The 134,891-nt window shown below is 56.9% G+C and overlaps 9 protein-coding genes and 1 non-coding gene across 19 annotated transcripts in view; 4 read left to right on the forward strand and 6 right to left on the reverse strand.

Moving 5' to 3' along the window:
* Positions 1-13,755, forward strand: part of RABEP1 (rabaptin, RAB GTPase binding effector protein 1) — a 180,801-nt gene extending 167,046 nt beyond the window's left edge. The window contains exons 15-21 of the mRNA XM_059378597.1: positions 3,269-3,367; positions 6,918-7,058; positions 9,483-9,672; positions 10,133-10,188; positions 11,637-11,735; positions 12,229-12,345; positions 12,871-13,755. Of these exons, the coding sequence (XP_059234580.1) occupies positions 3,269-3,367; positions 6,918-7,058; positions 9,483-9,672; positions 10,133-10,188; positions 11,637-11,735; positions 12,229-12,345; positions 12,871-12,972 (804 nt within the window). The 3' untranslated portion in view covers positions 12,973-13,755. The remainder of the gene's footprint in view (positions 1-3,268; positions 3,368-6,917; positions 7,059-9,482; positions 9,673-10,132; positions 10,189-11,636; positions 11,736-12,228; positions 12,346-12,870) is intronic.
* Positions 13,756-15,135: 1,380 nt separating this feature from the next.
* NUP88 (nucleoporin 88) lies at positions 15,136-35,463 on the reverse strand. Its single transcript, XM_059379522.1, has 17 exons — positions 35,125-35,463; positions 32,722-32,891; positions 31,858-31,983; positions 28,478-28,564; positions 27,254-27,430; positions 23,862-24,048; positions 23,400-23,547; positions 20,138-20,236; positions 17,854-17,944; positions 17,128-17,229; positions 16,605-16,763; positions 16,252-16,377; positions 16,101-16,166; positions 15,930-16,010; positions 15,711-15,837; positions 15,509-15,627; positions 15,136-15,349 (listed from the first exon to the last, which is right to left on the reverse strand). Exons 1-17 carry the CDS (start codon positions 35,410-35,412, stop codon positions 15,286-15,288), a joined length of 2,217 nt encoding a protein of 738 aa, XP_059235505.1. The 5' UTR covers positions 35,413-35,463; the 3' UTR covers positions 15,136-15,285.
* Positions 35,464-35,591: 128 nt separating this feature from the next.
* Positions 35,592-42,531, forward strand: RPAIN (RPA interacting protein). Of its 3 annotated transcripts, none has more exons than XM_059379524.1 (7): positions 35,592-36,033; positions 37,127-37,297; positions 38,283-38,343; positions 39,106-39,217; positions 39,348-39,411; positions 40,455-40,595; positions 42,016-42,271. In XM_059379524.1, the coding sequence occupies exons 1-7, from the start codon at positions 35,953-35,955 to the stop codon at positions 42,052-42,054; spliced, it is 669 nt and encodes a 222-aa protein (XP_059235507.1). In that variant the 5' UTR covers positions 35,592-35,952; the 3' UTR covers positions 42,055-42,271. The 3 variants fall into 3 exon arrangements, with proteins under 3 accessions (XP_059235507.1, XP_059235508.1, XP_059235510.1); XM_059379525.1 differs by lacking the exon at positions 42,016-42,271 and adding an exon at positions 42,278-42,531 and having other exon boundaries at positions 35,600-36,033; XM_059379527.1 differs by lacking the exons at positions 39,348-39,411; positions 42,016-42,271 and having other exon boundaries at positions 35,600-36,033; positions 40,455-40,565.
* On the reverse strand, positions 42,470-47,225 carry C1QBP (complement C1q binding protein). Its single transcript, XM_059379523.1, has 6 exons — positions 46,918-47,225; positions 46,246-46,396; positions 44,376-44,469; positions 43,183-43,278; positions 42,895-43,017; positions 42,470-42,803 (listed from the first exon to the last, which is right to left on the reverse strand). The coding sequence occupies exons 1-6, from the start codon at positions 47,126-47,128 to the stop codon at positions 42,654-42,656; spliced, it is 825 nt and encodes a 274-aa protein (XP_059235506.1). The 5' UTR covers positions 47,129-47,225; the 3' UTR covers positions 42,470-42,653.
* Positions 47,226-49,310: 2,085 nt separating this feature from the next.
* On the reverse strand, positions 49,311-62,666 carry DHX33 (DEAH-box helicase 33). The gene is made up of 12 exons (XM_059380952.1): positions 62,361-62,666; positions 60,231-60,391; positions 59,234-59,461; positions 58,898-59,068; positions 56,883-57,068; positions 56,194-56,305; positions 55,024-55,183; positions 54,841-54,929; positions 54,129-54,256; positions 53,572-53,775; positions 51,999-52,085; positions 49,311-51,176 (listed from the first exon to the last, which is right to left on the reverse strand). The coding sequence occupies exons 1-12, from the start codon at positions 62,611-62,613 to the stop codon at positions 50,868-50,870; spliced, it is 2,088 nt and encodes a 695-aa protein (XP_059236935.1). The 5' UTR covers positions 62,614-62,666; the 3' UTR covers positions 49,311-50,867.
* Positions 62,667-67,843: 5,177 nt separating this feature from the next.
* DERL2 (derlin 2) lies at positions 67,844-78,274 on the reverse strand. 5 transcript variants are annotated; one of them, XM_059380681.1, is made up of 7 exons: positions 77,990-78,274; positions 76,944-77,006; positions 74,964-75,037; positions 73,745-73,838; positions 72,698-72,893; positions 72,360-72,450; positions 67,844-68,032 (listed from the first exon to the last, which is right to left on the reverse strand). In XM_059380681.1, the coding sequence occupies exons 1-7, from the start codon at positions 78,173-78,175 to the stop codon at positions 67,927-67,929; spliced, it is 810 nt and encodes a 269-aa protein (XP_059236664.1). In that variant the 5' UTR covers positions 78,176-78,274; the 3' UTR covers positions 67,844-67,926. The 5 variants fall into 5 exon arrangements, with proteins under 5 accessions (XP_059236664.1, XP_059236663.1, XP_059236667.1 ...); XM_059380680.1 differs by having other exon boundaries at positions 76,944-77,009; XM_059380684.1 differs by lacking the exon at positions 77,990-78,274 and adding an exon at positions 77,705-77,861.
* Positions 78,190-80,495, forward strand: MIS12 (MIS12 kinetochore complex component). Of its 2 annotated transcripts, none has more exons than XM_059380686.1 (2): positions 78,190-78,280; positions 78,804-80,495. In XM_059380686.1, exon 2 carries the CDS (start codon positions 78,823-78,825, stop codon positions 79,456-79,458), a length of 636 nt encoding a protein of 211 aa, XP_059236669.1. In that variant the 5' UTR covers positions 78,190-78,280; positions 78,804-78,822; the 3' UTR covers positions 79,459-80,495. The 2 variants fall into 2 exon arrangements, with proteins under 2 accessions (XP_059236669.1, XP_059236668.1); XM_059380685.1 differs by lacking the exon at positions 78,190-78,280 and adding an exon at positions 78,436-78,606.
* A 1,451-nt stretch (positions 80,496-81,946) lies between these two features.
* Positions 81,947-82,051, forward strand: LOC132004638 (small nucleolar RNA U13). The gene has a single exon (XR_009400591.1). It is a non-coding gene; the product is annotated as a small nucleolar RNA U13 (small nucleolar RNA).
* A 4,769-nt stretch (positions 82,052-86,820) lies between these two features.
* On the reverse strand, positions 86,821-88,343 carry LOC132003315 (uncharacterized). Of its 2 annotated transcripts, none has more exons than XM_059378673.1 (2): positions 87,384-88,343; positions 86,821-87,301 (listed from the first exon to the last, which is right to left on the reverse strand). In XM_059378673.1, the coding sequence occupies exon 1, from the start codon at positions 88,266-88,268 to the stop codon at positions 87,903-87,905; it is 366 nt and encodes a 121-aa protein (XP_059234656.1). In that variant the 5' UTR covers positions 88,269-88,343; the 3' UTR covers positions 86,821-87,301; positions 87,384-87,902. The 2 variants fall into 2 exon arrangements, with proteins under 2 accessions (XP_059234656.1, XP_059234655.1); XM_059378672.1 differs by having other exon boundaries at positions 87,384-87,894.
* A 6,548-nt stretch (positions 88,344-94,891) lies between these two features.
* NLRP1 (NLR family pyrin domain containing 1) lies at positions 94,892-126,617 on the reverse strand. 2 transcript variants are annotated; one of them, XM_059381125.1, is made up of 17 exons: positions 126,476-126,617; positions 125,861-126,186; positions 125,165-125,317; positions 122,366-122,569; positions 111,504-113,127; positions 110,319-110,489; positions 107,675-107,845; positions 107,131-107,301; positions 105,906-105,995; positions 104,247-104,389; positions 103,495-103,660; positions 102,053-102,276; positions 98,581-98,843; positions 98,046-98,171; positions 96,921-97,059; positions 95,967-96,011; positions 94,892-95,537 (listed from the first exon to the last, which is right to left on the reverse strand). In XM_059381125.1, the coding sequence occupies exons 2-17, from the start codon at positions 126,141-126,143 to the stop codon at positions 95,200-95,202; spliced, it is 4,311 nt and encodes a 1,436-aa protein (XP_059237108.1). In that variant the 5' UTR covers positions 126,144-126,186; positions 126,476-126,617; the 3' UTR covers positions 94,892-95,199. The 2 variants fall into 2 exon arrangements, with proteins under 2 accessions (XP_059237108.1, XP_059237109.1); XM_059381126.1 differs by lacking the exons at positions 94,892-95,537; positions 95,967-96,011; positions 96,921-97,059 and adding an exon at positions 97,638-97,715.
* Between the last annotated feature and the right edge of the window lie 8,274 nt (positions 126,618-134,891).

Below are 134,891 nucleotides of genomic sequence, written 5' to 3' on the forward strand. Positions count from 1 at the left end.
CACCCAGGTGTCCCAATTAGGGATATTGTATCGTGAGACTTAGCGTTCTATTAACGTGATCAGGTTCCGTTAGCAAGTTCTGTCTCACCTTGGGTGACCGGTCCATTTCTCGAAGCCTCTGCGGAGCCGTTGGATGTGTTCACTTGCGGATTGCTCAGAGGTGGGTGTGGGGCTCGCGCCGGTGGATGCCCTTTCTCTAGCGCCCATCCCCAGAACAGCCCTGCACCCCCGCAGCTGGGCAGCCCTCCTGTGGGGCAGTTGGAAGTGGGGGAGCCCCGTGGGGACCATGGGTTCACCCCCCGAGGGGTTGCTTTTTCCTCTGCGGACTTCCTTCCCTTGACTGCTTTTGCTTATTTTTTAGTCTTTGGGTAGCTTTCGTATTTATCCAGAGTTTTTCATTGTGATCAGCGTGGAGAAAGGCCGCCGTGGGCCTCATGCATCTTGGAAGTCTGTACTCGTCCATATTCTCATCTGTCAGATCGACCGTCTTACTCCTACCTTCATCCAAGAAGGGTGCTTGTCCGGCTGCGGGCCTGAGCACGGGGCTGCTTGTCTCTGGCGCTCATCGCTGTGGCATCCGAGTTTCTTGTAAGAAGTCTGTGGGCGTCTCAGTGTTGCTCCTTTAGGTGAAATGTTGTTTTTTCCCCTGGCTGTGTTAAGGATGCTCTTTGTGGCTTTCGTTTTCAGCAGTTTCACTGTTCTGTACCTCGGTGTATCTTTTTCCTTTCCGCTGTTTAGGGTTCTCAGGGTTTCTTGGATTTCTGAATTGATGTCTTATACCGCAGTTGGAATATTCTCAGCCATCATGTGTCCTTTACAAACTTGCTTTTACTGAGACATTACCTACAGCAAGCAGAAATCTCATGTGTAAACTTGGATGGATTTTAACATGTGAAAGATGTGCCAGGGCGGTCCTCACCTGGATGGGGACAGGGAACTCATGTTGCGGCATGCCCTGTCGCGCGGCCGCACCGAGAGGCAGGTGGGCTTCTGGTGTCCTGCACCGTGGGCTGTGCAGCATGGCCTCAACTGCGTATAGATGGAAGCTGGAAGCCTGTCGTCTGGTGGCTCTTTCAGGTCCTCTGTCTGGGAGGCTCCTGCGCACCACGGGGTGCGTCCGTGGGGAGATGTTCTGCGCGTCCTTCTGTGCCGGGGAGATGGCCCCGTGCGTGCGATCCGCGGTGGAGGGCGCAGCGTCGTTTCTGGCTTCTGCGAGCACTCGCTCTCCTGCACCCCCGCGTGTCTGCGGTGGACGCGTGGCCCCGCTTCTCGGGAGCGGCCTCCAGCAGGTGCAGGGTCGCTGCGAGGGCCTCGCATTCACGCTGCTGGCTCTCTGCCTCCACGGCCGTGCCTCTGCAGATGCACATGTTAGACCCGCATGTGGTCTCTCCGTGGCTTTTTAAGGCTTTTCTGTATTTTCTAACGTTTTTGTCTTTGTTCATTTTCTTCTTCAGCTCTGTTTTACATCTCACTCATTTTCTCTTCTAATGTGTCTGATCTATTAAAACGCATCCACTGAAATTTTTAACTAAGACAGTTGATTTTTTTTTTCTGTTTATCATATTCTTTTGGTTACTTTCTGTTTTTCCTAGTTCTCCAGTAGGTTTAAATTTTGCCTTTTAAATCTCTGGACAGGTCAGATACAGTCTTTCTCTAATAATTCCCAAATCTGGATTCATTTTAGATGTGTTTGTATTACCTGTGTTATTATTTATTTTTGTTTTTATCCTATCTTTTCTTTGTGCATTTTTACTTGAGTGCTAGACATTATATGTGAAAATATTGAAAAAACATAAAACCTGGGTGGCTTACTGAGTTAAACATCTGCCTTCGGCTTAGGTCATGATCTCAGGGTCCTGGGATCGAGCCCTGAGTCAGGCTCTCTGCTCAGCGGGAAGCCTGCTTCCCCCTCTTCCTCTTCTCCTGGTTTTGTTTCTTCTCTGTCAAATAGACGAATAAAATCTTTAAAAAAATAAAAATAAAAAAAGAGGGGCTCCTGGGTGGCTCAGTGGGTTAAGCCTCTGCCTTTGTCTCAGGTCATGATCTCAGAGTCCTGGGATCGAGTCCCCCATCGGGCTCCCTGCTCAGCGGGGAGCCTGCTTCCCCCTCTGCCTGTGCTGTTCCCCACCACTCCTTCTTTCCCTCTCAAATAAATAAAACTCTTAAAAAAAAAAAAAAAAAAAACCATTTTCCTGATGAGAGGCAACTAGTGGTCCTCACAATCCCGGACCACTGTCATCCAGTCACAGGAATGGAGAGTACATAAAGGTGTGAAGGTTGGGTTAAAGTCTTCCCTTTTCCTTGGTGTCACCCTCTGGGGACCCAGTCCTTGGCTCCTTTTGCATCGTGGGTTCTGGACTCTCATCTCTGCCCCCCTACCCTGGGGCACTGAGCTTTGTGGTGTCATGTGTGTTTCTTTCGGAACCAGCACGTGCTTCTAGGGAAGAGCTGTTGCAAATACCGCTTGACTCTCCATGTGTCCTCTATCTGGTCCAGAGTTCTGTGTCTTTTTTGCCGTCTCCTCCAGGGCCTTCAAGTAGTTATTGTTCATATTTTTATCTGGTTTTCTTAATTCCAAATAGGAAGGTTGGGTCCCCCGGTCTGATCTGCTGTTACTGGGAGCAGATAGTCATGTTCTCAGTGTCTAAACACATGTGTGTTGTTGTATTTTATCATTGTTATGTACATATTGTATTGTATGTTGTATTTTATCATTGATACGTACCTATCAACGTTACATCCCAACTATCCCCGAGTCTCACAGGACCCGTCTCAGGAACATTAAGTCAAAGGGAGTTGAGAGTTCAGTGATGTTAATCATGTGTTTATTGCTTTGAAGTAAGTCATCTTGAAGCCTGAAGCCAGTTCAGAGAAAATCTATTTGTCCTTTACACTGTGAGTGGTTTTTTTTGTTTTGTTTTATTTGTTTTTTTAGTTGACAGAGTTTCAGAATTTTTTATCTTTTTCCTAAAAGCTCCTTACAGGGTACTGTGAGTAGGCCACGTGGGTTGTCATCCAAGTCCGGAGAGCCCGGTAGTGCTGTCCGTGCACAGTGGTGTGCAAGCCCGGGCACTGCCCCTGCTGCCCGGTGTGGCGGCAGGGCTGAGGCCCCGCAGAGGCACGCACATCTGCGTCGTGAGTGGTGATGAGTAGTGGCAAATGAAGCCAGCATCAGCTCTGAGTGTGAGATAAGCCGGGGCTGCAAGGGTTCCTGTCAGAATCGCCAGCTCCCTGACGATATTGTCCGTGTGCGCTTTTGTCTTTTAAGATCTCCGCACTTGTCCTGAGAGCCCAGGCGTCCGAGAGCTTACTTGAAGAGTTACAGCAGGGCTTTTCCCAGGCAAAAAGGGATGTTCAGGAGCAGATGGTAAGTTGACATTTAAGTTAGCATGAACCATGTTAACTAACTTTCTTGTTCTGTTGTGAGACCCTCTTTGCTGGGACTGTCTCCTTTGCCCAGTGGCCCTGCTGTTTGGCTCTCCGGGGCTGAAGCAGTGTTGGTGATGGACGAGGTTACATGAAGACCCCACTCCTTTTCTAAACCTGCCTCCCAACCAAAACCACTCGGACCTTTAACTTACTGTCCTTTTCTGACTTGGGCAGCCTCAGTAGGGTGAGCTCTGGGCTGCCGGTGGGCTCAGATACGAGGTGGACATTGAAATCCCCCACAGCCCCGGCAGCTGGAGCCATCCCATACCTGCCCCGGGCAGCTCCCTGACCGAAATCAGGCTCCCAGGGCTCCCGGGGCTCCCAGGCCACTGACATGGGCACCATCGCTGCGGTGCTGCACGGGGCCGTCTGTCTGTCTTGAGGGCTGGGGCGGACAGCTCCTGGAGGAAGAGCTGCTGGGAACCCTGCAGGGTAGCTCCTGGGACCAGGCCTCCTTCCCCACTGGGCTGGCTCCATCCGCCTCTGCTTCAGTTTCCTTGAAGCTGGAACCCGACGCCGATGGCCCTTGTAAGATGATGGCCGAGCTGACAGAGCCTGCCAGAGCCACCTCGCATCGTGCTCGGCCAGTGGTGATGGGGGAAGGCCTTCGGTTGTCTGGGCACAGCAATGCTTTGTTCTTGGCTGGCGTTGGGTCAGCGTCTGAGCGCCTCTGGAGCTGGTCCCGAAATACTAGCCCTAGGCTCTGGAGCATCTCATTCTGACCCTTGACCAGGGACTTTCATACCTTCTCGTCGATCGGAGGGTACGACACGGTAACTGTCAGCGCAAAAGCCACTGCTAATGCTGACAGCATTCCAGCGTTTAGCTCCTCTCTCCTCTGTCCTCCCTCGTCTCTGCCTGCTTGTCTTCCACACACATCGGCCCGCGCCCCCCGAGTGGACGCCACTTAGAATGAGCGCATGGCAGGTGACCAGAGACGTGTTCGAAGGCAGGCTGGGGGCCCGCGCTCCATCTGCTGCCTGACCTCTTTCTTGACGTGACCTGCACAGGTTCTTGGAGGGAGGGAGAGAGACCCTGTGTCTTTGCCCCTTCACACAAGAGCTGCTGTGGCCATGCCTGGGATCTTCGCGTTACCCCAGCAGCGTCTGGGAGCATGTCCGTCTCCAGCGGCTTATGGAATGGACACTCCTCGTGTCTTCAGTTAGCATTCCCAGTTGTCAGTGTTGGGCCGCACCTGCTTATGCACTGCTGAGGCTTCTCCGTCTCTACCATCTCTGTGTGTGTGTGTGTGTGTGTGTGTGTGTGTGTGTGTGTGTGTTCTGAGCCACCTGGAAATCCTTCGCCGACACTGTGCTGCTCCGGAATATTTGAGCACGCGTCACCCGAGAGCGGAGGAGGGGTGCTTCTCCTCCACCATGGCACTGTTCTCGTACCCTTAAAATGGGACCAGGGTCCCCAAAGCGCGTGGTTCTTCGTAGGGGCGGTTTTGGTTTTTTATTCTGATTTTTTGGTGGAAGAACCAGTCAGGGGTAACATACTGTCTTTTGCCGTCTTGTCACTTTACTCTCTTTTAGTCTCTGATAATCTAGAACAGTCATCTACCATTTTGGTGGTGGGTTTTTTTGTTTTTGGTTTTTTTGGTCGTCTGTGACATTAGCAATTTTGCAGAGCCCAGACCAGCTGCCCCCTAGAATACGTGTTGGATTATTCCACGCGATTCGATTCAGATTAGACATCTGGGCACGAGCAGCACAGAGGCGCAGTGAGTCTGTGGGGCGCTCTGTGGGGCAGGGGGCTTGCCGTGCGGCGGCCATCACCTGGTTAGGGCGGGGGCACCACGGTTTCTGAGTGACCGAGTAGTGCCACCAACAGCAAGAGCATTGAGTGAGTTTCTGTGATTCTTTGTAGCACTTCTTGCTCTTAGAATGTATCTCAGCTGAGGATTCGCAGTGCACCTGCTATGTTTCCAAAGCTCCTGGAGTTAGCTACTTCCTCTGTGGTTATGTTACCACTTCCATGCAGGGTGAGCTCCCTTTGTGTCTGTCCGTGTGACATTTTTGGGTTTCCCTTTTTTTCTTTTTTGATTTACTTTTTTGGGGAGGCATGCAACATGGTTTATAAAATTATAAAAATGGATCGGGACGCCTAGGTGGCTCAGTTGGTTAAGCAGCTGCCTTCGGCTCCTGGGATCGACTCCCACATTGGGCTCCTTGCTTGGCAGGGAGCCTGCTTCTCCCTCTGCCTCTGCCTGCCTCTTTGTCTGCCTGTGCTCGCTCTCTCTCCCTCTGTCTCTGGCAAATAAATAAATAAAGTCTTTTAAAAAAAATTATAAAAATGGATAAATGTTCATACTTCTTCCATTCCCTATTCCTTTCAGTCCATCCTGCCCCCTCCTTTGTAGGATCATTTAAATATATTTTTGGTGTATCCTCATGCTTTTCTCTTTACAAAAGTAGTAGCTATACCCATGTTATTTTTTCCCCCTTTTCATGTCCCAGAGAGAGTGGGATGCTCCTATTTTGTGAAAGGGCTGAAGGGGAACGTAAGCCCAGTGGTTTCAGACCTGCAGATAAGAGCCGCAGAATGAACTGAGATTGATGCGTGACTGTGCAGGCCTGCCAGCAGCCTTCGACCTTCCGGATGCTGCAGTCCCCTTCTATGGGAAATGACCTTGAGCTTCTCCCCTTGGAACTGCTCTGTCCTGTCATCCCTGCTGCCCCTGTCCCCATCCTAGTGCTTGTACTTCCCTGGGGTTGTCACTTTGCCGAGCTCTCCTCCCCTGCACTGTGAGCTTGTCCAGGCTGGGCTCCAGCTTTCATCTCTGTCCCCCTGCATAGTGCATGCCTCTTGTAGAGCCGCCGCCGCTAATGGAGTTTGGGAGCGCACAGTTTGTGTTTATACACGTGCTCCGGTGAAATGACCGGGTGAAGTTAGCAGAAGTCAGATACTTGTGTAGAATTTCATCATATGCTCAAAGTAGCTGGGATAATTTTTATAATGATTCAAATCCTCATCAAATACCTACAATTGTATGGTGCATCAGCATGCAAACACACGTGGGCGCTGGTTCCATTTTAGGAACGAGCTGCTCAGGTGTCCCATAGTTCCAAGCAGGGGTCCTCTTGCCGACGGCAGCACGCGTGGCCGTTGGGCCATGTGTGCGGAACCTGAGCTGACTGTGTAGACGTGGACTCTGTGCAAGGGAGCCGGTGCTGCTCGGCTGTCCCAGCTGGTGGGGAGACGGGGTCGTGCGGTGTTTGCTCCCACATGTGCTCTGTTTGAGTGAAGCCCCAGCTGCAGGGCCTGGGGCTGCCGGGGAGTGGGGGAGGGGTCATGACGTCTCTGCAGCCCATGGAGACCGCGGAGCACGGGCTCAGACGCTTCTTCCTGTCTGCGTCCTCGAGAGGGAGGAGCCCCTGTGGGTGACATGGCGGTCGTTCCGAGTGTCCTCGTGTGCCCAGCCCCCACTGCTTTGGCCCACTGTCTCCCGGCTGCAGCGGCGGTGGTGACTCTGGCGTGTGTTGCAGGCAGTGCTGCTGCGGTCGCGGGAGCAGGTGGCGGACGAGCTGGCCAGGCTGCAGAAGGACAATGACAGTCTGCAGGGGAAGCACAGCCTGCACGCGTCGCTGCAGCAGGCGGAAGACTCCGTGCTCCCGGACACTCTGGAGGTACCATGTTTCCCCGGGCTCAGGAGCAGGGATGCACGGCTTCTGAAATGGCTGCTGGCTGGTTCTCACGCGCGACAGGCCGCGCAGGTGGAGCGCGGTGAAGCGTCGAGCACGGTGGGGCCGGCGGCTCTCGGATACAGCCCCATAATTTCAGAATGTGCACATCACCTCCGGAAGACGCCTGGGCCCTTCTCCCCCCACCGCCCCGCCCGGAGCACCTGCCGAGTTCCTGTCTTCCCAGCATTGCCGTGCCATGCTGTGCGCAGCTGGGACCCTGCGGTGTGGGCGGTGTGTGGTCCTTCACTGCCGCAGACCGTTGTCCACGGTCCCTGCGCCGCACAGCCGCATCCGAGTGCCCGCCCTTGTCTTGGCCGCGTGGATGTTCTGTTTACCCGCTGGCCTCTGGGTGGGCCTCCGGGGGGGTCTCCTCGTGCACATAGCTGAGGATGATGTTGCTGTGGACGTCCGCTGCTCGTGTGGGTTTCTCTGGGGGACATACCTTGAGGTTCAGTCACAGGGCCTGTGAGAGCTACACAGTAATTGCATGAGGCTCTCTCGTGTCCCTGCTGGTGCCCGTCCCCACTGGTCCCTGTCCCCACTGGTCCTGTCCCCGCTGTCCTGGCTGCTGCCCATCCCCTCTGGTGCCAGTCTCACTGTTTCACTCCAGCCGGCGCGGCGGGTGTGGAGCAGCGTCTTTTGGTTCTCATGTGTTCCGTGCCCGCGCAGTGGTAGTGAGTGTCTTCCCGTAGTTTATTGGCCATTCGTCTGTGTTCCTCGGAGAAAAGTCTGTTCAGATCTTGGGCTCATTTCTGAGTTGGGTTATGTCTTTTTTACTGTAGAGTTACGCATGCTTGGTCTAGACCTAAGCCCCTCACCGGAGCAGCAATTTGCAGAGCCCCCAGGGAGCACTGTGAAAATGGAGGGCGAGGAGGTCTTGCCGGGCTTGGTTTTCTGTACCAGCCTGGGGAGGGTGAACAACACCTGCCACCCTCCTGCCCTCACTTAACTTCACCAACACGTGGGGTCGCTTCTGTTCCTCTGTCATTGGGCGGATGTGGGCTGTGAAGCTGCCCGCTTCCCAGAAACACTCATGACTGTCTCCCATCTGGGTCCCAGGCGGGCCGGGAGCGCTCGCAGCCCCGCACCGTCCCCACCCTTGTGCTCCCCACCGGCAGGTCCTTCAGCTGCCTGTGAGGCCAAGTCCAGGAGATGCAGACAGTATAGGCAAGGAGCAGTTGTTACTTGTGAGATCTTTTGTTTCCATTTTTAAAAAAAAAGAACTTACAATAGTTAACTATCTAAGTATCAACACTACAGAAATTTATAATTTTGCAAGTTTTCCCTGATCCTACCCTGCAGATCCAACCTCTATAACTTGGGCCGCCTCCTTTTTTTTACACCCCCCTCCCCCCGTGTACATATGAACACGACCACTGGGTTTTATTTATTCATGGGGCCACCTCGCTGACCTGCCACCAGCGCCCTGTGTCTGGCCCCTGCCTTCCCGACCTCATGTCTCCGTGCGGGCCACTGGTGCTGCGCTTTGGGAACTGGTGGGTGATCTCAGCAGAGAGAGTTTGGGGACCAGTCTGCTAGCGCTCTCCCCACCATTCCCTGATGAGCGGTTTTGTGCCTGGGCGGGCTCCTCTTTTCCAGGCTCTCTAGACTTGAACTTCGGGACTGAGCACACTTCCTGGAATGCTGGAAGGGTGTGTGACCGGTGCAGGCAGGGGGACTGAGGCTTAGACCTGCTCCAGGAGGAGATCTCGGGGCTTTCCTCCCACGGTCTCTGGGTGCTCTTTGCTCTGCCCGAGCTGACTTCAGGTGCTGCAGGCGGGGACCTGAGGAGTCCGTGTTTACCTCATAGTTGCCTTAGGGTGTAATTGGACTTTTTAAAAAAGAAGACAACTACGATTCAGGGAAATTAGTTTTAAACTGAGTTTATTATAGAAAAACAGGCACTCCCCTTGGAAAGCGGCTCTTCGCCCTGCGGCGTCTGTCCCAGCGTACCTCATGGCCTGTGGCCCATGGCCGGCGCTTGGCAGAGCGTGTCAGTGCGCGTGTGAGGTCACTCTGTGCGGAAGTCACGCTTCCTTGGGGGCGTGGCCTGCTGGGACCTCAACCCGGCTCCCTCAGGTTTGACCAGGAGGCAGCGGGGCCGCGGAGGCCTGCACAGCCCGTCCACACTGCATGTCCCATGCGTTCTTGCTTTTCTGCTGAGGAGGTCTCCGGGAGACACGCAGCCCGCCCTGCTGTTTCTGGCCCTAGTGTCGGGTTCTGCCCCCTGGAGCGCCTGTGGTGCGCCATGGCGGGGAGTCCTGAGGGCGAGCTTCTGCTCTCTCTGGAACGGAGGATGCGGGGGCGGGAGCCGTCCGGGGCTTCTACGGTGTCGCACAGCCGGCGAGCCCGGTTTCTCGGCTGCAGGCGCTGCGGGAGCTGGTCCTCAAATACCGGGAGAGCATTGTGCACGTGCGGACGGCGGCGGAGCACACGGAGGAGAAGCTGAAGGCCGAGATCCTGTTCCTCAAAGAGCAGATCCAGGCCGAGCAGTGTTTGAAGGAGAACCTTGAGGAGACCCTGCAGCTGGAGATCGAAAACTGCAAGGAGGAGCTGGGTGGGGCCCGGGCCATGGGTGGGGCCTGGGAGAAGTGGGTGGGGAAATGGGGCACCCGCGGGCTGCTGACTTTCACATTATATACACCTGAAAGGCAGCAAACGGGCAGAGGAGGTGTAGGAAAGAATGAAGGGGTTTTCAGATGTTCTGATATATCCGGAGTAAATTCAGATTTAACTGGGACTTGAAAATCCTCTGTTCAGGGAGTGGAGCGGCTGCTCCTGGCAGAGCCCTGCTGGGCTGCACGGGCCCGAGTTCGACCTGGCGCAGGACGCACTTTCCATGTGGCCTCTGCCTGCACTAGAGCTCTGTGCTGCTGGGGGGGCTGGGGCACTTGAGAGAGGGGGGCCCTGGTCTGCTCTTGGCTTCCGACTGCTTTCCTTGAGATCAAGCTTATGGGAGAAGGGAGTGTGAATGAGGAAGACCTCAGCAAGGCTGACGTTTCCCCCTTCCCTTCCAGCTTCCGTGTCTAGCCTAAAAGCTGAACTAGAAAGAATAAAAGTGGAAAAGGCACAGGTGAGTCTCCTGAGGACCATGGGGACTGCACCGCAGCTGGGAGTCGTGTGTGGGAGACGGGCTGCGTCCCGCCCGCAGGGAGCGGCTGCCTGGTGTCTGCTGGGGCTCCGGGACAGGCGGGTGGGGTCAGGGCGCATCGGTGTGGAACAGGGTCTCCTACAAGCAGGAGGGGGTGTTTCTAGCTGGCTCGCAATCCTGACATCAACACCGCTGCTTGCCTGCCCCATGCCCTGCGCCCCCACCAGGCACGCCCTTCATCCCTCAAGCCCGACCAGCTGAGCCCTCGTCCACTCCTCTCCTGTCTCGCTGGCCGCGGCTTCCCCGTGGCTCTGCCGTCTCTCTTTCCTGGCTGCTTGCCTCTTCACGCTGTCTCTGGCAACACCCAGGGGCCTGGCCCCTGCCCTTCTCTGGCCTGGGCTGCCACCGGCCCTGGCTGAGCAGCCCCATGTGTCCTGTGCCCATCTGCTGTCCCCTCCCAGCCCCCTCAGGCCCCTCGCCCCCAGCTGTGACGGTCCCGCCGGCCATCCGCGTGACCTCGATGCTGGTGGTGCTCCCGGCCCGTTCACGTTCCTTTAGGGAAGGGACGGCTTCTGCCGGGTCTCGGCACCACCCATCCTACTGTCTGGGCCCTGCATCCTTGGTATTTCCCTCCCTGGAAACCGTCACCTCCTGACAGTGGAAAACTTTCCACCACACGCTGTGGACCCCGGTAGGAGTCGCGCCTTCTGGTCTGTCCCCGGCGCCACAATTCCGGCTCCTGTGCTGTGGGGGGCAGACGGGCAGACCACACCCGCTTTGGCGCACCTCAGTCTTGTCCGCACGCATCACCTGTTTGGGCTCGGACTTAAGTGCTCGGCCCCCATGCTCTACCGGCCTGATGCCTCTGTCTGCCTCCAACACGGACGCCTCCCCGGTCCTCTTCGTAGTGTAGCCCCAGGGGTCTTTCAGAACTATCAGGACACACACACAACTGTATCGCTGTCAAACCCCCTGTAGCCCCTGCTGTCGCCAGGATGGAGCCCGTGTCCCCTGCCCAGCTCAGGGCCTCTCCCGCGCCCACCCGCAGGGCCGCTGCAGCAGGGACTCACCCCGGTTCTGAGTGCTCTTACACGCGTTCCCGCCTTCACCCCTTCCCACTCTCCTCCTTCCCTGGAAAACGTTTCCATTATGGGTCAGTGTCACGTGAGCTTTACTGGCAGGGTGACGCTCTGCTTCTCTGTGGTCACATACCATCAGTCACACGCACGTCTGTCTCCTGACCTCTGTCCCCGGGCCTCAGGACCTAGTAGGGACCTGATGGATGTTTGATGAGGCAGGAGGTCTTGGGGGGCAGCGGTGAGCAGGTGGGGATGGCGCAGGCAGCCGGTGGCCAGGGCCGGGGGTGCCTGAGGGTGGGGCTGCTGCTCTGAGCCCCAGGCCCTTTCCAGCTCGGCTTTCTCCTTTGCCAGCTGGAGGCTGCCCTGAGGGACAAGTCACAGCAGCTCGAGGGCCTCCAGGAGCTGAAGGTGACTTTGGAAGAGCAGTTAAAGAAGGAGACGGCGGCTAAGGTGATGTGGCGCCGGGAACACAGGGTTGCATGGTGCCTGTGTGGGAGGATGTGGCAGCTTGGGGCCGGATCCCCCGAGGCCATCCGCAGGCGAACGGGAAAGGACCCTGTCAGGTCGCCATGGCAAGTGCTGCTCTGGGCCGTCCATGGGGCCCGTCCCCCATGTACGCGCAGCCTGAGGCCAGCCGGGTGAGGACAACCTCCACAAGGCCGACTGCAGCCGCAGTACTGGAGGGTCCCATGTCCCGAGAAAGGCTCCCCTGCCGTCTCGCGGGAGGGCTCCCTGGCCGGGCGGACGGGCTCATGGGAGCCGCTATGGCAGGTGCTGGGCCATCCCTGCTGCCGCGGTAGCTCCTCTCGGCCACTGCTTTCTGCTGAACAGTGGCGGTGCTGGGGTGGTGGCTCTGTCCTTACGCCGCAAGGGCAGCTGTGTGGGGCCGGTGCGCGGCTGCGTGACCATGGCTTCCGGGCCTCACGGTGGACTGCGCTCACAGACGGCGGCGGAGCAGCTCGTGTTCGAGGAGAAGAACAAGGCGCAGCGACTGCAGACTGAGCTGGACGTCAGCGAGCAGGTGCAGAGGGACTTCGTGAAGCTCTCGCAGACCCTGCAGGTGAGGCCCGTGGGGACCCGGGGCCCCGCTCCCTGGCAGCTCTGCGAGGGAAGTGGTTGTGGGCACAGACGCGAGACCCTTCCCCGCCGGGCCACTGCCTGCACTTGGTTCCTCTCCTGACCCCCAGCACCGCCTTCCCGCCGTGGGCGCCCCATGCCCGTCCCCACACCCCTTCCTTTGAGGCCCAGCTCGGCATGGTCCTCCCCGTGGCGTCCTGTCCACCGCCACAGCCGGCTGTGGGGTGCCTGCGGCCTTGGGCCCAGCGGATGCCTGCATGGATGTTTGGGAGATTGGAAACAACCCTCGAAGCTCGCGGTTCATTCGTGTGTCCTGAACTCAGCCTGTGGCGTCTACGAGGCCAGGGGTCGGGGGTCATCCCTGTTGCAGTCCCAGCAGTCAGCCTGGGTCTGTCGCACAGCAGCCCCCGGGAAGCAAATTGCTCTGAGGGGCCCGGTCGCCTCAAAACTGAGTCCCCTTGGGAGAGTCCGGCCCGAGGCGCAGGCACGTGTCCCTGTCGCTTCCCAGGTGCAGCTGGAGCGGATCCGGCAGGCGGGCTCCCTGGAGCGGATCCGGGCCATCCTCAATGACACCAAGCTCACTGACATCAACCAGCTCCCCGAGACATGACGTGCACGGCAGACGCTGGCCCGCACCCTGGGATTTTACCTCCTCTTTAGAGCAACGTTAATTTTATTTAACTCTTAACTGAAGAAGTCACGAGGAAGGAGCCTGTAGCCACGCTTGCTTCTGGTGGGAGACGATGCTGCGGTGCAGGAGCAGCGACTGGCCGGGGGATGTGCGCGGAAGGACTTCCTGTGGGGACAGATGGACACCCTGGACTCCGGGGGGCTGGGGTCCGCTCGGTGGCGGAGGAAGTGCTGCTTTCTCCAACGTTCTCCTGCCTTGAAAGTAACATCCCGATCGTGTTTGGAATTACATTTTCTGTCCTAGACCCAGGAGGAGCGCGCCGGTCACCGTGTTCAGCTCCGGAGGGGTGTCGTGTGCCGGACGAGTATTTTATATTAAAATATGCAGCTGGAGAGCAGGCTGGCGGCTGGGGACTGCACTGCTCAGCTCAGTGTGTTTCTTTTTACCGTCCTGTCTCGTGTCGGAGGACCTTCAGCACGACTGAGACCTGCCTGAGAGCCACGGGACGGTGGGGATACCACCGACACGGGCGCTGACTTGACTGTGAGACCCGAGGGTGGTGGGGATGCCTGCACCGGAATCCGAGGTTTACGGAGAAGCACAAGAGGCCGTGGAAGCACTTCCTACCCCTGGACGCGCTCTGCGGGCCCACAGGTACCAGGGTTAAGCTGAACGGGCACGTCTGCTCTTCCGAAAACTGTTTTAGTTTAGTTATTGGATCAGTGGAAAAATAATATTAATAAAACAAGCTCTGACATCTAGTATGAACTTCTGCATCTGCTTATTTCCACCTCGAGTCCGCGAGCCTGTGTACCTTGTTTCCGAGCGTCCCAGACAGATGCCTGGTTTATGTCCCTCTTCGGACATCGCTGGGGTGTGGGCATTGCCCGAGGGAGCCCAGCTGGTCGCGTCTGTGCCTTGGACCCCGCCCCGCCACAGGGAGCTTGGAGAGCAGGTGCCGGGCTCTTGCTGGCCCACGGGGGGATGCTGGGGCCTGGCGCACACATGCATCCTCAGGGGCCCTCGTGCTTGCGTGGCACAGCGAGGCGCATGAAGGAGTTTGGTGGGCGGGAGTGGCTGCGACAGGCTCCGGCTTGGCCAGCGTGGACTCAGGTCCAAGCAGGTGGTCTCGCAGGCTGGGCCGCCCTGAACCCCTGTGCCCCCCAGGACGAGAGGAGGACGGCAGCACTCACTCCGAGGGTCCCGCTGCCATTCTTAGCCGTGAATCCAACGGTAACTGCTGACTGTGGAAATCGTGCTCTAAGCCCGTCACGCACAAAACATTAAAATCCGTTCTTAAAAATCTCTGTCAAGTCTCCGTAGAGGGTGCTACTCGGTCATGACCACCCGCGGGTGGACTTCGAGGCGCAGCTGGGCCACCACCTTCCCCAGAGCGTCCACCTGCTCCCGGCGATGCCGGCCCCGCACAGACCGATTCCTCCCTTGGGCACCGCCGGTGAACTGGGGGAGCCCCGCTGAGAACTTCCTAGCCCAGCCCCACAGAGCCCCCGGGTTCTGCTGTTTTCTGTGAGACCGCAGCGATGCTACCCAGGGAGGAAGCCCTTCCCGCAAGCAGGGTGACGGGATCCGGCCAAGGAGTTCAGTCCCCGCAGACAAAGGACAGGTCAGCTGGGCTCCCCAGGCGTCCCTGTGCTCGCGCTCTGACTGGACACTCGTGTCCGCACACGGCTGACTTATCCTTCCCTCCTGAATTTCTGTGGTGTTTGCTCAGCCCTGCCTACCTTCCAGAACTCCCGCGGGCAAGAGCTAGAGACGGACAGACCCGTGTCCGGCGAGGCTCCTCTCCTGCTGAGGTCCGACCCACCTGCTGCCCGTTGGGGACAGCGCACAGCCCAGTGCCACGGATCGGTGGCCCCTGAGCTGGCTCTGAGTGGGCCTCCGGGGCGACCGTCTGACCTTGCTCGACGTGTCCTCGATGAAGTGTTGGCACGAAACAGCAGCCACCTCCGTTCCATCCCAGGTTTCTGTCCGCCGCTCCTGGACACTGCAGCCACTGGCTGGCTGGAGCACGGAGACCTGGCGCGGGGAAGTGGGCAGTGCACGGCCACGGTCCCGGAAATCCCTAGGTCCATGCTGCACACAACCCTAAACCTCAGCTTAAACGCAAAGTCCATTCCAACACCTACGTAAAAGCATTTATTCAGTAATTATACACACGAGCGGGAGAGATACACCAGCAGGGCCGAGCGCGCCGACAAGGTCTCCTCCTGGGTCCAGCGTGAGCCCCTGTGGGAGCCGTGGTCGCGTCCGCCCGTGGGGACCTGCCGTGGCTCAGAAGTTCACGTGGCTGCGGATGGCGTTGATCTGCTTCACCATCTCCCGGATGTGTTCACCCCTGTGGGACCACACAGTCACTCGGGTCCGCGAGCGCAAGCAGTGAGTGTGCCGGTGACACCCGCATGCAAGGGCTTCAGCGGAGACGCTCGGGCAGGTGGAGGATCTTGCGCGCTGCCCCAGACCACTGGGCTCCTACCGCCCCCCGCCCGCGACTCACTCCTCCTTCAGCACTGACTGGATACAGCTGCGCTGGTAGGCGCTGAGGGCCATGGCAGGCTTCTGCGGGCTCAGCGCGCGCGCCATCTTGCGCTGCTGGTAGTCCTTCTTCATGGTCACCTGCAGGGCAGGACAGCCCAGGCTCTGTGTGCTGCACCACCGCTGCCCACAGACCTGCCTGCAGACCCACCCACCCCGCGCACCTGCTTGATGGCGCGGCCCAGGTGGCGCAGCTGCTCGGGGATGCGCTGTAGCTCCCGCCGCATGTCACGCTCGCGGTCGGACAGCACCGGCAGCTGCGCGTGGACGCGGTGCAGCACCATCTTCATCCTGTGGCGAGGCAGGTGGGCGACTCAAGCTGCGGCGGCCCCAGGCAGCTTCGGCCTGTTGTCTGCGCCCTGGCGCGCCCCGCAGCCACTGACCTGTTCATGAGGTCTTCCTGCTTCTCCTTGGCCTCCTCGTACTTGTCGGCCAGGCGCTCCGCCATCTCCCGCAGATTCTTCCTGGCGGCACAGACCGAGGGGCTGCGGGCTGCACCCGGCAGCAGAGACGCGGAGACACAGACATGGTGGCCCGCCTGCCCTGGCACTTACCTCTCCTCGCGGCAGTGGTTGAGGTCCTCCAGCTGCTTCTGTTTCTGGTCGCACAGCAGCCGGACCCTGTGGGGATGCACAATCGTCAAGGTGGCCATGCACACAGCAGGGGGGCCACGCGGGCGGCAGGGGGCGCCCCATGGGCCGGTACCTGCGCTGGATCTCCTCCTTGGCCAGGTCCTGCTTCAGCACATACTGCTCCCGGAACACCTGTGTGGCACGGCTCAGCAGCTGCAGGCACTCCTCCGGGGGCGGCGCTGCGGCCTTGTCCGACCACCTGCCAGCAGCTGCCGTCACCTCCCCCGCCCGCGTGGGGCGGGGCCCTCATGCCAAGTGTCCTCTCCCTGCATCTGCCCCTCCCACCCCGTGTCTCGCTGACGGACCACACCCGGTTCCCCTCACACCGGCTGGCAGCACGCGGGGGACACATGGGACAGAGGACCGATGCGCAGGAGGAAAACGGGGCGGGAACCTGGTGGAGCCCCAACGCCCCGAACCGCATACTTCAAAAAGGCAGGATTCGCAACGCTCCGTTGCAAAATGCTTCTGATGTGCTTCTCAAAGGAATCTGGGCTCTCGGCTAGGATGCGGAGGGGAGACTCGGCTGCGGCCTGGTCTTCTCGGGTGCAGAGCAGGGGTGGAGACGCCGGGTGGACCGTGCTTCTGCAAGACACACGGGACTCAGCGCCGTCTTCCGTGGGGGCATCGGTGCAAGTCCCACTGGGGTGTCTACGCGGAGCTGGGAAAACTCAACCAGCCAGAAAACGAGTCTCCAGGGACAGGACGAAAATGCAGCGCTCTGCCCTGCTGGCCACCCTGGGGGAGCCGTCCCCCCTGCCCCACTATCCCCACACGGCCACGGCACGCATGCAGGGCAGGTGTCTGAACGGACTGGGGCGGGCACCACACAACCATCTGTCACACAAACAGACCGTGCGTCTCCAGCGGGGATCCCAGATCCGCCCCAGCCTGGCTGAGGGCTCCCCCAGCAGGACGGCGGAGTATGTGGGGACGTGAGGGGACTTACAGCAAGGGCCGGATGAGGCACTCGTAGCTGCTGGTGATGCAGACCATGGTGGGCCCCAGGATGTCGGGCACGATCCAGAACCCTCGGATGGGTGCTGGTTGCCTGGAAAGACATGGCCACAGGGCTGTCACATGCCTGGGATGCACCGCCCTGCAAGAGCACTGAGCTGGGGACCAGAAGGCCATCCTGCTGAGTCCCGGTCACCTCCCATCCCCATCTTGTGCCCTCTCCCGTGCTCCTTCCCCTACGGGCCCAGCTCCTGCACCCACAAACCCCGTCCACGCGCCTTCTGCAACCCACCCTCCCTCCCGGGGCCCACGAGCATGACGGCAGGACAGTGACGCAGTGACCCTGGGACTGAGCTGGGGTCATTCTCTATCCCCTTGCTCCCTGAACGTCCACGGACCAAGTGTCCCTCAGCCAGAAACCGAGCACAGCGCAGCATGCGACAGACAGATGCGGTCTGTGCCCTCACGGACTCACCTTCAGTAGCGCACCCCGGAGCGCACGAAGAGGGCCTCCGGCAGACATGCCCACGGGAGCCCGCGCTGAAGCCCTGACATGAGCTCGGGGTCATGAGCAAGGACAGGGGCACACGGCGGGTGGCCATCAGGCAGGGGGCTTGACCCACAGCCCCTCAGGTCAGTGGTCGTGTCCATGGGTGGTCTGCGTGCACCTGACAACGTGAATTCAGCGGCCCATGGGGAGGGGAACACGCGGCCTTACCTGCAGGGCAGCGGCTTGGTGCAGAGGATATGCTCCACGAAGCACTTCTGCTCGGCGGCCAGCTCCTGCAAGCTGTCCTTGTCCTCCTCGTCTGCAGGGGAGGGGCCCAGGGACCTGGTCAGCGACCTGCGCACACAGCACAGGCGCCCCCCAGACATGGCCAAGTGCCCGTGCCAGAGCCCGGCCTCGTGTGGGCCGTGCCGGCAAAGCGACTGTGTCCAGGCAGTAGCCTAGACACAGGCTGACTCCGCATCAGCTCCCGGAAATGCGGCCCCAGCAGTGCGCGAGCCACCGCGGCACGTCATGCTCTGGGGTCGGGGGAGCGAGAGCTGTACACCCACCAGGAGATTTAAGTCTCTTCGCGAGGAGCGCCTGGGGGCTGAGTCGGTGCAGCGGCTGCTTCGGCTCAGGTCATGATCCTCGGGGCCCTGGGATCACGCCCCACGTGGGGCTCCCTGCCCAGCAGGCGTCTGCTTCGCCTCCCCGTCTGCTGCCCCCCTGCTTGTGCGCTCTCGTGCTCTTGCGAATAAGACATCTTAAGTCTGTTCAGTTCCCGAAAGGAAGCCCCACGCATGTGAGCAACCACGCGAGTCTGGCTGATTCGTCCCCCTCCCCATCCCCCCGCGGTGGACCGTCTGTGTCACGTGCCAGCCTGCTCTGTGTGGTCCCCATGCGCAGAGCCACACAACAGGGAGCCGCAGCTGAGTTGGACCTCACCCCTCCCCTGTGCTGGTGGACATCCCGCTGGATGGCTGGACCGCTGCCCGCTTGGCGGCGACGGATGCCTGGCTGTTGGGCGATCGCGCCAATGCCGCTGCCAAGAGCTGCTTACTGGTGTGAGTGTGCACACATGTGTGTGCGCCGAGGAGCAAATCGCCGGGTCACACCATGCCAGGTAACACTGTGGGTCACCCGGGGAGGGGCCAGACTGTTGCCCTGCGTGGCACCACGTCCCGGTCCGCAAGGCCTGTGCTGACAGTGCTTGCCACGGCCGATTGGGACTAGCCGCTCTGACAGCCCTGATGTCCAGGGCTCATGTAGCATCTCCCTTCTGGGACCAACGCTGCCAAATGCGTCTCCCCACGCTTATTGGCCGTGCGCACCTCATCGGCCGAGCCATGTCACTCAAACCCCTTGTCCGTCCCTGAACTGGGCTCTTGTCGTCTGTCTGCGGGGCTCCACAAGCCCCTTGCATACTCCAGCTACCAAGTCTGTGAGCAGATCTGGGCCGGGCACTTCCTTCCATTCCGTGGATGGTCCTTTCGCTTTGTCACAGGGTTTTCTTCCACGAGTTCTACAGTTTCACTTCTGTCATCCCGTCTAAGTCACTCTTGTGTCACGGTGTGAGGAAGGGGTCCAATTCTGTCTTGTCGCGGCTGCATGCACACGTGTCCCAGTACCGCGGGTCAGGAAGACCACTCGCCCCGGCCAACCTGTGCTGGGCCCTGCGGAAACCAACAGGGCTGTCCCTCCATTCCACCGACCTACGCAGGTCTCCTATGTCCGCATTGTGCTGGGATCGCCGCACCTTCTGGGAGAGGCTCTGAAGTTGGCAAGTATGGGTCCTTCAACTGGATTCTTGTTTTTCAAGACCGTTTTGGCTATTGTAGGGCCCCATTTCAAATGAGTTTTTGGATCAGCTTCTCAATTTCTGCCAATTCAGACCCGGATGGCATGGAGTCTGCATACCGTTAAATGTTGCCATTTTAAAAAGTACTAATTTTCTGGTCCATGAACATGGGATTTTTTTTTTTAAGCTTATTTCAGTAACATTTTGTCGTTTTACGCTTATACTTTCACTTTTGTTAAACTCATTCTCAAGGATTCTCTTCTGAAGCCAGTACAAATGGGACTGTGTGACTCTCCTTTGGATCATTCACTACTAGTGCATGGAAACACACAGGTGTCTGCAGCCTCAAGCCCTCGGAAACCATCAGCACAAACGCCCTGTAATGGGTCCCCTAGATTAACTGCACAGAAGGCTGCGGTGTCAGAAGGGAGAATTGTGGCTCTGCCTTCCTAACCTTGAAGCCTATATTTCCTCGGCTCCTTTCCTTGCCTGCCTGCTCGACGATGCCGCTGAACATAGGGGCCAGAGCTGCAGCTCTTACGGGAAAGCGTGGGAGGCAGAACCTGTCACCCACCAGCCCGGATGTCCAGCGGAGGACTCCTGAGCCGGAACCAAGTGCCGGACGCTCAGCACACTGAGCCGCCCAGGCACCACGACTCCAAACTACTTTCAAACAGAATCCAGGAAACACACTGCAAAGTACAGAAAACTCACCTGACCCAAGAAATTTGTGAAGTTTATGAATCCAAGTGAGCCCAACACTGTGCACGCCGGCCTCGTGAGTGCAGTGGTATCTTGAGGGACACTTGGGATCTGCAAATGGAAGCACAAATGATACGATGGCAGCCGTCAGAGTACTGACAGTCACCCCAGCAGCCGACAAGCACAGCAGGGGACAGAAGTGACAGTCTGCAGGACCGTCACACTACTGTGTCAGCGGTTTTGAAATTTGAAGATCTGAATTCCATTTTCAAATACATTTTAAGTATTTTAAAAATAAACACAAGTTGTATTTTTCAACCAAAGAGTTCACCAACACGTATACACATGCTGCCTTTCTGTCCCCGCTGTGCATTTATTTACCACTCTTCAAATTAAAATGGAGTGGCCCTGCAGGAACGCCTGTGCCGCACGTGTCCCCCCACCAAGCTACTCTAGGCAGGGCACAGGGCACAGCACACGGGGACAACCGTGGAGCCAGCAGCCCCATCACCGTGCATCCAGGCAGGTGTTGGCTGTCCTTTCTTGATAATGTCGGCTCGCAGGTGGTTTTTCATTTAGTTTAAGCTTGAATTCTTTTTTCTTCCTTGTGTGAGTTTACTCCCAACAGGGGGCTTGAACTCATGACCCTGAGATCCAGAGTCACTTGCTCTTCCAGCTGATCGAGCCGGGCGCCCCAAGTGTATGCTGTTTTGAGTTTCCTTGTTTTTTTAAATACAATTCTTGTCTGACAATCCTTTATATTTACTTATTTTTTTAAGAAAAGATTTGTTGGGGCGCCTGGGTGGCTCAGTGGGTTAAGCCGCTGCCTTTGGCTCAGGTCATGATCTCGGGGTCCTGGGATCGAGTCCCGCATCGGGCTCTCTGCTCAGCGGGGAGCCTGCTTCCCTCTCTCTCTCTCTGCCTGCCTCTCCAACTACTTGTGATTTCTCTCTGTCAAATAAATAAATAAAATCTAAAAAAAAAAAAAAAGAAAGAAAAAAGAAAAAAAAAAGATTTGTTTTAGGGAGCATGTGTGCATGCCTGCGAGAGAGAGTTGGGGGTGGGGAGACTCTCAAGCAGACCCCCCACTGAGCACAGAGCCCAATGTGGGGCTCAAAGTCACGACCCCATGATCCCCACCTCAACCGTCATCAAGAGTCAGACGTGACTGAGACAACCAGAGAATGCTTCACATTTACAAGAGGAAGTATGAGGATCCGCTCGCAGTTTCAATGAAATCTCCTATACTTCTGAGCCCTAGTACCAGGGAGACCAGCTAACGCTAAAACAAGAGTTCCTGAATATTTACGAATAATTATCCCTGCAACTTGATACTTTCAAAACATTAAACAACTAAAACAAGATACAGAATAATTTACACGCTAAAGCTGACTGAAGACGCAAGTGTTGAGGGACACTGGTTGGCTCAGGGGAGCGTGCAACTCGATCTCGGGGCTGTGAGTTCAAGCCCCATGTTGGGTGTAAAGATTACTTAAAAACAAAATCTTAAAAAAAAAAAAAAGTTTGGGGGGCACCTGGGTGGCTCTGCCTTCGGCTCAGGTCATGATCTCAGGATCCTGGGATCGAGCCCCCATCGGGCTCTGCTCTGCAGGGAGCCTGCTTCCCTCCCTCTCGCCTCTCTGCCTACTACCTCTGTCAAATAAATAAATAAAATCTTAAAAAAAAAATTTCGGGGCACTGGCTGGCTCAGTTGATAGACTGTGTGACCCTTGCATCAAGGGCATGAGTTCAAGGCCCACGTCGGGCATGCAGCCTACTTGATGAAGAAAAAAGAGGCAGCTGTCCCCCATAAGCCCCGAATGAAAACCTCCTTTTGTCTGACAACCCTCTTACTGCTGACTTCACAGTAAGTAAATGCTGCAAAGCGAATGTTAGCGTTTTTGTCCTGTTTTACATGTTGGGCTTCTGCACAACTCCCTCTCCAAACAGCATTAGGCTGTTACAAAGCTTTAAAAGCCCTGGTCTGTGGCAGTCCCCTGTCTGAACAATAAAATACTAAAAAGCTTCTCTTCAACTGCCCAAACTTGAGACTTTATGTTAGGCTCAAACCATCTCTTTAGGTCTATGGTTTCCAACGGATTTTCAAAACATGTCTGCACTGAAGTCAACAGGAAAACCTCAGTGCTGGGAAGGAACCAGAAATCTATCACGAAGAGGTAACATCCACAACTGAGCGGGAATCTGCCAGCACCCCACTATTCGGCGGCCACTCACTCAGTCATTAAAAATCTGGGTATATTTCGGTGACCATGACATGCCCTGAGTACGAACATGAATGAGTCAAAAACCTCCAAGCCATACAACACATGACATATCCGCTCTCGGAAAAACTAGGACAAGATCGCCTCCGTCTAAGGTCTCCCAGACACCTGTTCTCTTCATAAGGAACCAAGGAGCGTGTGTCCCTTACCTCACCGGGTCCCCGTGTCCTCGTTTCTAAATTCTGACCCCTACTGCTTGGACCGTCTAGTCAGACGCGCTCAGTGGGCTCCCCCGGCTGCTCTACTGCACGGGAGCCCCGAGCCCTGAAGGCCTGCTGTCTGCTCTGCAGAGCTGGACCTGAGCCGGCGGCTCTAGGGCCTGCGAACAGCAGCTCCCGTCTCCGCCCGGGCCTGGGAAGCCTAGAGGAGACTCCAGGAAGAGGTGGAGGGACAGCGGGATCGCAGGGACTGGTATCCGCGGCCTCGCAGGTCATCCAGGGTCACCCCGTTTCAGATGAGAAGATGGAGCTGGAGGGGCTGACAGGAGGCTGGCTCGTGTCAGAGCTGTCCCCAAACACAGCAGGAGCCCGGCTCCTTCTGCTCAGCCCTTGGCACCCCAATGGCCCCGGCTTCCAGGGGCTCAGCAGTCTCGGCAGAAGCTCCCCAGATGCGCACAGAGAAGCCGGAAAGATCTGGTAGCGGCCCAGGTCAGTTCACAGAGACAAAGGTAAAAGGACCGCGTTCACCCGGTCATACGACGTGTCTAGAAGCGAAACAGGTTTTAAAGCCGTAGCGTCTCAGTGGCCTGTTGTGACCGGATTTTTAACATTTACTAAGGTTTGTGTAGATTCCGGATTTGAATCATGACATAAGCTTTGAACTGGACCAGGAAAATTCCCCGCTGGGTCTGGAAGGCTCCAGACGGCAGACCGGCTGAGAACCTGGGAAGCCCGCCCGGCCTCTCTTGGTCCTGGAGGGCACTCAGGGCTCATTGGCCTCTGTATGCCTGGGAGCAGCCCGGCCCCGGCCCCGTACACGCAGGACCCCGTTACCTCTGTGCAGTCTGATGGGACAAGAAAAGTCTGAATCGAAGGGGTCGTCGTCCCCAGCGGCGAGTGTCAGGGCGAGCTCCAGCTCCACGCACTCGAACACGTACAGAGACGGAACGAGGTCGGCCCTGGAGTCCCAGGACTTCTCCGACTGCGGAAGCAGCAGCGCTAAGACAATCTAGTCTGTCCTGCCCGACAGCACCCCCGCCCTCACCTCCCGACCAAAGGAGACCAGAGGACAGAACAGCTTCTCGTTTCCCGGAAATGCAAATCAGGTTCCAAAGAGCCCACTTGGGGGCTGCCCGGCTCCCTGTGTTTGTCACTAGAGGCCACACCTCAGGACGGGCCAGCCAGGGAAGCCGCATCCCCGTGCTGCGAGACAGAGCCCGCCTGCTCCCTGCCTTCGCCCCAACCAGGACGCCTCCCCCCACAACTCCCCACCCCAACCCCCGGCGCCCAACTCACTGTCTGGTCGTCTTCCTCCTCCCCCTCCAGCACGACACAGTGGTACAGCACTCCAGACTCGGTGGCGATCACCAGGATGTTGGGGACGCAGGGCAGACAGAGGATGGCGCATGCATCATAGCCGTAGTTGTCTTCCGCTGCGGGGTGCATGGGCAGTGGGCCCAGCAGCTTCCCCACACCCCCGGCGCTGCGGGAACAGGGACACATGCTGGTGGGCCTCCGCAGAGGGAACCATGCCACTCCCAGCCTGGCTTGGACCAAGGTCCTGTGGCCGGCACACCCTGCCCCGCCCGTCCCGGAGCTTGGCACCTGTCTCTCCCTGCTCGGCTCTCCCCCTGGTGCTTCTCAACCAGAGACGTCTGTACCCGAGGGACAGGAACAATGTCTGAAGACATTCCTGGTTGTAACGGGTTGGGGAGGTGTTTACTGGTGCGTGGAGGAACAGAGGGTGCTGGTCAGCTCAAACGTCCCTACTGTGGAGGCTGAGAAACCAGGCTCCAATCTAGGCCCCTTTCCCTCATCGCGCCACTGACGGTCTACTGACCGACCCCTGCCATCAGCCCCAGGGAGACCCTCGCTGCCAAACCCTCAGCTGCTTCCTGAGGCCACTCAGGCCCCCCCTACCCCTCAACACCTGTGCTTGGTCCCCTCCCCCAACACAGTCCCGAGGACCAGCGCTCCCTGGATTCTGTTGCAAGCCCCACTCCCTCCCGCTCCACACATGCACAAGAGCACGCTGGGCCTGGATTCTGCACTTTCCCGGAAAATGAAGAGACTCTCCGGGGCTTTGGACATAGTGTTTCTGTAGAGATGCTGTCACTGAGTTCCGGGGGACACCCCAAGGGACAGACATTCAGCTGAGGAAGCAGATGTGTAGCGAGAACTACCACACGTGGGCAGAGTGTGACAACACGGGAAAGCACGAAAGGAACGTGGGGACAGACAGTGAAGGAAGGCGGCGCCTATGTGGCTCAGAGGGTTGAACGTCCGACTCTGCATTTGGCACAGGTCGTGATCTCAGTCTCGTGAGATCGAGCCCCGCACGGGGCTCAGCGCTCAGTGCTGAGTCTGCTTAGTCTCTCCCCTTCCCACTGCCCCTGCCACGCGTGCCCTCTCCCTCTCTACGATAAACATTTTCCCCTAAGACATTATCCATGTATTTGAGAGCAGGGGGAGCAGCAGTAGAGGCAGGCTTCCCGCTGAGCAGGGAGCCCGATACGGGACTTGATCCCAGACCCCAAGATCACAAACTGAGCCAAAGGCAGATTCGTAACTCAGCCATCCGGGCATCCCTAAGTGAATCTTAAAAACGGAAAACCACCCCAAGTGAGATGAGAAAGGGGTCAGGAATGAATGAGATCAACGGCAAAGCGGTTATTCCAGGAGGAGGCTGTGAACGCTGCAAGGAACAGCTCTGGAAAGTTCTGAAAGCACGGATGTCAAGTACCCACAGGAAGGAGACTGCATAGTGGGGACAGGAGCGGTCTAGGCCAACTGAGCCCCAGGAGGGCGGCCCAGGACCGGCGGACCTGGGCTGTCTAGGGGGTGACACTCAAGGCTCAGAGCCATGCATTTGCAGGAGGAATGTGACAGTCGCGAAGGCAGGACGTGGAGGGAGAACTGGGACTTGAGGCCGCTGGTGGAAGGGGAGAGGCTCTGCGCAGAAGATGCGGAGGGTCCGGAGCCAGAATGAGGGGATGGAGAGAAGGGGGTTCGCACTCCAGGAATTGTCAGGGTGAAATCAAGAGAATTGGGGACTGGCCTAGACTAGATGTACAAGCACACAGAAGGTGTCCTGCTGGGCGGCGACAGGCTAATGGCATTGGCACAGAATCTCCCAGACAGGGTCCTGTGTGGAAGCTGGAGCACGTTCGGGTCACGGAGAAGCCGACGGGAGAAAGTCCTCACAACCCTGCGCCCAGTGAGCTCTTGCCCTTTGTCTCCCTCGTGGCTCCGCTCCCCGTCCTCGCGCTCTGAGGTCACTTCCGTGGCATCTGCACGCAGATGCCCCCAGTCCAAACTCCCATGTCAGCAGCAACCCGGTGTCGCAGGCCAGCTGCTCCCCCCACCCACGGCCCCACAGCCCCACCCGGATCTGCCTTTGCTACTACCTGTTGAGCCTGTTCAGGACTGAAGCACAATGTTCAGCCTCTAACCAGAGGCCTTTCTGGTTACAAACCCGCCCTCAATTATCTTCCCTCGACTCGCCCATCCTGACCCGGGAGACTCCGATCTTCTGCTCCAGCGTCTGCCTCTTCTCCCCAGGCCTGCGTTTCCAGCTGTCTGAGAAGCGCTCCCACGTTCCTGTCCAACAGGCAGCTGGACAAGCCCTCGGTACCAGCGCTGCCCGCCGCCCCATTAGCTGCCCCTGCGGACCATGGCACTAGCACAAGAGGGTCACCCCTCGCCCGGCCAGCAACCAGGTCTCCCAGACCCTCCCTCTGTGCCATCTACCATGGGCACCTCTCCCCGCTTCCAAACGGTGCAGTCCAGGTCCTGCAGGCGGTCGGCACCTTGTGCAACTGCGCCTTCAAATGTCTCTCTTCCCCCCGCGTGTCCCTTACCAACCACCTTACCCTTCTGTTAAGAAGCCATCACCGGCTTCCCACGGCCCTACTCCTATACAGGAAAAACCCATGTTCCTTTTCTTAAAAGTTTTTTTTTTACAGATTTTATTTATCTGACAGAGAGAGAGTTCACAAGTAGGTAGAGAGGCAGGCAGAGAGAGAGGAGCAGGCTCCCTGCTGAGCAGAGAGCTGGACGCGGGGCTCGATCCCAGGACCCTGGGCTCATGACCCGAGCCAAAGGCAGACACTTAAGACTGAGTGGCCCAGGCACCCCGACCCCACATTCCTTAACCGGGTGTCTTAACTCCATCACATTCTCCATGGCAGATACTGCCAGCTCTGTGACCTGATGCCGCGTCCCAGGAACCCCTGCTCCTGCCACAAATGTCCCATCGCTGGGCCGTGACTGACACGTGCCTGTGCTTTCATACTCCCTGGGGGCGCCCCTCCCCGGCCCTTGGAGAATCCTGCACTAGACACGCGGCCTCTCCCAGAAATCTTCCCTCCCTCCTCCAGTGTGACCCTCTCTCCCTACCCTGAGTCTCACTGTCTCTGTGCCACTAACGCTGTCTGGGTACAATCGGAATGTTCAACACCAGACTGCCGTGTCTGCCCTTCCCCTTGGCGCCTCGCTCGCCTGCGTCACCTTGTTCACGGTATGTCTGTGGCTGATGGCGAGGAAGTCAGAGGCCAAATGCTCGCTCAGAACCAGTCTTTTCACGGAAACCAAGCCCTACAGGGCCGCCGTGCTCCCGCAGCCTGAAAACCACGGCGCCCAGATTCCGCAGTGGCAGCTGTGCTCCGGGCAGTGGCGCCCCCACTCACCTGTGTGCCAGGCTGATGTATGTGAGGAAGGTCTCTCCGTTCTCACACAGGATGTACAGCGGGTGCGCCACGACCTCGCCCTTGCCCTTCTGCGCAAACACGCTCCTCGGGACGGCGCATAGCGGCCCGAAGTCAAAGGCGACGGCCGTCTCCCCCAGGGACGCTGAATACGCCCTCCTGCGGAGACAGGTAAAGCCCCGGCCTGTTAGGAACGAAACAGCAGCAGCAGGAACCAGGGATGGAATTTGCATTCAGTGAGGAAGGGAAAGAAAGAAAACAAAAACCCCACACCCAAATGACAGAAGCGTTGGCCTACAGCGAGGCTCCGGCTCCAGCAGCTTAAACCCGCAGACATGCACGAACCAGAGACGAAGAAAGCCTGAAAAGCCACTGAGAATGGCATAGGTTCCTGCCACACATCTGGGAATCTGACAGCCCCCCACCCCCAGCTCGTGATAGCAACGCCCGAGACCCAAGAAAGGAGCACACGACGCAGCGTCAGCAAAGGATGTCACGAAGGAAGTGGAGGGGAGGAACCCTGACGGGCTGCGATCTGAGCTCAGAGCCAGAGGACGGGTGGGAGCACGGGTAAGGGTGGGCTGCGTGAGAACGAGGGGTGAGGTGACTGAGGTGATGCCTGCTGGAAATCGGCGGGGGGGGGGGGGGGCAGCAGGGACGCACAGCCCTCTGCTTTATACCCAAGTGTCCCCCGGCTGCTGCGCGAGGAGACACAAAGGAGACCACAAGACGTTTCATTTTCTCTTTAATATTTTCCCGTAGGCGTTCCCAATTTCCTACAGAAAACACACACGACCTTTGTAATTACGGCAGACAAGTGATAAACGTGCTGTCTTTGGGGGCGCCTGGGGGGCTCAGTGATTAAACATCTGCCTACAACTCCGGTCATGACCCCGAGCTCCTGCTCAGTGGGAAGTCTGCTTCTCCCTCTCCCTCTGCTGCTTCCCCTGCCTGTGCCCTGTGTCAAATAAATAAAATCTTTAAAAAAAAAAAAAAAAGAGAGAGAGACACCCCGTCTGTGTTTTGAAGGTTGGTATAACTGCTCATCCAGGAAGACCGCAGCCCCACACGAGGCTCCGAACACGGGTGTTTTCTCGCCGCTGAGAGCGTGCTGGTCAGCGACAGAAAACCTTGAGTGTCTGTGAAAAGCACATCTGTGATCCCAATAAGCTGAAAAACCGTTTCCGGACACGAAGAACAACTTACCCTTTATTGAGTATCAGGCTTTCCTCCTCCGCCTCTGAAAGGACGATGACTCTGGCAGGGGTCTGAGGCTCGCGCAGAGAATAGACCCTAGGAGCGGGTGGGAGAGAGCTGCACTCAGAGCTCTGCCATCCCGAGTCTGCCCTTGGTCTGGCAGGTCGCTGCTTTGGTGCCGTCCTGCCAGGCTCATGACCGTGTCTCTGCCAGAGTGGTGCGCTGCACCTGCTCTCCGACGACGGCACCTCCAAAAACTCTCCCCGTCGTCACGAAGTCCCTCCAAGTGTCCTGCAGGCCGTCCTGCCCCACTCCCCCATCCTGAGGCCCTGGGCACACACCCCCATCCAGGTGCCGCCCGACTGCCCTGAGCAGCCGAGCTCCCCTGTGCCGCCTGCCCCTGCCTGGTGCACACAAGCCTTGTAGAGGAGCCGCATGCGTGGCAGCCCCGGGCCGCGGGGAGGGACGCTGGGTCCCAGTCTATAGGCACTGCCCTTACACAAAGATGCAGTATCACATCACCCCTACTTTCCCAAAGGGAAGTATAAAACGGGAAAAATTTTTTCTTGCCAGCATCATTTGATTTAAAATAACGTAAACTTTCACAGCACGTGGCTACAGTGCGGAGAACTATCTAAAGGCCAGTATCGTTGTTAGCAACCCGACATCACTTACAAACCCTCACTGAGTTAATCACTCACCTCCACAACCTTGAGAAACTCTGAACATCGTTTGTTCTACTACCAGTAAAATGTCTTACCAGAGATTTCTGATGAAAACATGACCCAACAGCACACACGCACTGTGGTCTCTCTGCGAGTAAGCAGCGCTGACTTTAAATCAAATGTGCCTGCCGGAAGGGACGGGCATGGCGGGGGGCATGGGGGCCAGGGGTGGGTAGGGAGAGCTTGGTGCCTGGAAACTGTCAACAGGGTCCAAAGCTTAGGATACACAGTAACTACCCGTATGTGTCTTTTTGTTTGTTTCTTTAGAGAGTAGGAAGGGACAGAGTGACGGAGAGAGAGAACCTCAAGCCGACTCCGCATTGACCACAGAGGCTGACGTGGGGCTCAATCTCAGGACCCTGAGATCACAACCTGAGCTGAAACCAAGAGTCGGACGCTCAACAAACCAAGCCCCGCCAGGTTCCCCATGTTTAAAAAAGAAGCTTCAACAGCTGAGACCAAATACATCTCCTCTCAAGCTTAACTACAGGAAGGTCTGGGCTAGCAGCGCCCTTTCCTGCCGCCCAGTTTCCCAGGGGAGGAAAAGACGACCAGGGGAGGGGCGCCTGGGGGCTCAGTCAGTGCAGTGTCTGCCTTCGGCTCAGGTCATGATCCCAGAATCCTGGGATGGGAGTCCTGCATCAGGCTCCCTGCTCAGCGGGGAGTCAGCTTCTCCCTCTCCCTCTGCCCCTCCCCGGGCTTGTGCTCTCCTTCACTGACAAGTAAAATCTTTTTAAAAAGACAAACGTAGGGCGCCTGGGTGGCTCAGTGGGTTAAAGCCTCTGCCTTCGGCTCAGGTTGTGGTCCCGGAGTCCTGGGATCGAGCCCCACATCGGGCTCTCCGCTTCCCCTTCTCTCTCTGTCAGGGAGCCTGCTTCCTCCTCTCTCTCTGCCTGCCTCTCTGCCTACTTGTGATCTCTGTCAAAAAAATAAATAAATAAAATCTTAAAAAAATAATAAAATAAAAAATAAGTAAAAACACAGACGTGCTGAAAGACCAAGAGAGGGGCATCAGGAGTCCTTCCTTGGACATAACAACCTCTGTGACAGGAGGGTGTCCAGCTCTAAAGCCAGATGGGCAGGGAGGGAGACACTCTACCAGATTCAGGGGGGCTTATAATGTGGGGAGACGGGCTCTCGTGTCCTCGCGGAATCCAGATGTGCCGCTTCGAAGCTGCAGGTCCCAGGTAAGGAATCCCTGAGTGAACCGGACAGGTCACAGGCTGGGGTTGGGGGCTTGTGAATGCTACACAGTATCTACCACTCACACATCACACATCAGGGGGTGGGCTGGAGCAGTGTGAGAAAGGACTGTGGGACTGATGCCCAGGTCCCTGTGGCTGTTGGAGGGCAGAGCAGTCACCCTCCAGGACAGCAGGGTGGTCACCATGATGCCACAGGAAAGACTGCAATGGCGGCACAAGTGTGAGGACCCTCCCTCTCCAGAGAGGCCCTGGGCCTGATCGCGGACAGAGCCAGTGGGCGACAGTGCTCCTCAGTGATGAGCAGCCCCTGAAGTAACACACGTTTGTACAGAGGAGCCGTGTCAATGGAGGCCACCAGCAGCAGATGGGGCCAGACGACTCGGAAATCAGGCTCGGGCCCATTGCCTGCTAGCCAGCCAGCCTCAGCTCCCTTCACTCCCGAGGAAGCAGGAGGCAGCCCCCTTCCTGCACATCACCCCGCCTCCAAGTGTGGGGGCAGAAGCAAGAGCCAGATCAGGTCATGCCCTCTGCACAAGTGTCCCCTCCCCTGGGGTCTGGCCTGTGTGACGGGCCAGGACCCAGAACTGGTATGGACTGGACATCAGAGCTCCGAACTAGACACACTGAGTTGAGCAGCTGAAAGTAACCAGACAGCGATGAGATCTGTGTAAAAGGCCCAGAAGGGGTCATCAGCCAGCGGTAAAGGAGGAGCTCGCAGGGCACAGTTAAAAGTGGTGAGGAGGGGGGCGCCTGGTGGCTCAGTGGGTTAAGCCGCTGCCTTCAGCTGGGGTCATGATCTCAGGGTCCTGGGATCGAGTCCTACATCAGGCTCTCTGCTCAGCGGGGAGCCTGCTTCCCTCTCTCTCTCTGCCTGCCTCTCCATCTACATGTGATTTCTCTCTGTCAAATAAATAAAATCTTAAAAAAAAAAAAAAAAAAGTGGTGAGGAGGGAAGACGAAGCTGTCTGCAGCTCAGTGAGGTCCTGACACAGCTTTTACATAAGGCAGATCCAGGAAGCTAACTTCGTAAATACCACAGAATTCTCCGTAGGAATAGGGCCTTTAATCAGAGTTCAAAACCTGTCCAATCAAACCAGCTCGTTTTACGGAGCTGGAAACTGAGCTCCTCTCAAGTTTAAGATCTCCAAGACAGAAGTGGCGAGAATTCAGATCTCTCAACTCCCAGTTACACTCTCTGCTCCCCACGGGGCATCGCCTCCAGCAGAGCACCAGGAGAGGGGTTAGGGTTAGGCTCCTGGGCAGGTTAGCGAAGAAGTGTCAAGGTGGGAGGCCTGACTGGGCAGATGAGCAGTAATTAAGGCCTCGAAGTTAGCGCAGTCGGACAGCCTGCTGGGCCTGTGTGGAGAGCAGCCTGAGACAGGTGCTGTGATCCCCAGTGACCCACCTGGGGGCCCACCGGCCGTCCCTGTGCAAAGCTAGAGACAGAAAGACATCACACCTTATCACGTTGTCTGACGTCAAGAGCACGACGTGGGGGTCCAGCAGCTCACTGGGGTACCAGGCGGCGTGCTTCAGCGTCAGAGATGGAGAGCTGGTGAGAAATCTCTCAGCGACGGGAGTGGTACTGAAATGAAGACAGTAGTTTGTCCAAAACTTTCTGCAGAATGTGGACCAAAGACCTTCTATGGGAAAACCTATCTTAACACTCTGCTCTCATTCCCTTCACCATCTTTCTTCCTCCCACATTTTGCAGAGAAGAGCACTCGAAGCCCCCATTCAGTGAGCACACATGAGGACCCACACGAAACCAATTTCTAAATCAGAGTTTCACACCGGCCCTCATGAGGGACTCCACACACACTAACTGCTGCGGTTGCCTTACTGGCCTGGGAAGAGAATCAGACACTATGTTCCAACCGCGGAAACGGGGAAACGGATTTTTTCCTTTTTTTTTCGGAAACAGATTTTAGAAATGAAACGTTGCAGAACTAAAGGCGGTTTCTATCTTACGCTCGTCAACACATCTTTCAGGCTCTGGCTTTTCCAGATTGTTGAAAAGATACAAAAATTAAGATTAGTTAAATTAAACTGACTCATATGTAGTAACTGCTTTTCAAAAGTTATCTTATTTCTACACACACGACCAAGCTGAACTCCGGTTAGCCGGCTATGAGCCGTCAGGCAGAAGGGCAGGCTCGCAGGCAGGTGCAGATTGTATCAGCAGGAAGCCCGGGTGCGGCCCAGCTGGCGGCCTGTACTGTTGGATTGGCAGCACAGACAATGTAGCTGGCGAACCAAGGGGCCTGAGCCGCTGTCCGCGTGTGTTCCAAACCGACAAATGATAAACGGATATTCAACTTACCTGCAGTTCACTGTTGATTTTCCGCCTTCAAATTCAGAGTTCTTCCCCCATCTCTTAGGTAGCTCTAACACCGTAAGTCCTTTGGTTCCCACAAGCGCTATGTGATGCTGCGTTGGACTTAACAGGACTTCGTAGACTTCAAACAGGGGTGGATTTATGCAGAGCAATCTCTGGAAAACAAAGCAAACTGGTCACAGTTCACGTTGCAGTAAATGCACGGTAATTCCTAGAAAGCACGACTGTCCCGGTGTAGTTTGGTCGGGCACCGGAGGCAGGCGCTGCTTTCCTCGCCAGGAACTGCAGGGCAGTGACGCCTCCTGGGTTCACACCTGGGCTAGGGACTCACTGGAGATTTTTAACCACTGAGATCGGGACATAACATAAACCGCACCAGACTTCCTTCCCTTGAAAAACAAACACTACACATCAATTGCCTTTTTATGACCAAACTCCAGCCTGCCCTGGACAGTCTCTATGCCCACTCAGGTCAGCCTATGTCCACAAAGCCACCAGGCTCTGTCAGCCTCTGCGTCTCTTGACAGCTCTTCCTTCTCCTTCTGCGGCGGCTGTCACAGTTGGGAAGACCTCCTGACACACTACCCCGATCTTCCAGCCGGGGTACGTGTGTCTCCTCTGCACTCTGGATGACTCTGTCGCGGTCCTTGTCAGCCTGCACTGAGGTCACCCCGACCGTCCTGCACAGCTAACCGAATTCCTGACACTGTGTCCTTCCTCGTGTACCCTCAGCACAATGCATGGCATAAAGCCGGCTCCAGGTGTTTCAGCGCAGCAAGAAGTGAACTCAGAGCGTTCATAACTGGCGGCTGCTGTTCGGTATCAGGAACGGGACCGGGACAGAAGAGCTTCAAGAGCTCGTGCGGTTAGACCTGCACAGCAGAATCACAGAGCCACGGCATTTTTGGGGGTTCTCAAAACTGCTTGTCCCCGTGTCACCAGCCCTCACAACAACGCACTTCCTCGGAGCGGCATGTCCTGCTGCTTCTCTCCTGACCACCCACACTCCCATCTTCTGTCCTTTCTACTTCCACTCATAAAGCAGGAGACGCCAATGTATCACTCACCCTCCCGTAAGGAGAAACCCTCAGCCAGGATCTTTCCACACACCACCACTCTGCACACAGCACACGAGGAGCGCTCTACCGCCCGTCTCCCTGCTGCGGCTCAGCGGCCTTTCGCCGAGTCCAGCCAAGTGCATGTGTCTCCCGTCGGTGGTCCTCGCTGACTCCGCCATCTTCCTGTCCGATCGGGTCCATCTCAAACTGAACAGAGGCCACTGCTCTCGGAATATATTTACCCTCCAAACACCTGAGATCACGCGTGACAATTACAAACATAGGGGCTTTGCTTTACTTGGTTTCTGAAGTCACTATTCTCCTTTAATCAACGTTTAAATCTGCAACTCACGCGGGGCCGCTTTCTTGCCGGTGAGATTCTGGAAGGCTGAGAGCCACTCAGCCCTCAGTTTCCTGAGTGCCACCCTCTCCGGGCAGCCTGGGAAGAACGGGGATACAAAAGCAAGACCGACAGGCATGACCCTGCCTGGGTGGCGGTGGAGTAGAAAAGAGGGACAGCGAACACCATGGACTTAATCAGGGCCGCTCTACGTGCTGCTGAACAGGGCCGCCCAGCGCCTCGGATCACTCTGGCCAACAGAAATTTTACAGGAACAGAGGGTCAACTTGGGACCGGTCTTCAGAACCCCAGAAACACCCCCGCACCTTGACAAAACCCCCGCATTTCTCCCCCGCAGGCACTGGGCAGGGGCTCACGACAGAAGGCACGAGTCAGAACGGGCGACACCTCTGCTACGTTTTCCAGTCTTTAGAAGACCCGCACGCGTGTACCACGGACGACCGTCCCCTCAGGCCAGCGCCGGACCGCAGGAAGCCCGGCGCGCCGCTGCTCGCGTGCACGTGCTTGTGCTCACCCAGAGTCCAGGCAGCTCCCGCCCGACCCGGCGGCGGCTCATCCTCTCGCGGGGAGAGGAAGCAGGACCGGGGACCCCTCCTCCACGTCGGCACGAAACCGCGAGCGGCCGCTTCCAGACCGACCCCGACTCGGCGCTCACAGCGACCGCGGCAGGAGGTCGAATCTGTCCCCGCGACCTGGCGGGTGTCGCCCCACGAAAACGGAGTCTCAGACCCAGCCCGCCGTGCTCGCCTGCTGGGTTTCGCCTCGGAGCACCTGCACGCGGCTCCCCGGCCGCGCCCCCGGCCCGGGCCCCCCGAGAGCACGCGGGCGTCCGCAAGCCTCCGCCGGGGAACGGCGCCCGGCCACGACAGGCTACGAAGCGGCCGCGCCGAAGCGGAAGGCGGCGGGGGGGGGGGCGCGAGGAGACCCGGGGGCGCCGCGCCCCCGCGCAGCACGCGCGGCCCGGCCCACCTGGTACTGGGACAGGGACGGCTCCTCGCCCGCGCCGCCGCCCCGCAGGCGCACCACCAGGAACGAGCCGCCGTCGCCGTCCCACAGGAAGAGCTCTCCGCCCAGCCCCACGACCAGGCTCCTCGTCAGCGGCGGCGGCGGCGCGGACGGCGACGGGCACGCCGGCTTCTCTGCCTCGCCGGGGCTCTGGCTCTTCAGCGCTTCGCGGAGCCGCAGGAACACGACGTGGTTGGGCAGCCAGGACTGCCACGGCTCCGCATCTCCCGTGGGACCCTCCGCCGCTGCCATCTTAACCCGACTGCGCGCGTCGCCCCCGTGATGCCGCGCGCCGCTGAGCACAGCCCATCCGCGGCCCGCCGGCGCGCTCCGGCCAATCAGCGAGCGGGCAGCCGGGGCACGCGCGCCTCGGGGGCGGGGCGAAGGGGAGGGCCGGTCGGCAGCTTTCCGGCCAATCACTGAGCTGGCAGCCCGGGCACGCGCGCCTCGGGGGCGGGGCGAAGGGGAGGCCGGCCGTCAGGCGGGGCCATCGCTGAGGGAAGGCCAGTCCCCGGGGACAGCTTGAGAGCGGCGTCCGACTGCTGCGTGGACACCTCCGCCTGGCTAAGCCTGGACGTCCGAAGCCTTCCCTCAAGACCTACTTCCCTCACTCCAGGTGGGGCTGACCTCACATATGCCGCTGCGGCCCCGCCTCCTCGGGGTCCCCGGACGGGTCGGCACCTCCCAGAAGGCCCCGCGGGCGGGCGCGCGGAGCGCCGGGAAACTACAGCGGCCAGGATTCTGCGCGCCGTGGGGGCGGGGCTGCCCGGCGGCTGCGCCCGCGGACAGGAGATGGCGGAGGCGCCGGGCTCGGGCCGCCGATCGCGGTACAAAGCGGTGGGCTCGCCGCCGTGGAAGGAGGCTTTCCGGCAGGTGCGCGCGGGGCTTGGGAGGCCTCGGCGGGGCCGCCGTCCCTCCCCTCGTCGCCCCCCGTGCGAGGCAGGTGCGGGGCGCCGGGCGGCGGCGGCCCCGGGGCGGGATGGGACGGAGCGGGCCGGGCGCTGCGTGAGTTCCCGGGCCTGCGTGCGGGGGTGGGGGGGGCCGGCCCGGCCGCCGCGCGCCGCGCGGCCCCGCGCGCCCCACCCTGCTGGCGTCGGGGGTTGAGGGGACCCGCTGTCCTCCCGCGGGCGCGGCCGTCTGCTGCGGAGTCTCAGCGGCCCCGCCCCGCCCCGGACCGTTCCGGCGGCAGCGCGTTCCCGCGAGCCCGCCTCCCGGGAGCCGCCGCCGAAGCCGGGGCCCTGCGTCGAGGAGCGTGTAGCGGGTCCCGGAACTCTGCCGCGCGTCTGGAGGGTCTCGGGCGCGAGGGATGGTCGTCCCCGGCTGAACCCCTCGTGCAGGAAAGTCCCGCCGGAGCGCAGCGGAGGCCGAGCCGTTAGGACACTGCCACGAAGGACACTGTCGCGGAGGGTCCCACCCGGGGGGCGCGGGGAGCCGACTCCGGCTTCTCTTGGTTAGGCTTAGGTCACGATCTCAGGGTGCTGAGATCCGGCCCGCATTGGGCTCATGCTCGGCTCGGCCTCTGCTCAAGGGTCTTCCCCAGCCTCTCCCTCTGCTTCTCGCTCAGTTCTCGCTCTAAAATAAAATCCGAATGTGCTGAACCGAGTACATAAACCGTGATGACTTCCCTTGTCTGCAAATAAGGACTGCGCAGAAATAATGCAAAAATAGTAATTAGGGTTATGGTTGCAATTTTGTGTTTATAAGTTTCAGTTGATGTAACATTTCGTTTAAGAAAAACTTTTAGAGTTTCAGAGAGAGTGCATGTGTCTGGAGGGAAGGAAGGGCAGAAGAGGGAGAGGCAGATGCCCCACTGAGCAGGGAGCCCAGTGCAGGACTCCATCCCAGAACCCCAGGATCATGACCTGAACTAAAGGCAGATGTTTAACTGACTGAACCACCCAGACACCCCTAATTTTGTTTGTTTTTTTTTTGTTTTTACGGGCTCCGCTCCATTTCTCCTTCCAAGGGATGCCTGGAGAGATTGAGAAACAGCCGGGACAGGCTCCTGAACAGATACCGCCAGGCTGGAGGCAACATGCCAAGGAGAGCTCAGAACCCCCTTCTGGTGCAGGAGGTGATGGAAGAAGAGTGGAGCGCTCTGCGGGCCAGGGACAGCTGTCCAGAGGCCTTGACCCAGGTCAGAATGGGACATGTGCTTCCAGAGAGGGTGCTACAGCACTGAGAGGGCCTGCCCTGTGTCCCCTGGTCCTCTGGTCCCAGTCACCCTCCATCCTCCAGCCCCTAGTCAGGATTCCAGCTGCTTGGAACCCAGACTCTTTTGTCTTTCAGGTTAGACTTTTCTAGGTCCATGGTTCCTAAACACCAGGCTCTGCCAACATTTTACAAAACTAAAAACAAAGACATCCGGGCTCCCTCGGTGGAAATTCTGACTTAGCAGACCTGCGCTAGCAACCTCTCTGTGCAAGAGGGCATCCAGGAACTTTCTGACTCTCGCCTAGGCCAGTGTCGCCGGCTGGGTGTGGATCGGAAACCGTTTACTGTGTGCGAGGAAGAGCCCTGGCTTAGACGTCCCTGGTTTTGGAATTCCAACCCTGGTTTTGCTCTGGGTCCTTACCTGTCCTGTGCCCCTGAGCTCTGCTTTCACGGAGTCCCAGCCTGACCCCATGCAGAAGAGAGTGCGGTCTGCACCGTGAGGTCCATGTGAGAAAACCTCAGCCAGCTGTTCCAGAAGCATCAGGGCCATCTGTAGTCGCAATGTGTTATCGGGAGCCCTACTGGGTGTCCTGGTGCAGGCCAGACTTCTGGCTACACAGTCGTGCTTCATGGTCACAAGAGCCCTTCAGGTCTGTGCCTGCTTCGCAGAGGCCCCAAGTGAGGCGGGCAGGCTTAGGAAGGCCCCAGACGCTCCGGAGCTTTGGCAGAACAAGTACTTAGCCTCTGCCCTCTAGCATCTCCCCCCAAATGCAGGGCCCTTATCTTGTTACTGGGTGGTTTAATCATTTTTTGATGGCTTTCTAGCGGGATGCCATGGCTGCATGGGCGGCACCTCCTACGGAAGGACGGGGAGGGGCTTCTCCTTGGCATCGGAGCTATTCACACTAGCCTCTGGAGCCCGTGTCATCAGGACTTGCTGGCTGAGGGGACTCTGCTTTCTCTTGCAGTTGGAGGAGCTGCTGGACCTGGCTGTGCTCGAGGAGATCCAGCAGGAGCTGGCTGACCAAGGTGACCTCGGGCAAGGTCCCTCCACCTGCCTCTAGCAAACTGGCACTGAGCACTTTTCAAAGCAGAATGCCTTCCTGACTGTCCCCGTCCTCTGCGGCCAGCTCCAGGCGGGTGTCAGGAATCCCTGCTTTTACCCTGAAGTCTTGGCTCTTCCCCAGAATGCATCTTTGTGCCTGGGCCTGGTGCTCAGGCTCTGCATCCCGTGTGATCGCCTTCTGCTGTGGAGTGAAAATGGACACAGGCCTCATGGGCGCGGCTGTGTTCCAGCAGGATGTGATTTAGAAGACTGATGGCTGGTGTGGCCTGCGGGCTGGGGTTGGCCGGCATAGCCGTGTAGATACTGCGTAGACCTGTAGCGCATGGACCCGTTTCTGGCGCTGCTGCCCCTCCTTCCTGCCGCATCCTTGGTGTGGTTGTGTGCTCGCCACGCGAGCGAACACGGGCTGTGAACAGCACAGACTGGGCGTATGGTTGTTGGGGAACAGATTGTTTTAAACTCCGCTCTTCGTGCCCAGGCAGGGTCCGAGCTCTCCAGCGATCCCCCGAGCCCGATGCCTCTGGGGCCGCGTGTCATGCTCATGCACACGCGGGACAGGCGAGAGGGGTGGGAGCCAGCAAGACAAAGCCGGGTAGAGCAGCGAACATTTGTGCTGGGTGGCGGTGTCCTGCGGGGCTCCCTGTCTGGTGTGGGTGAGGCTGGGCTATGGGACAGGCCTGGGATGGGAGGCAGGAAGGGCGCTACAGCTGCCCTTTGCCCCGCAGAACAGTGCCTCCTCAGTGAGTACGAGAAGAGCCTGCAGTTCGACGAGTGCTGTCTCAGTGTCATGCTGGCTGAGTGGGAGGCGAACCCCCTCATCTGTCCTGTGTGCGTGAGGTAAGAGATGCCAAACCTCTTTTAGCATTATGGGTGGACAGCGTGTCCCCCCGCAGGCTGGCTGTCTGCAAGGGTCTGGGGGTCCTGCGGTGCTGGCCCCGGCGCGCTGTGATGCCAGCTCTGCTTCCAGGTTCAACCTGAGAGTGTCAGGCGGCGTGGTCACGTGTCCGTGTGGCCTGTCCCTCTCCTCGCACGTGAGTGTTCCACACGCACATCCCGTGTCCCTCCTTCCCACATGTGTCCGCTTGCTGGAGGCCCTTTGCTGGTGCTGGAGCCGATGGAGTGCGTTTTCTCCTGGCGCCCTGGCCACCTCACACAGGTGTCTGGGAAGCGGCCACAGAGCCCACGGGGCCCACAGGGCCCACGGAGCTGGCCTGGGGATGGGCACACACTGTGGCTGTCCCAGCCATTTGGTCCCCGCTGGTGAGCGCCCTGTGCTCAAGACCTTTACAGGGAGAACTGGAAACACTTGTATCTGCCTTCGTGTGAAGTTCCCACTTAGGAAGACTCAACTAGACTTGAACATAGGCCTCAGTGGTCCCGAAACACGAAGGCACCTTCTTACTGGGCGTGATATGGCTGAAAGTTTGCAGCGGGGAATGGGGACAACGAGCATCTCGCGGTCTGCTTCAGACACATCTGTACTGGCCAGGCCCCAGGCGGGGCTCTGCGGATGGGAGCCGAGTCGTGCCCATCTGGCCCCGAGGGGGCAGGTCTGCCCTCCCGGTTCCACTTCTTTAAAGTGCACCGCGGAGCGGAGTGCAGACTCGAGTTTGTCCTATCGTTGATGTGATTCAGCAGCTTTCCCTGTTCTTTAAACAAGCCCTCTTTTTGAGCGTTTGCTAACCATTCCATTCCTTACCTTTGAAAAAAAGAAAAAAGCATTGTTTTCATTCTCTTTGTCGGGTTCTGGGACGCATATGATGGCAATCTTAACACAGCGTGACAGGCCTGGGCCCCGCGGTGCTGGCTCCTGGGAAGGACACAGCAGCCGCAGGGGGCAGAGGGACTGGGGAGGCAGCACCCCATGCCCTCTTGGTGCTGCTGACGCAGGAGGGGGGGCGGCAGTCACCCAGAGGGTTGCTGCGGTCACGGAGTTTAGCGCAGCCAGGAGCGTGAGCACGTTGGGAGGCTGTGCAGAGCCATCCCAGTGGGCGGCTTGAGGAGTCGGAATTTTCAGGCTGTCGGCTCAGAGGTGAGTGGGGTCAGGTTGCAGCTTAACTGGCTTATTTGCTAGTCTCCAGGATTGACGGAGCAAAAGCTTCGAGCCTGCTTAGAGGACAGCATCAATGAGCACGGTGCACACTGTCCGCACACGCCTGAGTTCTCCGTCACGGACGGGACAGAAGAAAAGCCCAGTCTTCTCATGAGCTGCGTGGTAAGCCTCCCATGGGACCCCGTGGCGGAACCGGCCATGGTTGGCATTGTTCCCACCCTAGCAGAAATCATACAAGCGGGTAGATTTTTCCTCTTTTCTTTTTCCGTTATGGCATTCTTTTGAGGCGGGGAGATGTTTACAAGTACAGTTTAGTCTCTGAGGAATTTACTGGCATGGGAGAGTGGAGGTAACGTGTCACTTACACTAGGAGATCCATGGGCACCCCAAGGGCTGGGACAGGGGTAGGCCCGGCTGACAGGCAGTGGCGCACTCAGACCCGGCCGATGGTTCCGTGCTCAGGACACCCAGAGAGGCCGTGCCGGTGTGGGCCTGCTGGAAGGAAATAGGATGGCAGCAGGTCACCGAGGGAGGGAGGGCCTGCATCTACCAGACGGCTGGACGGTGGGGCAGGAAGCGGTGGGATTGCCTGCATGCTGCTGGCCCCGTGCTGTCATTGGAGGTGAATGTGGGCCCGGCTACTGGGGACAGCTTGCAGACTCTGACTGGAGCGGGTGCTGGGGACCCCTGCTGCTCCCTGCTCAGTGGTGGGGCCCTGCCGGCCTCTGGGTGGGAGGCAGGGAGCATGGCGGGTGGAGTTGAGGAAGAGCCGGCTGCTCCCTTTGCTCCAGATGCACCCCCGGAGCCTCGAATATGCAGGGTCTCTGGCCCACACGCTCTCGCTCCTGCGGCTCTGGGTCTGAAAGGCCTTTGGCTCCAGGATGATTTGCACACATATGTAGTGAGCCTGGCTGGTCACGTCCTGGAGGCCCGACTCCTGCTCTGAGCCTAAAGCTGTGTCCCCGCAGCACTACCACAGGGACCTGCCCGTGCGCTTGTCCTGGATGGCAAGATCACACACGGGTGTGTTCTCCCAGCCCCTGGCCTAGAGGCAGGCCCCTCGTGTGTGTGCAGACGGGGGTTCAGGTGGGGAATGGGGGCAGCAGAAGACACAGGTCTGGGGGCAAAGGATCCTCACGGACCCCAGCCCAGTCCCAGGGTCCCCTCCCTGGACAACCGCTCCGAGCAGCGGGATTGGTAGCCCTGGGAGAGATGACAAGGAGTCACAGCAAAGATGGGACAGGAGTGAGGGAGAGGCAGAGGCATCCATCAGCGTCTGAGGACACTAGGCCTCTGGTTTTTCACTTCAGGGGACTCAGGTTCAGCCTGGACATGGAGGAGCGGGTGTAGGTTACCGTGAGGATGTGGCCGGGTGGGGTGTGGTCATAGGACGGAGTGCGCCAGAGCTGGGATGTCAGCCGTGTGGGCGGACGGCCTCCTCTGCGTGGTGGTGAGGATCGAGGGAGACCGCTTTGTGCTCTGGCGCGCCCTGACTGCAGGGGGAGACCCCAGAAGGTGTGCTGGCACACTCGGGCAGTGGGCTCAGGTTCTGCCTGCAGCAGGCACACCCATCCAATCCCAGGTTCAGGCGACAGAGCCTCACCTCCCCATGAGGCCATGAGAAGCCACCGGTGACCTGCGGGGAGGCTGTTCAGAGTCCGTGTCTGGGACCTGCTTCGAGCTCCTGGAGCATGTGCCACTCCTGGGACTGCAGGGTGGGGTCCCACGTGCAGACACCCCACCAAGGCCACCTCATGATGGCATCTGAATGGCACCCCTGCATCCCTGCTGCTGAGACACAGAGATGATGTGTGTGACCGGGACTCTCTTCTGTCCAAATCCAGGCTTGCGACACGTGGGTTGTGATTCTCTAGTGCCGACCTCCACTCCCCGTTCTTCTGGGGCACACGACTCGCTCTGCCTGGGACAGGGCTTTGTAAATACCAGCCTTTAACTTATATCGGATTTTGTACTGAAACTCTGTGCTCTCGGTGTGTTGGGACACAGGCTGGAGGGGAAGAACAGCAAAGACAACAGAGGAAACCGCCCGATTTTATTGTCCATTATCACATTATGCAATAAACGAGGGTAAATGAGACTGCAAAGGAAGTCATTTAAATCTGAATCATTCTCCATGATAGCAGGAAGGAAACCATCTCCGAGCCCCTGTCCATCTGGCTCCCAAGCAGGCTCCCGCCTCGGCAAAGCCCGGCACGTGCTCTACTGGGTCTTGACGAAGCCCTGGAGGTCCTCGAGAAAGGCAATGTACTCCCGGTGCTCCAGGGCCGTGCTCAGCTCCACCAGCTCGTCTGCGAACGTGTTGTCCACCCCTCGGTCAGCCAGGAAATCCATCAGGTGGTCGTACAAGGCCTATGAGGACAGACGGGCCTTCCTGATCCCAGGCCGCTCCCCTGCCAGGCGCTGGGCCGCCCCACTGCGCCGCACCCCTGCCCACACTCACCCAGTCCAGGGAGTCAGTGTTGAGCGTATAATTTGTGTCCTTCCACTCTGACTCGCCGACAGCCTGAAAGCTCACCTCCCTGATGGAGAAGATGTCACTCTCCTCCTCTTCCTCTTGCCCAACCTGAAAAGAGACAGGGCTGGGGAAAGTGAAGGCTTTCCCAGGACAACCTGACCACTTACCGCTGCCAACTCCCCCGGTTTGACCCCTGCCCTCCCCCTAGCTTCCCTGGTCTCTGCCAGACAAGCCGGTGCCCTTCCTCCCCATCCTGCGCCCCATCCCACACACCTCATCTTCCGGATAATGACAGTCCAGCACCAAAGCCTTCTTGCCACCGTCCTTAATGACTTCCACCACGAAATTGGGTGTGGACTTCAGTTCAGGCTGGGAAAGCGAAAGCACATCAGTCCGTTGCCTGAACCGGGCAGGGGGTGCTCATGGTTCCAGGGATCTGACGACCACCACTGTTAGGACAGTCCTTAGCCGCTTCTAAACCCCTCCATGATCCTGCCCCTTGACAAGGAAGCTAGAACCTTCCACAGCACTCAAGCCATGTACCGGCCTGTTCCAGAGACTGGGCTACACTCTTCTCGTTGTCCCTCCCCAAGGTCTGAACCCGGTTTTAGAGGGCGGAGGCTCACACATCTATCTATGGGGTCTCACAGCCGTTAGCCCCCTGCTTGCTTACAGAACGTCCCTGGTTTAAAGTGCAGAAATTGGAGCCGGGGTCCAGCTCTGTGAATTGGTCTCTCCCCCAGGCCTGTTAGTCCACCCGTGCACCACGAAGCTGGCCTTGACCTCCCAGATGTCACTCCTGCTGCCCGTTTTGGGCTCTTCCTCTGTCCCAGGGCAGGACTCAGGCCAGCGCACTGGGCTAAGTGGCCATCCTAAAGCTGAGCAATCCCAGTGGCCCTCCCAGTGGTTGTGAGCCGTCCTGCGTCAGGGAGGTCACAGTTGGGGTGGAGTCAGGAGTGCCAAGGGGTATCCTCTCTGCTCAGCCCAGAGATGATCCCAGTACCTGCTTAGTCAGGAGGTCCAGAGACCCTGCGGCCCCCACGCTGGCTAGTCCCTAGACCAGGCCCACGGCCCCCCATAACGTGTGCAGACTGGGCTCCCACTGGGCCCACGCAGGAGGGCCCGTGGCCAAAGCAAACACCTTGTCCGCCTTTCGGATGTCAGTCTGATGCCCCAGCTCCCCAACTGGTGTTACAGCCAGCCTGACACACTAGAACATTCATCCCTGGCAAACAGGCCGGATGAGCCTTCCGATCGTGGGAAGGTACAAGCAGGTTCGGCTCCTCCCCACCGAGCGAACACAGGCCACGGCACAGAGCCCACACCTGCGGAACCCACGGTTCTCGTGCCAAAGCCCCAAACCGCGGCTTGGGGAGTCGAGGCCCAAAGGCAGCCATGGCCCTGCCTGTCCCCAGTGGCAAAGGAGCGAGGGAGACCAAGGCCCTCCCCGGGCGCAGTCCACTCACCTCCTGTTCTTCCGCTTTCTGCCCCTGGGACGGCTCCTCCTCGCCGTCAAACGTGGGTGGGATGCTGTTGTTGGTGTTGAAGGTGACGGTGACCCTGCAAAAGCAGAGAATGGCCCAGCGGGGCCCTGCAGATGAGGGAACTAGCAGTGAGTGTGGCTACAGTTACAAGGGTGACCGAAACTATGTGCCAAACCACAACAATGTGTCCAAACTGTGAGCGGCAAACCCCTGCAGCCACAGCATGCTCCGCGCCAGCTGCTAGAAGTCAACAAGCCCCGCTTCATCTCTCCAAATGCAGTCCCGGTGGGGGAGGGTGGCAGTGTCCACCCTATCTTGGGGGTGAGCGTTGAGGAGCGTATCCATGAGCGCTGAGGAGCCCAGAGAGCGGTGGGACCCAACAGAAGCTTCCTTTAACACCTTTCCTCCCTGCGAAAATCTGCCCATGGCGGGAGGGGGAGAGAGGCACCCAAGGGCTGCCCTCAGCAGAGGACCCAGAGGGGCCGCGGGGAGGAGGGAGGCTCCCCGACACTATGCTGCCCTACAGAGCCTCTTGTCTCCTTTTTTTTTTTTTTTAAAAATTAAGCTTATCCATTTGAGAGAGAGTGCACAAACAGGGGAAGTGGCAGGCAGGCAGAGGGAGAAGGAGGCTCCCCACTGAGCAGAGAGCCCTATGCAGGGCTCTATCCTAGGACCCCGAGATCATGACTTGAGCTGAAGGCAGACGCTACACTGACTGACTGAGCCCCCCAGGTGCCCCCAAATCCATTCTTCAAAAACAGCGGCGGGAAGTTTTATAACCACGAAGCAGACCAGAAACACTCAACTGGTGACAGCTCGGCTCCAAGAATCCTCTGCCGCCCAACCCTGCTCCGGAGCCAGGAGGGCAACAGCAGGGAGGGGACGTGCAGCACCAGCTCGCTCAGGATCCCCACGCACTGCCTTGCCAGGAAGGTGCTGTCCCGCCCCGCAATGCTAGCAGTCATGGTCAGTCACACTGACTGTCTCGTCTGCCCTTGTGCTGACCAAGCCAAGCTCCTGGGCGCACAGGTGCAGTTCTAGTCACAGGAACACGATTCACGGTGACCCTAAACCAGCTGTGACTCACCCCAGGACAAGGGCTCAGGATGTCACAGGGTGTGTGTGGGTGGGGACTGACACCAGGGGCAGAGAAAAGCAGAAGCCTCCTTTACAGCAGGTACAGAAGTTTACTCAAAGAGCAAACGATCAGCAGTGGAACGAGGTGGGAAGTTCCCCACCTTTCTCCCGGGGACACTCACAGCCCCGTGTCCTCATCTGCTCACAGGGGAGGCCCGCGGCTTGCGTGTTCCCTGCTATAAACGTGGTTTCCCACAGCAGGGCCCACCCCAGTGCAAGAGTCTGCACCGCAAACCTGAGGCCAATCTGCTTCAGTCAGCACTGTACGAATTTCTGAATCTGGGGCAACCAGGTGGCTCTGTCGACTAAGCGTCTGCCTTTGGCTCAGGTCATGATCTCAGGATCTGGAGATCAAGCCAGGCATGGGGGTGGGGTGGTCTCTGCTCAGCGGGGAGTCTGCCCCTCCCTCTGCTTCTGATGCCCCCACCCCCACTCGTGCTCTAATATGTCTTTAGAAGAGTCTAAGTCCGTGTGTCTGCCTTCAAGCACAGCCTGACCAGGGCAACAGCTTCTACAGTCCAAGAGACCTCCAGCGACATCCTTTCCTGCCTTACCGAGTAAGCCAGCTCCTGGCACATCTGTGTGCAGCGAATGACCAACTGGACATCGGGCGTCCGAGGACCTGCTCTACTAAAGGCAGCTCTGGGAGAAGGCAGGGCAGTCCTCGCAAGTTCAGGGAGTCGGTCCTCACAACCTGCAGGCTCTCCACACTTACTTTTCCCCGGCAACTCTCCGCACGAGTTTGGCTTCCGTCCCGTTCACTTCCAGCTCCCAGCCTCCTGACATCTTGGGGAGGGATTTGTGCTTCTGGATCTTCCTTTCCTCCTTAATCTCATCACTCAGGAACTCCACAAAAGCTTTATCTCCTACAGTGAAAGTCCGAAAGGAAAAGAGAGAAAAGACCCTGTTCAAATCCTAAAAAGGAAGCGGAGGGCGGCGACTGCAGCCAGAAATCTGGCCTTGGGGCTGTTCCTGGTAACTCCTGCTGGTGAGGGGACTCCCGCACTCGGGAACCGGCTGAGTCCCACCCGCTAGGCCTCAGGACACACCGGTGGCCGTGCTGGGTGCCCGCGGCGCCAGGACGAGCCCAGTTCTGGAAAAAGGCCTCCGACAGGGAAGTCCCACCGCCACGCTCCACCGCGAAGCCAGAAGCTCCCAATTACGCACAGACATGACCTCCTGCCCTCCACCCCGACCGCCGGCCACCGCAGAGTCCCCTTCGCAGGCGAGGGGCGAAGCCGGCCGCGAGGGCGTGGAAGCGGCTCTGCCCGAAACGCCGACCTGCAGGGGGAAGGCGGGAAACGCCACCCGCGCGGCCGCGGCCCGGTGTGGTCCACCGGCGGGGAAGGCTCCCGACCCCGACCCCCGGCCCCGACCCGAGCCTCACCCTGCGTGTGCAGCGCGCCGCAGCCGCAGCCGCAGCCGCAGGGCCCGCGGGAGCGCAGGAGGCCGGCGCGCACTCGGAGCGACCCGAACGGCCGCACGCAAGGCCGGGGCGCTGGCTGCAGCAGCGGCCGAGGCGGCGGGGCGGGCGCGGAGCGGAGCACGGCGGCCGCGGAGCCCAGCGCGCGGGGCACTCGGCGCAGCAGAGGGAGCATCGCGGCGGCGGACACGTGCGGTGCGAAGGACGAGCCCAGGCCCTAGATCCAGGCCCGCGCGCCGCCGGAAGTCCCGCCCCTGCCGGGAGCGCTTCCGCGCCGGCGCAGTGCGCGAGCGAGCCTCCGAGTTAGGCGCGCCCCCTGCTGGACGCCTCCGAGGTCAGGGCCGCTCCGCTCTCGGCGGACCCTCTGAATCCCTGCGACCTCCGCCCAGCGTGCACCCGCCTCTGCGTGCAACCCGCGGCCATACGCACAACCTCCTCCTGCGTGCACCCCGCCGCGACGTGCACCCCATCCCGACGTGCACAACCTTCCCCCAGCGTGAGCAAATCACCACTGCGTGCACTCCATCTGGACGTGTACTTCCTTCCCCCCGTATGCACAAACACGCTTCCCAGCGTGCACCCAGTTCCAAAGCCATGGCATTGCTCTGGGACCAGGAAGCTAGGAGCAGCAGTGAAGCGCCCAGAAAAAGAAGGCCCCCAAGCTATGCTCAGTGACCTACACCTTACTTCCCCCAGCAGCTTCTGGCAGAACTAGGCTGTGTCAGAATGGCAGAGTTGCAAAAAGCTTCGGTAGTTAAGGACTCAAGGTAACAAAGGGGAAGCAGAAACTAAGCCACATCAGAAGTAAGAAAGGGAGGACTGGGGGGCTCAGTAGGTTAAGCGTCTGCCTTTGGCTTGGGTCATGATCGTGGGGGGTCCTGGGATCGAGCCCCATGTTGGGCTCTGATCAGGGAGCCCGCTTCTCCCTTTTCCTCTGCCTGCTCCTCTGCCAGTTTGTGCTCTGTCAAATAAGTAAATAAAGTTTAAAAAAAACCCAAAAAACAAAAAACAAAACAAAACCGTGGTAAAACTCCCGGGCTGTTTCAAAAGCAATCAATGAGCCCCAGAGCCCACCCCATTTATACTAGCTCTGCAGTGGGTCACCTCGCTTCAAAACTACAAAAGTCTTTGTCCAGGGAGTTGCACAAGGTTCATTAACATAACACAGATGCGAGGAAAGGCTTTTTTTTTTTTTTTTTAAGATTTTATTTATTTGACAGAGAGAGTTCACAAGTAGGCAGAGAGTCAGGCAGAGAGAGGGGGAAGCAGGCTTCCCCTGCTGAACAGAGAGCCTGATGTGGGGCTCGATCCAAGGACCCTGAGATCATGACCTGAGCCGAAGGCAGAGGTTTAACCCACTGAGCCACCCAGGCTCCCCAAGGCTGGGTTTTTTATCCCCTGCCTGCACAACCTCACATCCACCTCTACCGGCTCAGACAAAACACCCCTTTATGAGTAAGACTGCAACAAACCAGTCTGCGCCAAGGTGGGTGCCATAGTGCACCCCAGCGTGGGCCTTTCAATGACCTTCTCACATTGTAACACTGAAAATCCCTTGGGGTGGACATTTAACATGCTAATTAGACACACAAGAAGAAGGGTGACCTTTCAGGGCACAGGTGCTGGTACATCCCTGCCTGTTTGGAGGGCACCCTTTTCCCACTTTGATCTCACCCCAAGGAGTCAGCCTGAGAACTCCCCTGTTCCCAGCTGAAGAAGTCAGTCCTCCAGAATGGTGGACAAGATCAGACGAATTCGGAAATACATTCTATGCACCCGGGAAAAGAGAGCCACACACGTGGCATGCGAGACTGATCTTTAATGGAGCCTGTGGTCTGGCTAGAGTGTGACACCATACATAGGGCCCGCGGTCCCCCTGCAGCTGGCCCTGCCAGCAAGAGCAGGCCTTCAGAATACAAGGAAACCTGAACAAAGGTGGGGTTTTCTCCTACAAGCTCTAATGTTCCCATCAGACTATAAAACCCTTGCTTCCTGTCAGAGCAGCACGTCCCATGTTTACAGACTAACGTCTCTGGGAGGAGAATCAGGCTGTGTCCTGCCCACCCTGGCCGCCTGCGGAAATGCCCCCCGAGGACGGGCCCTTATCAGGGACCGGATGCTGGTAGCTTGTCCCTCGTGGTGGCTCTGCGCTGCCCTGCTGGCCAGCCTCCGGAGAGGGCATCTCCCTCCACAAAGCTGCTCGCGGGACGTGGTGATTCACCAGGTGAATCAGTGGGCCCAGGCTGGAGAAGAGGCGGCTGGCCTTGGAGGTCTCTCATGGACCATAAGCGACGTCACCACGAAATGTGGAACTTTTAAGAAAGTTTCTTAAGAGAAAGCGCAATGTCCGCCACAGGTCGATGTAAGCAGCACTTTATTTCCTTGTGGTGATTCGTGGTCAGAATGGGGTTTCCAACCTGCTTCACTCCCTGAGCAGCTAGGTTTAAAATGAACTTTTTCAAAAGTCCAGTAAAAAAAAAACTACTGTATGAAAATTCTGCCAGAATGTTGCAGCAACTGACTTCTTTCTGTAGAGAAACGTGAAAGCTGCTGGCAGCTCTGTGTCCCGCGCTCCCACTCAGAACAGGTATTGAGCAGGACACGCACTGCCCTCACCCAAGGAAGCCCAGAGAATGTGCCGGCACGTTATCACCCACTCCCCATTCTTACCAGCACGATTCCCATTTTATTAAAAATACAATGTATTCTTTTCCCCAGTCAGCTTGAACATCCTAGGCCTCTATTAAGAAATGAGAAAAATACACTTAAAAATTTTTCTGAAAAACTCGTCAGAAAGTCAGCAACTGTAAACAACAAGGTTGTCTGTGGAAGAGCCAGCTGAAAGTCTAAGAATGCAGAAAGATAGGTATCCGGGACCCCGTAGCCCCGGCTAGCCGCTGGGGTGCTCCGGGCACATGCGGCGCAGAAGCAGGCATAGACTGCGGGGACGTTGGGGAGGCCGAGCCCGTGCCCCGGAGCGGAGACCACCCGCGGTCCCTGTGCAGTGTCAGGCAGTGCGGCCCCCTGCCTCAGAACCGCATGGTCCACTTGGTAAGGAATGACGAAGACACTACACCGGGGTTCTGACCACAAGGCCCAAACAAATGCTAAGTCAGCTTCTCTTACAGCAAACACTCTGGAAAAGCTGACTTGCATTTGGTGATCAAATAGCAAAGAGGAACCTTTGGTGTCTCTCCCCTTCCCGGAACAGGAGGCCGGGAAGAGACTGGAGACTCTGGGACTCCCACAGACGTGCAAACTGCGGCCCGGGGGTGGGGGTGGCTCACGCAGGAAGCCGGACTGTGTCCCCCTATCCCCATGAAGAAGGAAGCACAGAAACGACGAATAAGATGCGAGAGCACAAGCCCAGGGGCAGCAGACAGGACCCCAGGTACGGCCGGGTCCTCACGGTCCCTCCCCCTCCAGCCACCCTGATAGCTCTCTGCCCAGGCCCCACCGGGACAGACTTGGCCAGTCCTCACGCCCGCGGGGCCGCATGTGCCTAGCTAGGGAGAACAGCCAGCGGCCATGCTCGACGGTACCCTCGCGCTTGGAGGTGGCGACGAGGAGGCTCGCACCCTGGGGTGTGCAGTTCAGGAGGGAGGAGACAACAGTACGTCCCTCCTCAAACTTCTACAGACCTCAGGACATGTCCACGGACAGCTGAGCTCTGCGACCCTAGAGTCCCCTCCTGGGAAACGCCACCCCATCACAAGGACTCGGGGAGTCTCACGTTAGAGTGGCACACGGGGCAGGACCGCCTGCATGTCCCAGCCAGGCACCCGCCGAAGCCACCTGAGCTGGACTCTGCGAGGGCCGTCCCTGCACCCCCGTGCAGCAGGCGGGGAACCCCGCTGGGACCGGGCTCTGCGCTCCTGGCTGGGGGTCGGATGCTAAAGTCAGGGGCAGTGCGCTCAGTCGCGGGCAGCACGCAGCTTCCTCCGGAAGTAGTCAGGGGCGGCCTCGTGCAGCCACTCGGCGTCCACGACACACACGTCGCGCATGTAGCAGCGGCTGGTGTGCAGCAGCTCCGTGTACACGACGCAGGCCGGCCGGCAGTGGAAAAGCACGGACGAAGGGTGGATGGCCACCGGCTGCCGGCTGTCCGTGGTGACGTATGTGCCGTCGGGCTGCAGCTCGGCCGTGCTCATGAACAGGCTGTGTGCCAGGCACCGGCGGACGCTCTCCCCGTCCCCGCGGGAGGACACCATCGGCATGGACATCTGCGGTGGGAGAAGTGGGCACCAGACACCAGCCCTGGTCAGGCTCAGACGCAGCCCCAGCGCCAGCCCGGCCCAGCAGGCGCTGCTGCTGCAGGAGGCCGTTGGCGGGGCTGCAGGGAGCAGACACACTCGGGCCGGGGAGGGGATGGATGGCCAGCTGTGGCCCTCAGAGAAGGGCCTTTCCCGCACTCCCACTGCGGCCAAATTACCCTTCCTGCTCTGGAGCGCCCCTCCAGCAAGCACCTCCCCGAGCCTCCCCTGTCCACCTCCGGCGGTCGTCCCCCCAGCACCAGTTCCGGAAGATCCTGCCCCTCAGCTGCACCCCCGGGGGACACCGGCCAAACAGGCTGCTGGTGGACACCGCCTGACCCTGCTGCCTGACCACGGTCTGTGGTTCCCCTGAGGAGAAAGGCCTGGGACAGCAACCACCATGGAGGCAGAAGGTGGGAAGCGGGAGGGGCGTGCACAGAGCGGCCAGAGAGGACCCGCCCCCATCTCTGACCTGTCCCTGTCCACAGCCTCCCAGAGAAACCTCTCTCCCCACTTCTCCCTTTAAGACACCTCCAGGGGTTTTGGTTTCTGCAATCTGCTGTTCCCCTCCTGAGGGGGACCCTCTTCAAATCAGCTGTCACCATTTCTGGGGAGCCCCCCATTCCTGCCACTAACTGCTGGTCTCTCCTTCCACTGGCTGTGGTTCGGAACAAACTACATAGGTATGTAGGCTCCAGTCTCAGCGACCGTCAGGCGAGCCTGGAACCCAAGAGTGGAGAGGCGAGGACTTTGGATGAGGGGCATGGGGGCCCCAACATGCAGGACAGGTACCTTCAAACAGATGTCCCTCAGCTGTGCTCGGACCTCAGCCACCAGCGCCATGTTCTTGCTGTTGACGAAATTCTCTCTGCACCAGTCCTGAGCGGGAGAGGAAGAGTCAGCACACCCATCACTTGCACAGAGGAAAGAAGTAAGAACTTTGAGAACTGAATTCAGAAAGAAGACGTCAGTCGCCAAAAATAAATGGAGGAAAACAGCTTTCTGTCAGAAAGCACAAACTGTAAGGGGACACAGATGAAAATTCCCTCACACTCTGGATTCATTATCCCAGAATGCATTTAAAAAACTCCTACGTGGCAACGAGACAATGACCAACAAGTCGGCAGGACAAAAGACAAGGATGCGAACAGCCACCCCAAAGACACGAGCTTCGAGCGTCCGGTACAGGTCGGGGAGCCCGGCCTGCGGAGCGCTCCCGGACGGCAGCTTAAACTAGCTAAGAGGTGCACCGGCTCAGCGAGAACGCAGCATCTGAGCAAGTCGGACGGTGGGAGTGGGAACCTGCCCCAGCTCGGGCGGCCGGGAAGCTGCCGTGCACCGGGCCAGAGTCCGGCATGCAGTGGCCCACGCGAGACTGACTGCCACTCTCGGGCTGCGCTTTCGCCGGACACACAGCATCCTATTTCCTCAAACAAACCGAGGTGGACAAAGCAGGACGCAGGCAGCCACCACACCCGAGCAGTGGCTTTTCTCCTCCTGAGACCTGACCGCACAACGCAGAGTTGAGGCGTACACGCCAGGCGGGTTTCATGGACACAAGAGACCGCAAGGTATTCGTGATGCCCGCATCACGCCATCTCACTTGCCGCACACACCTATTTTAGTACTTGTTTCCACTGACCTCATGACGCACGACAGGATTTTCACTTTTATGGAAAAGGGGGAAAGCAAGAGTAGTGCTCGGCGTGTGTTCTGTTCTGCAGCGCGCCCTGCAGAGGGGCCCATTTGGCCCCCGGCCCGAAGCGGCGCAGACGCCCAAGATACGCTGATCCCCGGGAGGTGCACAGACCCCCTGGAGCCACGCTGACCCAGGAGCCGTGCCGGGCACCCCGGCTTCGAGCTGCCACCAGAGCTGCCGGGCTTCGGCTGCATTTATCTCGCGCACCTGTTCACAGCAGGGACCACAGTACCAGGGCAGTCTAAGGCAGGCCACTTTCCGGGTCTGGGCACACGGACAGACATCTCCACACGAATTAATGACCACGGCTGCTTCCCCGTCTGCCGCTCTGGCTTGTGGGAGGGCTCACAGATGGCTCTGCCTTCAGACAGCGGGGTTCTAGAATGCTGTTCCCATTCAGGTCTGAGGAACCGCAATACCCTCCACGTGAACGCTACCGTGCAGACAGGCCGGCGGGGGCAGGAGGGAGCTCATTTGTAGCAGAGAAGCCAGGCCACCCCGCGCACAGGGCCCCTGCCCAGTGAGAATGAGTGGGACACGGGCAGGGCGGAGGCCAGTGCTGCGGGTCTCCCTGGTGAGGCCTGTGCACTCCGACCGGGGGCTCCGGACGTTCCACTGGCTGGGCAGGAGAGCATCGCGGGAGAGAAGGCCCCGGCTGAGACCAACCTTACTTCTGCCCAGGTTCTTGAAGGCCCGGTAGATGTTGAGCAGCGTGATATGGTCCCCCTCGCTGGACACAAACTTCCTACGGACAGCCTGCACCTCGTCCCGCCGGGAAGGAGGGTCGTACAGAACACTGTCCACCGACAGGAGGGAGACGATGGTCAGGATCTCCTCCGTGCAGTGGAACTTGGGGGACAGGAGGAGGGTCTGCAAATAGGAGTTGCAACGGTGAGCCCTGAGACCTCCCCCCACTGAGCACAGTCTGTCCACGCTGCCCGTGCAGCCGCCCCACTGCGGCCTCAGAGGCCAGGTGCCTCTCCAGCCACCACCGCCTGCTCTCTGGAACCCGACAGCCCGCCCACAGGCTCCCACAGTCCTCGGGGAGGGCTCCCGACTTCACGTGGCTCTGACTCCCACACCCGACACCAGCAGCATCAGACGCAAATCAGAGCCACAGCTGCTCCGAGGCAACAGCGAAGGGGGAAGCCAGGGCACCGGGGGTGCAGGTGACCGTCATACAAGCCGTGTCGGAGAAGGGGCAGCGAGTGGAGGTGACTTACTTTGGCGAATTTGGGGTCTAAAGGGAAAGCGGCCATCTTTCTCCCCACCGGAGTCAGGGTGAGCTGGCCGTCCTTCTGTTCGAGAGCACCTAATAGGTCCAGCTGAGCAACTGCGGCCTGAACGTGATCTGCAGGAAAACCAGGAGAGGGGGATGCAGCTGCAGCCACTCTCTGCTTCGGCAGCCAAAGGCCCCCACATCCAACCCTGGTCCTCGGGGCGCAGTGGCCGGGGACACTCCTGTCTTTAGCTCTGTCCACAGCAACGTCCTGTGACCCCGCTGCATCATACACATGAAACCCGCACACGCCCACACTCGTGGCGCCATCCTGACCCGCGTTGCCAGAAACAGAGACGCACGGCAGTGGAACAGAGGCTGTGCAAGGCCCAGCTGAGAAACACTTCTACTGTCCCCTTCACATGCCCTGAATTTCTAACCCCGGCCACACGTCACCTGCTGAAGGATAAACCAGCGTTTTCGTGATGTAATACAGAGAAAATGACCCCCAAGGCCCGACGGGAAGTGACGGCTCTGGCCCAGGAGGCGCTATGGGCACAGAACCCCCCTGGAGGTCCTCTGGCCCCCCGGACAGCCAAGCTTATGCACCAAATGAAACGAGAGAGGAAGCGGCCCCCAGACGCAATTTGGAGAGCCAAGCCATTCGCGGGTCCTGTTCCCCCGCAGCCCTGGCCCTGCACAAAAACCCCGCCTACCCGGAGAGGGCTTGGACATGAAGTCGAAGGTGAGCACGTCGGGGACCTTCATGGCAAGGAGCTGCAGCAGCACGCTGGCCAGGTTACACCTGCAAGGAGCAGACGCACAGCTGCCGCACCGGCTCCGGGTCCCCGGCTGGGTCCGCGGGACGGCAGGGGTGGCGGGGGTGTGGGGGTGCCCACCTCTGGATCTCCGGCACGGTCATCTTCTCAAACTTCTCAAACTCGTCCTCTGTGTAGAGCCGGTAGCAGACACCACTGCCCTCCCTGCCGGCCCGGCCTGTACGCTGCCACGCCTGGGCCTTGGACACGCGCTGCACAGTGAGCACCTCCAGGCCACTGTCTGCGGGGAGAACGGCCCGCGTGAGGCCTCGCCCCGCAAAGGATCACACGGGTTCACCAGCATGGGCACAAAGCAGTGCTCCTCAGAGCCCCAGTGATCCTTCCCACAGCACACGAGTCCGGGAACCCCGAGGCCATGTGGGAAAGCACAGAACAGCGCACTCCACACTGAAACTGCAGCGTATCAATCTTCGGAACGTCTTTTAAGCCCACGTGCCCGGGGCCATAGGTCCCCGCCAAAACCACAGGGCCAGAGCTGCGCCGGTCTGCTGGTGACCGAGAGTGTTCCAGGCTGCCAGGCTTTTCAGTGCCCAAACTCTGTCTCCAAGAAGCTAGGGTAGCTGGCCAGCGGTCACTGCCTCGGAAAGGAGATGTCAGGGGCCGGCCTGCACAGCCCTCCCGGCTCCGCTGTCAGAGGATCTTGAGGTGGTGTGATGGGAGTCACACCCAGGAGTCGCATGGGTCCTGGATAAAGGTGTGCTCTGTGCCAGGCCCGAGGGAACAAGTCCTTCCACACGCTACCTCCGAGTCCGCACCCTTGGTGGTGTGCTGTCCTCAGACATCCCCACTGCCTCTGATCCTCCGTAGCACCAAGCCGGGCAGAAAGCAGATGGGAGGACCAGCGTATCCAGAAAGCTCCCAGCGCACACTCTCAGGGACAGTGGGCACTCACCCCGGCCTAGGGGATCTCCTTCCTAGGATGCCTGAAGCTCGAACATTCATTTCAACAAAGCCCCCTGTGTCGGGGGTCCCTGGCCGCACAGCCCCCTCACCCAGCTGCTCAGGAGTCTCAGGCCAGGCCCAGCCGGTCCTCAAGCTGGCAAAGCCTGGGCCCCCGTCCTGCCCTGCCTGGCCCCGGGCTCCCGCTGCCAGCCCCCTTCCTGGACCTGACTGCCTTCAGACCGTGTCACCTGCGTGGCCGGTGCCACCCTGGTCACGGCAAGTCTGAGCAGGAAGCGCTTGCTGGGAGAGGCTGTGGGGAAAAGAGGGGTTTGTGGGCGTCATCCTCACCGGGATTATACATCTTTGCTTTAACCATGCCCGTGTCAACCACGTGTTTTATTCCCGTGATGGTTATGGAAGTCTCAGCGATGTTGGTTGAAACGATCACTTTGCGACAGCCCTGCAGGGAGGAAGAAACCAGAAGGTGACACACACAACTCCGAGGTTTCACAGCACAGTGCCCACCAGTAGCTCCCACAGCCCACATGCTCTCCAGGAACGAGGATCACGTGACTTATGGGAATTCTTCACACTGAGCAGGGAGGTTCCTGTCCTTAAGGCTTATTTGAGAGGATGAGATGCAGAGGAACCGGCAGGCGTGGCTAGGTGCCCGGTCCCACCAGCCACTGCCTGAGCACCGTCTCTCCACTTCTCGGGGCCTCCGTGTCGACACAACTGGACCGCCCCCATGCTGCCAGCTCAGCAGAGGGCAGCCAGCACTTGTGATGCACTGTGCGGCCAGCACAGGCAGCTGGTCTGTGTCAGACTGGGGAGAGCCCCTCATGTACCAGTCACCTACCGCCTGTGCCCACCCCCCACCGTGGTCTACCCGCTCCCCCTGTTCTCACCAGGCCCTGGAGGCCCATCTGGCCTGGGTCTTCCAGTCCCACGGCTTAGCGGCTCGCATATCTGGTACCCGAGCACCCCACCCCACAGGTGCCCGGGGAAGGGCCCACAAAGGCCGGGTGCGTACTCACCTTCGGGGCCGCCTGGAAGACACGGAGCTGCTGGGCATAAGGCAGGGAGGCGTACAGAGGAAGGACCAGCATGGCGGGGCAGCCGTCCGGGAGGTGCTTCGCGATGTCTCTGCAGGTCTTGCTCATGGCTTCGATCTCCTCCTGCCCCGTGAGGAACACCAGGATGTCCTGGGAAGGAGGCGCCTCCTGCAGGAGGGAAAGCGTGGCCTCAGGAGGTGCCTTCCAGAGCGTGGGCTGCAGCAACAGAGAGCGGTCACCAGCGAGCTTCCCAGACGGGTTTTCTTCGCTGTGGAGAGGTGCGTGGGCCACACTTGGTGTGTCCTCGGGGAGCACGCACTCGCCGAAGGTGCCTGGAGCGGTCAACCGAGTGAGCTACAGTTAAATCCAGTCCCGCATCTAGTGTATCTGTGGCCCATGCCGGCCTGTCCCTCCCTCTACACGCAGGGAGGTGGTGCGCCCAGAGCAAGACGTCGCAGCAGAGACAAAGCTTGGACCCGTGTTGAGAGACGGAGGAGGGAAGGACTGGGCCGAGGGTGCTCCAGCCTGGGCGAGGTCTGAAGGGTCTCTAGGAATAAGACCCGGCCCCGCTCCCTGGAGAAGACAGGAAGGCCCAGGACTCGGCCATGAGAACCCGACAGCCTGCCCTCCTCTAACCGGCCAGGCAGGAGGCCAGAATGGATTTCAACCCGGAGGCACAGGACCCGTCCACACAGCGGCGCCAAGGCTTGGGAGCTGCCCGCCCTGTGGAAAGGCAGCACAAGGTGCTCCGGGAGAAAGCGGATGGCATACCAACGCGGGAAAGATACTGATGACAGGCAGACAGACCATAGATGCTGGAACACCTGGGAGGAAATGAGCCACGGGAATGCAGAAAACTCATACAACTATGTTGCATAAGGAAGGAAGCATCAGGACAGGCCCTGCTGGCAACGGGTCGTGATGCTGTAATGCCCCCCACTGGCCTGAAAACCATGAGACATGTCTATGCTAAGAGGCGGGGGGAGTAGGAGGCCAGGGAGGCTAAAGATATAGCCTCATCTGCCTGGGGGGAACCAGCAGCGCCAAGACCCGCAGTGTAGGCAGGTAATGCTGGAAATACCGAATCCAGACTAAACAGCTCAGAGAACCATTAGGTCCCCTGAAACAATGGGATCTGGACTGGGGAAGTAAAAGCAGCTGCTGGGTGGTTTGTTTTTTTAAGACCGACTGACTGACTTGAGAGGGATGGAGAGAAGGTGCGTGCATAGCGGCAGGCAGGAGAAGGGTAGGCAGAGAGAGAAACTCTCAAGCAGACTCCCGGCTAACAGGAACCCGCCACCTCCAGGGGGCTGAGCTTCTGACTATGAGATCACCACCTGAGCGGACATCAAGATCTGGAGGCCTCAGGGGACCAGCCACCCACGACCCCAGCTGCTGGTTCTTATGACCCTCTTAGAACTACTGCCCTTTTTGACTTTTTACACACTCACCCCTCAGATTAAAATAAAAATCGTTTTTAAAAGATTTGCCTCTGGATTCTTTCACAAAGTTAACAGGAAGGTACGAACAGTCAAATTTTATGAGGGGAACCAAAACGAGGGGATTTAATCATTCAAACTTAAGTAAATGTTTAACAAAAGAAGAAGATTTTGAAATGCCTCTGTAATTCAGTTTTTCTGAAAAAGTGAAGAGTTCTAAAGGATCACCCTTACTGGGTGGACAGCAGCTTCTCCCACAGTGAGGCCATAGCGGCCCACATGCCTTCCTTGGGGGCAGCACTGCGGGCACCCCACCCGCAGTCCGCTCTGACCAAGCCATCTCCCAGCTCAGCCAGGGTGCGAGGCCCATCAGAGCCCAGTGGTTTCCACTGTAGAGTGGATGCGAGTCGCCGCAAGAAAGCAGCAGCAGGACACGGTGACACTTGGCAATGGCCCAGCTCCCAGGGCGCCTAAGGTGGCAGCGTTTCCTCTCACCGGGAGCACGCCCCCGACGGCGAGCTGAGCCCCATCTGCATGGGTACGCGCAGCACGCTATACCTGGTGGATCTGGAAGACGGAGACAAGCGCGGCGTGCAGGTAATCCTGCTGCGGCTGTTTGGTGTAGAGCACCTGGATGGGATGCTGCCGACCTTCCAGGTAGAGCACGGGCGCCCCATCGAAGTACTGCGAGAACAGGTCCACGTCCATGGTGGCGGACATGACGACCACCTGCGCACAGGATGGAAGAGTGAGAGGGCTAGGCCACGCCCACCCATCCCACGCCTGCTGCTTCCCACCCTGCGCACCGCTGGTGACCGACTCCTGTCCGAAGCAGGGCCAGCAGCCGCCCGGTAACACAGGCCTCTCCCTCTCCTGGACGCGAGCCACACCTACTTTGAGAGGTGGCTTCCCCAGCTCCTTCCTCCTCTTCTGGGCAGCCTTCACCACCCCAAAGAGCACATCGGTATGGACCGTCCGCTCATGGGCCTCGTCCAAGACCACACAGCTGTATTGGCGCAACAGAGAGTCGGAGATTGCTTCCCGAAGAAGCATGCCGTCTGTCAGGAACTTGATCCTGGTGTCTTCCGAGCTGACGTCGTCGAAGCGCACGGTGTAGCCCACCTGCGCGAGGAACCGCGGGCTCAGTGGGCCTGGGCTGAGCAGCTGCTAGGTGCCCGGCACCCCCAGACATGTGTGCCCTCCTGGGGAATGGCCCCGCGCCCTCGGGCACGGACAGGCAGTGGACGGGTCCCTTTAACTGCAATCATGAGCACCACTAAAACTCGGGGTGCTGGAGGCTCAGCTGTTAGCCCTCCACCTTCCACTCAAGTCATGACCCCATGTTCTGGGATGGAGCCCCCGCGTCCCACTCCCTGCCCAGCAGGGAGCCTACTTCTCCCTCTCCCACTCCCCCTGCTGTGTTCCCTCTTTTGCTGTCTCTGTCAAATAAATAAAATCTTAAAAAAAAAAAAAATCTGAAACTAGACTCTCACCCCAGCTGCTGAGAAACTTAAAGCTCCGGAAAGACAAGAAAAGGTAAGATGTTTTAAAGCGAAGTGCGCAAACACACGCGAAGCTGCCGTACCCACAGGTCTAGGGCTCGATCTCCGCACGCACTGTAAGCTAAAGAAATGCTTACGATCTCTCAGACACACAGAGATTTCACAGAGGTTACTGAAGCCTCAAGAACACTCGCGGAAAGCAACTAATTCATCCGACTTGCCGACAGACTCTGAACACAAAGCATATGCACAGACAGGTGACGTCGGAGGAACGAGTGACAGACTCAGGCTTGAGCAAGCCGGGGAAGAGAGAGCCTCCCGGCATCCCGGAACCTGGCTCAGAGAAGTGCCATGCGGGCGGGCTGTCAGCAGAGAAGGAGGTGAGGTACCAGCTTCCCGAGCTCAGTTCTCTTCTCGTCGGAGACTCTAGTGGCCAGAGAGATGGCAGCTACTCTGCGCGGCTGGGTCACAGCAATGACGCCCTGGCGGCCGATCCCCCCTTCGTAGAGGTACTGTGGGAGTTGCGTCGTCTTCCCGGAGCCAGTTTCCCCTGAGACAGAAGATAAATCTCACTTACATGCAAATTAACACAAAGTTCACGAACTAGAAGTTGATAAAGCCCCAGGAAAATAGGCACTGGTGTGTACAGCTGGAGCAGTGTTCTCGGAATTAGTCTGGGAAGGCCACATTGTATCAGAAACACCTTTAAAATATTTACAGCCTCCAGGCACACATCCACTTGCGGGAACTGGTTTTGAGGAAATAAAGAGGCAGAGACAAATGTAGCTTCAGACTCATGCTATTCAACTTGGTTTGGGGAGCAAACAGCTGGAAACAATGTAAATGTTCAGTAACAAGTAACCTGCACAAAAAACCTAAGGAGGGAACACAACTGTTACAGAAAATGGTTACTTCTCAGAAGAATAAATGAGATGTAGCTGGGCACACCCAGAGCCATGCCCACTCCATGGCCCCCACACCCCACCATTCCATTCCAGATTCTGCCCTTTCCTTCTGGCCCCGCCCCGGCCCACACCTGCCTGCCATCACCAGGTCTGGCACCAGGTCTGCCCGCACACTTTACAGGATGAGTCAGAGCTCACACTCTCCCTGGGGCTGCCCTGGTGGCCTCCTCCTAATCTATCTCTGGTACCTTGTGTGCCTCTCCTCCAGCACGAGCACCTCATACTGTGTGCCAACACTGCAGGTCCTGAAAGGCAGGGAGGGTCTACCTGTCTCTTCTCTGAACTTGAGCATCCAGCATACACCACCCTCAGGGGGTTCCTCTAACTGTCCCCAAATGGAACAAAGAACTCAGTAAACCTGGGTATGGATCCCCTCCGGCGACCACTAAGAATCTCTGACCTTACAGCCCTACATGCCATGGTGCTTGCACTTCCCACTCTGCTCATCCTCCTAACCCAGCCCAGAATCAAGACTAGGACTGTGATTACTCTGCTGCATTCCTGCTGAAACTACCAGGCAAAACCCCAAATGCAGATCAATGTCTCCCTGCCCAGCTTTTCTCCTCCTCTACCAGACCCCTGGGCATGGCTAAGCAAAACAGCCCATCCGTGCAGATGAAGACAGGAGTCTGTGTTGGGGCCAATGTCCCTGGATGCCAGCACCACCCCGGATCCTGCTCTCCCTTCTGCAGCCTGGCAGGGTCCCCCTCTTCCCCAAGGGGCTACCTGAAGCCCCCTGACTGCTGTTCCCAGCAGAGCTCCCCACCTACTCCACAGAACTCGGGTCCTCACGTGGGCGCTCCCTCTACCTCCCCTCCAGCCTCCTCCCCAGTCACACCCATGCTCCCCTCCTGTCGCCAGCCCTGGGCCTCCAGGACGTCCTTCCCCCTATTCCTGACCCGCTCCACATCTGGTCTCTGTTTCCAGGCACCCCCCGCCCCCGTCTCCGCTCTCTCTCTGCCGGCTCTCCGTCCTTGCTTCCTTCGCCTCGGCCTCCACCGAGCTCTTCCCCTCCGTTCTCTTCCCTCCCTCCAGCCGAAGCCCGCTCTCACTGCCTTCCTCACCTGCCCGCCTACTCGGTCCGCAACCCAGTGACGATCCGCGTCGCCCCGCCCCGCCGGAGGAGCGCGCGGCCGGAGGCACACTCGGCACACTCGGAACACCCCCCCCCAAGTCCTGCAGGGGTCTAGCGGCTGCATCTGTCCCCCTTCTTCCTACGACTCCAGCCCGCTGATCCTCGCCCTCCCGGTCTCCCTCCTCCTGCGGGCTCATCTGCTCGGTCCTCTGGACGCTCGTCCCGACTTGGACGCTGGAGACCCCTGCCCTGCCCCGAATCCCCAGGCCGCCCCAGAGGCTGCGACCTCGCGTCAGGCCGGCCCACTCCCTCGCCGCAGGCTCGCCCCCGCGCGCTCCGTCCTCCCCCGCCGGCCGCCCTCAGAGACCCGGAGTCTCCCGCTCGCCCCACTGCGGGGCAAGTGGGGGGCGGCCCGCCGGCGGGGGGGGCGCCTCGGGGGAGCGGCGGGGCACCTCCCCCGAGCCCCTCGGGCCACTCACCGATGAGGACGGCGCTGTCCAGGGCCCGGAGCTGGGCCAGCAGCTGCCCCCGCGCCGCGAAGATGGGCAGGCTCCGGCGCTGCCGCTCCACCGCCTCGGGGTAGACGCCGGCCGCGGGCTGCGCCAGGGCCGGCTGCGGCCTCCGGCGCCCGCCGCTACCGCCCGCGGTCAGCAGCATCAGCACGCGCCCCCCGGGGGGCCCGCAGCCCGGCCGGAACCTCTTGGCGGGCGGGAAGCCCGCCTCCTCGGGCATGTCGAGCGAGCGCCGCGACTGGAGGCCGGCCCCGGCGGCGCGCAGCAGGCGCGTGCGCCCCTTCCTGCCCCGCGCCGCGGCGCGCACCGATGACCTCATGGCCGCCGCTGCCGCCGGCCTCCGCGAAGGACTACGACCCCCGGCATGCACTGGGGGCCTGCGGCGGCGAGGGCAAGGCGGGGCCGGAAGAGGCTCGGCCCCAGGTGCGATGGAGGGAGGCCGGGAGCTAGCGCGGCGGGGGCGGGAGCGGGCCGGGAGGGGCTGCCGCGGGGTTCGGAAGCCGGTTCCGGCCGAGCGGCGGCTGCTGCTGCTGGGACAGTTACCGGCTGGTGAGCCGCGTTGGGACGCCCCGCGGCCGGTGTGGCTTTTTTAAAAGATTTTATTTATTTATTTGACAGAGAGAGAGATCACAAATAGGCAGAGAGACAGACAGAGAGAGAGGAAGAAGCAGGCTCCCCGCTGAGCAGAGAGCCCTATGCAGGACTCGATCCCAGGCCCCTGGGATCATGACCTGAGCCGAAGGCAGAGGCTTAACCCACTGAGCCACCCAGGCGCCCGCCCCCCCCCCCCCCCCCCAAAGGCTTTTTTAAACGTTCAGGTGCTTCAGGTTTCAGGGCTGGGCTGGGCTTGCTCCGTGTCCTCAGCAAGGTGTCAGCCCCTGAGCCCCTGAGGGATGGTCACTCTGCTCCGAGGACTCCTGCCGGTGCTGAGGAAGTCCGATTTTCTTCTGCCCTTGCTTCCCGTGTCACCTGACCCTCCATGCCCTCGCGTGCTGCATCCCGACCCCAGCCCCGAGGACCAGCCTCCGACACCAGGAAAGTCACGGGCTGGCTCCACGTCGCAGCGCAAGGGTGCTGGCGATCACCTGCTGTCAGGGCAGGGGACGGTCTTGTAGCATGTGCTGCTGACAACCCAGTGTTCCAAGGACGGGGGTCTGCGTCAGCGGCCAGCAGATACAGGGGTGCAGTGGCCCACGGTGACTGCGGTTCTCGCTTCGCCCCGAGCTCCTTCCCTGCTCCCTCCCAGCTCCCTCCTTCCCCAACTCCTGTCCTTCCCAGCACCTTTCTTCTCCCCCAGGCAGAACTCTTCAGTGAGGGTGCCTGGCCCATGTGTCACACCCCCTATCAATGAAAAGATTCAGAACTTCAGCAGGGAAGACAGGATGAAACCAGGAGATCGTCTCCTTCCAAAGCTCTCAGCAGCTGGTTCGTGGCAGAAACAGTGGCAGGAAATACTTCCAGAGAATTCTTGGCGCGCTTCTTTGATCCCAGGATGCTTCAGCCTCCTGAAGAACTTTAGGCATCCTCTGGAGTCCAGCTCAGGGAAACGCATCCTATATGTAAACCTGTTAAAAATCCTTCTCCTTTCCTCCAGGAGCTGACTGTGTCATGATCAAGGATGGTTGAGAATGTGCGTGCTGAGTTCACAGCACACGCGTGTTCGGAATAAACTGAGAAAATGCCACTTCCTACCCAGAAATATTAACTTAGAAAGGCAGCTCACTCACAAAACAAAACAAGCAAAAAAGAAAAAAAGAGGCAGCCCCAGACTGCCAAAACTGAAAGGGAAGGAACTGGTCTGTTCAGGTGGCAGTAACAAAACCATTGCAAGCTGAGGGGCTGCCACTGCTCGCAACCCGGGAGGCCGGGAAGCACCAGCGAGGCTGCCCTGTGGCTCGTGTGGCTCATGGCCGCTGCCCACTGCCCTGTCCTCACCGCAAGGTGGGGACCAGGGGATTTCTCTGCAGCAGTTTGATAAAGCATCCATCTGGGTGTGAGGGCTGCTCCCAAAGGACTTCAGCCCCTCCCCAAGGCCCCAGCTCCAAATACCATCACATCAACATAGGAGTTTTCACATCATGGCAGTACGTAAATGTTTACTCTCAGATTATGGACCTTGTGTCTAACAGACCCACATCTGTGCTTTTCCCCGGGCGCTTTCCAGACTAACCCCCCAGAGGGAGACACATGTATGTGCCCAATGGCGAGTCTGGGAGGGAATGTGAACGAGGAAAGTAGCTTCTGGAGGAGCCCATGGCCTATCTCTAGAAGCAGCTGTGAGCCTGTTACTTTTAAGCAGTAGCCGCCAGGCAGGTCTGGCCTTGCCAGATCTTCCCATTTTTTCAAGAAAAGCCCCAAATGAAGATTTTCTTTAAAAAAAAAAATTTATTTGTCAGATAGAGATCACAAGTAGGCAGAGAGGCAGGCAGAGAGAGAGGACAAAGCAAGCTCCCTGCTGGGCAGAAAGCCTGATGTGGGGCTCCATCCCAGGGCTCTGGGATCATGACCTGAGCCGAAGGCAGAGGCTTTAACCCACTGAGCCACCCAGGCACCCCCCAAATAAAGATTTTCATGTGAAATCTGTCCATTGTAAATGTTGGTCCCAATTTTAACAATGGTGCAGGCAAAGTGAACCACTGTGCTGTGGCCTCGCTGCCCGTGAAGGGGAGCACTGAAGCCTAAACTCCTGAGCAGGCACCAGCCAGTCTTGTGCACCCCCACGGGAGGTCCGGAGGAGGTCTCCAGTGCGGACGCAGCCCATCCTAAGATAACTATTCAAAGAATGTTAGGATCCTTCTTCCAAGAGGGGACTCCTCAGAGGGGGCTCATCTCTAGCTGCCCTGGGACACTCACTGGGCCACGTGCTCTTCCCAGGAGCCTGCGGCGGCAGGAGCACACACATGCACTTGGGCCCCACTCCGCTTTCAGACACACGTTAGCGGCCGTAGAATTAAGAACACCAGATAATAGTCTGCTGGCAGGTAAACGAAGTGTCTATTCAGCACCTGTGTGCGTGGGGGGTATGTGGACCTGCCCTCCCGGGGCGCACATTCTCCCGAGGGAGAGGAGACTCACATTGGTGGACCAGCCAGGAGTGGAGCAAGACCATTAGTCATTTGGTGTGAGGGCGCACCACAGACTTGAAGCTCATAGGGATCCAAAGAAAGACAGGGAAGGAGGCCTCAGAGTCAGGAGATCCTCAGTGCCAGGAACAGGCCAGGCTGAGAAGAGAGCTCGGTCCCTGCTAGGGACAAGCGGGGCACGTTGGATTTGGAGGCTACGATATCACCACAGACTTCTGAGCAGAGAAGGGGCTTGTTTGCGTCAAGTTCAACGACGTTAATGCATACTCAGGAAATGACACCAGCAGCTTTGGGGACGGTCCCACAGCATGGAGAACCCTGCCATATCACCACCAGAGCACTCACTTGCCCAAGCCCAGCTGTCGGGGAGACGGGACAGGTCCGGGGACCCCTCACCCAACTGCTCGGTGTCCCCTGGTTTCCACAGGCTCCAGATGGAGCGGGGGCTTTGCCGCAATGACCCAGGGCTTGGCGCTCTGCTCTGTACATGGAGAGACCACACACGAGGTGGGAGAGCCAGCGGGACCCACAGGAGGGACAGAAGAAAGGACAGATGGGAGAGAGACACGAACGGAAATACCTAATTTAGAAAACACACCAAAAACGTGTGGAAATCCCGTTTCCTAGGGAGGTGCGAGGCGCACGCCCATGGCTTCCTCAGGAACGTCTGCGGGATTTCTCCAACCGCAAACCCTGCCTCCGTCAGGTGTGCTGTCGGTATTACAGGTAGAACCCAGCTCTGTGTGGGGGAGACTGGGCACAAAATTCCATCTACCAATTCTCACCGCAGGAGGAAACAGCTGGTTCTGTAAGAGTCGGGGTGGAGAGGTGAGGTGGGGAAGGGGCCTCTCCATTGTGGCAGGGGGCCCGCCCCATGGGTGGGATCAGTGGTCAGTGCCCACACTGCCCAGGACACGGAAGGGGATCCTTGGAATTCTCATTCTGTAACAGCGGTGAGCACTCTTAGGTCACAAATGCTGAACCGGTCTCCTGTTTTCTCATCTTCCATATGGACGGACGTCCCCTACTTAAAACCAGAGAAACTTATTTCTAGACCCTAAATAATTAAAAAAAAAACCCTCCTAATTATTACATCAAAAATTAAGGATGTACTATGTGTTAGCTAACTGAACTTAATAAAAATTTTAAAAAATGACAAAACAACAAACCCTTCTAATTAAATTCGAGCTTCCTTGAACAGAGACAAGATATGACAAAATTATAGAATTCTGTAAGGATTGTACATTCTCAGGTTGGCATTTCAAGCTTTTTTTTTTTGCCATTGCTTAGGAAAAAAAGCCGTCTCATCTACAACCCCGTTGCATAAATTTACAACACCTGTGTTCCAAGTTTCTGACCAGCGGCAGGTCCAACATCGGTGTTTCTGTCAGTCGCGCACAAGCGGTGGGAAGACGTTCATGTTTACTTTCCCCTTCACTACACCCCCTGAAGGTCCCCACTTACTCTGAACCATGTTCAGCTCTTGGGGGGGGGGGGATCTCACTCTGGAAAGGAGCTCCTACTTGCCCACGGTGCGACTGCTGGGGAAACTCCTACCTAACACGGGCCTGCTCATCTGGCCCCCAAGTGAACACCCCATACCTAAAACCGAGCTCTCTGTGGTCTTCCAAAAGGGTGGCCATGACGTGGCTTCTCCTGCAGAGCTCTTAATGCAGAAGCGGAGCGGAGTTGCTAGGATGTCACAGGCTCCCCAAGCCGGCCCTCCTCAGTGCTCTTCCTGCTGATGCGAGAACCACCCTACCCACCATTTTGCCTCATCTGACAACCTGTGGTTCTGCAAAACCCAGACGGAAAGCAAGCTATGCAGACACCACCGGCCCGTCTTCCTCCTGCTTCCTCCTGCTCTGTGAGTGACAGGTGTGGACAGCCACGGCGCACCGGCCATGTCCTTCCATCCTGGAACGCCATCCTGCCGAAAGCTGCGCAGGCCAGGGACGGGCGGGCCCGGAGCTGCTGCAAGCCCAGGCCTGCACGGCAGGGCCAGAACCCGCGTCGTCCCTTAAAAGATCACACACCGAAGCTTGCGTTCAGTGAGAGATGCAACTCAGTTTTATTGTGTCCTCTCTGAAACTTCCCTTTTACCCCACGGCCTCGTCTAGCAAAGAAGAGGAGGAGGAGGAGCTCTGCCTGACACCCCAGGACTCAAGCACTCGGGGGCTTGGGGCCAGAGGTGGTGGGGTATTTGTTGCTCCGGCACACTGGCTCCGAGAGATCACACTTCCAGGGCCGGAGCGGCGAGAGGCCGCCGGCCAGCCGAGCCGAGCGCATTCTGGATCCGTTAGTGTACCATTCCGTAAAGTGCTTCTGGAGTCAGAACCTGCCAGGCCACCCAAAGCGTCCACACTTTCACAACACGAAGCATAGAAGAATCCCAACAGGCGGGTCATCGAGTCCTTGCCAGCTGGGGCTGGTGGCTGGCACCTGCCACTTTAACCGCCGAGGCGCTGGCCCTCGCCCCAGGCAAAGCCTCCCGGCCGCTCCTCGGGCAGCGGGTTGTAATCTGGGTCGTCCTCCGGTGTATCGAAAACGGCCTTCCTGAAAGACAGCGATAGAGACACTTGGCGCCGAGTCACCTTGGGAAGGACCCCGGGGTTTCGTCTGAAGGACACACGCTACACCTGCCCCCAGGCACCGCACTGGAAGGTGTTCACAGGCATGTTCACGTTAACTCTTTACCTCCAGAACGTTACTTTTCTTTTTATTTTTCTTACGACAAAAAGCAATACATGTTCGTTGTAGAGAAAACAGAAAATACATAGAAGTATTTTAAATCTCCAAAGAGAATCATGGTGGGTGTGGGCATCATTCTTCCAGAACTTTCCTCTGTGTGATTCTATGGGAGTTAGATCACACTATTTGTTTTATAACCTCATTTTCACTAAATTTACCATGAATGTCTCCCCACAACCAGGGTATCACTCTGTACCCGCCAGGAGACGGATGGATTGAGAAAAGGGTCCGTCCATGCAACGGGATAGTATCCAGCCTTAGAAAGGAAGGAGGCTCTGACACCTGCCACATCATGGATGAGCCCTGAGGACACGTGGCCAGACCCGGACCCATACCGTGTGATTTCATGTGTGTGAGGAACCGAGAGTGGCACCGTCCCAGCCGAGGCTGGGGGCAGGGAGCGGAGTGAGGTCCTGGGGACAGAGTTCCACTTCTGCAGGATCGAGAGGTGTAAGGATGGACGGCAGGCACAGAAACATGCCAGGCACTAAGGCTGTGACTCTGCACATCTGAGATGCGTAACGTGACACAGTCCATGTTATGTAGATCTTATCACAATTGAAGTTAAAACAACTCACAGATCATTCCAAGACAAATTAACGCAGATCACAGGAAAGGACAGTCAGTGTCCAGAAGACTTTTACAATCTCGTTAGGATGGTCACTCAAGTTGTCCTTAAAGAACCCTTAAAACATCCGTTCTTAGCATTTTCTTTTTTATTTTTTTAAAGATTTATTTATTTATTTGACAGAGATCACAAGCAGGCAGAGGCAGGCAGAGAGAGAGGAGGAAGCAGGCTCCCCACTGAGCAGAGAGCCCGACGCAGGGCTTGATCATGACCTGAGCCGAAGACAGAGGCTAACCCACTGAGCAATCCAGGTGCCCTGACATTTTGTTTCTAACTCTTGTTTCTAACGACACTGGACACTGCCTGCAGCCGGTCCAAGCAGAATGTATCTGAAAGCTTCCATGTCATAGTGGCGTCAGAGAACGCATCTGTACCCCAGCATGAGCTCCCTGAAGTCTTACAAACTAACAATGCAAGCAAACACACACCAGCAGAAACACAGAGTGTAAAAGGCAGCTCAGAAAGGAAATCCAAAGGCCAATAAACATGAACACATCCGCTTTTGTGATGATGAAAAGAAAGCATGTGCAACAGCAGGGCCTCCTGTACTTCCCTAACACATACGGGACAGAACACGGGTGCATGAGCGAGAAAGTGGGGGTGCGGTGGCCCCGAGTGGGCTGGGGGGACATCCTGGGGCCGCAGGGGGGCACACATGCATGGGCCCGGTGCAGGGTGGCGAAGCTGGAGGAGGCTCGAGGAGGGCAGCCCGCCACGGGGCGTGTGGGCAGCGTAGGAGGAGAAATGTGTCTAAGCAGGGGGCCGGCAGGACCGGGACGAGAGGCTGGTTTCACACGCGGGGCACAAGGTAGGTAGAGAGAGTAATGACCACCGGGTCAGGTGTCAGTGAGAGCAAGGAGGTTCTGGACACCACCCCAGACTTGGGAACAGACCCTTGCCACATGCAACCCCAGAGGCGGATGGCAGACAGCTGCCTTGGCCGGAAGCGGCCGCACAGCAAGGAGCACCTCTGCGTGTCCTGGAGGACTCCGCTCCTGATGCGGGGAGGGGCAGGCACGGCTCATTTTGCAGCCACACAACCAGTCTGGCCATCGCTCCCTGGGGGATGGTGTAGGACCGATGGGAGCCGCAGGTCGGGACCTTCTGGGGTCCTGTCCCGAGAGGAGTCTGGGCCCCACGGGTTGGTGCATGTCCAGAAACTGTCAGCTGACACGCCTGTGGTGCGTGTTCTGCTCTAGAGAAATCGAAGACCCAATCAGCGTCACACGCACTACAGGTACTCAGCGTAAAGGATACCGGCACGGACAGACATACAAAAGGCAAGAATAGTAAAATATTAACCACAGAACCTGTGTGGTGAGTAAATGGCATTCATTGCCATATAACTTTTCCCACTTTTCTGCGAGTTTGAAAATTTTTATGATAAAATATTAGAGAAAAAACATAGAGGAAAAAAACCCCACCTAGAATGTATCATATGAAGTTGTCCTAGAGCTGAGCATGTCAGTAACCCCACGTTTTTAAAAAACACACAGGTCTGCAGTGCATGGCAGGCCACCCTTGCTCTGGTCCTGGTCGGGCCGTGAGCTCATCCAGCACCGGCGCTGGGGCTTCCGTCCCCTGGATCCCCAGGAGAAAGGAACCAGGGCTCTTGCAGACACGGCTGACTCTAAGACCACATCAGGGAGAGCAGAGGATGAACCTGGGAGATCTTGTCTGGCCAGAAAATAATAAATCTCTTGACAATAAAGAGAAAAAAAGTGATGGGCCATGTTGACAGTAATCAGAAGCCAGTGTGAAGGGGTTCCTATTGTCCAGATCTGGGGCCACACGAACACCAAAGCAACAACGATAACGAGGGCCGCAACTCACTCATGATCTAGGATCAGGAGAGGGTGGCTGGGTGAGTCTGGGTGCCTTCCCCGGAACAATCACCAGGGGAACAAAGGCAGCTTCAGGACCGACCTTCATCAAGTCATCGGAGTGGCTGCTGCCACCGTGACCAATGAGCGCACGGAAATCCTCCGCGGACAGCGTGGGGAGGACACGGGGTCACTTCTCAGATACTCCTGCCAAAAACGCGTGACCTGAAGCTAGACGTGAGGGACCCAAGACTAGCCCTGGAGGTGGGACGTCCTACAGAACAGGCCTGGCGGCCACAGAAGCATCAGTGTGGTGACGTCAAGGAAAGACTCTCAAGGAAAGACTCTGGAGCTCTTCCAACCCGGCAGGGACCCAAGAGGTGTGACACGTCAGCGCAACACTGGGCCTGAGCCGGGCTCTCCCGGCAAGAGCATTTCCTGGAACAACGGCCAGGAGTGGCTTGGGCCTGTGGACTCAGGTTTCTCCTGATTGTGACTACGTAGGGGAATGTCCTTCTTCATGGAAAATCCACACTCATGGGGGCGGGGTGGGGAGGGGGGTGCGGCGCATCTGACAGTTTACTTTCACATACCTAAGGAAGAAAAAGTCCTTTGCAGGATTTGTAGTTTTTTGAGTCTGAAACAGTTTCCAAAATAAAATAAAATCATAAAAAACAGACCATAGAAACGAGACAGCATCTTCCAGCTATCACCCTGGGGAAAAATAAACCATCCTCTGCCGTCGGACAAGGCCGCAGGGTACAGGAGCTCCACGGGGCCGGGAGAAGCATCAGCCTGAGCACCCAGTCCCCATAGCAACTTGCTGACGACCATCACCGCAATCCCAATTCTGGGGATGCTGGCGCCGTCAGTAGGGGTGGGGCCCACGGTGCTAGTGTCCTGCCACGTGGGACCATGTGGCTGCTACAGCTCCGCAGGACATTCATCACGGAAAAAGGATTACAACATGCTACACTGAAAAGAGCATTTTAAAAAATTTAGCCCCATGCAGGAAGAGAGGGGAGAGCATGTGTGAAAAGGGCCACGGTGACCGCCAGCGTCCTGCTAAGTGGGAGGGCTCTGGAGGACCGGGCTCTCTGCTTTGCTTAACTATGTGACAGCCAACATTTTATGCAAAAACTCACATTTTACTCCTAAATGCAGCAGGTCTCAAGGACACAACCCTCTGGAGAAAGAGGTCCCACAGACTGAAGCTCCCCTCTCAGGGAAGGGAGGGGCAAGACAGAGATGGACTTTCACGTCACACGGCCAGTCAGCAGGTCGGCCTACAGACCCTGGTTTCCCAGGCCACCTCATGGCTTAGCTCTCCTTCCCCTGTTCCCTGGAAGGCCAGGAGTCCCACCACCAGAATCTGCCTTAGGGTCGGTGTGGCCCGTTCTGCTGCCCGGCCCCTGGGAGTTCCGACAGCGGCTCTCCAGGAACCCAGCAGGCTCCACCCTGGGACCTCACCTTTGGGACGCCCCAGGCTCGTGGAGCTCACTTGTGCACGAGTCTGACACCATCTGGTCCAACCCAACCCAAATCCACCACCGCAGTCTGGGGCTCGATCTGCAAATGCTGACCCGAGCACCAGAGCACCAGGAGCCCTGCAAGAACACAGACCACGGAGCCTGCCCCACATCATTTGCCAAGAACGCGCAACCCGGCATCGGATACTCACAAAATAGATGGTGTTTTCAGAATTCTGATTCCACCAGGCTGATTGGGAAATACGTCTTCCAAGAAAAAATATATGTGTCCGACCGCAATGCCTAGAGTCACCCAGAAACAAAGAACAAGGAGAGGATGAAAATCTGACGGCCGGTGCACCTGCCAACACAAAGTCCCCATGTTTAGGAAGGAATGTCAATACGACAACTCAAAATTAAAGAACGCTGTAGTCTTTGACCCTACAACTGCTACATGACCCCGAGACAGTCGTGTGGAGTGCCGGATATGGAAACCAGGAGCAAAGTACACTCACACAGAAAGTGGTACAGGAAGTTGCAAGACTCTTACCCAAGAGGTCCACAATGATTGAGTTCCCCAGCAGCAAGGAAAAGCCCATGAGCACCCAGGGCAGAAAGGGGGCCTGGAAGTTGAGAAGGCCGAAGAAGTTCATGCGGACGTATGGGTTCCTCCGGCTCCACACGTAGACGAGCATGATCGTGAAGGCCTGGCCCAGGAAAACCAAGCTCACGAACAGACCAAACAGCTAGCGGACGGCGTTAAGGAAGATCTCCGCGTCGCACGTGTACAGTGAGGGAAGGCAACGAGGGGGTATGATCTAACAGAGGCCTGAGGTGAGGAAGTCTCACAGTCGTTCGTCTTCAGAGGGAAAAAAACCCTGAAAATGATTACCCAGAGCAACCAGGCAAAAATCAGCAGAGGCCAAAACACCTGGACAGTAGCTGCTTCCCATGAAGATTCTGTTCCCAGGAAGTTCTCGACTATTTGGAAATTATATTAATTCCTTGGTCAATCATTACATTAAATTTCACTCACGATTAGCACCTTTAAAGAGGTGAGTAAAACCAGCTAGATCCAAAGCATCTTGTCCGACCGGACTCTGTTCAAATCTAAATGATAATAATTTATCAGTTTTGATAGCAACCAAATAAATGTCTTACCAACTTAGTTCAAAAGTACACACACCGAGGGGTGCCTGGCTGGCTCAATCCATTAAGCGTCAGACTCGGTTCTGGCTCTGGTTATGATCTTGGGGTCGTGAGATCGAGCCCAGTGCTGGGGTGCACGCTGGGCGTGGAGCCTGCTTAGGATTCTTTCTCTCTCCCTCCACCCACAACAAAAAGTAAACGCACGGACAATCCTGTACCTGGGCAGTTAACAGTCACCCACCTGGGCTAAACGCCCTCTGGCTCGCCCACCCCGCGGCTCAGACGTGCTCACAAAGACGACCCTGTGCAATCCGCCGGGCCCGCAGCTACGGTCTGGAGGGCCACTCTGTGGACATGCTAAGCACGTCCAGCGGACTGTGGAGGCTTCAGCAAGACAGAAAGTGTTCCCGAGTGTTTTCCCGCGTTTGCTCTACTTGTTGAAGGATACAGTCATTAAGAATCCACCAAAAAGGAACATAAATACAAAGTCTGCCGTCCGGCCTCGGAATGAGCCTTCTTCTAGCATTCGACAGTAGCGGTATCTTAGGTTCCAAGTTAAGAAAACGGTAAGCACAGAAGTGGGAAAAAGCTCAACTTTAACATACGACTGCAGTGCGCTTGGCCGCCACGTCAGCCGTACGCAGCCAAATCTTCGCTTCTGCGAGCACGTAGCTCGCAGGGGTAGCATGGGGACGTCACTGTCGCCCAGCATTTTAGGCACCAGGAAGACCAGCTCCACCTGTGGCACACACAGCTCCGGGCTGGGGAGCAAAGCCCGAGGCCACACACGCACGCGTGCTTGCGGGGACTTATGGAACCTTTTCAGAGCTCGGTTGTCTGCCCCAAGCTCAGCCCCACCACGATCAGAGCCACTTTGCTGTTTCACAAGCTAACTCGTAAGACGCGCCCGGCAAGAGGCCTTGCCTGACTATCTGCTTTGGCAGGCCAGGCAGATTCAGCCTTTCTACACCTCAGTTAATAAAGACGTATCATGAGGAAAAGATCTCATTATTAGAAACTTACCAGGACGGTGTATCACATAGGAATCCGTCCGGCAGGGGTCCCATCACACCCTGACAAGGCCCAGTCTCCTGCACGCTGGGCTGTAACTCCCTCTCAATCCAGGCGGTCGGGTACAGGAGGGATCCCCGTTCAGGGGCCCAATTAGCACCTGTCCAGAGCACCTCCTTCCCCTCTTTCAACAAGCAGGACGTGGCCGGCTGGGCAGACATTCCACACTGTCGTTCCAGCCGGTAGAACCCACAACCAAGATCCAGGGAGATCTCCCGTTCTCCAGCCCCCAAGAAGCCACTGCGGGGCTCCCAGACCTGTACCGACACTCTGGGACTTACCACTGTCCCTGGGTCCCTGCTGATACTATGCTCTAAAGAGGCCTCAACGAATCCACTTCTCTCCCTTGATGGGATCTGTATGGGATTTACGGGCAGAAGTGTAATCACTCTTTGGGTGAACACCTCCCATTAGAACAAACGGGAACCAACAACACCCTCAAAATAGGACTTTCCGACCGGCTAGTCTGTACCATGAAGGCAGCACCCGGAAGTCACCATTACGAAAGGAACAAGCAGCCTCAGTAGCTTTAACTTACACTGTATTCCCTACGCAGACTGCCGGGTCTTACGCTGATCCCACTTAATAAAGGATACAGAAAAATCATGTTAAATAAAAAATTGAATCCCACTGGACCGAAAAATAAGAAATTGGTGATTAGCCTCCATATCTGTTAAAAGAAAAAAAAAATTGAGGTAAGACAGATTAAGTAAAAGACATTTCCACATTCAGACAGAAGACATTTCCTGGGGTTGCGATGGTTGAAAGGCCACAAGTAAGTGACACTGTGATCTGAACCAGAAAGTGGGGCGACACGATCTGACACTGGATTTCTGTGCAGATTCTAGCTGGAAGTCTGAAAGACATCATTCAGCCCCTGAGATCTGCTGAGAATGCTTCGAACTGTTGTTGTCTTTAAAACAAAACGAAACAAAACCTATACCATATGGTCAGGAAAATTAAAGAGAAAGCTGGATGGAGAGACGACATTCATTTGCAGAACAGAAGCCGATGTTTTCGTGTATACAGTGTTATAATCTAGTGGGCAGCCTTGGGAACCAGAGAGAAACTCCAGAGACCTCACATAAACCGCCAGGAAATACTTCTGTGTTAGTCTGTAAGAAACAGCCAGAGAAGAGTGATTCTAGAACAAACACCGAGGTTCTAGTCTGAGTAGAACAGCTAACTCCCTATAAGTAAAGATCTAATGCTTTAATAATTAGTCTAATTGGCAGATACAATGACACTCATTTTCTTGTTGGAAACCCTGATATGCTTTTCCCCACCCATCCCATCCACACCCACAATAAAAACAACTACTCACAACGGGAGAGAACTTTACACTGTAAAATGTTTCAGCATGATCTATAATCTCGTGGGAGCTCAGCAGCCCTGTGAAACACGGGTTTGGTGGTCCCAACCCCATGTCACACAGGAGGAAACAGGCGTAACTGGAGAGCATGGAAATGGCCTGCCCAGGGGAACCTGTACAGGGAGACTGAATCCAAGCCTGCAACACCCGGCTCCAAATGTATCTGGTGTCATCAAGAGTGTAACCAGGGCAAAATCGAGCCCAGCATGTTAACAGGAAGCAAAGCTCGGATGCAGCTTCAGCGCTCAGCAGAGGCTGGGGAGTGGCGACGGATGGAGGCAGTGACAAGACTCCCCGGGTCGGCCTTGTGCAGCATTCACTCCTTCGGCATTGGCAACGGAGGGGACGTAGTTCAGTTCTACCTACGAACTGTCTCCAGGATTTGAGAGTCCCCAACTTAAAGAGAGAAGCAGCTCAGTAAGTACAAGAAGGAAGGGAGAGGCTCTGAAGGAAGTACTTCCGGAAACCCTGGGGACACAGAGCAGGGTCAGTTTGGGAAGCCACACAAGAGCTGGGGCTGGGTGGGTGTAGAGTGAAGGACACACATTTGAGACAGAGGGAACAGCAAGTGCAGAGAAAAATTACTGACTCTTGGTCCTTCCCCCCACTCCAACCACAGGCTGTCTAATCATCCCGGAGGAGGAAAACAGATCTTTCTTTGAGCATTCTAACTACTGGGAAGGACTAGCTCCTACTCGGATCCAGTAAACTTGCACGCAGTTTCAGGAGCCCGTCTTTGGGGCTTTTGTTAATATCGGCTGATCCCTGGAAGACAGAGCATTTTGAAAGCACTGAGAGAGCTGGGTTTCTGGACCAGACCCTGGTGATAGCACCGAACCGGTGAGCGGACCATGTGGGCATCCTCTGAGGATCTCCCTGGGCTGGTCAGTCTCCTCTCAAACTACAGTATTAACCCCGAACCACTAATCTCCACATACGGGAAGCGGATACATCAAATTAAAACCAGGCAGGGAATCTTACAAACAGAATACAGAGTCTTAATTCCTGCCGTGGGTGACTCCTTGCGTTTCCTCGGTGATTCCGAGGCCCAACCAGGACGCAGGATCCCATCTTTACCACCCCGCCCCCACAATCAGATGTTCCCGCTGAACCTGCTGATACCATACGGAAGGATCGGCCAGCAGAAAGCACGAGGAAAAGCTTAACCACCGGAACACGGAATGCGCAGGTGACAGCCCCATACCTGAAAGTGTTTGAAGATCAACTCGGGGTTGAAGTACAGCTGAAACGGTGTGATCAGCTCCAGCTGCTGGAAAGGAAGAAGCGCTCCTTCAGGCAAAGCCATCCTCAGCAGAAGGCGGGGCCCGGCAGGTTCCAGCCCAGCCACTCCGGCCAGACCCCCGAAGGCCTTCTCCTCGGGCGGGCAAGCTGGGAAAGGACTGTGCGCAGGTGCTGCCATTTCTGCACCCCGTCCGCGGGACACGAGACTCAGCTCTGCGCCTTGCTGCGGGGCTCGAGGCCGACCCTGGCCCCGGGGCAGCAGGAGCGGCCGCCTCGCACGTGCCCCCGCCCGGCCCCCACCCGAAGCCCCGCAGAACTGAGCCCGCGGAACCCGCGCCGTCAGGCCTGCTCCCCTCTCCGGGGCTCTTCCCTCCCGGCAGCCCGAGCCCTCCGCCCCCCGCGCCGAATCCTCGCCGAGCAGAACTGCCCGCTGGTCAGTGCAGCTCCTGCCCGCCCCGCCTTCCAGACCCGCTTCCCGGGTGGGCGGCTCCCACGGCTGCGCCCGCGCCGGTCCGGCCCTCTGCTGTCGAAAGCCGCCCGCAGCCCCGGCCCCGCACCCCTGCCGGGCGACACCGCCTCCTCGGCTCCCGGGACCCCGGCGGGCGCCCCGCACGCCTCCACCCGCCCCGGAGACCTGCCCCTCGGGGCTTCCCCGCGGCCCGAACCGCAGCCTCCCAGGCCCCGGCCGGCGCGGCGCGGCCGAGAGGGCAGCGCGCGGCTCACCACGGCGGCGGTGGTGAGCACGCAGGCGGTGGTGTAGGCGCGGCTGACTGGCGGGATCTGCAGGTACTCCAGCCGCAGGCTCTGGTACGCCATCTTCCCCACCGCCGCCGCCCCCCCACTTCCCCTTCCGCCGCACCGCCCCGGCGGAGGGCGGGGCCAGGGCGCGCTGTCGCCCAATCAGCGCCACGCTCCGGCCGGCCGCCAACCGCCGCAGCCCGGGGAACGGCGCGCCGGCCAATCGCGAGCGGCGCCTCCGCGGGGCCCTCCCCCCTCCTCCCCGCCCACCAGAGCGGCTACGTCAGGGAGAGGCGTGGAAGTCCCGGGTCCGTGCGCCAATCCGCGCCGGCCACAGCTGGCCTTCCCGCCCGGCCCCTCCGCGTCTGAGCGAGGCGGCCCCCGCCGCCGGCCAATCAGGAGCACGACGGCGTCCCGCCCGGGACCCCGTTCGCCGAGTCCGGAATCGGGCGGCATCCGGGCTGCCGGCGGGGCCGCCTCTCCGCAGCGGCCGGCGGTGGCTTAAAGGCGGCCGAGGGAAGGCGGTGCGCGGTCGGTTTCGTCGCCCTCGCCCCCGCTTGGGTAAGGGCCGCGGGGCCGCATCGCCTCCTCCGAGCAGCGGGGAGGGCAGGGACTGCGCTCGGCAGCATCGCCGGGCGCCCGCCGGCCGGGCCGCTCGCCGCCTTCCCCGAGCTCCCGGCATGCCGCGGGGCCGCGGGGGCCGACGGGAGCGCGCAGTGCGCCGGAAGTGGTCCCCGCCGGGCGTGGCTGCGGAAGCCCGCCGGCGAGCAGGGTCGGCGTCCGGGGCTGGGGGGTGCTGGTGGAGATAACCTGGGATGGGGAGTCTGTGAGGACGACAGCAGAGTTCAGGAGACGGAGCCCTGGCCCAGAGCCGGCATTAATGAGAAGTGAGGGAGAGAACCTCAGAGAGCACGGCTCGGGTCGTGTTGGGGTCAGGGAGGGCGGCAGGCAGTGGCGTGCTTCGGGACACGCTCGCTCCTTGGGTTGTGTTGCTGGCTTTCTGGCTCTCCTCAGTGGGCTTTGTCGCTCTCATCAAATGATCTCTCACCCAAAAGGGTTTGTTTTTTTCTTTTTGCGTTCGCAGATTGTTCATAGTCAGGCCCATGGAGGGAGCGAAGAAGTCCGTGGACCCGATGGCCTACGAGGCCCAGTTCTTCGGCTTCACGCCGCAGACCTGCATGCTCAGAATCTACATCGCGTTTCAGGACTACCTGTTCGAGGTGATGCAGGCCGTCGAGCAGGTTATCCTGAAGAAGCTGGCCGACGTGCCGGGCTGTGAGATCAGCCCCGTCCATATTCGCAAATGCACTGAGAAGTTTCTTGGCTTCATGAAAAGTCGGTTCGATAATCTTTTTGGCAGAATGGAGCAGCTGTGTTTGCAGCTGATCCTGCGCATCCCCCCGCATGTCCTGCTTCCGGAAGATAAGCCTCAGGAGATGCATCCTTGTACCGAGGAAGAATTCCAGCTTCTCCAGGAAGAAATCGAACAGCTGCAAGAGAGGTATAAGTCTGAAGTCGGCGCTAAGCAGGCCCTCCTTGCAGAATTAGAGGAACAAAAAATCGTTGAGGCCAAACTTAAACAGACATTGGCTTTCTTTGATGAGCTGGACAATGCCGGCAGAGATCAGGGGACTAGTGACTTTAGGGAGAGCTTGGCATTTCTGGTCCAGAACTCCAGAAAACTCCAGACCATCAGGGACACTGTGGAAAGGGAAAGCAAAAGAATGAAAATATCTTAATTTCTCAGGAGGCGCAGGAGCTCATCGGAAAGCAGAACAGCAGGGATTTCTGTCCTGACACTCTTGTGCGCCATCCATGCTACGGGACTTCCTTTGTTTGCTCTCTGTTGTGCCCCGCACCTCCCTCTGCCTTGGTCCGCTCTGCTGAGGTCGCTCTCCCCGTCGGGGACTAATCTCCAGAGCATCTGTTTCCTGAAGACCTCTCACCGGCGGGGTGGAAGCCCTGGTCCAGTAGCAACTAGCTGGGCCCCTTGACTGGAGAGGCATGGCTCTCCCTGGCTGGTCAGAAACGCGTGTGAAGCTGTTCCTTGGTCACCCGTCCTTTGTGATCTTGGTCCTTTCAACTGACTCTCTGCATAGGATCACATGAGAAAAAGGTAAGGTGGGAGCCTTCGTTACAGACCAGCCACTGCCCCGCGACACATCACAGCCTGCCTGCCCTTGGCCGTGAGCGGGGCTTCTGCGGGGACGTCCGCTGAGGGAGAGAAGGAAGTTGAACACAGCCGTGATCTTCAGTAAAGAGCACAGAACTTCAATTCCTTCCCTGAGCTGGAGTCTCTCTGTGATGTTGGAACAATGTGGCATCTGGGAGCCCAGCGGGGGATGACCGTGGACGGAGAAGAGGCAGGTGTCACCAGGGTAGAAGGGGAAGCCTGGATCAGAGCCACGGGCAAAGCCGATGTGAGCTGACCACTGGGCATTTATTCATTTTGTTCATACTTCAGTGAGTTTTGGAATCTGCCCCTGTACCTAGTGTTTTTAACTTATTTATTCATACTCCTAAGCATCAAGTACTTAGTCTCCACAGTAGGGAGGTTTTAGCAGTGAATAGCAGTGCCTGCTCTTAGACTTTGCCCTCCGTGTCTTCCTAAAGAACGGGATGCAGACTTCTCCTTTATGCCGGAGAGTAACTTGGGACATTAATGTTTGCGATCAAATATTCATAGATTTAAGGTGCCTGTGTTTACCTGGAATGTGTTTATTATGAAAGACTCCTTTTTCCAATCCTGTACATGAAATACATATATTTTAAAGGCTTTGGTTTTTGATTTTCTATTATTTTAAGTAACCTCAGGGCCCAAGGTGGGGTTTGAACTCACGACCCCAAGACCAAGAGTCGCATGTTCCACCGACTGAGCCAGCCGGGCTGCCCATGTTTGTGGCTTATTTAAAATCTCCTCCTGCAGGGGCACCTGGGTGGCTCAGTGGTTAAGCCGCTGCCTTCGGCTCGGGTCATGATCCCAGGGTCCTGGGATCGAGCCCCCCATCGGGCACTCTGCTCAGCAGGGAGCCTGCTTCCTCCTCTCTCTTCCTCCTCTCTCTGCCTGCCTCTCTGCCTACTTACGATCTCTGTCTGTCAAATAAATAAATAACATCTTTAAAAAAAATAAATAAAAAAAATAAAATCTCCTCCTGTAGAGGGGTGCCTGGGTGGCTCAGTCGGTGAAGCGTGCAGCTCCATTTCAACTCACATGATCTCAGTCATGGGATCGAGCCCCAGCGCTTGGTGTGGAGTTTGCCTGAAGATTCTCTCTCCCTTCCCGCTCCTGTGTGCGCCCATGCACTCTCTCTCTCGATCTCAAGTAAGTAAATTAATTTTAAAAATCAAGTATAGATGGTTAAGTGGAGATTCCCCCAAAGTTATGTCCAGATCCTGATTCCTGGAACCTGTCATTGTGTCTCACTTGGAAAAAAACGGTCTTTCGCAGGAATAATTAAGGATCTAGAGATGGGGGAGCCTCCTGAATTACCTGGATGGGCCCGAAATCCAGTGGCCAGTGTCTTCGCTAGAGAAAGGCAGAGGAAAGGCAGAGGGAGATTGGAGACAGAAGAGGATGGGGCAGGGTGACTGGAGGCAGGTGGGAGCACCTCCCCAGGGACTGACGGCCCTGTTGGGGACCTCTGGCCTCTGGGGCATGGAGGAATGCATTTTCGTTCTCTCAACTCATAAGGTTTGTTACACGTTAACTCATAGAACTGATTAAGGGGCGCCTGGGGGCTCAGTGGATTAAGCCTCTGATTTTGGCTCAGTCATGATCTCAGGGTCCTGGGATCGAGCCCCACATCAGGCTCTCTGCTAAGCAGGGTGCCTGCTTCCTCCTCTCTCTCTGCCTGCCTCTCTGCCTGCTTGTGATCTCTGTCTGTCAAATAAATAAATAAACTCTGAAAAAAAAATAGACCTGATTAAGCTAAGATGTTCACATACTCAACTCAGAAGGAGGTTGGTCCTTACTAAGGAAGCAACGGCTGACGCCTGGTTGGCCTCATAGGTACAATAATATGGTTCACCCGAATGTACTTAGAATATGGATGCAATCTGGACAGAAGGGTGAAGTCCACAGTGTTTAGAACTCAGGAGTTCAGGGGCGCCTGGGTGGCTCAGTTGCTTAAGTGTGCACCTCCCAATTTCAGCTCAGGTCTCGATCTCAGGGTCGTGAGTTCGAGCCCTGCATCAGGCTCCAAACCCGGCTTAAGAAAAAACCCCAAAATCCTTTTGTAGTTCATAAGCATGATGATTGGGTGTTCACGCTTCTCTGTGACATGTGCCACCCTTTAAACCTTGTTACGACCTCGGCACATTACCCATCTGACATGAAGGAAAAAAAAAAAAAAAGAAAAAAACCCCAAATCTCAGGAGTTTGTTTCATGCCAAGCCGGTACTTAGTAACTGGGGACATTGGTACTGTTTGTCGTAGTAGTGTTGTCAGCAAGAACAAATCAATGTACTTGGCTCCATTGTCCTCTGATAATTAAACTCCTCCCTCAGAAATTCAGTAAAAAGGATAATAAGCCCCAGGTTACCCTCTGGGCTTCATGGCCCTGTTCCCATCCAGCCTCTGTCTCACCGAGTTTCCTATTCTCTCCTATGTTAGAGCCTCTGACTGCAAAATCAACCTTCAGGTTCCCCAGATGCCTGGTCCCACACTTCCCCCCATTTCCCCCACACTTCTCTGCAGGTTTTTGCGGAGCGAGGGGACCCACAGAAGGACAATGTAGTGAGATCAGAGGGTCCACAGGCACCTCAAAGACCTTGCAGCCACTTCCTCGTTGACCTCCCACTAACCTTGAATGAGCTCTTGTGGCTCCGTCCATGTGGACAGGGAAGGATTCCGTTGTCCCTAGCAGAGTCCAGGGAGACCAGAGTGAGCCTCTCCTCATCCTGTGGGCGTTTCCAAGGTCTGTGGGTTATTCTTCGTGGGACCCAGAACAAGTGGCCCAAAGAGAGGTCATCGCTCAAACTGAACAAGAGGGAGAGGCAGCGATGGGGTCAGTATTGTCACCACTCCTACAACTACCAACCTTCTAGAAATAGGACTATAGGGGACTGCTGTGGAGGAGGGTCTGCACTCAGTCCTCATGTGTGTGACGGGGGTTGGGGGAAGGCTCCCCATGCCACCTGCATGTGCTGAAGTTCGACTCAATCCTGACCCTGCCTACTTGGCCATAACAGATTCACCAGGTTCCAGGGCTCAGTCCAGCACGGCTGCCCTGCTCCTCACACGCCGGCCACAAGTCCTCGTCACTAACCTGGGCTTCTGTCCACCTGGCTGTCCATCCCAGGTTCCCGTGGCCCTGTCCTTGGGCTCCGTCATTTGCTGGAGAGACTCACAGTACTCGGGAGACCTGTGTGCCCATTAGACCACCGGTGTACTTCAAAGGATACGCAACTCAACAGCCAGGTGAAGAGACACATGGGGAGGCCCTGAACGAAGGAGTTTTTGCCCCCACAGGTTTGGGCCCAGCATGGCGGTATGAGGAGGCTTTCCAAGGCCCTACCTCTTCAGGCTTCATGCATACCCTGTCCACTGTTGGTGGACACGAAAACGCACAAAAAACGCACCCCGAATGGATCAAAGATCTGAACGTAAGTGCTCGCACTATAGAACTGGGAGAAAACCCAAGCTTAACTCTTCCTGAACTTGAATTGGGCAGTGGCTTCTTAGACGCCCAAAACACAAACAACAAAGGGAAAAAAAAAGATAAACGACATCATCAACATTTAAAACACCCTGGGTGTTGAAGACACTGTCCCAAAAGTTAAAAGGCACCACAAAATGGGAGAAACATTTTGCAAATAATTCCTGATGATGGGCTTTATTCAGAACACATAAAGAACTCATAGAATTCAAGACAACTGGCTCAGTTTTATGTTTTTGATTTTTTGGGGGGGGCATGGTTTATATAAGTAATCTCTACACCCAACATGGGGCTCGAACTCATGACTCTGAGATCAAGAGTCTGACGCAGGCAGGTGCCCCCCAACTTTTTTCTTTTTTGCATTTTTTCAAATGTCATGATTTAAAAAATGAGTAGAAGACCTGACTAGATGCTTCTTCGAAGGTAAACAGCTGACAAGCACAGGAAAAGATGCGGATGTCATTGCCGTCAGGAAAATGCAAATCAAAGCTACAAAGGGACTCCACTTCACACACACTGAGGTTATGACTTACAAAAGGAAAAGATACGTTTTGTCAACGCGGTGGAAAGCGCAGAACTCTGCTGCAATTCTGGTGAGAATGTAAAACGGCGCAGTCACTTTGGGAAACAGTCTTGCGGTTTCCTGAATGGCTAAACGTCCATTTGCCCTGTGAATCAGTAATGCCACACCTAGAGGAATGAAAACCCGTGTCTGCACACACAACATTGTACGTGAACGTTCACAGCAGCGTTAGTCACAGTAACACAAAGGGAACCAACCCAACTGAACACAGGGTATCCATCCGGAGAGTAAAATGGGGTCTACTCGATCTACCCCGTCTACCTGTACAAGGAATATCGCTTAGCAATAGAAATGAGGCATCGCCACACGTTGCTAAGACGTCAGACGTCGTGCTACGTGAAAGGAGCCAGTAACAAAGGACCACATGCCGCAGGACCTCATTTACAGGGGATGTGCAGACCAGGCAAGGCCACGGAGACAGGAAGTCAATTAGGGTTTGCCTAGGGATGGGGGCGGGCGGCGGTGGTTGCAGGGAGATGGGTAAGGGGTGAAGGTAGGGTTTCCTTTCGGGGTAATGGCATATCCTAATATTGATACTAAATGCATCAGATCTGTGGCACGTGAATTCTATGTCACTTAGAGCTATGACACTCTAAGAACAATGAGACTACACACTCCAGAAACAATGCCTGGGGTCATCTAGTCCTTCACAGGTCTTGCGACCTTGGCCACATCACTTCCCCTATGTCTGTTTCCTCATCTACAAAATGGGAAAAATAAAAGAAACTCCTCACGGGGTCGAGAGCTTTCAGGCCAGGTAAGACATTCGCGCTGTCACACCATAAGTTCCATTTTAACACAGTGGGCTCCATGGAGGTCAGGGTTTTAGCTGTCCTACTAATAATGACTATCTCCAGTGCTAGATACCCAAGAAAAAATGAAACACTTAAAAAAATGGATCCATTTATTCTCCTGATTACGGCTGAATCCCCACCGTGTCCCCCAACATAAACTTCCTACTGTCCCATGGTATCCAGAAACCACTGTTCACGTCACTGCCTCCACGTGCCTACCCACCCCCCGGCAGCTCAGCGTGTCATAGGACAAGTTGCCCACAACAGTAGTCTCTCCCGCTGTCAGTTGTGATCTGCTGAGAGTCGCGTTACTGGATGTCTCGTGATTTTTGCCGGCCCACCCTCCGTGGTGGTGGTGACTTCAGTTTCCGTTGGGAAACCTTCTTTCCTATCACATCCTATCTTCATGGGGCTGCGTGTCAAGTTAGCTCTTCCGCCTTCCGGCCAAAGGTGGGCGCATGACCCTAGCTCAGTCAGGAGGACGCTCTCCAGATTTGATTCTTCAGCAACGTGGCCAAAGCATCTCCCAAATGGACCCATTTGGTTTTGATGGTTGAACCCTGAAAAGACAGTCCATTCGTTCTTGAGTGGAGAGGCCGGATATTCGCGACAAAGGAACCTTCCATCAGAAGCCCAGAAGTTGGAGGACAGTTCAGAGCTCTGTGTAGAGAAGCAGCAACTGTGAAAGTAAGTGGGCAGTGCAGGGGATAAGGGATATTTGAGCTGTGTAAGAAGAAACTGGCCAGGGCAGGCATAAAGGGACACAGAAAGTACACACAGATGGTGGAAGGACAGAAATTTAATATTGGTTAAAAAACGTGGGCCAAGCTCCCACCAGAGCCCAGTGGAATCAGGAATTTCAAGGAGATACGGGAAATTTCAGGAGCTTCAGGAAAATCAGGGTATGGAGAAAGGGAGGACTTACAGGAGGAGAATATGGGTGTATGGGAAGAACGCTATTCAGTCCGGGAGTGGGGGCAGCCTAGTACTGAGGACAGCAGTGATGCGGAGAATGTTAGGGAAGCCTGGAGCACTGTATCAGAGAGGCAGTGGCATTCCTAGTGTTGGGGGAGCCACACCGTGAATCCTGAAATAAGGGAGCCAAATGGGACTGGACACTGGGGAGAGTACTGGAGCCTACATTCAGGCTGTAGAGGCAACGGGAGCTGGAGAGTGGAGTTTGGGGTAGGATGTGGAGGTGTATATTGAGGAACAGGGGACTCTGGTTCTGGGAATGGCGGGAGATCCTACTCTCTGGGCAAGAGCGGAGGGGAGAGTACTGGGGGATCATATCCTGAGTAGTCCCAGAAGGACTGTCGAATGAGGGTTCTACAAGATGTGTGGATGGGAACAGTGGCAGTGTCTGGAGAACACGGAGCTCCCTACTGGGACTCAGGGGTTAGTCAATATTAAAGTCAGTAGGAGATCCAATATCCAAGACCGAAGGCAGGAAAACCAGTGAGAGGTACCTACTACGGGTGCCTTGGAGACTTAATTTTGGGGGAACAGAGCCACCATTGTAGTAAACTGGGGGTGTAAAGCACGGGCTGATTGCGGGGAACAGTGGGCATCCTATTTGCAGCACTGAAGCGAAATGCAGAGAGGCGACACTGAGCCCTGCGGTGGTGTGGGTCACCGGAGCACAGGACTGGGAAGCGACGAGGCTCTGGTACTGGATTATGCTGAGCTTATAAAGACACAAGCTGGGTGAAAGGCGGGGGGGATTCTAGATCTTAGTTGGGGAACCATACTGGTGCAGAAGCATCTAGATAATGGAAGCAGGCGGGGACTCAATCTGAGGGGTGGCTGGTGAAGCCATAGGGGACAGTCACAGACCCGCAGGGAAGGAGCAGACCTGGATGCTGGCATTTCCCAGGAGCCCGATAGGGAGAATAGCCCATGGGGCTGATTAGTGGAGGGAAAGGCGGCACCTGGGAAGGCTGATGATGGGACACACTTGTTTGGGAGGGACAGGAGGGATGCTCTCAGGATTATGGGGTGAAACGCAGCAGACTGGGAAGCTTGGCGGGCCCACAGTTTGGCCCCAAATTAGGAGAGAACTCGGTATCCAGGAGACTGAAAAAGGGATTTATTTCCTCAGAGGTAAAACAGACATTTCCAGTAACGCAGGAGAGAGCTGAGGACTCTGACATTCATGAGCAAAAAAGGGATGGCGGGTTAGGTGAGGAACTACCGAGGTGGGCTTCCGTGTTAGGCCTTTGCTGTCTGAGATGACAACCCCCTTCGTTTTCCGCAGGAATTCTGGCTAATGACAGATACCCCACACCCTGGTCTTGGGTCTCAGTGCTGTGGCAGCGCTCAGGTCCCGCTTGAAGGCGCCAGAGACGCAGAGAGAGCCTTCCCGCGCACCCCACCCGGGCCCCACTCCGTCTCATCCTGCGCGGCCCGCGAGCGAGGGGCCCGCGTCCCCGGAGGTCTGCAGCCGTGGGTCCCACGCCATCCAGGACGCGACGACAGCGTGGCCTCCTGCCAGGACAAGCCCTCCAGCTGTGGGTCTCGGCCAAGCCCGGGAGCGCGGCAGCAAAGCCTAAGGCAGGAAAAACGCAAGGTGTGGGTCAGCTCACGCCCCTGGGGACGCGGCGACGCACCCCCGGACGATCTCCACTCACCGTGTCCTGCGCTCCCGCGGCGTCCGCGGGGCGCTCAGGTCCTCCAGCTCGGGGGCGCCTGGCTGTGCTCCGGGCGGTAGGGGTGGGGGGCGATGCAGCATCACAGGGCTCCCGCCCAGTCCGCGCCAGGGCGCGACCCTCCCTCCCCGCGGGGCCCTCTCCCGAAGCTCGTCCCTTAAGGAACCGACGGTTGGGCTCGCTGCGCCTGCTCGCACCTCAGGAAGTGTGGGGTCCAGGGACATGATCCTAACCGTGAGCCGCACCCCGCTCCTCCAAGCGCGGGGGGGATGACCGCCCGCTCCCCTGATCTCGGGGGCGGACGGATCCTCCTTCCACTACGGGCCGCTACTTCAGACGTGCCCCTAGAAGAGCAGGACACAAAGGCAGTGACAACACAGGACAAAAGCAGCAAGCATCGGAAGCCAGACGAAGGGCGCGGCGCGTCTCCAGCACCGCGCCGAGCCCCGGTTTCCCGTCCCGCCCCCCGCCCCCCGCGTCCCCGGCCCCTGCCCGGGCCGCTCAGGCCAGCTGCAGGTGGATGTAAGTGAAGATGCAGGAGGTGATGGAGAAGGCGATGGCCGCGTAGATGAAGACGGAGAGGTGCGGGAAATGGTCGAGGTAGCAGCCCTCGTCCCGCGCGGGCGCCTCCTCCTCGGGCAGGGTGCGCGCCGCGGCCTTGAGGGGCTGCCCGGAGCGGGCTCCCTGCGCCCTGCCGCCCGCGCGCCGACCGGCCCTCCTGCCCGCCGCCGCCACCGCCCGAGGCGCGCGGGCCGCAGGGGGCTCTTCCGGGGGCGGCTCGTCGAACAGGCCGCCTGCATCGTCGGCGGGGTCCGAACGGGTGGGCGCGGGGGCCCAGGGCTGGCGCGGGAAGAGCGGGGCAGCCATGGGCGAGGAGCTAGGGGGTCGCGGGCCGGAGCGCGGTGGGCGGCGGCCGGGCTGCGCCGAGGCTCTGCCTGCGGAGGGGCGGGGACCGCTCGGCCGCGCGCCTCCCCGGGCTCCTCCCCGCGCCGCGGCGCGGGCCTGTTCCCATGGCTACGCGGCTGGGGGAGCGGGGCGCGGGGCGCCGAGCAGGGATGAGAGCCGCGGGCGGGGATCCCCCTGCTCGAGGCTGGGCCGGCCTGGACCCCAGCTGCGCGCGGGGCTTCCCTGGGGATGTATTCGTCTTTTTATTTACATCGTTACCATTTTTAATATTATTTTTATTTGTATTTGTCTTTTTAAAAGAAGTATTTTTTGGGGGGCGCCTGGGTGGCTCAGTGGGTTAAGCCGCTGCCTTCGGCTCAGGTCATGATCTCAGGGTCCCGGCATAGGGCTCTCTGCTCAGCAGGGAGCCTGCTTCCCCCTCTCTCTCTGCCTGCCTCTCAGCCTACCTGTGATCTTTCTTTCTGTCAAATAAATAAATAAAATCTTAAAAAAAATTTTTTTAACGGGTCTTTCTGTTTCTGTTTTTTTTTTTTTTAATCTAAAATGCAATACATGAAAAAAAACAAATAAACACATAATCCTTGCTGCAAACCTGAAAGTTAAAAAGCCCTGTAGGCAAACACGGGGAACAAAACAAAGACTCCCTCTGCTATCCCAGGGCCCAGAGATGGACAGAGCCTTTCCTTCCTTCTTCCTCCTTCCTGGCCCCTCCCTGCGGGTTTGTCTGTCCCTGCAGTGATCCTGGAGGCCGCGCCCCAAACCCAGTCCTGCGGGCGGTTGGCGGTTTGAGTACGTTCGGGCTGGTACTTTCTACTCAGGCCCCTCTGGGCATCTCCCAGGCCCTTCCCTGCCTTCCACTGTCGCTGCCACAGAACCCACACCGGGGTTCCAAGGCCAGCAGGGTACCCATGTGGAATGCGGGGGAAAAGCCACAAGGGCTTTTGGGGTCCGGGGGAAGGGGGGATATGCTGTCAGGCTCAGACTGTCATCATGGAGCTCATGGCCTCCGGTAAGGGAAAGGCCGAGGGGAAAGCAGGTCCGGAGCGCAGGGGACATGTCCGAGGGAGCTCTCCGTCTCTCCACCCTGCAGTGTTGCCACGGATCCCTGGCTGGGCCAGAGCCCACCACGGAGCCGCAGGGCCCAGATAGTATTTGTGAAATGAGTAAGGAAGGGGAGGGATGAATAGCGGTTGGCAGCAGCAGACTCACATCTCAACCCCCTCCCCGCTCCCGTCAGCTGCCAGAGCTTCCAGACGGCAGGCAGCTGGAGAGGCTACGACCCTCCCACGCTCCTGCGGTAATGTGAGAAAGGTGGGGTGGCTTGGGAAAAGCAGTTCAGCAGTTTCATAAAAATCTAAACACACATGTGCCAGTGTCAGGAATTCCACTGCCAGCGACTGCCCATGTGACAGGAAGACGGGTTTTCACGCGGAAGCAGGGACTGTCCGGGAAGGTCCACGGCGGCGGCGTGGCCGGTAACAGCGGCGACCCGGGAGCAATGTGGATGCTCTTCAGGTGATAAGCGGGTGACCCGAGGTGGCTTAGCCGTGCCACGGGGGGGGGGGGATACTTCACAATAGAGAGAGCTGCATCCTGGAGGAAACTCAGAAACATTTCAGTAAGTGCACAAGACCAGACTGTATGGTCCCGCTTGCAAGAAATACCCAGGACAGACACACTCATTTATAGAGACGGAAAGCAGATGGGGGATCGCCGGGGCGGGAGACGAGGAACCAAGGAGGGCCTCAGGGCCGCTTTCTGGAGGGACAAGCACGTCCTCAACCCCAGCGCTGGTGGTGGTTATGCAGCTCTTGAATTTTTCTACAATTCATCGCTGTGTCCATGTAACGTGGGGGACTCTTGTGACAGGAGAGTCATCCTTCAAAAAGGCCATGGTCTTAAAAAACCAACCTCGCTGAGTTTTCGCTTCTTAGATACCAGCTGGGCAAAACAAGACAAAACAAAACGAAAAGCATGGGTTTTGTTTGCAGTTCTGATGGTCAGGTTCTCCCGGGTGGAGCTGATTCGACTGATCTCTAGTGGATCTGGTCCTTCGTCTGGCAGGTCCGGTGACCGAGTTCTCCAGCAGGCTTCCTTGAGCTCATGCACATGGTGGTCTCGGGGTTCCGAGCACAGACCCGGGGAACCCTGCAGAGCACAAGGACCATTCTGGTCTCTGCTCGTACTGTGTTTGCTGTATGCGGCCTGGGGCTCCAGGGCACAGGGGAGCAGGTGGCCAAGAACCTGTCTGGGGGATCCAGGACCCCGTGTGAGCACTGGGGAGCCCCTGAGCCTCAGAGCCCGTGTGAGCCTCAGAGGGGAGCCGAGCAGGACCCAGAACATCACACGGACACTCACGTCCTTTCACAGTAGCCCCTCGCCTCTTACTACTGATGTAGAGCCAAGGATCCAAGACTAAAGAAAAGCTCCTTGTAGAAGGACGTCTCTTGCCGGATTGCTCATCATGGCCAAACATCGTTGGAAGCCAACTCAGGGTTAGATAGGGAGGATGGAGGTTCAGTGAACGTCCCCACCGGATGGAACCCCACACTGTCTTCACACGGAAGGACTGAGACTCTTGGAGGGTCCTTGTGATGATCCCAGTCAACGTGGGATAGGCAGGACTTAAAACCACACATGCTAGGATGTCAACGCCACGGAAATGTATTCCTGTAGAGAGAGGCCAGAACTGGGAAGGTAAAGAGGGTCCTTTTCGCGTTGTCTGGATGGCGAGATCATGGGGTGATCGTTTTCTCCTTTTTCCAGGCTCCATGTACCATTGTTATGTTATTTTTTTGAGCAACAGAAGCAATTAATAGGTGGGAACCAGGGGTCACCCTCAGGGTCCACAGTGGCCTGTGGCTCATGTTCCCATCAGTGCCCACACCCACGGAGGACCTCCCCCAGCTGTCTGGATGGCCTCACGTTGCCTAGCAACCACGGGCTCAGCAGCAGTTGCTAGGAAACCAGGGACAGAGCCAGGACTCATGACTCAAGGACCCTTGAGTCATGCTCCCCTCCGGCTTTCCTCCCCCTCCGACGCTCTCTCTCCCAGTTCCCCGCCATGCTGGGGCCCACCCGCTCCTGACATGCAGACAGCCCACCACAGTGCCGGGATCATGGGCTTGGGGGGACTCCCTTACTCCCCCTCTTCCAAGATTAGGGCCTGGATTACAGGAAGGGCATGGCTTCAAGCTCAAGTGTGTACTGTTCTCATCGTCCGGGCGGATACTGCCTGCCTTCTAGAAGGGCCCTGCGGCAATGATTTAGAAAAGCTACTGAGCTTCAGCCCAGGCCTTACCACCCCGGAAGCACCTTGGCCAATGGGAGCCTTAAATCCCAGACCCGCAAATGAATTCTTTGACGCAGTTCACACGGGCCTCTCTAAGCAGCTTACTTTAAGGAGAGACGGAAGTCATCTCAGATGGATTCACCGGAACACAGCGATGCTGGCACCCCTTGGCACCCCACCCTTCTTGCTTCCGGCACCTTCAACTTGCCCTCCCCTCACATCTCTCCTAAGGAGGAGGCTCCCTTCCTCCTCCATCTGATCCCCCTTGGGTGCCCCATTCAAAAGCGAGCCAGAAAGGCGGGACCAGGGTGGGTGGACGACAGACATGAAACGTGGCAGCCTCCTAGATGGCTCTGCCCCTGGGACCGGGGATGGCTTCTTCTAAGTGGGAGTGTTGATGTGAGCGGGTGAACCTGCTTGTGTTCAGTGGGGGCCTGGTTTCCTGGTTCCCAGACACCCCGTGGCATGGGTCCCGGCCTCGTCAGCTTACCCTTTGCAGACCTGCCCCCAAATCCAAGGAATCAGCAACGTTTCCAACGTCTATGATCCGCAGTGACAAATGATCACTCATGACTTCTGAGAACCAGGGCTGATGGGCAGAGAGCCAGATAAGGAGCTGACCCTCTCTTCTAGGTTGGGATGATGCAAGCCTGACTGTGAGTCAGACACCTCTAGGGCAAAGGGCATTAAAGTGCTCCAAGGGTGGGATGCATTGTATTTTCCAAAGATGGCTAACCAAAGTCTACCCTACCCGTGTGGGCCTGGTCGTCTTCAAATGTCGCTAATGGAGAGGTGGGGTCCGGTTACCTCCCCTGGGACATGTGCGCGTGTGCACGCATGTGTGTGTGTGTGTGTGTGTGTTTGCTCCAATCATTAGAACATGCTGATGTGTGACTTCTAAGGCTACGTCATCAAAGGCTACAGCTCCGGGGCGCGTGAGTGGCTCAGTGGGTTAAGGCCTCTGCCTTTGGCTCAGGTCATGATCTCAGGGTCCTGGGATCGAGCCCCGCATCGGGCTCTCTGCTCAGCAGGGAGCCTGCTTCCTCCTCTCTCTCTCTCTGCCTGACTCTCTGCCTACTTGGAATCTCTGTCTGTCAAATAAATAAGCAAAATCTTAAAAAAAAAAATTAAATGTTCAAAGGCTACAGCTCCTACTTCTCTCCAGCTAAGATCTGAGCTCCTCTTGATTTTTTAGTGTCTCGAGCAAAATACATTTTGTCACCTTTTAACCCATAATAGCTGGGAGAGCACACAGCTAGAATCAAGGGAGACATGGTGGCCGGAGAAGCTAGGTAGGAGACGCAGTCGGAAAGGCTGGGCTACCGAGCCCAGGGCACTTTGGCCGTGTGATCCTCCCAACAGAGGACAAAGCCCTCCAGCGCGGTCGAGCTACTTTTCTCTCTTGTAGACCAACAGAAGTTCTGTCTACTGATGCCCGGGGTGACTGCTGAGAACGCGTGTTAGTCACCGCTCTGTGGGCTCGGCGGGCTCCACTGAGCCAGCTCAAAGCTATCATTGTACCTGGGGTTCAAAACCGTCACCCCCACAAAAAGAGGACAGAGCTCACCTGTGTGGTGAATGACGTTTAAAGTCAAAGCTGCCTGGAGGCGGGATGAGCCAGCCCCGAGGCAGGGAGCGTCTCATTGCTGGCAGCATTCAGGGGTGGGGCGCCCCGTACCGCATTCCACCGCCTCCGCTCCTGAAGTCCACTCGACTTACAATCAATGGTACACACTTCGGGTGTAAATTTGGTGTTTTGTCCTATGTCTATACCCACGAACCCACAGCAATTATGAGCATAAGTACTGACGTGGGAAACAGAGGCAGAGGAACATTCGTTAAATTTCCTTACTTCTCTCCGGTTTGTTGGCGGGTCCTTGAATCAGGCAGAGGGACCCTGCTCTAGGGACTCAGCTGCTTTGATGTTGACGCTTGGCTAAGGGCAAATGGCCATCCTAGCCCGACCCCCAGGATCCTGTAAGTCCACTTCAACATACAAAAATTTTTTTTTTTTAAAGATTTTTATTTATTTATTTGACAGACAGAGATCACAAGTAGGCAGAGAGGCAGGCAGAGAGAGATAGGAGGAAGCAGGCTCCCAGACGAGCAGAGACCCCGACGCGGGCTCGATCCCACAACCCTGGGATCATGACCTGAGCCAAAGGCAGAGGCTTTAACCCACTGAGCCACCCAGGCGCCCCCAACATACAAAAATTCTTTTGGAGACTTCCAAGATGCACTCTGGCGGTCATCCCCCAAGCTGTGGCCACCGAGACACGTCCGCTGGGTCTCAGGACTCGGGTTTGATTGGATGGTAATCAAGGATCTTCTCCCAGCAACAGCGGGTCCCCTCAGGGTCCTAGAAGCTCTGTTTCCAAAATACCTGGGAGGCTGACTCTACTGTAATCACCTCCCAACTTGGAAGCATACAGTGGGCCACACCTCATGTCCCCAGGGCAGCTTTCTGCCCACGGGCCCTGACCCTGTGCTTTGAAAAAACCACCTTTTTGCACCAAACATGTCTCAAAAATCCTTTCTTGGCTGTTGTGGCTTCGAACCCTAACATCTTTCCTACACCAAGGGGGTGTGGGCCCAAGTGGATACCAGGGAGAAGGGACTCTGGGAGAGGAGGGTGACCGCGGGGGGAGGGGTACAATCAGCTTGTGCTTCCGAATCTTGGGCAGAACTATCTCTCCTGAGTTGAGAACGGCGTAACGTCTTACATCTAGAATTGTCATAAGCGTCTTAATACGGACAGGTTCTGTTCTAAGGTTGCTGGCTCACTGGGACAGTGGGGTGGCCTACCGACTTGGGGATTGTTATGAAGGCGGCCCTGGTTTCCCGTGGACGGTACGGTCGCCAGGAAGGGAGCTAAGGGATGTATCGGGGGAGGATCCCTTTAACATCTGCCTATTAATACAGCCTGACTTCAGGCCCACTGTGTGCCAGGCTCCGTGCTAGGCTCTGGGGATAAACTGACGAGCAGATCGGTCATGGCTCCTGCCCTCTGAGAGCTTTCCATGTGAGGGGGAGGCCAGCGATGAAGCCGGAGGGACAACGCCGTGTGTCCAGTGCCCTGAGTGCTGCGGGAGCACGGGGCAGGGGGCCTAGGACAGGGGAAAGGTCAGGGAGTCTCCGCGCATGGGGGATGTCGAAGCTAGAATCCGCTTCGTTTCCCCCGTGGGGGCGTCTTTCTTCACCCCTCCCAGCTCTAGCGACCCGTCTGGACTCCACAAACGACAAAGCGCACTTTGGCCTAACTAACAGAAGAACCCAGCTCAGCAAGAACAACTGAAAAATAAATCTCTTTTATTGCCCTTATTTCCAAGTCATCAAAACCCCCCAAGGTGTCCACTCCCACCATCTGTCTCTAGCCGGAGGGGCCGGCCCTCTGTCTCCCTGCTCCACCTGGAATCTGGGAAGGGCTCTAGGCCTGGGCTGCGGTAGCCACCACACCAGGCTCCAGGGTTAGGCTTCTAGCAGATGCCCAGAGGCATCACGGGAGCCCCGTGACCCTGGAGCGAGAGGGAAATCCAGCAGATGGGCCCTTGCATCCAGAGGAAGAGGCTGAGGCCCAGCGAGCCGTCCGCGGAGCCAGCGTCACGGCAGGGGCTGGGTCGGTGGGGAGGTGCCCCGCTCTCTGTCACCACCCCACGTCTCCCAGAGCTCCATGATGAGGTAAGGGTGGGTCTCCTTCAGAGCTTGGTAGACTTGATCCTTGCAGGCCGGGTCCCAGGACCTGCTGAACCTGAACAGCTCCCGCATCTGGTTGGCGGCCGTGGCCTTAGCGCGCACCCGCTCGTACTGCTCCTCACTCAGCACCTGCCCCAGCAGCTTGTCAAGTACAGGGTCCACTGTTGTCACTCGAGCCACCAACTGCTCCCGATGCCGGTCCAGAAAGTGCAGCGAGGCCGGGGCACCGGGGGGTGCGGGCGAGGCTGGCCACGGACATAGAAGAGTTCCCACGGAGGCTCCTACCCTTTGACCCCTCCACGTCACCCTCTCAGGCTCTCTTCACTCACTCCCTCTGCACTCCTGGCTCCTTCTCCCCCCGCAAAGGCATTTGACCACCAGAAGGTCCAGCATTATTCGGCTGGAGCTGGGGGTGGGTGGGGCCATGATGGGGCCCCCTCTGAGGCCATCCAGCGTGGAGAGACCCCCTTCTCCTTCTGTGGAGGAGCTTCCAGGGCCCCTCCCGGGCAGGAGTAGGAGGACAAGTAGGGTCCTAGGGCCCCCGCCACCCTCCAAGGCCTGGTCCCTGTCAGGGATGCAGCAGTAGAATCCCCTCCTCTCCTTCCCCTCCCCTCCGGGACAGACAGTGCGCCCCAGACTGCCCTGGCGCTGGGTCTCCAGCAGCTGATACTGACCTGCGGGGGCTGGGGGGACCAGAGAAGACGTGAGCTGGAGGTCCCCTGCAGGGAGACAGAGATGGTCTGTGAGGGTCCTTGAAACCCCCGCCCACACTCTGATATTCTTGGATTCTGACCAGCAGCTATGGACAAGTTCTGGTCATACTCTGGAGCGAGGGCTGCAGGGGTCCTTACAGATCGCCCAACTGAGTCCCTTCCTTGTGCATGTGGGGAAACTGAGGCCATGCTCATAGTGAGAGAGACACACACACACCAGAATCCCAGAAAACACGGTTTGGTCCAATCTCGGGCTGAATGGATCTCAGGTTCCTCGCTACATCACATGGGCTATTTCAGATGTCCCTGCCTTGAGTGGGGCTCCACCTCCTTGTCCTTGTTTGGTCTGGGGTGCACAGACCAAATCTGTCCGTCCTGGATTTCAGTGTCAGAATCAAGAATTAAGAAGCACGACCGAGAAACTTAGCACTTGGAAGTAACGGGTGAGTTTCAGCAGGAAGGACACACAGACACCCACCCGTGGAGGTCCTGGGGCCCATCCAGACTCATCACCAGCAGGAGCAAGCACCGACAGAGGGAGGTGACCAGGATGGCAAAGAATTGAAAGACCGAGAGGGAAGAGGACACTGGGAGAATCTGTAGCTATTAACGTACTGAAGAGCGGGCGGTAGGGAGACCGCACTCATGGAAGGACCCAGATTAGCCTGTCGGATGCACCCCGGTTGGCCTGATCCTTTGCACCCTGTAACTCTTCTGTTCTTGTTCAGGAGAAACTTTGCCAAAGGCCCTGTGACCCAAATCCACTAGTTCGAGGGCAGCGTGGCACCCCGTGGCCTGTGGTTGAGAGCTGCGGCGGGCAGGAGGGTAACCCGAGTTTGAATTCTGCTCATACACGCAGGCCACACGCCGGCACCGGCTGCTTCCCGCCCCTGAGCTCCCCGCCCTCGACTTTACCTGGTTTCACCAAGGCTTCCCACACCACAGCGCCACTTCCGTCTTTCAGCTGCAGCCTGAGACCCGACCCCAAGTCTCCTACGTAGAATTCAGAGTAGAGCTGGGGTTGTCCGGGGCTGCGGTAGCAGAGCTCCAGCTCCTGCGGGGAGAGGCAGCAGGCCAGTGAGCGTGTCCTGGGGCGGCGGGTTCCGCCGCAGTCTGCGCTGATAGTTCACCGCCACCTTCAGCCATGGCTCTTTTCCTACTTTCCCCGCAAATCCTGAGTGGGGGGGGGGGGGCGGGGCGGAGAGCGCCGCGGACACCGCGTGGACGAGTCAAGACATGCCTGTGCATACGCGGTGGCACAGCCTAAACCAGGCCTCTCCCTCTGCCACCCCGATCGTGACCCCGAACCCGCTCCTCGCCCACTGCTGGCCTGTCTTCTCAATGGGTCCTAAACGTGACCCACTATCAGACCCCTTCGCTGGCTCCGCAGGCCAACGTACACCCAGTACAGGGCTTCCCTAATCCCTCCTCTCCCCACCACGCGCTGAGTCCTGCTGGCTCCGCGGCCAACGTGAGTCACCAGCCGCAGAATCTGGGCGGCGGTGAAGACTGGGCTCCGCGGACGCATATCCGGGGACCCGACATTGTTGGTCTCCTGCCCAGACACCGGCCGAGGGGAGCTAGAGGCGGCCAGCCCTCCCCGCAGCGGGGCTCGGGGTTCTCACGCACTGACCTGAGGCTGCCGTCCCCGCCGCCCAGTCCTGGGGGGGACAAGCACGATCTCACGGAATGGCCCCTTCCGATAGGTCACTGTGAGACCACGAAACACCAAACATGACCCTCGCAGAACGCACCACTTGCTTCCTCCCTGCCTCGCGTGGCTCGCCTGGAGATGCGGGGTTCGCCGAGGCTCTCGGCTTGGCCCTCGCCTCTGGAGCACGTGTCCATTGTCTTCCCCGCTCCCCCGGATACTCCCCAGACACTCCCCAGGGCGCAAACTCTTGGTAAGCCTTGCCCATCCTGATTCAGGCCCCTTCCTCCAACCAGCCTCCTTCGTGGGGCTCTTGGAAGCCCTGCCCCTCATCGGCCTGCCCGAGCTGCCGGCCCCGGGGTTCCCCGCATGACCGCTGGCCCGCTCACCTTGGGGATTGCTTCTAGTGTCTCCGAGCTGGACACAGTGTAGCGGGAGCCCAGGTAGAGGGAGGCCAGTGGGGGTGGCTTGCGGATCTGCACGAACTGGAATGCCTTCTCTTCGTCATCGATGGCCTGTGGGGCGCACAGAGCGGAGGTCAGGGGAGCGGCTGCCACCGGGCTCAGCAGTTGGTCCACGGAATTCCATCCGTGGAATGTGTCTGAGCCTACAGGGGCAGTGCTGCTACGAGTCTGTGTGGGTGGCGGGGGCTGCTCTGCCTTCCGCAGCCTGCTGCCGGGGAGCCCTGCACGGGGCCTCTGTGAGGCCAGGTGGGACTTGGGACACTGCTGGAGAGGAAGTGGGGGGAGGGGATGGAGGTGGTTTGGGCAGCGATGCCTGGCAAGAGGGTCCCTAAGCTGACTCATGGAAGGTAGCCCAGGGCTCACCCTGTTCCTGCTTAGCCGTGAGTGGGGGGCTCTCTGGCTGCACCCCATGTCTGCCCACAGCCCGCCCTGGCCCGGCCTTCCTGGCTCCCAGGGCCACCTTCCGAACACAGCAGTCGCTGGGGATCAGGTAGAGGTGGAAGACAGTCTCGTCCGGGCGCGTGTGGTGGTAGAGCAGCACCATGGAGGTGATGGGGAGGAAACGCAGGGCAGCGTGGATGGTCCGCAGGAACACTCCTAGGGGCGAGAAGCTGGGGTCCTCCAGGACTACGTGGTACAGCTCCACTCTGTTGGGCTTCTCCAGCAGCATCCCTGGCTCTTTAAAGTGGGCCACCTGGAACAGGGAGGTGTCCACACAGCCCCCTGCCAAAGCACAGCATCAAGACACAAGGTTTAGTGCCCTTGTGGGGTCGGGCTGGGCTGGGGCAGCAGGTTTCGGGGATGAGGGCTGAGTGGTCTGTCTGGGGCAGGGGGCGGGGGGGAGGTCCACCTTGACCTGGGACCTTTAGACACTGTGGGCCATCCTGTCTCCAGGGCAGGAGCACGGCAGGAACTCTCTGAGCCAGGCCCATACCAGCCCCAGCCCCTGGTCCCGGCGCCGGCGCCGGAGGAAGCGTGGGGGCAGGGGTTGCTGGCCTCCAGTAGCTGTGCTGGCGTGGACCTTGACAGTGAAGGCCAGCAGGGGAGGCCAAAAGGGGCGCCAGCAGCAGGAAGGGACGGTGGGGAAACAGAGCCACTAGTGTGGCATGTGCATGTGTCACATGTGCCCTCTCTGTTTTGGGAAGGACCTCCTCTTCCACCGTCCTGAGGGTTTCGGCGGGATGGAACAGGGCCTCCCTTGCCGGAAGCCACTGCTCCCTGCAGCTGAGACACCCTCGTTGGCCCCAGACTGGCCCCCTGGGGTGCTCCTCAGGGGCCTGGATCTGGAGGCAGTGGAGCGCAGGGGACGAGGCCGGGACTCTTCTGGCAGCCGGCTGCGGTGGAGAGCCCCGTGGCCGTGGCGCTGGCGGGAGGGTCTCGTGCTGTGGGCCGAGGTCCCTCCCTATATTTCTTGCTGCCACTCGGGTGTCTTGGCTTCTCAGCACCCTCTGCTCATTGTCTTTTCTTTCTTCTTTTTTAAAGACTCACTGCCCAGTCTGTCGTTAAACCTATCAGCGACCCCAGAACCATCCTTTCCCACCGAAGGGCGGTGTCTTTGTGCCAGTGGGTTGCAGAGAGAATAGGAGCGACGGGGGAGACCCGGGAGTGAGGAGCTGCCTCTGGCAGGCCTGCCGGGAGACGTTCAGAGTCACTGTCGAGAGCAGGGGCTTCAGATGTACGGGGCTCAGGGACTCCTCTCTGAAGATGTCCGGTAACCTCTGCCCTGTGACAGGAACGACCTTGGCACTGCAGTCCTGGAGATCACGGCCCAGCACGAGGGGGCACAGATGGCAAATAGGACAAAACAGAGAGCATCCCGAGCGCCATTGGCCTCCTTGTCCAGCCTTGGCCACTGCCGCCCCTGCAGTCCAGGACCCCGTAGTTGTTCTGTGGCTGGTCCCGCAGCTCTGCCCTCCCCGTGGAGCATGTCATTGGCACCTTCCAGGCTCAGGTGCACGGCCGAGGAGGAGGAGTAAAGCAAAACTGTCCTGGTCGAGGAGGAACACGGGAAGGCGGGGTGTGGAGCGCTGTCCCGCAGGGCGGTCAGGGATGGGGGCTGCCGGGGTCTGAGTCCCGGTGAAGCACCCCTGGCTCTGAGGGGCTGACCAGTTACGTGGCCTCCCTGTGCACCAGCAGCAGCACAGGGCCCACGAGAGCGGAGGCCACGGTCTCTCATTGCTAGGCAGAGCCTGCTGTCCACTCGGTCCCTGACAGGGCACCTGGAAGCCGCCAGGCCAGGGTCCCCCTCTGTGGAAGGGGCAGGAGGGTTGTCGTGGGTGCCTACACCTCCCTCCCAGTTTCCCCATGTGGACGGGTCTCGGCACCCGTCTTGCACCTGCCCTGCCCCTGCTTTACTCTGGAATCTTCCCCAGTGACCCTGTCTGTCCATCCAGACGCCCCTGGGACCCCCGCCCCCCCCCCCCCCCCCCCCCCCCCCCCCCCCCCCCCCCCCCGCCCCCCCAGCCCGGCCCCCTGAGCCCGTGTGGTCTTGACAAACGACCTCCCGGGTCCCCAGAACCGGCCATGTTTTGTTGGATTTACCCACACGTGTCTTCCCACGTCTGTGGCGGGTCCCTGCTGCGCCCCACTCCTTCCCACTGCGCCCAAGGCGTGTCGTCCTTTAGGATTGCCTCCCACCGGGATTCGTTTGCGGAAACCTCTCTCAGTCTTCGTTTGCGTGAAGCATTTCCACCATTGTGCTCTTCTCTTGGGAAATGACTTCTCTGGGTTTGCAATTTTCCGATGCACATTGGTCATGAGGGGACCTTGGAGACACGTCCAGAGCCGCGTTCAGAAAGCCGTGGTCAGCCTCGGGGCCCCACCCTGTCGGGCGTGTGTCTGTCCTTCCGGCAGCCACCGTGACATTCTCTGAGGCTTCCCTTTTCCAGTCTCACTACGATGGGTCCAGATTTCTCTCTCGCTCTCTCTCTTCCGCTTTCGATTCTTTGGATTTTTTTCATCCTGAGAACGAAGTCACATCTTTCGGCCACGGTTGACATTTCTCGGACGTTTCTCTTCTTCGAGCACTGCTCCTTCTCTGTCCTGTCCCTCCTGTCCTCCTGGGTTCTCACTAGACGGGTGTTAGACCTTCTGACGGTCTCTTCCACATCACTGAATCCTCACTCTTCTCACATTTTTAAGTATTTTCTGGAAGTTAGTCTGTTTCAGAACTTGGTAAGGAAGCCACGTGTATTTTACACATCTCACGTGTATTTTAAGGACTCCTTCTTCAAGGCATGTGTAATGTTGTGATTTTATGTGCAGTGTCTGGGGATTTCTGTGTCGGACGTGTTTGTGGGGCTGATTCGGGGACCTGCCATTTCCACTGGCTCTCGCCCGCGGCGCCTCGTTCACTGCCTGGGACGTTCCTAGCGGGGCGCTCGTGGTCATTGGGACTTTACTGGGGGGGCAGGCCCTCGGAGGGGAGAGAGGACAGGGAAGTTACGTTGTTACCCTTCAGGACTCCGTAGCCTCCCGGGAAGCCCCTGTTCGGGGCTTCAGCTCCCAGAGGGTGTCTGGCGACATGGGGTCTCCCCTGCCTGAGGTGTTAGTCACGCGCCTCCTCGGGCGCTTGTCCCTGGGAACCCCAACAGCCCCATTTGCTCCTTTGTTCTCACTTTGTACATAGCCTGGTCTCTTCAAAAACCGCCACCGAGCACGCGGCCCGTTTCCTGCTGGGACCGTGAGGCACCCGACCTGGGTATGGAGCTCTGAGTAGATGCCATTCTCATTAGTTATCGAGGAGAATGCTTCCTACATAGGGAAACTTTCGAGTCGTTCAGGCGAGAAGAATTATGAGACGGGGAGACCAAATGCTTCAAAAACACAGCCACCCAGATCACGGCGAGCCCCCTCCGTCCCTCTGAGGAAGCCACGTGCTCCTCCCCCAGGACGTCGCGTCCCCCGGGGCCCCCATGCCCCGCCCCACTCACCTCGGAGATCCACGAAGTGGGGGAGGTACACAGTCGCCACGGCCCCTGGCTTGACCTTGATGTCAAACAGAGGCCCGACCACCATCCAGCTCTGTTCCCAGGCCATCTGGTGCAGGAACTTGTCTGAGGCACAGAATTCAATGTCGATGGTCGCGGGCTCTCTCACCACGAAACGGAGACCTGTGCTGGGCCAGCGGTAGGAGCCAGCCATGGGCAAGTGAACTCTGGGGGGAACAGGGAGAGGGGGACACAGAATGACCCAATTCCATTTCACCAGACCCTGTGCGGGGCACTGGGGATCCAGGGGAGTGGCATGGACCCAGACGTCGCAGTCCCAAGGCCTGGGCCGGGAGTCCCAGTGCCTTTGCCCTCTGACGACTCTGGGCCCGTCTCTGAGCTCCATGAACCGTGTCCTCTGTGGACGGGGATGACAGACGCGCCCATCCCAGAGGCGTGAGTGCTCAGGGACCCGGGGCACGCAGAGAGATGAGCACACGCCTGGCGGTAGTGACGTTTCTGTCCTGATGAAGGCGATGAAACAGGAGAGTGTCAATGATTCGTGCCGGTCTGGTCTACACCATGACACGAACGACCCACGCTGGGGAATGAAAGCAACTCTGCAGGGGCCTCTGGCCACGTTCCCAAAGCTCCCCATGCGGTGAGCAGTGGGGCCATGGGCGGGCGGGGTCCGCAGGGGCGAGGGCTGGGGAGCCGTCTCTCCCCTGAGGCGTAGAGGAGCTCACAATCGTGACCGCAGATGCCGCGGCTGCCCGTTGTGGGCATCAGTCCGCCGGGACATGCAGGCCCCCTGAACACTGCCTGGGTCCACGCAGACCGGAAGGACTCGCTGTAAACACGACACCGGCTGATGGTTGTCATGGTAACAGGAGAAAAGGTCTTTCTCCACCTTTTCTTTGAAATGCATCACGCCATATTTAGTGGTAGAGTCGCTGGATAGCGTGGATTTATGAAACACTCCACCAGGGGCGCCTGGGGGCTCCGCTGGCAGAGTGCCCGCGTTGGGCTCGGGTCGTGGCCTCAGGGTCCTGGGCTCCCTGCGCAGCGGGGGACCTGCTTCTCCCTTGGCTCCCAGCCACCCTCCACTTGCGCTTGCTCTCAAAGAAACAAATAAGTAAATAAAATCCTCGAAAGGCTCCAACAACAGAAGATGGGAAAGCGGAATAAGTCTGGCAAGACAGCTGTCCGACCTGGGTGACGGGTAACGCAAGTACCTTGGACCCCATTTCGGCTCACGGTTGAGAATTTTCACAGTGGAACCTCCTTTTCCATGATAAAAGCACGGACTGAGGATCTCAGCCTTGTCCATGCCTGCAGGCTTGGAAGGGGAGGGGACCCCTGTGCCATGGGTGTGGTGGGGGGAAAGGTGTGAGGACGGTGACCTGGGAAGCCAGCCCCGGACAGCAGGCCTCCCCCACACTCACCGGTGCAGGCTTCTGTCTTTGTCAACCATCTCGATGGCCACAGGCCCCAGGGGACCCCAGAAATCATCCTCAGTCCCCAGAGGCCCCGTGTGCTGCAGGTCCTCTGGAGGGGCAGGAGAAAGCAGACCGACGAGTCCCTCCTGGGCGACTGGAGGGGAGAGTCCCTCTGGAAACAGGCAGGAGAGTGGCCAGCTCTAGGTTCTCCTGTCTGGCCGCCCTGGCCCCTCATGGAGAGACCATGGCGGGGGCCCCTCCCAAGGCTGGACTGCCTGGCCCACGGCGGGGAGGGTCTGAAGTCTCTGTCCCTGCTCTTGTGACTGCCTCCCTGCTTGCTTGCTGCCTGCAGAGGGCCAGCCCTGCTGCCTCAGCCCAGCACAGCCCCAGCCCAGCTCCTGCCCTAGCCCAGCCCCTGCCCCAGCCCAGCCCCCAGCCCCCAGCCCCTGCCCCAGCCCCAGCCCAGCCCTAGCCCAGCCCCACACACCCATCCAGCAGTGTTCCACTTCCCCGCACGCTACAGGGGGCAACTGTGAGCTGAACGTGGATCAAAAGATGGACGGCGGGGGCGGAGAGGTGACTTTCAGGCCCCAGCCCCCCAGGCTGGGACAGAGGGAGGCCAGAGTCCTGCCAGACTCTAGGACTGGACAGCTTTCCATGGGGTAGGTTCTCCTGGGGGAAGCCCGCCCTGTCCCATGCCAGCGGCAGGGGTGGGAGCCACCCCTCCATGATGCTGCCAGCCTGGACCCCTCTACTACCTGACTCTCGTCTGTCCTGCTGGAGTGAGGATGTGCCGCTCGTCTCTCCCTCATGTGGGCCCTCGTTAGGCATCGTCTCACGTGGGTCCTCGTTAGGCACCGTCTCGTGTGGGCCCTCGTTCGGCATCGTCTCACTCGGCTTCCTAGACACAGAGGCCTTCATTCTCCTGGGATCTCAGAGGAAGCTGGGCCGTCGCCATGACGTCCTCGCTTACATTCCGCTTGTCCCAGCTTGAACGTGTGGCCAGAGTTCAGGCTTCTCCAGTGGTCCCTTCCTTGTGAATGACCCTGTGAGGACTTATTTAGAAAATGTCCCTGCTCCCCTTCCCCCAGGGGATTTACAGGTAACAAAGCCCAGATACAAAGGTGGGTCAGGCCAGGTGGAGACATCCCATCCGTGGGGGGATGCATACTGTCTCCCTGGTTACCAAGGAGTATGGGCCCCGTCCTCTGGGAGCCCTTTTGGCACCAATCCCAGTCAAGGTGTAATAGGCTGGTTCAAATGTCTACTAGGGTAAATTGTAACTCAGTTGGTCACCTAGCCTCACTGTGGAGTTTCCTGTGTGTATTACAATCTGATTGGCCACCTGTGCGTGGCCAGGCCCAACCACATGGCCTTTGCCCTTAAAAGCTAGCCTGTGAAACTGAGAAGGGTCGCCCTCTCTTGGAAGAGGTGTGGCCCCGAACGTTCGATTAGATTCTTGATGCTTGGCGCGAAATAAAGCTTTGCTTGACCTTCGCTTTGTATCCGTCTCGCTCCTTTAATCACGGACCCATTATTGGGGCATAACAGACCCCATCTGCTCAGCCCTGCACGGCAGAGCTGGAACCGGGGGTCCTCCTGACCCCACACGGCCCCTCTGAGGGCTGACAGGTCACTTGTCATTCCCCCAAAACAGAATTTACATTTCTAACACATCCCCAGGCCAGACGTCACTCAGAACGGGGCACAGCTGCCACACTCGGCTGTGCTCTGTTCCTCAAAGGAGCCGAGCTCCGAGCCTTTCCTCTGCCCGGAATCCGCTCCCTTCTGGGCCCAGCAAACAGCTCCCGTCGTTCAAGGCTCAGCCCCGCTCCTCAGGATAGGGTCAAACCAGCCCCGAAATGCACTTCCAGTCCTCCTAGGGGTGCCGACTTGGGCTGGGGGATAACCGGCACGAAGTCCCCGTTCCCTGTGGCATGCGGAAGCTGTGGCGGGTCTGCGGGGAGCCGACGCCCAGCCTCATGTCCTTTCCCTCCGGACTGTGGGTGAGCACAGCAGCCACCAGCGCGGGCACCAGCCAGTCAGGGCCGAAGTGCCCCAAACAGGGGGAGCAGGGGGGCTGCAGCGCATTCCCCGCGGGGAAGACGGACTCTGCCCCGGGCTCGCCCCCCAACCCCCAGCCTGCATTGATCTGGTCCCAAGCTTCTCGCTCTTTGTCTTTGCCTCCCCCTGGAGGTCACTGTTCCTTGTTCCCGGCCCCACCCATGTTCCTGGAGCCTCTGTCCTGGTCTCCTCCCCGGTCCTCCCCCAAAGCAACTGGTTCTATTTGCATAAACAAATGGGCTTCTTCCTGGCTCTGGCTGCCTCTGCCCCATCTCTCAGGGACCCAATGACTCAGCTCGGGCCTGGGCCAGCCCCGTGGGGCTCTGGGTCTCCCCCGCCCCCAATGCCCGTACCATCTGCTGGGGATGAGCAGCGGCGGTTTCTCGTCCTCCAGGGCTCGGAGCATCCGGGTCACCTCCTCACTCAGCCCGGTCTGGTCCAGCCTGTGGGCACACAGGAAGCCTGGTTCTCCTGGGCTGTCGGTCACCCTGTCGGGGTCTCAGGGTGCTGGCCTCTGACATGGGTGGGTTGTCTCTGCGTGTGTGAGCCACATACAAGGCGGCAGGCGAGACGCTCCGTGCCCTGTCTGGGGAGGCGTGTGCCCCACTTGTCCCTTCTGTCGGAGCCGTCAGGTGTCCGTGTCAGCTTTGGGAGGTTCCCGTGTACCCCGTGCAGCCCCCGGTGTCTGGCTCCCCAATGTCCAGTCCCCCACCCCCTCCGAGGGCCGAATGGAGCTGCCAGGGGCCAGGGCATGAGTGTATCTGAGTGAGCCCCCCCCCCCCCCCCCCCACGTGGCGCTGAGTGCCCCAGGGCCAAGCAGGGGCCGCAGGGAGGGGTGTCGCCAGAAAGATCAATAGGCTTGTTTTCAGGCTCTGGAGGAAGGAGGTAGAGAGAGCCCATTGGGGACAGGACTCAGGGTGGGAGGGAGGGTCACCAGCTCTGCTCTGTGCTGGTCCTGCGGGGGGGGGGGGGGCATCCCCCCTGCTGGGGCCTGGCCGGCTCCTGCTTCTCCTGAGGTCTCGGCCTCTGGGCCCCCCAGTCCACTGCGTCCTCCCCGACCCTACAGACTCAGAATACCTTCACTCTCCCTTCACAGCCCCCGTGGAGCTCAAACGTCCCCATTTGTGCCTTAGCACATGACTCGCATCTTTTTGTTCCCGCTGGAGTGTGGCGTCAGGAGGGCAGGGCCCCGTCCGCTTGCTCCCTCCTGTGGCCTCAGAGCCTGCCTGGGGCTGGGCCCACGGGAGCCCTGCGGGTCTCCTCACAGTCGCCCACCTCGTTCCTGATGATCACGCCGCCCCGTCCAATTCTCTGCGCAGACCCTCTGCCCTCTGACTCTCCTTGGACTCCCTGCAGCTCACAAGGCAGAACCGTTACACAGATGTGGGCCGCAGAGTCTCCAAGGAAGACCTCCCTGTGCCCCACAGCCCAGGTCAGTGTCGGAGCCGGCGAGGAGCCCCTGCTGACCTACATTTACGGGTCCTTCTCCTTCTCCCGTCCACTGGTGCCTCCACCACCTCGCCACCCTGCACGCCTCCTTCTCCCCAGCCCCTGCCGCGAGGCCCCCGCAGGCCTTACCACAGGAGCCTGAGCTGGCAGGTCGGACGCCTGAGGCCTTCGCAGAGCAGCCGCACACCGGCGTCCTCCAGCTCGTTCTGCTGCAGGTCCAGCTCCGTCAGCCTGGGGCTGGCGCTGAGCGCGGAGGCCAGGGCCCTGCAGCACCTAGACGTGAGGCCGCAGCCGACCAGCCTGTGGAGGAGACGCGCCCCTGCCGCCGTCAGCATCCCGGGCCCCTGTCCTGGGGAGACCGTGGGCTGGTTTCCCTTTCTGATGCCCGTGGCCCTTAGGAGGGTCCGGGGCCTCCCCTTCTCCCGTGAGACTCCCCCAAGCCACTCGCCCGCTGGCCACAGTCACCCCACTGACGGATCTGCCCCAGGGCCCCTTGCACGGGGGCACCAATCGTGTCGACGGGCACCCAGAGCCAGCTGACATGGCAGACCCGGGGGAGCGAGGGCCTTCCGTTCTGCTCTGTGCTCCCCAGTGCCCGTCTGCCCCACGGATCTGGGGCAGCTCCCGCCCCCTCCCCAATCCACCCGTACAGACGGCCAGTGAGGACAGTTACCGCAGCCTGTGTAGCCGGCAGCCCGGCTCTTTCAGCCCGTTGCAGAGGCGCTCGACTCCTAGGTCCAGGAGCAGATTGAAGCTCAGCTCCAGCTCGGTCAGGGTCTCAGGGGTGTCCAGCACCCAGGCAAGGCCTATGCAGCCCTCAGCTGTGAGGCTGCAGTGGGTCAACCTGTGGGAGACACGTGACACCTTCGCCTCCCGGTGCTTGGCTCCCACGCAGCCCCGCTCCCTCCCTTCCATCTCCAAGGCAACCCGAGGCTCTTCCCTCCTGCCCTCTGGCCTCTGCTCTTCCCAGCACCTTCTTCCCCAAGTGATGGGCTCCATTCAACATGCCCCACCACGCAGAATGCACCGGGACCCTTGACCATGGCCCATGCAACCTCTTCCAGGGCCGTGCCAGTCTCCAGCTGTCCCCCGGGACTTTGCTGGAGTGTCCTAGATGGTCTTGGCTCCAGAGGCAATCAAGTCCTGAGCTCTCCCAGTGTTTCCAGTGAGGGCAACGAGTCACGTTGGCCTGACCTATCCTTGATGCTCTTGGGGGAGCATGCCTTCTTTCTGTGACATGACCCCAGGGAGTCGGCATGAGCCAGATTTGGGCTTTCCTGACAGAGGGGTCCTGCTGGTGCCAGCTGTGTCCTCACCTGGTTCCCGTCTCAGCTCTCCTGTTTCCGGTTGTGGAAACTGGGGCGAGACTGTTGACCTCTCTGGGCCTCAATTCTTATCGTCTGGGAACCAGAAATGGTTGTCGCTGCTATGCTACGTGATTCTTTCCTGAAGAGCCCAGAGGACACAGAGATTATGAAGTTCTACACCCACGCGAGGGGTCCGTGGAAGTCGGATGTCTTCCCCCAGGGCGTGAGGTTGGGTTTCTGAGTCCCTTGCAGAAGCCTTTCTGCCAGACCCAGGCAACTCTCCTTGCAACGGTTTTGGGAGGGGACCCAGGAAGTCACAATGCAAGGCTACATTTGCCTTCTTACTCTGTTGGCTCCCCTTTCTCTCCAGCCCCCCAGCCTCTGGCTTTTCTTCACTTCCCTTGGAATCTAGCTTAGATTCCACGATCCGTCATTGCCAATGTCCTAAAGGTGACCTTCTGTCGCATCCTTCTGGCTAACCCCAAACTCTGCCATCTTCCTGTTCCCGAACAAAACCCCTACCCCCGCCTGAGTCACAGGGCAAGTCCGGCCATTGGGAACCACAACTAGGAGCCTTGGTGATGCCTGGCAGGTGGAAACCCCCCACTGTACAAAGACCATTTCAGAATGATGTCTTCCCCCAACCTCCACAGCCAACCCTCACACTCTCAGCAGACAACTGGACTCCTACCTCACAGAGGAGAACGGAGGCATGAGATGGAAACCCCGCAGCACCCCAGAGTCCTACTGTGTGCCTCTGTGCCTGCCTCCCTGGGTCCCGTCCCTGCCTGCCTTCCTGATACAGTGGAGGAGGCTGTCCCTCCTCTCCAAGGTCAGTCATTCTTCTTCCCCTCTCAGCTGCTTTCTCCTTCTTGTTTCGTTCACCATCAAATTTCAAATTTAGGTCTTCTTCTTAAATGCAAGCAACTGGTCACACACACACACACACACACACACACACACACACACACACTCCCATTTAGCTGGTTCTGGTTTCCCTCTGCTTTAACTTGTTTCTCTTCTTTCCCACCCAAGTCTTAGTATTGTGGCCTCATTTTCTACCTGTCTCCCTCTGCTTCCTCCATTCCAGTCTGGATGTTGGCCCTGACATGACAGAGGCTGTTCCTGCTAAGACCACTGGACTGCCCTCATGCTAATCCAATGGTGGACAGCTTTTAGCCCTTGCTTTACATGGCTTCCCAGTAGCAGTGACCCCTGCTGGCCACACCGTCCTCGGAACCCTCCGTTCCCTTGGGCTCCATGGAGCACACTCTCCTGGCGCTCTTCCCACCTCCCTGGCAGCTCTTTCTCAGTCTGCTTTGTTGGCTTTTCTCTTCCTGAGCAGTAAACACTGGGGGGATTCCCCAACGCCTGACATGCAGTCTTGTCCTTGCAAATGAATTTTAGGATCAGCTTGACCATGTCTGCAAGAAACGCAGCTTTGATTTTGATAGGGACTGAACTGAATCTGTGCAGTAGTTTGGGGAGTGTCGCCATCATAACGATATTAATTTTCTGATCCATGAACATGGGATGCCTTTCCATTACTTAAGTTATCATTTAATTTCTTTTAATCATGTTTTGTAGTTTTCGGTATATAAGCCTTGCTTTTCTTTTGCTAAATTTGCTCCTAAGTATTTCATTCTTTTTGATGCTATTGTAAGTGGACTTGTTTCCTTAATTTTGTTTTTGGGTTGCTCATTGCTAGTGTGCAGAAGTAGGACCGATTTTTACATGTTGACCTTATATCCTAAAATCTCGGTGAACGTGTTCATTAGTTCTGATGGCTATTTCTGTGGATTCTTCATGATTTTCCATATGTAAAATTATGCTGTCTCCAAAGAGCGATCATTTCACCTTGTCCTTCCTACCCTGGAAGCATTTGTTCATTTTTTTGCCCAACTGTCCTGGAGAGACCCTCTGGCAGGATGTTGAACAGAAGAGCCCTCAGCTTCCATCTCAGATCTCCTTCCCATCCCTGTTTCTGAGCAGGACCCACCTCAGACTCACCGCAGGGTTTCCAGGCAGCAGCTTGGGAACCTCAGGGCCTTGCAGAGACTCTGTACCACGGTGTTGCTCAGGCAGTTTCCACTCAGGTCCAGCTCCTTCAGTTTTCCAGTGGTCCGGAGAGTGAAAAAGAGAACCTCCCACCAGGCATCTGTGACTGGGAACCCTCTGAGGCTAAGGGAGGGGGGGAGGGGGAGAGGGGGAGAGGGACAGAAGCAGCATGAGCTGTGTGGGTAGGGTCTGGGGTGCACAGCCCTGCAAAGCCCCGTGCTTTTTCATCGGCCTGCCTACCAAAGCACCCCAGCCTTCTGCAGTCAGCACGAACTTTATCGTGAAAAGAAGAAAACGTAAAAAGATCAGAGAATAAATCCCCGAGTCCAACATTTCTTCCTCTGAGACCCTTTATCGTGCCCTACTCGTGGGCTCCCTCTCTTCCCCATGTTCCTGCCGAGCCGTCCCTGTGGGCACCGCTCTCCAGTCTAATTACGGGACAGGCATCCGTCTTCTCCCTCAGACTTTGAGTTCCTCGAGGGCAGAACTGTGTTTATTAGTCTGTGATCTCATAGCATAGAGCCTAGCGAAAAATCAGTCCTTAAGTGTTCATGGAATGAATCATCCCGGTGCTAAGTGATCTGGAGGGCGACCGTGCTGGGGGGACCCTGTAAGGGACGTTCACGGTGCTGCCGGGTTGGAGGGTGGTTTGAACAAGCTCTCCGCCAGCTCAAACGCAGTGGGTTTCAGGCTGTGCCTCATGGGCACAAACAAGGAAGCCAGTTTTTCAGGGAAAAACAGAGACTCTCCTGCAGGCACACACATTCTCAGGTGACAGGCGGGACGTTTCAGCGCCAGTGGTATTGTCAACAGTCATGGGGGCGGTTGCCTGATGCAGCTGAGGGAGTATTTCTCCAAAGAGAGTGAGAAAGAGAGAGAGAGAGAAGTCAGGCTAGCGTGGGGGCAGAAATGTGCCCAGAGAGAAGGTGGCAGGCGTCACAGACACAGGATGGGGAAACCACAGAGGGCGCCCGCAGAGGCAGGCAGGACGCTGCACAGGATCCTAAGGGGATAGGGAGCCGGGGTCAGATTTGACAGTTCAAAGTCACTGGTGACCTCATTCCTCTAGCCCTGGGCACCAGGCTTAGGGGGATGGGACCTGCAGAGGGGTTGGCGGGAGGGGTGTGGGGTACTCACAGAGCCACATGGAGGGGGCTCCCCGTGTGTCCATGCTGTCCACGCTCGTTCAGTCGAAGCTCCTTCACGGTGCAGAATTTAATGCAGAACATGAACACTAGGAGCTCCAGGCTGGTGTGTACGCGCACCCTCGCCCCATGGAAGGGGGCCATCGCGTGTGTCAGGAAGTCCTTGTCCTGAATCTCGTACAAACAGTGCAGCATCGGCAGGGAGCTCTGCTGCAGAATGGGGAGCTGGTTCCTGACCTCCTCCTCGGCCCAGCACAACAGTTTCCGTTTCCTCTCCACAGGCACCTTGCCCTGGAAGACGGCCTCCATTTCCCGCTGCACCGGCTCGCTCAGAAGTCCCAGGACGAAACATGTGGTTGGTGCCTCAAACGGGTCAAAGTCCCCATACACATTTAGCAGGTCTTCCAGCCCTTGGATACTGTCGGGGGGATGGCACTCCTTGTCCTCACTCCCCAGCACACAGGACACGGCTGCAAAGAACTCTTGGAGGTACTGGTGAGCAAAGTTGTAGTCTGGGGAGGAGGGATGCTTCCAAAGAATGCCCATCTCTAAGAGGGCAGAGACGGTGTCCTCCAGCTCATGCTTCCTGAGATCCTCCCAAACGAGCAAGGTCTCTCTCTGCCTGATGCCCTTGGCAGCCAGAGAGCAGAGGCCCCTCAGCTGAGTCCCAAGAGGCTGGGCTGGCAGAGCCTGGGCAAGGTAGTGCAGACAAAGGGCAGTGGCAGTCTGGGAGGGCAGCCCGAGTGACTCTCCCCGCTCCATCTGCTTCTTCATGCAAGTGCAGACCAGCCAGGACACCAAGGGCACAAGACACATCGTCAACAGTGGTTGGTTTAACTCAACCGAGTGAAAGGCTCTGTTTGCTTTGTTTTTACTCTTGAAATATTTGTAGAAATATTCCTTCCGGCTGGACTCAGAGAACCCCAGGACCTTCACCCACCGTGGCTGCTCGACAGAGAGAATGAACAGGTGCAGAGCCGTGGTCCGCGCTGTGATCAGCAGAGATGCCCCGGGGAGGATGGTTTTCCTCAGCAACCCGAGCAGCAGTGTCTTCACCGGCTGCGGCTGGTCCCAGTACGGACATACTTCCGACTTCTCCTTCACAAAGACCCATTTTAGCTCATCCAAACCATCAAGGATGAGCAGCAGCTGTCCGGGCTGAGACAGGATCTGCTCGCTGGGAGCCGTGGGGGCAGCCCAATCCTTTGTGATGAGCTCCTTGAGACTCATCGTCTTGGACTGGGCCAGCTGTCTGCAGCTGAAGTAGAAGACGTGTTGGAAACGGTCCCTGTAGAGCCGGCCTTCCTCCCAGGCCCTCCTCACCTGTCTGGCCATCACTGACTTCCCGACTCCAGCAACTCCGTGCAGTACAACTGCCCGACCTTCTTCCTGAGCACCCAGGCCCGGGCCAAATAAGTCTTTGACCTCAATCAACCGGCCTTGCTCCTCCGCCCCGCTGTGATGCCAGCTCCCCTTGCTCTGGGACTCCAGGAGACTGCCGTGAGGTTGATGGAGAAGCAGCAGCTCTATGAATTCTTCATGCAAACCCTCCTTTCCCCGTGACTTTGTGGGGCGGGGCCTCTTTCTCTTCTGGTGCTGGCGTCTTTCTCTGATTCCTACGCAAGGGAGGGAAAGAGGGGACATGAAGGCAGAGCTTACATCTGGTCCTCTGTTCATTCATTCGCTCATTCACTCGACAGCTGTTTTAGGCAGCCCCTCCAAGCCACGTGCTGTGCTGGCTGCCAACGCCAGCATGTTCTTGCCACTGCTGTGGAAGGAGTGTGGGCTGCCGGCAGAAAATCCCAGCTTGCCTCGACTTGACCAAGGCATGCTCCCTGGTGACTTCATGCTGCAGATAGTCACCAAGGGCTTGGTCTGTGCCAGGTGCCGCTCTGGAGGCTGAGGGTAAAGAGGGAAGGAAGCGTACAACGCACCTGCTCTCATTAAGCCTGTGGCCTGAGCCATTTGCTTCACTGGGCCTCAGTTTTCTCGCCTGTAAACTGGGGATCATGATATCTTCTTGTAGGAGGTCACAGAGGAGTGAAGGAGATAACATTGACCTCAGCACCCACCACGGAAGCGCAGGCCAAAGACGTCCTTCTGCCTGCACCTGTGGTTGTCCGTCTGAGGGTCGTGGCCAGGAGGAGCCCTTGACCAACGGCAGATGGCAGTCCCCTGCCCCCAGGAGAGACAACTGGTGCGTTCTACACCGTCTCCCACAGATTCCAGAAACATCAGATCTCAGTTTCTCACTGGGCAGGTTACAGTGTCTTACGTTGTGTGTGTCAGCCTGAGGTGCCGACGGAGGCATCAGTTCTTCTTGGCACCATGTTCCCCAGAACATCCTCGTTCTCTTGGATCTGTTAGTACTCCCACAGACCTAAATCTTCTATTTTGGGTTATACTCTAAAAATCCTCCCCCTGCCACCAGTACCTCCAACAATATGCTTTCGTATGGGGGTTAGCAGACACTAGTCCAATCCAGTGGGCCACCTGTTGTAAAACCTATAACCTGAGAATGGTCGTTGCATTTTTTAAACAATTGAAAACAATAAAAAGAAGAATATTTCACAGTATGTGAAAGTTATACAAAATTCAGAATGTAGTGTCCATAAATATAGCTTCACTGTCTCCCTGCCAGGTTTGGGTATTGCTAATGTCTGCTTTTGGGCTACAGTGGAGAGTACAGTATTTGCCATGTGGGCCATGTGGCCCACAAAGCCTAAAATATTCACTGTCTTCTCCTGTACACAGAAAATCTGCCTACTTTTACTCTTCTATGTATCAAGCTCTGTACCATGCAGATTTTGCACTTCCTATGAAACTGTTGTTGGGATATTATTTTATTCAAATGTCCCCACTGATTAAGTCCCTTAGAATTTAGAATTGGGGGGAACTGACATTAACAAGATGGGGAATAGGAGATACTGGTATTTGCCCCCCACCCCCAACAATTAGCTTTTCATGAATGCCAATAGCTTCAGGAGAACCCAGGACTTCAATGAAGAGCCTACAGCAACACAGTGCCAAAAAAAAAAAAAACAAAACCAAAAAAAAAAAAAAACCAACAACAACAACAAAAACCAAACAAACCCCCAAAACCCAAAAAAAACCCCAAAAACAAAAAACCCCCCACCCACCCCACAGAAAAAGGATTGCTGCGGAGATCAGCCTCGCATAGACATCTGGGGAAGACTAGGGACAATGGAGAAGGGTGAAGGCTGCAAGTGTCAGCCATTGTGGTCCCCAGAGGTCTGCACTAGGGAGGAACTAGCAGTCTTTGCTGCTTAAGACCTCAGTGGCTCTACTGTGGACTCCCAGCAGGTTTCACAGAAGAGGACCCCATCATGGCTGTTGGTGTGGACTCCAGTGGCCTGCTACAGAATGGACACCAGCAGCTTCTGCCACTGAGGAAACCAACAGCATCCCCACCATGGACTCCTCACTGCGGAGATGATACTGTGCCCCTTTTCTGAAAGTGTTGTTGCATTGCCCTGGGGTCAAAGTTGCCAGCCTTCCCAACTGTGTACATGCTCTGGACCCCAGAGCTCTGGATGCTCTGTGCATATCCATGCTTTAGACCCCCAACTCTTTGGTTACTCTGGACACCTCTGCATCAGATACCAGTACACCACCATGAGGGTGCCTGCAAGCTGGAATCAGTGCCAAAAGAGATCCCCTTGGCCATGATATTCCCACGGGCAGAATAAGACAGCAGAAGGTCCCCAGCAGCCTTGGCTGCTGACCCCCATTCAGCCTGTGCCCTCACATCCACCCACAGATGAAGACCTTTCCAGATCAAAACCAGTCTATAAAGTCTGGAAGATGTGAATGTTCCATCCAATGCACAAATGTGAACACAAAGCTGCAAGAAACATGAGATGATAAGGAAATAGGACACCCCAGAGGAACACCACACGTTTCCAGCAATCAACCCTCCCCACTAAAAAGGAAATCTGTGAAGTGTTAAAGAATTCAAAATAATTCTTTCAAGGAAGCTCAGAAGGGTACATGAAAACACAGGTAGATAACTCAATGAAACCAGGAAAACAATACACAAACAAAGCAAGAAGTTCAACAGGGAGACAGAAATCATAAAAAAGAAACAAGTAGAAATTCTGGAGCTGAAGAATACAGTGACTGAAATGAACAAACATGCAATGGAGAGCATCAGCAACACCAGCGATCAAGCAGAAGAAAGAACCTGTAAACTCTGAGGCAGGTCATTTGTGACCATTCAGGCAGAGGAGAAAAAAGAAAAATGCATAAAAAAGAGTGAAGAAAGCCAATATGAATTATGTACACCATCAAACAAAGTATTATTTGCATTATGGGAGGCCCAGAAGAGAAAGAGGAAGAGATGTAAGCTCATTAAAGAAATAATGGCTAAATATTTCCCACAGCTGGGGAAAAGATATGGACATCCAGGTACATGAAGCTCATAGCTCTCCACACAGATTAACCCAAAGAGGATCTCACTTATATAAATTACAATAAAACTGTAAACAAACAAAGAAACAAACAACCTAAAGACAGGGAATTTTGAAAGGAGCAAGGAAAAAGAAAAAAAAAAGACTCATCATATGCAAGGGAACTCCCAAAAGGCTGTTAGCAGATTTCCCAGAAGTGACACTTTGCAGGCCAGGACTGAGTGGGCAGATATTTTTATTCAAAGTGCTGAATAAACACTTTTTGCCAACCAAAAGTACTTGACCTAGCAAAACAGTTCTTCAGAAATGATAGTGAAATACATTCCTAGGTAAACAAAAGCTCATCACCACTAGGCCTGATTTGTAAGAAACACTAAAGGGTGTTCTTCAAGCTGAAATGAAGGGATGCTAATTAGTAACTTAAAAATACATGAAAGTGTAACTCACTGGGAAAGATAAGTGTAGAGTAAAATTCAGTATGTTCTTAATACTGTGACGGTGGTGTGTAAAACACTGAACGCTAGTATAAAGGCTAGAAGGCAAAAGTATTAAAAATAACGAGTTACAATAATTTGTTAATGGGTACACAATGTAAAAAAAGATGCAAATTGTGACATCAAAAGCATAAAATGTGTGTGTGTGTATATGGAAGTAAAAGGGTAGCATTTTTGTATGTGATCAAAATTATGTTGTTATCACCTTAAAGTAGAGTGCTATAGCTGTAAGCCTCATGGTAGCCACAAAACAAAATCTATAGTAGACACACAAAGGATAAAGAGAAAGGAATCAAAGCATGCCTCTATAAGAAATCATCAAATCACAAAGGAAAACAGCAAGAGAATAAGAAAAGAATAAAGGAAGAGCAAGGCAGGCAGGAAACAATAAACAAGATGGCAATACTAAGTCCTTAGCTGTAGAAATTACTTTAAATGTAAATGGATTAAATTCTCCCATCAAAAGACAGAATGTCTGAAAGGATTAAAAAAAAAAAGAAAAAAAAACCCAACACCAAGACCCAGTGACTTGCTGTCTAAAAGAGTCTCATTGTAGCTTTCAGGACACACTTAAGCTAAAGTGAAGGGATGGAAAATGCTATTCCAAGCAAATGGAAATCAAAAGAGAGAAGTAGCTACACTTCCTCTAGACAGAATAGACTTTAAGTCAAAACATGTAGTAAGAGAAAATGAAGGTAATTAAATAGTAATGAAGGGGTGAATTCATCAGGGTGTTTTAACACCCAAATTTGTCAAGCAAATATTAACAGATCAGTAGGCAGAAATAGACAGCAGCACAATAATAGCAGGGGACTTCCAATACCCCACTTCTAACAATGGAGAGGTGATCCAGAAAGAACATCAGTAAGGAAATGCTGGACTTGAATCACATGTTGGACCAAACAGAACATTTGTGTTAGACATGCAGACCCCTCCATCCAACAGCATCAGGATTCATGTTCTCAAAAGCACAGAGAATGTTCTCTAGGACAGATCATATAATAAGCCTCAACAGCTCTGAGAAACTGAAACCATGTGAAGTATTTTTTCTAACCACAATGATACGAAACTATAACTTGCTAACATGAGGAACTGGGAAAATTTATAAATAAGTGGAAATTAAGCAACCATCTGAAACAATCAATGGGTTAAAAGAACAAATTAAAATTAAAAAACAAACAAACAAAAATCTTGAGACAAGTGAAGGTCAAAACATAGCATACTAAAACATATCCTCAGGGGCAGAATAAGAGATCAGAAAATCTGCAGCAGAAGTTATTCTAAGAGGGAAGTTTACAGTGACACATGCGTACATAAAGAAGAATGAAAGGTCTCAACAAACAGCCCAAGTTTACACTGTAAGAAACTAGAGAAAGGAAAGCAAACTAAGTCCAAAATTAGCAGAAGAAAGGGAATAACGAAGACCAGAGCAGAAATAAATGAGAGGCTAGGAAAGCAAAAATCAAACCAAACTTAAAGCTTATTTTTTAAAAGATAAACAAAATTGACAAACATTTAGCTCGACCAAGAAAAAAAAAAAGAGAGAGAGAGAAGACTCAAATAAATAAAATCAATTTCTAATGAAATTGAGGAGACAAGGTTGCTTTGAGTAATCAGACACCAACAAACTGGGCAACCTAGAAGAAATGGATAAATCCCTAGAGACACACAACTAATGAACAGACTTTTAACTAGAAAGGGGATTGAATCAGTAATTAAGAATTTCCCCAACAAAGAGCACCCAGAACCTGATGTCTCACTTGATAAATTCTACAAAATATTTAAAGAATTAAAGCCAATCCTTCTCATACTCTTCCAAAGGAAGAGTAGGTAGCCACTTCCCATGTCACGTTATGAGGCCAGTTTTGCCCTGATAACAAGGTCAGGCAAGAATGCTACAAAAAGGGGCACCTGGGTGGCTCAGTGGGTTAAGCCTCTGCCTTCGGCTCAGGTCATGATCCCAGGGTCCTGGGATGGAGCCCCACATCGGGCTCTCTGCTCTGCAGGGAGCCTGCTTCCTCCTCTCTCTCTGCCTGCCTCTCTGCCTACTTGTGATCTCTGTCAGATAAATAAAGAATTAAAAAAAAAAAAGAATGCTACAAAAGGGAAAATTACAGCCCAACATCCCTGATGAACATACATGCAAAAATCCTCAACAAAATGCCAGCATATCCAATTCAAGAGCACAGGATCATATACCATGGCCAAGTGGGATTTATGTCTGGGATGCAAAGATGGATCAACACAGGTAAATCAATAAATGTGATATACCACGTTAATAGAATCAAGTATAAAATTATATGATCATCAGTAGATACAGAAAAAGCAGTTATCAAAATTCAACTTTTTGTTTCATGATAAAAACTTTCAACAAACTGGGTATAGAAGGAACATACTCAGCATGGCAGAGGCCATATATGAGAAGCTCATCACACTCATCACACTCAAGGACAAAAGGCTAAACCTCTTCCTCCGAGATCAAGAACAAGACAAGGATGCCCAATCTCACCACTTCTTTTCTTTTCTTTTCTTTTCTTTTCTTTTCTTTTCTTTCTTTCTTTCTTTCTCTCCCTTCCCTCCCTTCCTCCCTCTCTTTCTTTCTTTCAAGACTTATTTATTTTGGGGAGGGAGAGGGAGAGAGAGAATCTCAAGCAGACTCCTTGCTGAGCACAAAGTCTGACATGGGCTCAATCTCACAACCCTGAGATCTTGACCTGAGCTGAAATTAAAAGTCAGATGCTTGACCGGCAGAGCCACCAGGTGCCCCCTCACCACTTCTTTTTAACGTGTTACTGGAAGTCCCAGTCAGAGCAATTAGGCAAGCAAAAAAATAAAAGGGACCCAAATCATTAAGAAGTAAAATGTTTCTGTATACGGGTGGCATGATCTTACAGATAGAAACTGTAAAAGACTCCACCAAAATGTTCTAGAATTGATAAAGGAATTCAGTAAACTTGCAGGATACAAAATCAACATAGAAACATCAGTTGCATTTTGATACACTAACAATGAACTATCTGAAACAGACACTTGCCTTGCATCAAAAACAATAAAATACTCAGGGATAAATTCAACCATGGAGGTGAAAAGCCTGTACATAGAAAACCATAACATACTGATAAATTGAACAAGACACAAATGAATGGAAAGATATTCTATGTTCCTGGATTACAGGAATTAATATTGTAAAATGTTCACATGACCCAAAGCAATCTACAGATTCAGTTCAAACCCTATCAAAATTCCAATGGCATTTTTCATGCATATGAAAAAATGCAATCCTAAAATTCTTATGAAATCACAAAAACCTCATAGCCCAAGCAATTTTGAGAAAAAAGAACAAAGCTGGAGGCATCACACTTAACAAACAAACAAACAAACAAACAAACAAAAAAACCAGTATGGTACTGGCGGAAAAAACAGACAGAGATTAATACAACAGAATTGAAAGCCCAGAAATAAACCCTGCATATATGGTCAGTGATACTTGACAAGGAAGCTGAGATACTCAATGAGAAGATCATCTCTTCAATGAATGATGTTGGGAAACTGGACGTCTGTGTGCAAGAGAATGAAACTGGACTCCCACCTTACAGCACCCACAGACATTAACACTGAATGGATTAAAAACTTAAACGTAATATCTGAAGGCATAAAACTCTTAGAAGAAAATTTGAGGGGAAAGGCCCCTGACATTGATCTCGACAATCATTTTTTGATATGACACCAAAAGAAACAAAGCAAAAATATGAAACAAAAGCAAACAAAAGAAGAAACAAAAGCAAAATATGACACCAAAAGAAACAAAAACAAAAATATGAAGTGGGACTACATCAAACTAGAATGCTTCTATGCAGCAAACAAAATGATCGATAAAATGAAAAGGCAACCTGTGGAAAGGGGGCACATTGTTAACCACACATCAGGTAAGGGGTTAATATAAAACATATATAAAGAACTCATACAACTCAACAGCAAAACAAAAACAAACACAAACAATGAGCAAAGGACCTGAACAGATTTTTTTTTTTTTTTAAAGAGGATGTGCGAATGAACACCACTAATCATTAGGGAAATGCACACCGGTGGCACCTGACATCTGTCTGAAAACTATCTTCAGCCGGACAGGCTGTAACGGGTTGGCGAGCATGTGGAGAAGAGGGACTCCCGCACACTGTCAGTGGGAATGTAAGTTGGTGCAGCCACTGTGGAAAACAGTATAGAGCTTTCTCAAAAAATTAAAAATAGGATTGCCATATGATCCAGGAATTCCACATCTGGGTATTTATCCAAAGGAAATAAAGATCGGTTTCTTGAAGAGACACCTGCCTCCCCATGTCTGTTGCAGCATTATTCATAGCAGCCAAGACATGGAAACAGCCTAGGTGTCCTCTGGCTGATGAGTGGATAAAGAAAATGAGGCACATATATACAGTGGAATATAATTCAGCCATAACAAGGGAAATTCTGCCATCCGTGACAACACAGATGAGGTTGGGGGGTATCATGCTAAGTGACATAAGTCAGAGGGAGAAAGACAGATATAGAGTACCACTCAGATGTGCAACATAAAACAAAAAACAAAAAACAAAAATCCAAAAGTCAAGCACATAGAAGCAGAGAGCAGAATGTTGGTGGCTAGGGGCTGGGGGTGTGGGAAATGGGGAGACATTTTTTGATGGGTACAAGTTGTAGTTATAAGATGACTAAGTTCTGAAGGTCTAATGTACAGCCTGGCGACTATAGTTAAGACTAGTGTGGTTCATACTGGAAATTCGTGGAGCGACTAGATCTCAAGGATTCACACACACACACACACACACACACACACACACACACACACACACACAGGTATGGGAGGTGATGCATGTGTTCGTTAACTTGATCACTCATGGTGATCACATCACAATGCATAAATTTATCAAACTGTCACTTTGTACACTTTAAATCCGATTCTATTTGCCAGATCTACTCTAATAAAGCTGGAGAAAATAAAGAATTTAGAATCAGGGAAAAATGTGTTTCTTTTGATTTGGTCTTTTCTACTGAGTAAGCTGCATTGTGTAACCCTATTACATTTCCCTTTTCTCCTTGGTTGCTAGGATGCTCAAAATCAATAATTATTTGCAAGTAATTCATCCTCATGGCTTTCATGCTTGCTTCATTTTAAGGTTATTGCATTGGTATGTTTCTGTAAAATGTTCTCTAATCCTTCCTTCTTTCTCTCCTTCCCTCCCTCCCTCCCCTTCTAAATAGAAGGCAGCATAACTTATCAAGTCGGTCAATACATTCTCAGCCTGGGCCACACACATTCCAGGACCCTGAATTCCACAAGTTCACTCCTACCTGGGTGCAGAAAGAATCCTTTCCTCTTAACATCTCTCAGATTTCAGGAGGCATCTCTGAGCATTAGGGTCAGTTCTAAAGGTATGTCTTGGCAGCGGCTAAGACCCTGGGTGGCATGAGGAGCCTGTGAGCCTGACTGTCCCTGTTGCCCACACGGCAGAGAGAGCGTGATGTGGGGCTTAAAGGTGTGGACTCTGGCATCAGGGAGACCACAGAGGCTGAAACCCACCCCTGTCTCCAGGAACCTGCAGTCTTCCCTCTCTGAGTCCTGTGTTTCTCATCTCCACGATGGGCGACAAGGGTCTCGACCCCATGGAGGGAGGGGCTGTGACATTTGAGCAGCTGTGCCCCACACTGGGTACAGAGCCTGATGTGTTTCCTGCACTGGGTAAAGCACCTGCATTGTAATTTCCAAGGGCCGCCTAGAAATGGTGGCTTAGCCCGATGGAGGGACGCCAGCCAGCGGGGTTTTCTGGAGAGGGGTTTCGAATGTGCTTGAGATCCTCTGTGCTCAGCCTGCCTGTCTGGCCCGACCCGTGCCTCAGCCCCTCCTGTCCTCTCCAGGAGCTCTGCAGGGACCTTACCTTTGCTGTGCTCTCCAGACATTTCAACCAGGAGCCACTCAGCTCTGGGAGCCTCCTGCTTTCTGGGCTTGCGGCTGAACTGTGGTGGGGGCACCCAGTCCTCCAGGACTGTGGTGGACGTGGGAGCACTTGGTGACTCCTGGAGTAGTGACTTTTGGTTTGAGGAACATGGAAGGACTCGGTTAAAGGAAAAGGAAGGGTATCCTGGGGGGGAAGACAGGAAGGAAATTGCCAAATACTGAGCATCCCTTTTTTGTTAATTTTATTAAAAAATTTTTTTTTTAAATTTTTTAAAAGATTTTATTTATTTATTTGACAGAGAGAGATCACAAGTAGGCAGAGAGGCAGGCAGAGAGAGAGGAGGAAGCTGGCTCCCCACTGAGCAGAGAGCCCAATGCGGGGCTCAATCCCAGGACCCTGAGATCTTGACCTGAGCGGAAGGCAGAATCTTGATGACTGAGCCACCCAGGCACCCCTTGATGTTTTTTTTTTAAAATTTAAAAAAAAAAAAATTGGACACAGTGGGGAAGGAGAGAGAAAACACAGGCAGGAGGAGTGGCCAGCTGGGGAGAAGCAGGCTCCCTGGTGAGCAAGGAGCCCGATGCGAGGCTCAATCCCAGGACCCTGGGATCATGACCTGAGCCGAAGGCAGAGGCTTAACCCACTGAGCCACCCAGGCGCCCCCCTGAGCATCCCTTTATGTCAGGACCCTCTGTTCTGAGCTCTCGATACAGTCCTTTGGGATGGGTGTTGCTAATCTCAGATTTAAAACCATAAAGATTGGGGTGCCTGGGGGGCTCAGTGGGTTAAAGCCTCTGCCTTCGGCTCAGGTCATGATCCCAGGGTCCTGGGATCGAGTCCCGCATCGAGCTCTCTGCTCAGCAGGGCGCCTCCTTCCTCCTCTCTGCCTGCTTGTGATCTCTGTCTGTCAAATAAATAAATAAAAATATTAAAAAAAATAAAACCACAAAGATTAAAAGAACCCACCTTACCCTTTCAAGGTCATCTACGTCTCCCCCATTCCTCCAACCATAGTCAACCACGAACCTACTTTCTACCTCTCTAAATTTGCCTAGACATCCCATATAAGTTGAATTCCATGCTGTATGGTCATTTTTACTGGCTTCTTTAACTTATCAAGCATTATTACTATTAAGCATTATTATTTGAGCATTATCCGTGGTGTGGTTAATACTAGTACTTCCTTTTTTCACGGGAACCTAACTTCTGTGTATGTGGAAGCTGTAGTTCACTGGTCCATTAGAGGATACACATTTGGGCTGTTGATGGTTTTTGCCTTTGCTGAGTAATGGTACAATGAAAATTCACAGACACGTTTTTACGTGAAGGTATGTTTTCGCTTCTCTCGGGAGTGGGTAGGGTGTTTTTTATTTTAGAGAATGTGGGTAAAGTGTTCTTTTAGAGGGTGATGAAAATCTTCTAACATTGATGATGGCAACCACTGAGTTGGACACTCTAAATGGGTGAGTTCTGTCTCAATAAAATGATTACCAAAAAGAATCATAAAGATAGAGACACAGCTTTATCCTCTTAGTAGCTGGCCTGGAACTTCCTTCCGGCATTAGGTAGAGAGACGCTGAGAAGCCACTTGGTGGGGTCAGGAGCCTCATTTATAGGACAAGTAGTTAGCAGGCAGCATCTAAACGTACAGGGCCAGCAAGTTGGGACAGGGCGGCTGGTCATCAGGGGAGAAACAGTGGAACCAGGTGCTGCATGGGGCAGAGCGGGGAGATGGATGCTGGTGGGGGCACCAGAAGGCCTTTGTGGGGGGACATGGGACCGGTCTAACCCCCCCAACACCATTTGTCAGTAGAGCTGCACTGAGGAGCGTGAAGGCTCAGGGGGAAGCAGGGACACGGTGGGGATGAAGTGACTTGCTTCGGTCACACAGAGAGCAGGTGTCAGGGAAAGGAGGGCATTGGAGCTCAAGCTCGGGAGAGGAGAGGGACGCTGGGCACCAGGGGAGGGAAAGCCGAGGCACTGCGAGATCAGCAACGGGGACTTCCACAGAGCGGCAGCAGGGATGGCTGGTTCCAGGTTCCAGCCCTGGGTCTGTCTGCAAGCGCTGCGTGAGCATGGACCAGTGCTTCCACACTGGGCGGAGGGGCCTCTCAGAGCCCAGATGAGAAGGGGAAGAGGCAGGGTTACGATCTGAAGCCTGGGCAGGAGTTCCCGGATGGGACTCTCGGGTGAGCGTGTCTCTGATTCTGGCTCAGGTCGTGATCTCAGGGTTGTCTGCTTGAGCCTGGTGCAGAGCCTGCTCGAGATTCTTCCTCTCTGATCCTACCCCCCTGCCCCCTTCTTAAAATAAATAAATCTTAAAAAGAAAAAAAAAAAAGATTTTTGGCCTAGGTGACTCAGGATGGTGGAAGTAGAAATATGAGATGTCAGGAGAGGGGACTACGGGGGCTGAGGAATGAGCCTGGCCTCCTCTGGGGATCATCCACCATGGAACCTTCTAGACCACCGTGGCCCTGAGGCTCTTCAGTCCTAAGACAACCTGCTAAGCTCCACCTGGGGAAGGGCTGTGTTGCCCATGAAGCTCCGGCCCGGTAATGCGCAGCCCGCCCCGCCTGGGTCTCCTGTCCCCATCTCTCGCTTGGAACAGGCTGTCACCTCAGTGCTGGAACCTTCCAGAAGATCACTTCCAGGCCGCCCGCCTCCGCCACCCAGCCTGGCTCCCCCACCCTGCTGCCTTCCCCTTTGCTCCACCCAGAGCCCTGAGTGGCCTCAGGCTCATCTGGGTGGAACCAGCAGGAGGTCCCAGGCCAGGCTTACGGTTCTGAAGGAAGCATCTGGATGTGCCCGGCGGCTGTCTTGAACTCGTGGTGGGTGGGTCCTGGACGAACGACAGCACCTCGGTGGAGGTGGGCCCGCTGGGGGACTGCATGCTGGGTGCGCCCGGGGAGCAGGGCAACGAGGAACCCTCCCCTGCGGGCAGCAGACAGAGGTGGGGGCTTGTCGCCGGGCGGGCCAGGACTTGGGCACTGAGGCTCTGGGCATGGAGCCGCTCTGCTGACTGCACCGGGAGAGGCCCAGAGAGGCCAGGGACCCCGTGAGCTGGGAGACCGGATTTCTGGGGCCCTCACGAGGTGCCAGGCTCTGTGCTAAATGTTTCCCGCGGACGAGACCGTGATCGCTCTCACAGTCTGAACAGGCAGAGGCGGGATGGGGCTTGCGGGGTTAACACCTGTGCAGCTCCGGGGTCTACACTGTCAGCGCAGCTGAGCATGTGCACCTGGGAGCGCACCTGGGAGCTGGTGCCAAGCCCCTTCGTGGGCCTCCCTCCTCCATCTAGGATGTCAGCCCCTCCCCCCAGGCGCCCTGGGGAACCTGTTTGGGCCTAGAAATGCACTTGGCCAGGAGAAGGGTCCAGAGTCGATGCCCAGAGGAAGGCCTGGAGGGGGCTCCAGGGTGGGGGTCCCCCGGGGGTCAGGGGCCAGGCCTGTGGACAGAGGGGGGTTCTGTGCTCACCTGACATCAAGGCCGCCTCTGCCCGGGCCTGGGCGCAGAGCTGGCTCAGGCCCATCTGCTCCCAGGTGTGCAGGGCCAGGTCCCAGGCCTGCTGCTCCCCGTGCTGAGCCACCAGCTGTGAGGCCACCTCCAGGGCCCCGGGCTGCTGCCCACAAGCCGAGGTGAGGTGGGGCCGGGGCCTGCCGAGGGGCTTCTCAGGCAGCCGAAGCTGGAACTCCTTCAGCTCCTCCTTCCCCAACATGTCCAGGTACCGGGCCAGCCGCCACTGGACTCCGCTGGCCATCTCTGTTCTGCGGACGCCCTTCGGGTTGTCCACCGGGGCAGGGCTGGGGGGTGCAGGGGGGCGTCAGGCAGAGGGAGGACAGTGGCGTCCCTTCCTCTTTGTCCCTCCCCTGTCCCCCACTGCGACCATTCCTCTGCACCTGGCAGACTCCTACACAGCACTCGGAACCCCCTTGTGTGAACCCCAGAGCCTCTGCGGAGAGCAAGGGGGTGGGGGTGGGGGGAGAGGGAGGAAAGCCCCCCCCCACCAAGAAGGAGCTCCGCGCTCCATCAGGGCGCTGGAGTGGGCTGTGGTGGGCCAGGAGAGTGGACGGATATGCCAGAGACACTCACCCTCTCTGCTCCTGGCGGTCCTCGCCTGACTGAGCTCAGAGCCAAGAGCTCCCAGGCCCCCTGCAGGCCCCTCCTGGCCGTGGGACACGGTCCACAGAGAAGAGCCAGGGTGAGAACCGAAGCCACAAACCCCCACAGAGGAAACCAGGCTGGGTGTGCCCGGGACAGGGGAGGGGCCACCTCCTCAAATGGTTCTGGGCCCAGAGGGGCCCCGCCCCCAGGGTGGGGTGGGGCCAAGACCCACGTGGCACCCAGTGCCTCTCCCACTCAGCAGCCAGGGTGTGGCCTCTTGGGATGGGTGGGGGCCCGTGAGTCACCAGGGGAACTCCTTCCCAAGCCACTCGGGCCGGGCCAGGGAGCCTGTCCCCAGCCTCTCCGGGGTGGCCAGGCTGCCCGAGCCCCACGGCCCGTCCTGCTAGCCACGAGGGCACCCAGGTGGGCATTTCAGCCGGGACAGGCTGCTTGCTTGCGCTCAGCCAGGAGACACTGCCACCAGAAAGCAAAACGGTCCCTGCCCCAGGGCCACAGAGCCGGGCCTCTGGGGAGACAGGCACAGGCTTTCTTCCTCTTTTGTCAGTTGGCAGAAATTAGGGTCTCTCCATGAGAGAGGCGTGAGCAGCGGGTCCCTGTTGCCTGGCGGTTTCTGGAGGCCCCGTGGTTTGACACAGCGACCGCCCTTCGGCACACCGCCACCTCTGGCGCTTCCTTCCTCCCAGCCTCGGTTTGCTCCTGTTGGGGGATCGGAGCGCTCCACCAGGGACCCCAGGGCCCTGGACGGTGGGACGTAAGCTGGGTTTAGCTCAGGCTCTGAGGGTTTAAGGCTCAGCCCCACAAGACTGCCCCCGCTCTGGCTGTCACCCGCCCCCCTGCCTGATTCCACGACAAATTCAGCCATACCCGTCCCCCCACCGACCCCTTTTCAGGTTTATTTGTGATTATTTGCTAGGAGCTATGTGCCGGGAACTGGGGACAGAACCCAAATATTTACCTTTTAATACAACACATCTCTTTCCCTCAAACCCCATGTCCAGAACCTGACTCCGCACTGTGCCCACGGGTCCCGCCCTGGAGTAGCCCCCCTCGTCTTGTACCCGGACTACTGCAGTAGCCTCCTAACCACCCTCCAAGCTCTGATGTTGTCCCTTGGCTGTCTGTCTCCTGTCTGTCTGGCAGGCAGAATTACCCTCTGAAAACATCCACCAGGCCAGGTCACATCTCCACTCAAAACCTTGCAATACTCCCCATTTCTCTTGGAGTAAAAGCCAAAGTCCCACCAGTGCCCCGTATGATCTGACGCCTGATGCCTCTGACTTTCTCTCCTACCTCCGTCCCCGCTGGTCTCCTTTCTGTTCCTTGAACACACGAAGAATGCTCTGATCTCAGGGCCTTTGCACAGGTGCCCCCATCCTCTTGGGATGATCGCCCCTGAGAGCAGAGGCTTGTTTCCTCGCCCCCTTGTTTCTGCACCCACCTGCGTTCTGCTTCTGCATCGGCTGGCCTCAGAGGTATACTTGTTGGCTTTACCTGCCTGTAGGACGTTAGCCCCCTGAACACGGGGCACTGAGACCACTTTGCTCACCAGGAGCACCTCTATCCACGGATCTCTATCCACACCTATCTGCAGTCTTCTTGTCCGTCCAAACAGCACTCACCATGGCCACTGGATGGCACTGGCGGCCTTTCTGTGCCTGGAAGCCAGGTTCTTCCCTAGGGGCCTGAAGACCCGAAGGTGAGCTCCCTCTGGGTCTGAATGTTTAGTTCCCTGGTTCTGGTGCCGAAGGTGAGCTCCCTCTGGGTCTGAATGTTTAGTTCCCTGGTTCTGGTGCCTTTAGGAGCACATTAAACATATTTCATTTCATTTCATTTATTTTTATTCTATTAAATAATTCTAGTTCCTATTAAAAATTAACATGGCTGGCGTCCTTCCGACTAGTCCCATCATCCCCAGGCCCAGGATTCCCCAGCCCCTCCCCGTGTCTGAGGTGGGGCAGTATGGCCCCAGACCCCCAGGAAGAGAGCAGGCTTCCCCCATGCCCCCCAGCCCCCAGCCCCCACCGCAGGCCGGGCATCCACTCCTTCCTGAATCCCCCATGTGGCGCGTGGTCCGTCCTGCGGACGCAGCAGGGGATCCCGGCCTGAGCCGCATTGTGATTTATGTGCTTGGTCTGCTGGGGTGAGGGTTCAGCTAGTTTTCCTCTGCATCCTGCTTGGATAGAACGCACGCCAGCGTACGGGTGTCCTCCAGCACGCCTCTGAGCTCCTCCAAGAAGAGAAGCTTCTGGATCGAGGAGAACACACATTTGAAATTTTGGTCCAGAAACGTGTGTTTTTGGGGAACGCCCTTGGGCTTCCCTTTGGAGCACCTGGTGGTGTGATGTTGTGCGTCTTGGGTTTGTCCCGGGGCATGTTTTCAAGTCACACATTCGGCCCGTGTCTTAGAAATGCCGCACATACCCTCTGTCTTCTAGTTTGCTCTTACGTCCTGCCCCTGCCCTCACTGTAACTGTGCCTGCTTCACACGGCAATGTCACGGAGTTTTAATTTTACTTGACGTCTTCACGTGGATGCGCGTGTGCCTACCAGAAACGAGACGGTAACATGTGCCTTCCGGAACGAGACGGGCCGTGAGGACGGGAAATAGTGGGGCTGGTGTTTCTGGCAGGGGTCCTGGGGGTGTGAGGGCCGGGTGGGGGCATCTATCTAAAGGGACCTGCTTCAGGCAGAGGTTTGCCGAGCCGCTCGCTCTATCTTCCCATGTTTTTCTGAGCTGGGTGGGGGGGGGGTCCTCGTTCTCATTGTGCAGCTGAGACCAGAGCCTCCGAAGCCCCGTGTGCCCCCTGCTGTGTCTCCCGCCACCTCCGGGATGCCACACGCGTGTCCTCAGGTGATGAGCCATGCCTGCCTCCAACAGATTTATTATCCTCCTGTCTGTCTGGCTGGCAGAATTACCCGGTAAAACATCAACCAGGCCAGGTCACATCTCTGCCCAAACCTTGCAATAACTCCCCATTTCTCTCGGCGTAAAAGCCGAAGTCCCACCAGTGCCCCGTATGATCTGACGCCTGAAGCCTCTCTTTCTCTCCTACCTCTGTCCCCGCTGGTCTCCTTTCTGTTCCTTGAACACACAAAGAATGCTCTGACCCCAGGGCCTTTGCACAGGTGCTCCCATTCTCTTGGGATGATTGCCCTGGATAGCAGAAGGCTTGATTCCTCGCCCCCTGTAGAGCTGCCCTCCCCCCTCCCTGAGACCCCGACCTGCTTTCTGTGTCTGCAGCGTCGGGTTTTTGCTTCTGGAAGGCGGCTTCCTAAGCTGGGGTGCCCTGGCTGCTCGCTCTGGCCCTCACGCTGGGGGAGGCCCGAGCCTTCCTGAGGCACACCTGAGTCCCTTACACTAAGTCAATGCCCCTCACCCCCTCTGCCCTTTACAAGTGGAGCTTTGAGCTGGAAAATACAGAGGTGACTCAGTGACCTGTGAGTGTCTCCGGCCCTGCCACTGTCCATCAGAGCAGAGACGCTCTAGCAGCAGCGGGATCTGGGATTAGCTCTGGGGTTGGACTTCCGCCCAGTCCGAGGTGTCGGGTGCGGCCGTAGTTCCGGGAGGTGAGCAGCCTGCAAGAACAGGCCAAATCCTCCGTCGTCTGGGGCTCAGCCTGGAGAATTAATGAGGCCCCTCGCGGCAGCCCCGCTAAGCCTCCTTACAGCAGCACAAATCCCTGTGCCAACTGGTCATGAGACTCCATTGCTCAGGCTCTTCCTGCCAACATCTTCTTCGGCCAGCAGGTGGTGACAGATCAGGAGAATATGATCGTGGGCTTCTCCGAGCTGCCTGGGAGGGCTCTGGGACCACGAGGGGGTCCTTCTGGGAGCCCAGAGCTGGCCCCGGGGATGACTGCGCTTCGAGGACGAGTTCTGTCCTCTCCTGATTCCTGTCTCGGTCCCAGAGTGCAGAGGAAGGAGCTGTCCACTCTCAAGTGTCTCCTGGACCCCCACGCCGGCCTCTTGAGGTGAGACTGCAGGACAGGACCCCCAGCCCTGTGGATCCTGCACATGAGGCGGGGTCCACCCTCTCAAGGAGGCATGGCTGCGAGCCTTTAGGCCAAGGTCCTCTGACCCAGTCTTCCTGGCACGGCTGCTGGGCACAGCCCGCGGGGAGGACCCACCCCTGTCCTCCCCTCTTGCCTCTCTGCTCCCCGGGCTGTCACTGCGCCCAGGGCAGGGTTTCCGTTTCTCCTGCCCAGAGCCCTGGCCCTGCTGCAGAGAGGTGGTGGCAAGGGCCAGAAGCTCATTACCCGTCCTTTGAGCAAAGAGATGAATGAATGGTAGGGCAAGGAGCCGGCCTCCCGGCGCTGCCTCGGTTCCCCACCAGCACGCAGCTGCCTTCAGCCACAAGTGGACGTTTGCCTTCTTGCTTTCTTCCCGGGCCTTTGCCGCAGAAGCTGCTGCTAGCACGTGTTTGCTGAATTATGTCCTCCCTTGACAGCATGACTGTGTCCCTGGTGACCCCCTGGGGGGCCCTGCTGGGTCAGGGCTACCTGGAATCGAATGGGTTCAATGTGCAGAGCTTGTCTGCCTCCGTGAAGTTTTGAATTCCCCCTCACCGCCCGTGCCTGAAGTCACTGTGGGTAGAGATGGCCCGGAGGAGCCAGCTGGGCGCTCGTGGGGCAAGAACCGGTGGTTGGGGGAACATGCTTCGCCGGCCCCTGAGGGCTTGCGGTGGCCCACATGGTTCCAGGCCCGGAGGAGGCAGTCCGTCCAAGAGGCGTCATTTCCAGTTGTGCACGACCGTGCAGAGGATGTGGGAAATGCAGATGTGGTTCTCAGCCCCCGGGGTGGCTCAGTGAAGGCTCCCTGAGGAGCAGGAGGGGAGGGACCCCTCTGTGCTTATGTCTGCATTGACAAGAGGGGCCCACCTCTGTCTCGCTTCCACCGTCTGGGACCGTGGTGGGATGCCAGGTGAAGACAGTGAGGGAGGAGGCTCGGATCCGGAGCAAAAGGTATGTCCGGGGGAGCAAACCTCAGGCCAGAGAGGGCGGTTTGGCAGGTGGGTCCTGGAGAAAGTTCAGATGCCACCTCCTCCAGGAAGCCTTCTCTGATCTGCCAAGCTCCTGTTGCTTTTTTTTTTTTTTAAGGTTTCATTTATTTATTTGACACACAGAGAGAGATCACAAGTAGGCAGAGAAGGGGGAGGGGAAGCAGACTCCCTGCCAAGCAGAGAGCCCAATGCGGGGCTCGATCCCAGGACCCTGGGATCATGACCTGAGTTGAAGGCAGAGGTTTTAACTCACTGAGCCCCCCAGGTGTCCTGTTTCTTATTTGTCTCCCTGTTCCCCTCCTCTTCTGTCCTGCAGAGTGCTGGCGTGTGCTGGTGCATAGGAAATACATACAGGGTTGCCGAGTTAATTGAACAGACACAGAGACTGCTTCGGGGGCATGGGGGGACTAGACGCTAGAAGGATGGAGGCAGAGAAAGGTCACACCAGAGGCTCTGAAACTCTAAGGAGAGTGGAGCAGAGTGAGGGTAGGTGTGTCCCTTGGTCCCTGAACTGGCCAGTGTTACTCACCCTTCTCCCATAAGCTGTGTCCCCTGGCCCTTGGCAGCTGGTCTCCGTCTGGCAGGAGACTGGAGGGAACCAGCCAAAGGAGAGTGAGGGAAAGAGGCCTGGCGATTACTTGTTGGGAGAAGAGGGAGTCGTGGGGGATGGGGGCACCAAAGGCCTGGAGGGAGGGGGCCGGCGGAGCCTGCGGTGGGAGCTGGAGTGGGCAGGTGGTCGGTCCTGAGGGGCAACAGGACGGACTGCAGAGGTCTGGGGCCGGTGGAGACATCCTGAGAGGCTCGATCTGCTCCACTCTGGGGAGACCGTCCTCCTGAGGGCGGTGGGGTGCTGAGAGGAACGTGGCAGAGTCAGAAGGACAGCCTAGGAGGACGGCCCTGTGCACCAAGGGGAGGCGGGACAGCGGGGCTCAGGGGGAGGCCGGCCCTGGCGATGGTTCCTCCGACAATCTGCACAATCTGGCTGAGGAACTGGGTGGATGGACGGGCCGTGCTCCTGACCGGGATGTTGGGGGCTCCCTGGGGCTCCCCCTGGTTGGGCAATGGGGGCCCCGGGGAGCTGTGTTGGGCACAGAAGGGGGAGGAGGTCCGGGCTGGCTCTGAGCAGTGCGTTTGCGCTGGGCCGAGGGCTCCGTCCCTCACAGTGATGGTGGCCGTGGCTCGGGGACTCTGTGGGCCACCGGGCTGCAGGTGGACGCTGCTGCGGAGCTGGGGGGCATGCGGGGCGTCCGGGAACGCATGTGAGGGCGGCGTCTCGATACGGCTAAGTTCCTTTGTTAACTGAATGAGTCTGGCTGCTTTCCTGGAACTCCTAGAGCCGACCGGTGCCCCTGCGGCTCCCTCTGAAGGGTGTCCTCGAAGCTGGGGTGTGGCGAAGGCACAGGGGACGGTTGGAGCTCGCAGAGCCTGGGGCAGCTCCAAGCCTCAGGCAGAGTCTCAACGACCTTCTGAGAGGGAGCCCTCGGTGCTCAGTGGGCATCCTGCAGGGCGGGGCGGGGGTGCGGCCGTGGAATCTGAGGCGTTATCTGGGTATCCTTATCTGGGAGACTAACACTCGTGTCATGCTAAGGTCGAGGCAGAGACGGCAAAGGGGCCCAAATGCTTCCCAGCCCTTCCGCCTGCAGCTCACGGAGGCGACCTCTGGTCTGGGTTTTCTTTTCTCTTTTAATTTAGAGCATGAGCAGGGGGAGTGGCAGAGGGAGAAGCAGGTTCCCGGCCGAGCAGGGAGCCCAATGCGGGGCTCGATCCCAGGACCCTGAGATCATGACCTGAGCCGAAGGCAGAGGCTTCACCGACTGAGCCACACAGGTGCCCCCTTGTCTGGGTTTCTGAAGTCCGACTCCACAGTCTCTGCCCTTTCCACACCCCTGGGTTTGCGTTCCGCTGTCCTGGAGGTCCCCAGACACACTGAGAGGGAAGCTTGAGGCAAACCGCTTCTTCCAAGTACGGGTGAGACTCGGAACAGCAGCTGCGGAGACCGGGGCACCGGGTGCGCTGGGAACAGACAGACCTCATCCGGCTCCTCTAGTTCCTGGCCACGAGAGAGGGCGCGGTGTCCGGGGAAGTCACCAGGCTTCCGAGTCCGTAACAGCGTTGTGAAAGACCCCACTTGGAATTGAGTTTGGACCCGAGAGCTGGATGTGGACCCCACGGGATGGGAAAACCTTCCCTGATGAGGTCAGCCAAGAGACCGTGGGATGCCAGGTCCCCCGGCACATGGGGGAGTATGGGACAGAGCTGTGGCCTCCGACCCTGGCCCCTCAGTGAGCCCGCAGTGAGGACGCCAAAGCTCCATCGGGGGGAAATGTGGGCACAGAGGGTCCAGTTTCTTGGCGGAGCTGCCCAGCGGGCGGGACTCAGATCGTCTCCTGCTGACGGTGGTCCCTTCCCTGGCATCGCCCCTTGCGGACCAGGAAAGTGGGTGTTGGGGGATCCACGTGGAGTTGGCTTTGAGCACAGCCCAGCCTGAGGACAGCGTCTGCGGTCCCCTGCACCCCTCCTGGCTCCTGTCCCAGGGAAGGATTCCACATGGCTGGGTGCTTTTACAAAACTTTAATTTTTCAATGACATGCTTATTGTAACAAACCCAAACAACACGAATGTGGGCGGCGTGGGTGGAGAAAGGCTCCTCCTCCTCCTCCTCCTGGAGTGAGACCTTCTTCTTGCTTGGGAGACGCAGAGCTGTGGCTGCGGACGGCGGTTCGGGGACCGGCGTCCGCGCTCCATCCGGGCTCTGGCCCTCTAACCTTACAGCCCTGGACGGTCGCCAAACTCTGTGCCTCAGTTTCCTCTTCTGGCACATGGGACAATGGTCCTTGCCTTGTGAGTTTGCTGTAGGAGGAAATACTTAGGTACGTGCCCAACAGGGGATACGTACTCCGCAAATCATTAGCTGGGTTTTATTACGTGTGGCTTCTAAAATAAAAAAACGAGTATTAACACTACACATATTGTGGCCAACTTCCCTTTTCAATTTACAGTATGTTGGAGACATCTTTCCAAGTCTGCCCATATGGCAGTTTTGAGAAAATGGTTGTGTAAAACTTTATTTGTAGGGAGGCGCGATAATTGATGCCTTCCGATAGGGACAGACGTTTACATTATTTCCAAAAGACACGTTGCAACATTGTGCTTTTTTGCTCTGGAGGTCTGATCGCTGGATTTCAGGGTGTGTGTAAATCTATATCTGAAATCTGATTATATATTTATGCATTTTTGCCAAAATACGGGGCTGGTTATATTCTTACTGACAGCGTAACCAGAAAGCCCGCTCACCCCACCTTCCCTGGCACTCGAGTTACTGACCTTCTAAGTGCAGAGGAAAGAAACGTCCAGCTAAGGTTGTGTATGACGACGGCGACTCTA

The sequence above is a fragment of the Mustela nigripes genome, chromosome 16 (genome assembly GCF_022355385.1).
Source record: "Mustela nigripes isolate SB6536 chromosome 16, MUSNIG.SB6536, whole genome shotgun sequence".
In the NCBI taxonomy this organism is placed as follows: Eukaryota; Metazoa; Chordata; class Mammalia; order Carnivora; family Mustelidae; genus Mustela; species Mustela nigripes.

Excerpts from the sequence above, each read along its gene's own strand:
- NUP88 (XM_059379522.1), bottom strand. The coding sequence starts at position 35,412 with ATGGCAGCGGCGGAGGGTCCCACGGGAGATGCGGAGCCGTGGCAGTCC. Across the intron at positions 31,984-32,721 it reads AAATCAACAGTGAACTGCAG|TACCACTCCCGTCGCTGAGA; the intron begins GTAAGTTGAATA and ends TCTTCATTTCAG. Across the intron at positions 15,628-15,710 it reads TGGGCCGCGCCATCAAGCAG|GTGACCATGAAGAAGGACTA; the intron begins GTGCGCGGGGTG and ends CCTGCCCTGCAG.
- RPAIN (XM_059379524.1), top strand. The coding sequence starts at position 35,953 with ATGGCGGAGGCGCCGGGCTCGGGCCGCCGATCGCGGTACAAAGCGGTG. Across the intron at positions 36,034-37,126 it reads GGAAGGAGGCTTTCCGGCAG|GGATGCCTGGAGAGATTGAG; the intron begins GTGCGCGCGGGG and ends TCTCCTTCCAAG. Across the intron at positions 37,298-38,282 it reads GTCCAGAGGCCTTGACCCAG|TTGGAGGAGCTGCTGGACCT; the intron begins GTCAGAATGGGA and ends TTTCTCTTGCAG.
- C1QBP (XM_059379523.1), bottom strand. The coding sequence starts at position 47,128 with ATGCTCCCTCTGCTGCGCCGAGTGCCCCGCGCGCTGGGCTCCGCGGCC. Across the intron at positions 44,470-46,245 it reads CGGAGAGTTGCCGGGGAAAA|GGTCACCGTCACCTTCAACA; the intron begins GTAAGTGTGGAG and ends CTGCTTTTGCAG. Across the intron at positions 43,018-43,182 it reads GTCATTATCCGGAAGATGAG|GTTGGGCAAGAGGAAGAGGA; the intron begins GTGTGTGGGATG and ends GTCTCTTTTCAG.
- DHX33 (XM_059380952.1), bottom strand. The coding sequence starts at position 62,613 with ATGCCCGAGGAGGCGGGCTTCCCGCCCGCCAAGAGGTTCCGGCCGGGC. Across the intron at positions 57,069-58,897 it reads CCGTCTTCCAGATCCACCAG|GAGGCGCCTCCTTCCCAGGA; the intron begins GTATAGCGTGCT and ends TCCCTCCTGCAG. Across the intron at positions 54,930-55,023 it reads ACCGTGCCGGAGATCCAGAG|GTGTAACCTGGCCAGCGTGC; the intron begins GTGGGCACCCCC and ends TGCTCCTTGCAG.
- DERL2 (XM_059380680.1), bottom strand. The coding sequence starts at position 78,175 with ATGCCGCCCGATTCCGGACTCGGCGAACGGGGTCCCGGGCGGGACGCC. Across the intron at positions 77,010-77,989 it reads TCCCTGACGTAGCCGCTCTG|CAGCTGGAGCTGATCACACC; the intron begins GTGGGCGGGGAG and ends CTTCCTTTCCAG. Across the intron at positions 73,839-74,963 it reads TTATTTAACATGATTTTTCT|ATACCGCTACTGTCGAATGC; the intron begins GTATCCTTTATT and ends TTGGAACCTAAG.
- MIS12 (XM_059380686.1), top strand. The coding sequence starts at position 78,823 with ATGGAGGGAGCGAAGAAGTCCGTGGACCCGATGGCCTACGAGGCCCAG.
- LOC132003315 (XM_059378672.1), bottom strand. The coding sequence starts at position 87,625 with ATGTCCCTGGACCCCACACTTCCTGAGGTGCGAGCAGGCGCAGCGAGC. Across the intron at positions 87,302-87,383 it reads CCGCGGGAGCGCAGGACACG|GCTTTGCTGCCGCGCTCCCG; the intron begins GTGAGTGGAGAT and ends TTCCTGCCTTAG.
- NLRP1 (XM_059381125.1), bottom strand. The coding sequence starts at position 126,143 with ATGGCCAGCGGAGTCCAGTGGCGGCTGGCCCGGTACCTGGACATGTTG. Across the intron at positions 125,318-125,860 it reads AGAGGCGGCCTTGATGTCAG|GGGAGGGTTCCTCGTTGCCC; the intron begins GTGAGCACAGAA and ends TGCTGCCCGCAG. Across the intron at positions 96,012-96,920 it reads GGAAGCCTTGGTGAAACCAG|GGGACCTCCAGCTCACGTCT; the intron begins GTAAAGTCGAGG and ends GTCTCCCTGCAG.